This window comes from Podarcis raffonei, chromosome 14, assembly GCF_027172205.1.
Source record: "Podarcis raffonei isolate rPodRaf1 chromosome 14, rPodRaf1.pri, whole genome shotgun sequence".
NCBI classification, from domain to species: domain Eukaryota; kingdom Metazoa; phylum Chordata; class Lepidosauria; order Squamata; family Lacertidae; genus Podarcis; species Podarcis raffonei.
This window is the reverse complement of record NC_070615.1, coordinates 16,923,706-17,058,458: the sequence shown is the minus strand read 5'-3', so window position 1 is coordinate 17,058,458 and position 134,753 is coordinate 16,923,706. Positions and strand designations below refer to the sequence as shown.

Genomic DNA, 134,753 nt, shown 5'->3' with positions numbered 1-134,753 from the left:
AAGGTAAAGGGACCCCTGACCATTAGGTCCAGTCGTGTCCAACTCTGGGGTTGCGGTGCTCAACTTGCTTTACTGGCTGAGGGAGCCGGCGTACAGCTTCCGGGTCATGTGGCCAGCATGACTAAACCGCTTCTGGTGAACCAGAGCAGCGCACGGAAACGCCGTTTACCTTCCCGCCGGAGTGGTACCTATTTATCTACCTGCACTTTGACGTGCTTTTGAACTGCTAGGTTGGCAGGAGCAGGGACCGGGCAACGGGAGCTCACTCCGTCGTGGGGATTCGAACCACCAACCTTTTGATCGGCAAGTCCTAGGCTCTGTGGTTTAACCCACAGCACCACCCACGTCATAAATGCACACATAACAAAATGCATCTATGGGTTATTTGTGGAGTATAGGAATTCGTTCTTTTTCCCCCATTCAAAATGTAGTCCAGCCCACCACATGGTCTGAGGGATGGTGGACCAGCTCATGGCTGAAAAAGGTTGCTGATCCCTGGCATAGACCCTCATTTTTAAAGGGAAAAGGGAGATAAGGCTTCACCAAAAATGTTAGAATGCCACAAGTATGTGTCCTGGCCAGACCTGCGTCCCTTACAGAGATTTTCATAGGAAACAGATGTTTCCCTTCAGACAGGATAGCAACTCATCCCTTGAGCGCAAGACTGCTGCTGAAAATGCTTTTAAATGTCTTTAAACCTGCCCAAAGTGCTTTGAAACTGTTTTAAAATACACATGGAGCCAAACTTTAAGACCACCACCCCAGCCTGACTCCTCAAAACAGACCCTACCTAACAAAGGGAACATCTGACACCAAGGTTATAAGATATCTCTCATGTTGATGCTACTAAAGTGAAATATACCTCTTCATCTACATAATGAAGTGATTTGTTGCGACTGGGGAAGCTCCATCATGTCAGTGTGCTATAATGAATTTATTGCATTGGCTCAGACTTCACTAGATAAGTCTATCATGTGCTGAGCTGGGAAAGCGTTGAGATAACACAAAGTCGGAATTTCCCGTTGTTCCCTTTTCAAATAAATCATTCCATAAACAGCCAATAGTGCTGATTACGCCTCGCCTCGCCGGGTTCCTCTTGCTGAGATGATCTAATTTGTGCAACTTTGCAAACTGATGAACTCGGCTCCTGTTCCCAACGCATCAGAAAAATAATTTATGTGAACGGCAAGGTGTTTGCTGCTGTCTCACAAAGGCATCAGCTGTGTGGGTGGGGATCATGACGGTTCGACACCAAAGCATCTGCTTTGCGGAGAAGGACCCCGGGGTCAGGGCTGAGCCATAGGCAGCTGTCCCAAGGGAAATGGAAGCCGGTAACCAGGAGCCCTAAGAGGAGCTAGTCGGTGGCGGCAAAGGGGCGGAAGAGCAAGCCAGTGTCACGATCCAGTTCATGGGCGATCAAAGTTGAAATATACCGTATTTTTCGCACGATTGGATGCACCGGACCATAGGACGCACCTAGTTTTCAGGGGGGGAAATCAAGGAAAAAATATGATCTCCCCCCCCCCGCAGCTCTGGGAGCAGTGGACAGGCTGCACGCAGCCTGTGTGCTACTCCAAGACCTTTTCCCTGCTTTTGCGGGAGGTGGCAGAATTCCCCCACCTCCCGCAAAAGCCCACAGGAGCCCCGCGTGACTCCTGCGGGCTTTTCGACCAGGAGGGAGAAGGGACTGAAACAGCCAGTCAGTCCCTTCTCCCTCCTTGGGGAAAAGCCCCCAAGAGCCGCTCGCTCTTTAAAGGGTGCGCAGCTCCTGCGGGCTTTTCTAGGAGGTGGGGGAATTCCCCCACCTCCTAGAAAAGCCAGCAGAAGCCACGGAGCCCCTTTAAAGAGCGTGCGGCTTTTGCAGTAGGTGGGGGAATTCCCCCATCTCCCGCAAAAGCCCGCAGGAGGGAGAAGGGACTGACTCGGCCAGTCAGTCCCTTCTCCCTCCTTGGGGAAAAGCCCCCAAGAGCTGCTCGCTCTTTAAAGGGTGCGCGGCTCCTGCGGGCTTTTCTAGGAGGTGGGGGAATTCCCCCACCTCCTAGAAAAGCCAGCAGAAGCAACGGAGCCCCTTTAAAGAGCGCGCGGCTTTTGCCTGCTTTTGCGGGAGGTGGGGGAATTCCCCCATCTCCCGCAAAAGCCCACAGGAGGGTTGGAGAGTAGCGGGAAGGCGTCGCGCGCCTCCCCGCTGCCCCCCATCCTCTGGGGCTGGCGATGGGGGAAGCGCTGCTTTCCCCACCGCCAGCCTCAAAGAGCAGACTCTCCTGGCTTCAGCCGAAGCAACGCGAAGCCTCCGGAGCGCAGGCTTCGGAGGCTTTGCCTTGCTATCGCTGAAGCCAGGGAGCCTGCATTCGCTCCATAGGACGCACACACATTTCCCCTTCATTTTTGGAGGGGGAAAAGTGCGTCCTATAGAGCGAAAAATACGGTACTCGGAGTCGAGAGTGGATTTCATGCTCTTTATTCAGCTCATAGTGGTGAGGAGGAATGAAAGTTTCCCCAAAGTATCTGCTTTATATGCATTATTTACACAATGGGCTGCACATGATTGGCTAATTCCAGAATTCTCCTGTAGGCCAATCAGGTTGTGGATTCACTTCCATCTGGAGCTGGATTGGGTGGCTCCTGCAGACCAATCATACTGCTGCATTGTTCTAGGACCAATCAGACTGCTGCATTCTGAATCCTATTGTTCTAGGACCAATCAGACTGCTGCATTTTGGGTCCTATTCAACTCAGTACACAACAGAAGTCCTGGCTGGGGACATCGGGACCGGGGGCAAGGTGGCGGGGTGGGAGCAGGAACGGGGGTCCAGAAGCCAGGAGTCAGGAAGCCAAGAGTCTGAGGGTCAGGAAGCAGGGAGTCAAGAAGCCGAGGTTCAAGGATCAGGAAGCAAGAAGCCAAACATAGCAAGGCAGACAGTGTGTTGCTGGAGCAAAGAGCCGAAGGGAAATGCTGACCTTATATCCCTCCCTGGCTCTTGCCACCAGGTGCTGTGAGTTACCAATGGCCTCACCTGTGAGGCCACGCCTTGCCTCTTCAGAACAAACTTAGGAAGGCCCCAGTCCTGCAAAGTCCTATTGGTCACAGGGCCTGGCTCCCAGTGGCGTAGCGTGGGTTGTCAGCACCCGGGGCAAGGCAAGTAATTTGCGCCCCCTAACCCATGGATTTGCGCCCCCTAACCCGTGGATTTGCGCCCCCTAACCCGTGGATTTGCCCTAACCCCAGATGTTGCGCCCGGTGCGGCCGGCCCCCCCTGCACCCCCCACGCTACGCCACTGCTGGCTCCTGCACACACACCTGACAGCAGGACAAGGCAGCTACTGCTGCAGCTGAGCAGTAGACAATTGGCTTTGCATGCAGAAAGTCTCAGGCTCAATCCTCAGCATCTCCTGGAAATCGGCTGCCAGTCAGTGCAAGCAATTCTGAGTTCATTGGATTCTGTAAAAGGCAGCTTCTTATGAACCAGGAAAATCAAGGTAGAACTCGGCCAAATTTTACTCAAGGTAGACCCACTGAAATTAATGGACCTAATTTAGGCCACATCTGCACAACACCTTTATGTAATTCACACATGTAATTCAAAGCCAAAGCAATAGGTAAAGGTACCCCTGACCATTAGGTCCAGTCGCGGACGACTCTGGGGTTGTGCACTCATCTCGCTCTATAGGCCGAGGGAGCCGGCGTTTGTCCGTAGACAGCTTTCCGGGTCATGTGGCCAGCAGGACTAAGCCGCTTCTGGTGAACCAGAGCAGCACACGGAAACGCTGTTTACCTTCCCTGCCTCTTATCTCAATTATCTGGTGGTGTTATTGTTTTTTTAAAAAAATCCAAATTACACAATGCACACTAATTTATATATATAGTGGTACCTTGGATTACAGATGCTTCAGGTTACAGACGCTTCAGGTTACAGACTCTCCTAACCCAGAAATAGTACCTCGGGTTAAGAACTTTGCTTCAGGATGAGATCAGAAATCACACGGCAGTGGTGCGGCGGCAGCAGCGGGAGGCCCCATTAGCTAAAGTGGTGCTTCAGGTTAAGAACAGTTTCAGGTTAAGAACAGATCTCTGGAACGAATTAAGGGTGTGTGTGTGATTGGTTATTGGTTATTGGTTTGCTTTGTTCTTGTTTATTTTGTGTTTTTATTTTGTGCTTTTATGCTGTGAACCGCCTGAGATCTTCAGATGAATAATAATATAATATTGTGTGTGAAAAACAAATCCAGTATGTATAACTCAGAAGAACGTAACAGTAATAAAACATAGATTTATTGCAACAAACGACAGGATCTGATTTCCTTGCATTATTTCACCCCCTCCTTTCATGCCTTAAAAAAAAAAATCTATTGTCAGATTCTTGGGGGGGGAGAATGAAAAAGAAATCTCATTTTGCGAGGGGGAGGCCCTCCTCTGCTGCTGTCCTGATCACATACTTAGCCTGCCAGATCCAGCAATGATCAGGCAATTTATTTACCACCAATTGCGTGATACCACCAATTTATTTATTTATTGGTGCTACAGAGCAGGAATGCTTCTCCAGATGGAAATAATGTGATCATGTTTGGGAAGTGCTACAGAATGATTCATAAACCTAAATGGTGGCTGGATGGTTCAGTCTAAATTTGCCACTTGTGAACTATTATGGTTTCGATGGCATGTTACTTGCATGTAAAAAATGTCCCTGTCTGGAAGGGCCCAGAATCTCATGGATAGGATATGTGACTTTTAAAGAGGGTGTTCACATTGCAAGTTTTGTGTCGGCTTACTCTGTGTAGCACTGCCACCTGGCAGCAACTCACAAGTTAGCAGGTCAAACACCAGCCCTCAAAAGCAGAAGAAAATGCATTTTTTTAAAAAAAAAATCTGTTATAAGCTATGTTTAGCGACAGATTGGGAGAATCAGGAACAGAGTTGTGCAGACCACAATCTCACACTGTCATATGACTTAGAATCATAGACTGCTAGAGCAGGAGAGGGTCTTGTATGTCATCTGAACCAGATTCTTGGCTAGCCCCCTCTCTGGACTCAGCTACATTAGTAAAGAAACAGCTATTTGAATGTGCTATAATCATGCAACACCCATAACCCTGGTACCCATAACCTGGGCACCCATAACCTGGGTACCCATAACTTAGGCACCCATAACCTGGGTACCCATAACCTGAGGCCCCATAATCCTGGTACCCATAACCTGGGCACCCATAACCTGAGGCCCCATAACCCTGGTACCCATAACCTGGGCAGCCATAACCTGAGGCCCATAACCCTGGTACCCATAACCTGGGTACCCATAACCTGCAGCCCCATAACCTGGGCACCCATAACTTGGGGCCCAAGTCAGCTCCTCTGTAAGTGACTGCGGAGGCCAGGTTGGTCTCTGCTTCTGGCACAAGCCCCAGGGATGCCCAAATCCCACTGGCTCTGTCCAGGAGGGAATACTGCAATTGGAGGGAGGGAGGTAGCAAGGCAGACACGTTGCCAGATTAAACCTTGTGGAGGCCCCTAGGCAGTCAAAATCTTGGGGACGGGGGAGCTTGCAATGAACTAAGAAAGCTTGATTGTAATTTTCTTTCAAGATCCAATCAATATTATTTTGATCTGTTGTCGCCGGGCCCCTAAAAGCCCATAGGCCAGTGCCTGCTCTATTTATATAGTAATCCAGCACTGGGCAGACAGATGGACCAATGGAGAAGAAGGGGAGGCGGTGCAGAGCAGACTGTTATGTACTGAAGTTCTCACCCTGGGCCAGCAAGGGGATACTGTAGATAGTTTTCACTCAGGTCCACGTATGCAAATAAGGGATTGAAAGTGACGTCCAGGGATTGGATAGTTACAGAAAGTGGTTACTGTTGCGTTGTAGTGGAGCTCTATATAAGCAGACTGGCGGAACCCTTCAGTTCTGTTCTGTTCTGGCCTGTGAATCAACAAGAGCTGTTTGAAGAATCGCTGTGTCTTCTGATACGTTCACCCACAACTTAACACAGACCCAACTCCGAGGGCTGCAGAAGAAGTCACTGGCGGACTTCTTTTTGAGTTTCTGGTCCATGGTCTCTCCTTGGCTTCAGAGGCGAAGATACATCTCCTTGCCAATGGCTCAAGGGAGCCAAAGTACTCCTCTGCAGATATCAAATGCCCTGCAGTAGAATTGCACACACCAGCCATGGACATCAGCGGCCATTAACTTCAACGGCCATTAAGTTTAGGAAGCTTCCGATTCAATCTGGTGGAATTGTTTCAGCATAGATTGCTCCTCTCCCTCCGTCCTCTTAATAGTGCCTTTAATCTATGCAGGAGGATTCTATTAAGTTAAACATTTGTATGTCTGGAATCAAGCTACATATCTCCTGGCAATGTTAATGGGTGTCCCACCGCTAAATCCCTGTGCGTCGAGTGCTAAATGCTTTTGCCTAATGATCCTGCTTGAGTCTAAAAACAAACGCTTGCGAACATTTGCAAGTTAAAACTGATTCCGTTCTTGGGTCTCCCTCATTTAATTATCCGGCAAGCTACACAGGGGGCATTTTCCAATATTAACATCTAAACCACACACATTCTTTCTCTCTGTGTGTTTGTGTGTGTAGACTCTGAGTAAGGAAAAGCAGACAACATAGGGAGTATATTATATTTCTGGGCTACACTGAAATGTAATGGGGCATGCAGCCTGAACCTATGCATGACTACCCAGAAGTGGAACTGAAAATTCAATTGGGCTTATTCCCCACCCGCCCCCCAAAAAGGTGCGTAAGAGATTGACAGTCTTCATATGCCCAACTTGGGCTGGATTGTGGTCAGGGCCGGATTTAGGTTTGATGAAGCCCCAAGCTACTGAAAAAGAGGGGCGTGGGTGGTGCTGTGGGTTAAACCACAGAGCCTAGGACTTGGATCAGAAGGTCGGCGGTTCAAATCCCCATGACGGGGTGAGCTCCCGTTGCTCGGTCCCAGCTCCTGCCAAACTAGCAGTTTGAAAGCACGTCAAAGTGCAAGTAGATAAATAGGTACCGCACCAGCAGGAAGGTAAATGGCGTTTCCTTGCGCTGCTCTGGTTCACCAGAAGTGGCTTAGTCATGCTGGCCACATGACCCGGAAGCTGTACGCCGGCTCCCTCAGCCAATAAAACGAGATGAGCGCCACAACCCCAGAGTCATCCGCAACTGGTACTAATGGTCAGGGGTCCCTTTACCTTTACCTTTTAAGCTACTGAAGGTAATGGGGCCCTTAAATGTCCAGCTGTCCTTTGTCAACAACAAATTGTCACTGTTTTTTGTGTTGAATATATGCTATATGGAAATTTATGGACTTAATAGGTATCTAAAGCCATTTGCACATAACAAAATAGGAGCCTACATAGCACAAAACACTGTTGCTGTATGTAGGATTTATTTTATTTGTTTTTTATCTTAGACAGTGGTACCTCCGGTTACGAACGGGATCCATTCCAGAGGCCCAGCCGAATCCCGAAATCTTCGTAACCGGAGGCGCCCTTTTGCGCATGCGCACGGCACGATTGAGCGCTTCTGCGCATGCATGCACGGCAAAACCCGGAAGTATACACTTCTGGGTTTGCCACGTTTGCAAATCGAAAGTTACATAACCCAAGGGTCCACTGTATTTTGGAAATGTACATCCAGGTTTTTTTCCCCTTTAATTTGTTTAGGGGCCCACAAGAAATTTGGGCCCTAAGTTATAGTTTGTTTAGCTCATACGTAAACTCGGCACTGATTGTGGTAGACTAGGAGCAGCCAACATGGTGGTCACCTCTAGATGTTCTTGGACTATAACTGCCAACCGTCTCAGCCAGCATGACCAATCGTCAGAGATGGCCAGAGTTCTGTTAGCATTTATATTGTATTTGTTAGGAAATGTATTTTACAGAGAATAAATTGTACTGGGGAGAAGAAAACCAATGTAATGTAATGTAACAGCGGCAAAATCTTGTTACCACATTTAAGGTCATAAGAATGTTGACCCTACACGGCTTCTTCCTGGCTCTGTTGCTGAAGGTGAATATGGGGAGGGGGAGAAGTTTTTTAAATTCATTTTTTAAAATAAATTTTATTTGTGCTTTTTCTATCTTACATAAACAAATGAAATTAAAAACATAAACATATAATCCACGGGTGTCAAACCCAAGGTTCGCGGGCCGAATCCGGCCCGCCAGACGTCGTCATGTGGCCCGTGTAGCCGCCGCTGGCCGCCAGCCTTCACCTTTTATTCTCGCTTTTTTTTTTTTGACACAAGAAAGCCGCCTCTTCAGCGCATGCGCGGCACCCTACAAGCCAGAGAACGTCTGCCCTCTAGCGGCGCCGGCCGTTCTACACAGGAAACCTCCACTTTACATGCATTCAGGAAACCTCCACTTGTTTTTATATTGAGCGCATGCCATCCTGTGATGTGACAGATCCAACGGCTGCCTGAACCCTTCTCTCCTGTACTGTAAGTCCTACAGATACAACCGGCCCTTTGAGGGTGACCAAACTGCTGATGCGGCCCCCGATGAATTTGAGTTAGACACCCCTGATATAATCCCTTCTGACCCCCCCTTTGTGGATCTTTGAAGGATCCAAGTTCAAATCTTCACCCACCCATGAAGCTCACTGGATGACCATAGGCCAGTTTCCCCCCCCCCCCCCAGCACACTCTATTTTGCAGGGTTGTGGCAAGGCTACAATGGAATTTCTGGGCTGTACCATAGCAGCTCATGTGATTTATTTCATTTTCATCTTCTGCACTAATGGGAAACTCATTCTGCGAGTACCAAAACTAGCACAGCGAAAGTACCACCACCCACACAGAAGATGATGTCAGCACGCTTGAGGAAAACCCCGAGGCTTGCAGAAGTACAAAAAAAGTTGTGAGGTGTTTTTATTTTCTTTTTTAATGAAAGGAGCTATGGTGGCCGACGTAGTGCCCTCTGGGTCCTAGCGGTCCATTTAAGTATCACATGTGTTCTATTGGCACAGAAATGGAAACAAGAAGAACTACCGACGAAAGAAAAATGACAGACAAAATTAATGGACTATGCAGAATTAGATAAGATGACAGGAAGGATCCGAAACTGCGGCTTCTCAGAGGACTGGTGTAAATATTTGAACTATTTGAAAAGCAATTGTAATAAACAGATTACGCAAGTAGTATTGCAAGAAGTTTTGTAAGGAGGACTATGTGAAATATTGCAGAGAAGATTATGAAGAGAGTTATTAGTTAAGGACAATTAAAAGTAATAGAGAAATTAAGAAATGTAGATTAAGTGATAAAGATTGGAAAATCTTCAGATGTGGTTGATGCAAGTCCAAAACATTGTATAAGACAAGAAAATATGTTATATGATTGTTGGGAACGATATGTTATAGTTATATATATATATATATATATATATATATATATATACACATACATATACACACACACACACACACACACACACACACACACACACACATATAAAAGTTTCACATAAAAAGCCTCGTTTGTGTTCATTGATAAGTCCCAACCCTTGTGTCCCATTTTGCTACATTTCAATTTCACTGTGTTCATTCGTAAGTCCCATCCTTTCTGCCTCGTTTTTGTTTGTGTAAGTTTTGCTTGTTTTCCTTCGCATTACTCTGGAATTAAAAAGAAACCTGTATGGAAATTTCATATCAGAATGCACATTTTTGAATGCATTTTCTCACAAAGTTCACATTTCTGAATGTGCATTATTTTAAAGTGCATATTTCTAAATGGATCTTATCTTTATAAGACATGGGTTCTGTTCTGCTTTAATAGTCAATGTAGGCTTATCAAAATCAACACTTTTTTAAAAAAAACTTTATTGAAAGTTCAAAAAATACATAATTATATGTGCACTAAACATGGTAAAGTGAAAATAAAAAAGAGAAACAGAAAAAGAGAAACAGAACCCGTGTGGAAAGGAAAATAAAGGGGGGAGAAGGAAAAACCAAAACTGTATACATATTTTACAAAGTTGTTATTGTACTTCACCAGATCTTAAACTATTACAGTATTAAGAATGGATTCCAAATATCATTGAATTTGTCCATGGCAAGTCTGCGTTTATATGCAAGTTATTCATATGTTGCAAGTTTGTATAAAGTCTTCAATCCAATCGTAGAAGGGAGCCGCATTTTTATTTTTCCAGTTCATCAGTATCTCTCATTTTGCTGTAGTAACAGCACGGAGAATTCACTCATATGGTCCTTTTGTAAGGTTCCATGTGCTGGGTATATAATTCAAGAGGATATTTTGCTCTGTAAATGTAAGGTTGTTCTGTTGACGGTTTCAGCTACCTTCTGCCAAAAATCTTTCAAGATTGAAATCCACAGATTTAAGTTAACTTGGTCCATTGAATTAAATGAGTCTACCCTGATTATGACTAAGCTGAATACAACCCCGTCTTTTTATACACATTTCAGAAAGTTTTTTGAGTTCACAAAATCCAGAAGCATACAAAATTTATGGTTAGCTGGGTTTTGCACCTTAGCCACAGAGGTGAAGAGGTGAGAATTTGCAAAGAACCTTAGTAGCCCATTTGACAGGGAAAAGGATTCTTACATACCCTACAAAACTTCTCTGATGAAAATAGGGATGTCTCATTCCATTATTATTATTATTATTATTATTATTATTATTATTATTATTATTATTATACCCTTCCCATCTAACTGGGTTGCCCCAGCAACTGTGGGCAGCTTCCAATATATAAAACAAAATAAAAAAATTAACATTGTAAAAACTTCCCCTTTTGTCTTCTAAAGGCTGTATTATTTCTTTGGCTCAGGGGGTTGCATAACTCAGTACCCTCCAACATTATCCCGATGAAAATAGGGACGTCCTCAGGAAAAGTGGGACATTCCAGGATCAAATCAGAAACAGGGATAGCTTCTGTAAATCCGGGACTGTCCCTGGAAAATAGGCACACTTTGAGGCCTGTTCTTAAGTCTTAGTCCTACATGATGCCTCACTTCCCTGAGGCTGTCATAGTGTAGGAAAAAAAGCACAGAAGCAGAGCAGTGAATGAAACATTAAATGATGCTGAGACTTTCTCTTGCTTTTGTTTCCTTAATAGTTACATCTCGCTACAGCGTTTACCTAATTATCTTGACAGTGAGCTAGTACCTCTGAGGCTCTTGGAATAAAAATCTAACACAATCACCTAAAATATCGCAGTGGCAAGAGACTCAAAAAGACTCTCTCAGATTATTGTTATTTTTAAACCCTTGATTGAATTCCAAGTGTGCTACTCAGGCATAAAGCCCTGGTCCAGCAGAATGAGCCTGTTACGAGATCTCTGTATATTAGGTTAGCTTTGTGGGGGGGGGAGAGAGGTGGGGAATTGGGCATTCCCAAAAGAAAGATATCAGAACCGATTCGCCCTGGTACTGGATAGAAAAAATGCACACCCTTCATAGGTGCCAACTCTATGGAGCCCTGGTTCTTTCGGAGAGCTCCAATAAAATATTTTTGTTGTTTAGTCGTTTAGTCATGTCCGACTATTCGTGACCCCATGGACCAGAGCACGCCAGGCCCTTCTGTCTTCCACTGCCTCCCGCAGTTTGGTCAGACTCATGTTTGTAGCTCCGAGAACACTGTCCAACCATCTCGTCCTCTGTCGTCCCCTTCTCCTTGTGCCCTCCATCTTTCCCAGCATGAGGGTCTTTTCCAGGGAGTCTTCTCTTCTCATGAGGTGGCCAAGGTATTGGAGCCTCAGCTTCAGGATCTGTTCTTCCAGTGAGCACTCAGGGCTGATTTCCTTAAGAATGGATAGGTTTGATCTTCTTGCAGTCCGTGGGACTCTCAAGAGTCTCCTCCAGCACCATAATTCAAAAGCATCAATTCTTCGGCGATCAGCCTTCTTTATGGTCCAGCTCTCACTTCCATACATCACTACTGGGAAAACCATAGCTTTAACTATACGCACCTTTGTTGGCAAGGTGATGTCTCTGCTTTTTAAGATGCTGTCTAGGTTTCTCATGGCTTTTCTCCCAAGAAGCAGGCGTCTTTTAATTTCGTGACTGCTGTCACCATCTGCAGTGACCCCTTCATGGATCACTGCCTTGCCGTGGCGAAGGGGCTTGAATAACCCAGAGAAGCTATGAGCTATGCCGTGCAGGGCCACCCAAGATGGACAGGTCATAGTGAAGAGTTTTGACCAAACGTGATCCACCTGCAGCAGGAACCGGCAAGCCACTCCAGTATCCCTGCCAAGTAAACTCCATGGACAAAGACAACAGGCATATAAAATAAAATATTTAGGGGGGCAATATTTTCTGCAAGTTGGTGCCTTCCTCCCTCCTTCCCTTGTGCATCCACCTCCCTCCCGCTGAGCACCTCTCTCTCTTCCTGGTTTCGGCACCCTTCCCAAGTGTGTCAGGGCCAGGGCAGCTGGGGAGAGGGCAGGCAGGAGGGGTGAATGGGGGGGGCGCAAGAGGCAGGCAAGCAGGCAGAAACTGACTGTGGGTTGGTGGGGGCAAGAGGTGAGCGGCGAAGGGGGGGAGGCCTGTGCCCAGTTGTATGCAAGGGGGGTGCGCTTCACAGAAGTGTGGGGATGGGGGGAGAAGTGTGGGTGGGGTTTTCAATCCATTCTGGAAGTCCATTCGACTTCCAAAGCATTCGCAAACCAAGGCACAGATTCTGATTGGCCCCGGTATAGAATAGATAAACTTTATTCACATTAGCCAACGGCCATAGCAACATAAAACAAGCAATATGTACAAATAAAAAGACAGCAATGGGTAAAAGGGCAATCAAATGACCAAGATTATCGTTGAGAGCCCTTAATCTCATCGCACCCTCGATAAACCTAGCAACCTTTGCTGTTGTCTGATCATTTTGATCTGATAAAAGAAAGAACAATGTGGTCTCAGATGGGCGGCCTGGGATGGTAAATAAGAGTGGGGTAATGATCTCATTCCTCAGATCTTTATAAAGGGGACAGGACAGGAGAACATGAGCCACTGTTTCCAGATTGCCAACTCCACAGGGGCAGAGTCATTTCTCAGTTGGAATCTTTTGGTATTTGCCCTCAAGTATGGCAGAGGGCATCACATCCAATCCGGCCAGTGTGAAGGCACGTCTGTATCCTGGGATAGTTAATTTATACAAATATGGTGCCAGGGAAATTGGCCCCGGAAACAATTCCAACAGCCAAAGTGGATGTTTGGCTTCCATAAAACGTTTGCAAACCGGAACACTTACTTCTCGGTTTGCGGCGTTTGAGAGCCGAGCCGTTCGGGAACCAAGGTACCACTGTATTTTGTTCACGTTGGTGCCTGGGATGCCCTTTAAGGAACCTACGAAATAGCATTTTAAATGCATGGGATTCACAAAACAGTGGGAAACGGCTATGACTTGTTCAGAACTGCCAACCAGGTGACATATAAACCACTGTTGCACTTTTCCGGATGCATTTATTGGCCCTGTAAGTCCCAACTGCCGAATCAGGAAAGGAACTGTGTGTGTTCAGAGGTGCTCCTATCTGGACTAGGATGAATATCTTGTAGCTGGTGGTGGCAATACTACTGAGGGCCACATTCATTGCTGTGTGAAATGTGCTTTGTACCAGTTTCACCACAGTTTGCCACTCAAAATAAATATTTTACACACTTTGGGTTGCCCCAGGACCCGTTGACCTCCCGGTTGTCCTCAGGACCTTTTTTGGGGCACTCGTTGCCTACGAGCCACCCCAAAACTCCAAAACCAGCAGCCAGTTCGCTGCTGCACCGGCTTACTTCTCCCCTCATGGCAAACTGGAAGTCTTGGAAGTTTTAATCATCTCTTAAATATTCACTTGCCTTGTTTAGGATTACAGTGCTACCTCGGGTTAAGAACTTAATTTGTTCTGGAGGTCTGTTCTTGACCTGAAACTGTTCATAACCTGAGGTACCACTTTAGCTAATGGGGCCTCCTGCTGCCACCACACGATTTCTGTTCTCATCCTGAAGCAAAGTTCTTAACCCGAGGTACTATATCTGAGTTAGCGGAGTCTGTAACCTGAAGCGTATGTAACCCGAGGTACCACTGTAGGAGTCTTTATCCTCCTTCGTTGCTGGCTGTGCAGCTGTGAATGGTGGGCTTTTTGTGATGAATTTACTGATTTCTATTGGGAGGTTTTTATTCTATTTCGATATTTAACGCTTTCAGATTGTTGTAGGTCACTTAGAGATTTTGCCCAAGATGCTAAGGGAGATATAAATCACCTAAGTAATAAGAACAACAAGAAAAACAATAATAACTCTGTTCTGCCTAAAGGAGCTCCATGTTCAGCGTATTTTGTTTGAACGGCGGGTGTGCCGACGCATCTTGATGAGAGCTGTCGGAAGCCGTATAATGCTCTGCTTCCCAATTTATAAGCTTAACAATCTGTATCTGTGTAGTTTGAAATCAATATTAATAGAGAGGCATCAACACAGTAGGGTCGTTTCTGCTATTAGGAGCCCATGTCCAATTAATTAGTTTTTAGCATGCTTGAGTATCCACTTCAGCCAAGATTGTGTGCTGTGTCTCCCCCACCACAACCCCTCGCCACTCTCTTGAACTTGGATAAAGCACGGTCTCGTTTGGCATTTAAGTTGCTCCTCTTATTTATTTACTTCCCCAGGAAGATTAATAAGCCAGAAGCTACTAAAATGGTGTACAACAAGGTAAAAGAAGAGAAAATATAAATAAACAATAAAAGCATTTTGATGATCATACGGCAAATATTCCAGCAATTGACTGGGGCTGTGTGTGCACAGCAGTTTGAGGTGAATTTTCCCTCACTTACTTTCCTTTTCCCCAACCCACAGATAATATGGTAAAGGAGAGCAGGATCCAACATGAAATCACATGTTATCAAACTGTGGACATACTGAAGTGCATTGTGTGGGGGCAGGTGGATTTGCACATGCATGGTGGTGTTTTTCTGGGTGCCGTCCCTCACCAAACCACCTAGTTCTGTTGACAAGGCCCTTCTTGCTACGGGAAGGCAGAACAACTTACCACAACTCAGTTCCGGCATCTCTCAGGTGGGAACAATTGCCATTATTCGAGAACGGCCTCGGCCCAGTATACTTGAAGAAGCGTCATCCAGCCTGGACACTGAGGTCCAGCTCCAAGGACCTTCTGGCAGTTCCCTCCCTGCGAGAAGTGAGGTTACAGGGAACCAGGCAGAGGGCCTTCTTGGTGGTGGCGCCCGCCCAGCGGAACGCCCTCCCATCAGATGTCTAGGAAATAAACAACTACCTGACTTTTAGAAGACATCTGAAGGCAGCCCTGTCCGGAGAAGTTTTTAATGTTTGATGTTTTATTGTGTTTTTAATATTCCGTTGGAAGCTGCCCAGAGTGGCTGGGTATAAATAAATTATTAGTAGTAGTAGTAGTAGTAGTAGTAGTATCTCTTTAGCTCGGGGCTGCCCAGATGGGGTGCATATAAATAATAAAAGTATTATTATTATTATTATTATTATTATTATTATTATTATTATTATATTTTTCAACCAACTGAACTGTGCAAGTCTGGTATATCAGAAAATTTGTATTTCAATTAAATAATAAAAAACCGACTGCGCGCGCAGGTAAACAAATGCCCACAATGGACTTCAGGTTTCCGGAACTCAATGAGGGTTGGATGTTGAGTTCTTGTTTATTTAACTAGGGGTTGTGCCTCTGCTCACTTCATTCAACAACCCTACCTACTCACTACCCTAGCCAGAGCTACCACTCTTCACTCTCCTTAGACCTCACTAAATCTTTGCTCATTGGTCTAGGATTCCCATCTGGCTCTTCCTCTCTCTTTGCTGCTGCTGTGATGGCCCAGCACCTCTAAGAGTCCAATTTGTCATGATGCTGCAGTTTGCAGCACCACCTTTTGGCAGCCATGTGAACTGCATCGTAACAACATCCTTGGGAATATATGTATTGGGAGAGATATTATTATTTATATGCAGCCCATCTGATTGGGTTGCCACAGCCACTCTGGGCAGCCCCGAGCTAAAGAGATACAAATTATTATTATTATTATTATTATTATTATTATTATTATTATTATTTATACCCAGCCACTCTGGGCAGCTCCCAACAGAATATTATAAACACAATAAAACATCAAACATTAAAAACATCTCCTGACAGGGCTGCCTTCAGATGTCTTCTGAAAGTCAGGTAGTTGTTTATTTCCTAGACATCTGATGGGAGGGCATTCCACAGGGCGGGTGCCACTACCGAGAAGGCCCTCTGCCTGGTTTCCTGTAACTTGGCTGCTTGCAATGAGGGAACTGCAAGAAGGCCCTCAGCACTGGACCTCAGTGTCCGGGCAGAACGATGAGGGTGGAGACACTCCTTCAGATATACTGGATTATCGCATTCTCACTGGGCTCCCAAATTGACAGCAGGCTTGCCAGCAGCAACCCCGATGGGTGAGCAACCAAAGCAGTATCTGGGACCGGTCCAAGATCAGGGTCCAAGTAAGCAAAGTACACAGCAAGGGTCAGGCGAGACGGGACATCAGAGCCGTCCAAGGCCAGGTTTGGCTTGGGCAGGAGGCAGAACTGTATGTTTTTCCAGTGGCTCTTCTGGTCCAGCAATGGCGGTTTACCTGAAAAGGATATTTTAAGATGAAAATCTTTTTTTAATCCCTCTTCCAATATTAACTATATTAAGGTCTTTTAGGATCAGGTCATCAAAGAGATAAGCAATATAGACGCAGGCTAGCAGACCATACCTCTTTGGCATAACTTGAGCAATTGACCTTGCGGAAGCTGAAAAACAGAGAGGCTGTTATCATCAGACCAGCAGATGAAGATGGAGCTTTAGTTATCGGGGACAGAAAGAATGACATTAAGGAAGATTTGGGATAGCTAGGCAATACGGCCCATTGTATTCATTGTGAAAATAATGCTGTGTGGAGAATAAAAAAAGACACAGCATGTTTAATAGATGAAGCACTTATTCAGGGGTATATTTCAAAATCCACGTACGAGGTTGTTGTTTTTACTGACACAGAAGGAGAGAATCTCCCAATTTTATTTACTTCCTGTTATTCATAAAGGGATATTCCCAGTGCTAAGTAGACACATAGCAGTGGCTGGGGAAACTCAGCCAGATGGGCAGAGTATAAATAATAAACATATTATTATTATTATTATTATTATTATTATTATTATTATTATCAGTATGGATCCCTTCCTAAAACCTTTCATGGAATATATAGATTTGTATCTGAAAGATACAACACATTTTCTTGAATTTCATCAATAAAGGTTCATTTAAAGGTAAAGGTAAAGGGACCCCTGACCATTAGGTCCAGTCGTGACCAACTCTGGGGTTGCAGCGCTCATCTCGCTTTATTGGCAGAGGGAGCCATTCATGTGGCCAGCATGACTAAGCCGCTTCTGGCGAACCAGAGCAGCGCACGGAAACGCCGTTTACCTTCCCACCGGAGCGGTACCTATTTATCTACTTGCACTTTGACGTGCTTTCGAACTGCTAGGTTGGCAGGAGCAGGGACCGAGCAACGGGAGCTCACCCCGTCACGGGGATTCGAACCACCGACCTTCTGATCAGCAAGTCCTAGGCTCTGTGGTTTAACCCACAGCACCACCCGCGTCCCACAAAGGTTCATTTAGGTTCAGCCAATTTTCGGCTCGCTCCTTTGGGATGAATGTGCTTTGTACAGCAAGAATCTACAGGAGGGAGCTACCCTGGTGACGGAGGATACCCTAAACAAAAAGGAAGCACATCACCAGTTTCATTTGTGCTTTGGCAGAACTAAGTACCAAAGGGGGGGGGTGGAATCAGTTTTCAGAGAGATTGAACTTGCAAATTTCAGGCACAGCCTGGGGCTGCAGATTTGCACCTAAGATAGTGTATTTCTTGGATATATTACTAGCACCACACATTGAATGGAAGCCATTTGTACAGAGGTGTACAATGGAGAGTACAATGGCAAGAAGTTTGGAATATTTTTAGTTACTCTGATGAACAGACAGCTAGGCTAATATCAATTAGGGAATTTTTTAATGTTTGGTGTTTTATCGTGTTTTTAATATTCTGCTGGTAGCCGCCCAGAGTGGCTGGGGAAACCCAGCCAGATGGGCGGGGTATAAATAATAAATTATTATTATTAATATAACCATCTTGGGCCCTACGATTGTCTGTTGAGAGTTTCCTGTTGTGTCACCGGGGCAGGGCTGACCCTAAGACATTTCAGCTCCTGAGGAAAACCATAAAATGGTGCCCCCTCCCCAACAGGGAAGGAGTGAGTAAAGTTCTCCATCAGGAACAAGGGCAAAATATAGATCTACATCCATCCAGATCTGCTGCCCCTGTGGATTCTGCCATCTGAAGTGGTTGCCTCATCTTGCCTTATGGATGGACCTGGTCCTGCCCAATTGACACTGACAGGACCTTTTCAGTAGTGGCTCCCTGGTTGTGGAATGCCCTCCCTTGCAGAGTGTGGGTTCCTTCACCCCCATCATTCGGCCCGGACACTGAGGTCCAGCTCTGATGACCTTCTGGCAGTTCCCTTCTTGCGAGAAGTGAGGTTACAGGGAACCAGGCAGAGGGCCTTCTTGGTAGTGGCACCCGCCCTGTGGAACGCCCTCCCACCAGATGTCAAGGAAATAAACAACTACCTGACTTTTAGAAGACATCTGAAGGTAGCCCTGTTTAGGGAAGTTTTTAATGTTCGATGTTTTATCATATTCTTTTGGGAGCCGTCCAGAGTGGCTGAGGAAACCCAGCCAGATAGGCAGGGTATAAATACATTATTATTATTATTATTATTATTATTATTATTATTATTATTATTGTGGTACTTCGGGTTAAGAACTTAATTCGTTCTGGAGGTCCGTTCTTAACCTCAAACTGTTCTTAACCTGAGGTACCACCTTAGCTAATGGGGCCTCCCGCTGCCGCAGCGCCACTGGAGCACGATTTCTGTCCTCATCCTGAAGCAAAATTCTTAACCCGAGGTACTATTTCTGGGTTAGTGGAGTCAGTAACCTGAAGCGCCTGTTACCTGAAGCGTCTGTAACCCGAGGTACCACTGTACTATTACTACTACTACTACTACTATCATCGTCATCATCATCATCATCATTAACTTTCAGGAGGAATTTTAAAACATTCATGTTTACCCAGGCATTTGTTGACTGAAGAATACTGTTCCTGGCAACCTGTGATCAGGGCTGGCCCAAGACATTTCGGCACCTGAGGTGAACCACACAATGGGTTTTTTTCTGCCCAAACCAGGAAAGAAGGGGTGAGTGAAGACCTACGTCAGGAACAATAAAGATCTGCATCAGGAATAAGGGTGGGAGGAGACAAGCAGTATCTCCTATTTGTCAAGAGGCTGCTGTAGTTCGTGGTGGCATGGGAGTGCTGTCAAGGAGGCAGCAGAGGCTAAAGTCACCACATTTCCTTGGAGGCCAGATCTGCTGCACCTGCGGATCCTGCCACCTGAGGCGGTTGCCATTGCAGGTGCCCCTGTTCAGCAGCACATGCAAACCACACCATTTCGGTCCAGCTGTGTTTCTACCTGCCCCATATCCAACATAATCGATAGTGTCAGGTGTGGCGCAAGTGGGCATGGCTTGCCCAGAATGACTCCACGGGTCAAATGGGGAGGCCTGGAGCAACTAAACAGTCTTGTGAGCTCCCCACCGCTGGGATATCTGGTGTTCTCCTGACAGGTTATTTTGGTGGTTAGCAGATATCAAATTAATTCTGCACCAAGTAATTTCACACAGTTAATTTTTGTAACATGATATTGGTGTCGTTGAACTTACGGAGAAATTTCCACGAGAGCCCGGAGGTGATTTTAAAAAGCAAACCAACACCAATGAAATTTACTCTCGGTCTTGTGTGAGTTTCACTCCGTACTATTTACAAAAACAATGCACAGCAGACAGCGTGCTTTATGAAGCAAGGCCAGAGCTCCAGGACTTCCAAAGAACTTGATGTCCTCGTACGAACCTTTGCAGGACAAGCAAAACACCCGGCAATGTGGGATTGCCTCATTTGGTACGCCGACTTGGCTTCTGGTAACAGATGCTGCTCTTGTGAAAACTGGCATTCTGCCAGGTAAGAAAACAGAAGCTGTAGCCTGCAGGTGTGTGTAGGGACTCTATTTTCTCATGCATTTAAAGTCTGCTGTTTATAAGTTTAAAGTCAGGGAAAGGGAAGAGGATGTGGGGATGAGGTTGGGGTTGGGGTTGGGGCTGGGGCTGGGTCCAAAGGTGGGTCACTTTTGCAAAGGGCGACATATAGGGCTAGGCGATATTTGGTATTCAAATTTGTGATATATCACCAGGTAAACATTGTGATATACTGATACAGTGGACCCTCTGGATACGAATTTAATTTGTTCCGGGGGTCCGTGCACACCCCCAAAAATCCGTATCAAGAGGCACCACTTCTGCGGACATGCACAGAGCCTAGGACTTGCCGATCAGAAGGTCGGCGGTTCGAATCCCTGCGACGGGGTGAGCTCCCATTGCTCGGTCCCTGCTCCTGCCAACCTAGCAGTTTGAAAGCACGAAGTGCAAGTAGATAAATAGGTACCGCTCCGGCGGGAAGGTAAACAGCGTTTCCGTGTGCTGCTCTGGTTCGCCAGAAGCAGCTTAGTCATGCTGCCCACATGACCCAGAAGCTGGCTCCCTCAGCCAATAAAGCGAGATGAGTGCTGCAACCCCAGAGTCGGTCACGACTGGACCTAATGGTCAGGGGTCCCTTTACCCTTTACTTTTATGTAGAGGCACCAGCTGGCTTCATGGTTTCCCCCACATTGTGACTTTTGCATAGCACACACAAACATCACGATTCACAGTATATTGACAGGTCAAAAATTATGAAGCCAATACCATAATACGGACCTGAAACCAGTTTTGGGTGATATATCGCCCAGCCCTAACACACTCCATGATTTGCAATATATTGTCAGGTTAAAAACTATGAAAACTATTGATGATATCACAATATGGACTTCCAAACCAGTTTTGGACAATATATAGATATATTGCCCAACCCTAGTGATAAAAGATGTGAAAGCAAAGTTTGTGTTGGGTTCAGTTACAGAAAGGTAGCCGTGTTGGTCTGCCATAGTCAAAACAGCGTGTATCTGAAGAAGTGTGCATGCACACGAAAGCTCATACCAAGAACTAACTTAGTTGGTCTTTAAGGTGCTACTGGAAGAAAAAAAAATTTTTTTGTTTGTTTTGTGTTGGGTGGAAGTGGTAAGAACAGGATCATGCCAGTGGCCACCTGGTCCAGCATCATGTGACCAAACAGGCAACATGGGGAAGACCTCAAGCTGGAACTGCGTGCAACGAAATCCCTCTCCTCACCCTTCTCCTCCCAGGATACTGCAGGGACTATTTGTGCTGAGCCTGGGGGTAACCCATGAAAAGCGATCCAGGACTGGTCCAGAATTGGGAGGTTCCTCTAGGAGTCAGTCCGACAAGGCCAAGGCAGGATACGAGGCAGGAAACCAGGCAAAGACAGGGCAGGATCTAGGATACAGCAATGTTGCTCCCGCAACCTGGGGCGGGGTCCGACAGCCTTTTATCTTTGTCAAGGTAGCGGCCAGTCCTGATCCCCTGGTGACTCACCTCCCTGTTTCGCCCGAAGACAAGCACTCCTCCTGCGAGCACTCAGGTCTCTCCTTCTCTCAGAGCTTAGTTTCTGCAGCTCGGGAGACGTCGGTGGGTTACATCACTACTGTAAGTGATGGCCCAGCTGAAGGCAACGAGGCAGAGCAGGCTCAGGCCCCTGACTCGGCCCAGCTGGTGTTTGTTGCAGGGGAACCTGTGCAGACTGGGACTCTTCAGGACCAGGCCCCAGACTTGGTTCAGATGATGCCTGAGGCAAAGGATCTGGTGCAGACTGAGACTCCTCTGGTTCCGAGTCCCAGCCCGAGTCCCAGGCCATCACACTATTATTGGCAAGGCACAATCTTGCAGATGAGGAGAACCATGGATGTCATCTTGAGCTCCTTGGAGGGAATAAATGCAATAAATAATACAAAACAACAATGTGCATGAACATCAGGATTGTAAACTGCTTTGTGTTCTTCCTTTAGCAGTGTGTCATATAAACCTATGCAACTGTGTGCATTTCTACATGTGAACGTGTCCATAAATCTGCTTGCGGAACACATGTCTTGGGCGTGCATTTGCAGGACCATTGAACCTGACGACACCAAACTACTTCAGGGGATCAAGCAAGCCCACACTTCCTGGTTTTCTCCTGCAATGGTGGCTCCTCTTTGCCAGGAAGGGAGAAGGAAGGAGAAGGGATAGGATAGAGAGGGGTTACACCACTCTGATGTCATAATACTTCTGACATCACAGCCTTGCTGCTTAAGAGGAAGTCATTTGCCAGTCAGCAGAAAGAAGGAAAAGAACGTGAGAAGCAGAGAGGGAAGAAAGATGAAGAGGGGGAAGGGGCATGGAGAGGAAGAGAGGAGACGCTCTAAAGATCTGATGTTCTCAGATGCCTGACACACACCTTCAGCTGATAGCTGTGCAGTTTTCCTCGTGGCTCTTAAATGTTTCGGCAAGTGTGATGTTAAGGACAAGTGGTACCATCTCCACCCATCAAATTCCTCTCCTCTATGCTTCCTGCACATTTACATGCAAAGTCCAGGTGGGCATGCATTGCGGATGGTTGATGTGAGAACGGTAAGTGTTCCCCCCGTTCTATTGATCAGCCATTCTATTGTAAGATAGGGTGGGGTGTTCAAAGACTGAACAGAGAGTTCTGAAGCAGATCTCCAAAGGCCACCCAAAGGCCAATGGTCTGTAGCCTGGAAATATGCAATAGGCTTGAAATGCTTAGAACATCTTCTGCGATATTTTAGCCCAGCTGTTGTGGGTTCGAATCCTACTCACTAGAGATCATACCATTTGGAAAGGCTTCAAAGTTTAGGCCTTGCCTGTACAGTGGTACACTGGTTCTCAGATGCCTTGGTTCTCAAACGCCGAAAACCTGGAAGTAAGTGTTCTGGTTTTTGAATGTTTTTCAAAAGCCAAACATCCGATGCGGCTGTCAGCTATTGTTTCCGGGGCACCTGCACCAATCGGAAGCCATGCCTTGGTTTTCAAACATTTTGGAAGTCAAACGGACTTCCGAAACGAATTAAGTTCAAGAACCAAGGTGCCACTGTATTTGGTGCTTTTGTTTTTGCTATTTATTTTGCGTTTTGGTTTTTGAGGCTTTTTCGGTTAATTTGTTTTTGTGACTATGTGGAACGCAGTTCAGCTACTGATTGGTTGATTGTGTGACTGCGGAAATGGATAAAAGCCCCCCATCCAAACAATGACTATCATCAGTGCAGGTAAGGAAAAATAATAATTTTTATTTTTATCATCTACAATACTGCCTTGTTTATTTTATAGTACATTGATTATTGCTTTCATTTTATGGATCAATTAGATAGTAGAATTCATGTTAAATTGCTGTTTTAGGGGTTGTTTTTAGAAGTCTGGAACAGATTAATCCGTTTTGCATTACTTTCTACGGGAAAGCGCACCTTGGTTTTGGAATGCTTTGGTTTTGGAATGGACTTCTGGAATGGAATGAAAGTTTGAGAACCAAGGTACCACTTCATGGTGGTATCTGTGTCTGAGTTGCCGACTGAAGAAGCCCAGAGGACTTTCAGGCAGAGCAAACAGTACAGGGTTAGATGTTAGATGCTCTGTTGGTGGGTCTTTAAATTAGCCTTTGGACCTGAGTTTATGGCAAGAGATGAAGAGGATTACTACTACTACTACTACTACTAGTAGTAGTAGTAGTAAGGATGGCAGCTTAATTTTGCTTCTGGGGCAGCCATAGCTTTATGTTGCAGCATCTGTCTTTTGTACGTAAGCACCCAGGTTCAAATCCTGCTACCTCCAGATAAAGAAATTAATAATAATAATAATTTTTATTTATACCCCGCCCTTCCCGGTTCAGAAAACCAGGCTCAGGGCGGCTAACGACAAATTTAAAACACTTAATTGATGCAACAACAAAACAGCATAAAATACAGTATAAAACGTGAATAACAATAAATTCGGAATTCAAAAATCAATTTAGGGAGGAAATCCATCCAATAAACATTAGATGATCACCAGGGCTATCTGGCTGAATTAGTCCTATTTGGGCCAACGAGGAGACCAGGGGAGAATTAGCTGTGGGATCCCAGAGCGGGTAATCTTCATAAAAAGGGGAGGGAAGGAAGGGAAATAAAATGTCAGAGAAAGTTCAAAATTGAAAGCCAGGCGGAATAGCTCTGTCTTACAGGCCCTGCAAAAGGAAGTTAAATCCTGCAGGGCCCTGGTCTCATGGGACAGAGCATTCCACCAGGTCGGAGCCATCACTGAGAAGGCCCTGGCCCTGGTAGAGGATAATCTGACTACCTTAGGGCCCGTGACCTCTAAACTATGATTATTCATGGACCTAAAGGTCCTCTGCAGGTCATACCAGGAGAGGCAGTCCCGTAAATACGAGGGCCCTAAGGTACCAGGATCGGGAAAGTAGTGGGTTATGTGGACTAACAGAATTATTCTGCATTAAATAACTTCAGCTATCAGCTTTCAACAATAAGGGTCAGCCCCAAAACAGGTTGTCACCAAGTCCCATTGACACAACCGCTACCCCTTCCACATATTCTCCTGCTTCTAAGCTGGCAGCTGGAGGAGGGGGGTAGCTGGTGCTTCTCAAGAGCATAGCTGTCAACCGTCCCTTATTTGGCGGGAAAGTCCCTTATCCCAGCGCCGTGTCCCGCTGCTGTCCCTTTTTGATGATGTCCCTTAAATTTCCCAAGTTTCAAAGGAAGCAGCTCCTCTCCCTCCCTCCCTGCCGGCCAGGGAGGAGGGAGGCTCCAACTGTATTGCTTGGCTGCGTTGCTCACCCAGTAAGGAGTCTAAGAACAACTGGGGGGTGGAGCTTGCATGCCTTGTGCCGATCAAATTGGCCACGTTGCCTGGGGACTCACCTTTGCTCAGCGCTTCCCAGCAGAGAGGTGACGGTGGTTTTCCTTGCTGCATCCCCTTTGCCGGGTTGCTGCGCTGTGGGAACCACCGCTTGAGGCTTCGTTTGGCTGCTGGCTGGGCTTTCTGCCTTTGGCTCGGAGGGGCTCAGAAGGCAAACATACCTGTGCTCTGAAAATCCCTTATTTTGGCTGCTGATCCCTTATTTTCGAGGCTGCTGGTCCCTTATTTTCAAATCTGTAAGCTGACAGCTATGCTCAAGAGGGTTGGATTTGGCCCTGGGACTTCCAGTTGCTGATCCTCGCCTTACAAGGATATGATGTGCTGGTTCAGCACAGAAGAAGCAATAAATGACACAGCCTTCTGGGCACACCTTTCCGAGAGTTATGTTAATAGGGGTCCTATTGGAGAGGTGATGCTGACCCCCATCATTGTATTTCAGGCCAGATGTTATTTTCCTTGAGAGCATCTGTATCTCTGAGCGGCTCGCAGGTGAACCCCCTGGTGCCTCTGTAAACAATACAAAATATGCTAGGTATGAGCAAAGGCAGGAATAGTCCTTCGGGAGCCAAATTGCTTTTAAAAGAACAGTTGTGTGTCAGCACTGTTGCTACAGTTTGATTGCAAAGTCTAATAAAAGAAAAATTTGCAACAAATGTTCTTAAAATTTGCACTCTCAACCTCGAATGTATCCAAGAGCTAGACTTTCAGTTCTGCAGAATTTAACCTTCCTGGCTCCAAACTAGTCTGAAACGGAACTGGGGCTATGTTAGAGTGGGACAAACCTTGTCGGTTACAGGTTTTCATTTTTCACTTTGTCACATTTCTGGATTTGTTTGCAATTTAAGCAAATAAGTCCTCATGAGTGTTTGTCAGCATTTTGGGGGAGCAATGTTATGCATAAAAAGCTGGAGGAAAGCAAGCAGGTAAAAGCTAGGGTTGCCATATGTCCAAAATTTTCTGTACATGGCCAGGATTCAGCTGTTGGAAACAGTGTCCAGAAGGAAATAGCTGAAATCCAGATGTATGGCAACCCATGTCAGAAGTGTCGAATATTCAACAACTTTGGGCAAAACTTTAAAAAGCTCAAAAACTTTGACCAAAAGGGGGGGGGGGAATCTCAACAACTTTTGTGTCCACATTTTCACTTTTTGAATTTTGAAATATGCCAGTTAGGTAAAGGGACCCCTGACCATTAGGTCCAGTCGTGGCCGACTCTGGGGTTGCAGCGCTCATCTCGCTTTATTGGCCGAGGGAGCCAGTGTACAGCTTCCGGGTCATGTGGCCAGCACGACTAAGCCACTTCTGGCGAACCAGAGCAGCGCACGGAAACGCCGTTTACCTTCCTACCTATTTATCTACTTGCACTTTGACGTGCTTTCGAACTGCTGGGTGGGCAGGAGCAGGGACCGAGCAACGGGAGCTCACCCCGTCACGGGGATTCGAACCGCCGACCTTCTGATTGGCAAGTCCTAGGCTCTGTGGTTTAACCCACAGCGCCGCCCACATCCCTTTAGATAGAGTTAAGCCAGTGTAAATTTGCATCAGTTCCAAACTCTGCTCAGCACAGTATGTATAAATATCTGTATAAATATATTTGCAGAGCAATTTCCCCTGATATATCACATTTTCATATGCTGTTTTCACTAATATATGCATTTTCATGCAGACTGCACCTCAGTATATGCATTTATGTGCACATTGCTTGGCTGGAGAACTGCATCGCAAAATTCAGAGAATTCAAAATTTTAAAGATGGTTGAGTTTGGGGAAGAGCTCTGTGGCTCAGCATCTGCTTTGCATGCAGAAGGTCCCAGCTTTGATCCTTGGCTTCTCCAGGTAGAGATGGAAAGTTCCCCTGCCCTAAACTCCAGAGAGCGGCTGCCACCTAGTGTAGACAATACTGAGCTAGATGGACCAATAGGCTGACTTAGTATTAAGGCATCTTCTGTGTTGTGTTGTGCTATGCTATGTTTCAGTTTGCTGATCATTTCAGAGGGTGCAAATGAGCTCATCTTTAAAAGATGTGGAAATTCGGAGAACTGAATTTAAGATGGGCAAAATGAGAAACTTGATATATTTGCCTATCCCTATAGCCTATAGGTGCTGGAGGAGACTCTTGAGAGTCCCATGGACTGCAAGAAGACCAAACCTATCCATTCTGAAGGAAATCAGCCCTGAGTGCTCACTGGAAGGACAGATCCTGAAGCTGAGGCTCCAATACTTTGGCCACCTCATGAGAAGAGAAGACTCCCTGGAAAAGAGCCTGATGTTGGGGAAAATGGAGGGCACAAGGAGAAGGGGATGACAGAGGACGAGATGGTTGGACAGTGTTCTCGAAGCTACCAGCATGAGTTTAACCAAATTGCGGGAGGCAGTGGAAGTCAGAAGTGCCTGGCATGCTCTGGTCCATGGGGTCACGAAGAGTCGGACACAACTAAACAACTAAACAACAACAGCCTGCATAGGATCCATAACGACATAGGTGCTGGGTTCCACCCAACTTGGGGGAGAGTCCGTCGTGCACATGACATCACACACACGATTCGAACCACCAACCTTCTGATCAGCAAGCCCAAGAGGCTCAGTGGTTTAGACGTGAAAGGGGAAAAGGGAAAGGGAGCAAGCTCAATTCTTCAAAGGTTATTTGTTTGAGCCTGCTAACATCAGCTTCAATTTTATGTTTCACCTCGCAATAGGTTTGCAGCTAACTGTGGGTTTTTATTTTACTTCTTCGGAAGAGAGAGGTAGTAGCAGGCAGGCTGGCATGAAAACGGAAAACTGCAAATGAGTTGAGCAGACAAATGAAGCAAGGAGGGACATTCACTGGATCAGAACCAGAAAATGGCCAGCACAGAGCGTAACAAATCGGCAATACAGCTGTGCCCCAGGGCATTCAGACAGGAATCTAGCAGCTGATGATAAGAAAACAAAGGCAAAACAGAATTGGAGGAGATGGCCTGTGCAATTCGGAATTTTTTTCCTTTGCATTCCTACATGGAGCCAATTTAAATATTAAGAACATACGAAGGTTAGCATAGCCTCCTTGCTGGACCACACCAAGGTCACATGAGACTGGCATTCTGTTTTAAACTGTAGATGCCTCTGAAAGAGAGGTGTTGACTGACCAGGAGAACCAAACCAGTCTGTCCTGCTCCTGTGCTTTTTAAATAGCAGCTTGATCTACACAAATCAGTAGGTGAAGCATGTTTACCTACTAATAATTGCAGATCATGTCTGCTTAGAATCAGTAATGGACTGAGTGAGGACTAGCAAACTGAAGCTTCGTCCAGATAAGGCAGAGGAATTGCTGGCAAGCGGTTCATCTTCCCAGGGCAGGAGGGTTCAACCACTTCGGGGTGGTGTCTTCTTCTCTGGCAATCACTCATAGCTGTGTAAGATTGTCTTCCACGAACACGGTTTTAACAGTGAGTCCATAAGTGACTGTGGAGGTCAATTCTGGATCCACACGTCCTTCCACAGTGGGGATGTAGTTTTCTGGGTGGGAGTTGATCATGGTGAGGGTTTGCCAAAATTGTCTTCCTCTTAGCTCGTTTCTCCCTTGCGTCCTGAATTCCCATGTCTTCAAAGTCCATGACACTTTTGGTAAAGGCTGTTCTCCAACTGGAGCGCTCGCAGGCCAGTGTTTCCCAGTTATCGGTGTTTGTACTACATTTTCTTAGATTTGCCTTGAGAGAGCCTTTAAACCTCTTTTGTTGACCACCAGCATTACGCTTTCCATTTTTAAGTTTGGAATAGAGTAGTTGCTTTGGGAGACGATAATCAGGCACCTGAACAACATGACCAGTCCAACGAAGTTGATGTTGAAGAATCATTGCTTCGACACTAGTGATCTTTGCTTCTTCCCGTACACTGATGTTAGTTCGTCTGTCTTCCCAAGTGATCTGTACAATTTTTCAGAGACACTGTTGATGGAATCTTTCAAGGAGTTGGAGATGGCATTTATAAGTGGTCCATGTTTCACAAGCGTACAGTAAGGTTGGCAGTACAATAGCTTTGTAAGCAAGCATTTTGGTTTCCCTGTGAATGTCCCAGTTCTCAAACACTCTGCACTCTCCTTAAATCAGGAATGGGGAATCTGTCACCCTCCGGATATTGCTGGACTTCAGCACATCATTCTTGGCCATTGCTGATTGTCTCAATACTGTTTGCGAATCTCTACCACAACTTCCCATTTAAAAAACCAAAACAAACAAAGAAGTCCTAAACTTTGCACGTAGCAAAGGCACTGCAGCCCTTGGATCATTTTGGGTTTTTTGGTGCATTTTTTAGATAGCACAGCTGGAACTGGCCAGATCATTGCCTCAGTCTCAGCCTTGCTCTGCCTGCTGCCAGGAAGTGAAAGATTGGGATAACGCAAGTAACCACCAGTCTGATTACAAGGCTGTAAAACATTTGAGTCTATTAAAGTGTTGTTTGAATGATAAATAATAACACTGGAGAGGATGATTACAAAAACAAAGGACAAATGAAATAACGAAGTAGATAAACTCATAAAAATGACTCTGATATCATGCGTGGATATTTTATGAACCCAACTAAAGTTAACTGCACATTTTTAACATCCAATACACAATAAAGAACAAACAGAGAGTTGCTTCTCATTTTAATAAGACACAATTATCCTTGTTTCTGGTAAATGCCAATGTCTTCCTAGACAGAAGCGTGCAGAGTGAAAAGCTGAAAGTCCGGAACGATATAAAAATCTATGGAGCTGCTCTTCTATAAATTATGGATGTAAAAGGGGAAACAGAGCATACTGATGTAAAATGAGCAGTCATTTCTTTTTACTCTGAGGGACTTCAGAGGCGATGCTAGAGGAATCTGGTCTCCTCTACTGACAACAACCAGGTAATGCTTAGGTATCTTGATTTGCAGAGAAGATAAGTAACACCTTGACATGAGGTTAGGCTATTTGTCCATCCAGCTCAGAACTGTCTACTCCTTATCCAGCAAGTGTCCTGGAAAAAACGAGACATCCCATTTCTCGCCTGAGAGCACAGCAGCCATTTTTGGTGCCATGATATCACCTGATTTCACACCAAACTCTTCCCCCCAAAAGCATTTTTTCACCACCGTGATCTCATGCGGTGCCCCCAAATATGCCTTTTTTGGGCACAGCTCCCCCCCAATCTTTTGAGCTCCGTGATCTTGTGCAGGAGAGCACGGGAGGAAGATGCATGTCCCAGTTTGGGGACTCAAGACGTTGGAGGGTGTGTTGCTCTGACAACCAGCAGCATTAAGGATAATGTTTTAATTTCCTGAAATGGAAATGCTTGCTTATATTGAATTGCTGTGTATTTTTAGTATGGGGTTTTCCCTTTAGCAATAGCTCTCATCTGATTGGCGAACTGTGAGTCACATGAGAGAGGCATTCCATTCTGTTGTGACTATTATTCAAGTCACTGTCGTTTTTAACTGTTCTCAGTTCTCTGTGTGTGAGGGAGAATCGATGCTGAGAGACTTCTCAGGATACTGCAGGGGGCAGAGTTTCAGGAAGAAGGCCAAGAGGAAGGGTAACTTGTTTGAAGGGCCCCTCAAACCTGGCCCTGAAACCAGATGCAGTTATCGAAGATATTATTTTAAATCACATCTGAAGCACATTCTTCCCCTCAAAGGATTCTAGGCACTGTTGTTTACCCCTTGCAGATTTACCATACCATGCAACACTCAACAAACTACAGTGCCATATCCCACAACTGTTCCAACAAAACCAGAACATCCCATGTTTTCCTGCAAGAGCATGGCGGCCATTTTGGGCAATAGCGTCTCATGCAATTTTGGGATGCAATCTTGTTTTCTCCGGGGTTGAGGTCTTGCATGGCACCCCAAAACACATTTTGTGGGGTGCTGTGCAAGAAAAGTGTTTTTCACTTGGGTCATGTGACCCAACATGGGACTGCAACCCCAGAAGATGGTGCCCCAAGTTTTTCCCCGTGTTGCACTGGAGGGTATGTCATGCCCAACTTTATTCACATCAAATATTTAAAGCACTATAATACCACTTTAAACAGTCCAGAATCCTGAGAGTTGTTAGGAAACTCCTCTTCCTTTCCCAGACCTGCAATTCCCAGTGTGGATTGACAATCAATCCCTCTTCACAGGGCATAGCTGTTAACTTTACCCTTTTTTAAAGGGAACTTTTCCTTTTTTAAAGGATCTGATTTCTTTCCGCAGGGCCTGTAAGACAGAGTTGTTCTGCCTGTCCTTTGGCTTGGAGCGAATTTGATTCCCTCCCCCTCTTTCTTTTTCCTTTCTCCTCCTGTGATGAGGCTGCATTTTAATATTTTAATGTTTCAATATTTTAATGTTGTATTTTAATCTTGTTTTTAAGTTGTATTCATTCAACTTGTTTTTAAGTTGTATTCATTCAACTTGTTTTTATTATTGCTTGTTAGCCCTGAGCCTGGCCTTGGCTGGGGAGGGCGGGGTATAAATAAAAATTATTATTATTATTATTATTATTATTATTATTATTATTAAATTCCCTTATTCCGAATAGGATTCCTCGCAAGAAAAGGGAAAAGTTGACAGCTATTAAGGTCTCCTAAAAACTCTCAGCGCCCTTAACAAATCCCAGGATTCTTTGGGGGAACGTATGACTGTTTAAAGTGGTATTGCTTTAACTCTTTGGTGTGAGTCCTCATTCAGAATCTGATAACAAGCCACTTTTGTTGAGGACTACCCATATTGCTGAGAACATCATAAAATAGTTCTCACACCACTGACCGGAAAGGGAAGGTGAGTCACACACACTGACTGGAAAGGCATTACTGGCTGCTGTGAGACCATTTCTTATTTTATTTTGCCGAATGCTTTGTAAACGCAGCTGTACCCTTCTTTTTGGAGAAGGGCTGGTAACTTTAATTACAGTGGTACCTCAGCTTAAGTACTTAATTCGTTCCAGAGGTCCATTCTTAACCTGAAACTGTTCTTAACCTGAAGCACCAGTTTAGCTAATGGGGCCTCCTGCTGCTGGCACGCCGCCGGAGCACAATTTCTGTTCTCATCCTGAAGCAAAGTTCTTAACCTGAAGCACTATTTCTGGGTTAGCAGAGTATGTAACCTGAAGCGTATGTAACCTGAAGTGTATATAACCCGAGGTACCACTGTAATTAATCTGGGGATCCAAAATGTTCCTTGTAAAAATGCAAGCTGATTAATATGAGACAGACTGCTGTACTGTTTTTGACACCTCCAAACCCATTTTATTTATTATGTTCAGTGAAACACTATTGCATTCAAATAATTCCACAGTTACCTGTCAAATACTGATTATTAACTCGACAAGCCTTTCCGTTTTTCCCTCAGAAGCATGAAAGACAATAGCAAGTTGTAAAAATTAATACTATTGCAATAATAAAATATATGTATATATTTGAAACATACTGATATCTTACCACAGTTGGTTTTGACATACAAAAAGGGGGGGGGGGAGAGAAAGAAAACAAATATAAGTAATCTCTAGCAGAAGTAAGAGTTTATTAAGTTGAAACATTTCAAAACCATACTGAGAAAAATTCATTTGACAATAAAAGGGGACTAAATTTCTCTAAACACTCTTTGGCCATATCCTTTTTGTTTACTTGTTTGGGGCAGGCATACCCAGATGCTCTGCCACTATGGCCCTATCCCATAATAAGCAGCAGGTCCCAGGAGTTTGGAGGCCAAGGGTTGAAGGGCTATTGGGCAATAAATAGGAAAGGGAAATATAGGTAAACATATCTTCTTGATTGGGTGATTGCATTTATATCCCACCAATTTTTCTCCAAGGAGAACAAGCTGGTTCTCCCCCTCCTCATTTAATCATCACAACCCTGAGAAGTTCCAGGTTTGATCCCCAGAAAAAGACTCTTGCTTGAAACCCTGAAAAGCAGCTGCTGGCCAGTGTAGACAATATTGAACCTGATGGGCCAGTGGGCTGATTCAGTATATGGTGGCTTCCTAAATGAAGCAGAGAGGCCCAAGGACACCCATTGAGCTTCACGGCTGAGTGGGGAATCGAACCCTGTTCTCCCAGTTCCTAGTCTGACACTCTAACCACTACACCACACTGGCTCTTCTATGCTATATGGGGTTGTTGTTAGGCTGTGGATTAGCTCCTCTCTAATAGCTACGGCTCTAATGAACAATGAGGTCAGCTAGGTAGTCATTCGGCTGGACAGGGGTGTGTGCCTGTGTCACTAGGTAGGTCAATGAAATGTCTCCTATTAGGACAGCAACGTAAAATGGAAGAAGTGCTACTGAACAACACAGGACTTGACTTCTATTTGCAGTAGATTGTATTGGATTGCAGTGTTAAGCAATGAAGGAAGCCCAGTGATGTGCAATGGGGTGTACTCCCAAGTAAATGGATCTAGGATTGCAGCCTTTTTGACTCATAAAAAGTGACCCAGTTAAGCGGGTAGCAGTTAATTTTAAAACTTGAACTATAACTTCAATACAATTGCACTTGGGATGGCAGATGCCTTTGTTGGAGTCTGACACACAAGAGAGAATTTCTCTTGCAATTTTTTGTTTTGTTTTGGTATTATATTTGGATCCCCATTTTCCTCCAAGGAGCTCAGTGTGCCTCTTCTTCCCTCGTAATTTCATCCTGTGTGACACTGGGTGTGACTCACCCAATGAACCTCATAGCCTAGTGGGGAACTGAACCTAGGTCTTAGCCCAACACTGTAACCACTATGCCACACAGCCTCTGATGATTAATTTGCACGTGTCATCTTATGTTTCCCCACTTCAGAATGATTGTTTTTATTCCTTTGTGAAGGCTTGCCGTTTAAACCAATTAATTCATCGATGAATCAATTAAAAATCATCTGATGAATGACTAATGTTTCTTTCGTCATGCGGCAGCCTTATTTTCTCATGCTTGGTGTCTAAAAAAAACCCCCCACTGAATCTTGTGGCACCGGAAAAATGAATGGCATGAGCTTTTCTTAAGTATGCTACCATCTTGTCCTGCTCTGAAATCTGTGTGAATATAGATTTGAGTTAGAAGAGCAACACACCCACCCACCCTTTAAAAGCTCCATACAATACAATGTATTTAAAGTACATTTATACTGGGAACTGTAGTTTACCACTCACAATCCTCCTGAGCACCCTTAAACGACATTTCATTTCATGTGCTTTAAAGCTGTATGCTTTTGAATGTGGACGTGATGGGTTAGAGCGGTTCTCAACCTGTGGGTCCCCAGATGTTGTTGGACTACAACTCCCATCATCCCTGAGCTCTGGCCTTGCTAGCTAGGGGTGATGGGAGTTGTAGTTCAACAACATCTGGGGACCCACAGGTTGAGAAAGGCTGGAGTGGGAGACTCCAATTTCCCTTATAGAGCTTGCTTTGTTTATTGAATATATTTCTTCCCCAAGTTTGGATTCAGACTTCTCTATGAAGAATTGGTTGTTAAACCACTCTGAGAATTGTAGCTCTGTGTGGGGAATAGTGGGTCTTTTAACAACTATCAATGCCCTTAACAAACTACAGTTCCCAGGCTTTTTTGGTGGGGAAGAGGGAGCCATGACTGTTAAAGTGGTATAAATGTGCTGTAAACGTATGAATTGTAGAGTTGGATGGGACCATTAGGGTCATCTAGTCCAACCTCCCGCAGTGCAAGAAGCTTTTGCCCAAGAGGTGTCAATGAGACCTCACCCTTCTCCAGAATGGAGATTAAATGGCAGGAAAAACCCCACCTATTAAATAGCTGCCAGACTAACACACAGGTGATAAATACACAGGAAAGCAATGCAGGCACAGAGGAAGACTATTGGCACTTCTAGTAAAGGTAGGCTGTAGCGTCTCAAGGGGGTGGGGATGGGGAAAAATATATTTTGCACATACTCAGAGATAAGAAATAATTCCCTTATTATTTTGCATAGTCAGCCAGGATCAGTATTTGGTATAAAAAACGATCTCAGGCAAAGCACAAAAGTAACCTCCACACCATACATCAAAGCATTTTGATAACACATCAACGATCATGTCGGGGGCCCCCCCAAAGCCTGGGAACTGTAGTTTGTCTCGGAACTACAATTCCCAGCACCCTCCACCAAACTACAGTTCCCCAGGATTATTGGCAGGAAGCCGTGACTTTTAGCTTCGGTTCCAGGCAAGAGTGCAGCCCCAGCTTAACCGGGAGATGTCGGCATTTGAATCGGGGACCTTCTCGAGAAGCCCTGCCTCTGAGTGACAGCCGTTCCCTTATCTGTCCAGAGCATAGCTGTCAACTTTTCCCTTTTCTTGCGAGGAATCCTATTCGGAATAAGGGAATTTCCCTTTAAAAAAAGGGAAACGTTGACAGCTATGGTCCAGAGCCTAGTTGCTTGCAGCTCGCTTGTTTTCAAGAAACATTCAAGTCCCTTAAAAATAAACAAAGATCCCAGAAAACGCTGCTTCAATCAAGCGTTGGACTCCAAGTCCCATCAGCCTCCCGCCAGCGCGGCCGCTACTCAGGGCTGATGGGAGTTGTAGTCCAACGAGCATCTGGAGGGCATTAAAGCTGGCTTTTAAGCCCTCCCTTTTTCCCATTCCGCCCGCCCCACTCGCTCTTATTAGTTTGGTTCGCGTCGCGCGCCGTCCCCGGCATTCGCTGCAAGTCACTAGGAAGGGAAGAGGAGGCGGAGGCGGCAGCAGCGGTGTCAGAAAGCAGCGACAGCGCCGCTTTCCCCCCCCTCCTTCTCGGGTTTTCTTTACCCCGTCCCCGCCCCCTCCTTTTCCTTTCCGCCCGCCCGCCCGGCTTCCGCCAATCAGCGCCCGCCCGCGTCGGTTTCTGTCGGACAGGGCGGGGCCGGGGAGGAGAGGAAGGGAAAGGAGGAAAAGGGGGAGAGAGGAAAAAAAAAAGTTTATTGAAGACTCGGAGGAGCCAAGCGGCGGCTGGAACTCTGCGGCGCGAGGACCCTCGCGAGCCCCCCTCCCCTCCCGCGGAGTCAGGTGAGAGAGCGAGAGCGCGTGCGCGGGCCCGTGGGCTAGGGGCCGTCTTTTCTCCTCACTCCCCCCTCCGTGTGGGGGGGGGGTTGGGGGAAAGAGTGGGTCCCCCCCTTTTTCTCTCTCTCCTCCCTACCCCACATACATGGGGTGGGGCTCTTCTCTCTGCCCCCCCATCCTCTCCCCAAATTACCCCCCATATATTTACTTAAGCTGCCCCACTTTCCCTGGGGGAGAATTCAGTGGGGCTTACTCCCGAGGAGGCTTGGTTAGGGTCGTGTAGGACAGGGAGGGGGGTCTCTTCACATTATTCTTCTCACTGCCTCTCCCCCCACACCCCGTCCCCCACTTACATAACCTTGGAGAGGGGCGAGGAAAAGGGGGAGAAATGATATGGGAGACCACCCCCCTCTTTTTGCCAACAGCCCCACCTTAGGAAAGAGTTGGGGCGAGCTCTCCCCCCACAAAGAAAAAGGTTCTTCGGGCCCAACTTGAAGGAAGGAAAGGGGAATTCTATGGGGATGTAACAGGCTCTAGGGTGGGGTGCATGTGTTCCTGCCCCCCACCAGGGGACCTTACTTTTTTGGTGTGGGGGGGATAGGGGGCTTAGGCAGCCCCTCTTCCCTTTACTTCCCCCAGAAGGAGGGTTAGAGGAATATGTGGGGAAGGTGAAATGTTGGGGGGGGGTATAATCCCCTTCAGAGGACTTTGACCTATGGAGGGCACAGGGCTCTAAAATTGCTTGTTTATTTGTCCCCTTCACACACAGGAAAGGAGGGTGAAAGAATGACAAGGGAAGCTTTTGCTTAAATACTATTAGTTCCCTTCAGAGCACTTTACACTGGAGGAGGAGGGGGGTTGGGGAATGCTTCCTCTTCTTACGCCCCCCCCCCCCAGGGTAAAGTTTTATGCTCCAAGTGGTAGACTTCAGGGAAGATAAGAAGGAAAGGGGTATTAGGAGAGGGGAAAGATCTTAGGGATGCCTTCCTTTTCTTCTTTGACACCCCCTCCCCAAAGCTGAAGGAAGGCTTAGGGGTTATATGGACAGCTGCCACTTAAAGACTGAAGGGTTTTTGGCTGGGTAAGAGGAAAAAGGAAGACCAAAAACCACCCCTCTCTCTCAAATAGGGACTGACCCCAGTTCACACACTCATGGGGTAATTGAGAGGCAGGGGGTTCACTGGGAAACCTCCGCTTAAAGGCAAGGGTGGGTATCAGAAAGACCACAGGGCAATTTCTGGTGGGCCCCTTATTTGTTATTTTAACTTGCCTGCTAGTTGCTGCAGTTCCTTACTAAAGAGTCCAGGCTAGATGGGCCTTGATATCATCTGGCAAAACTCTTTCTAGCCTCTTAAAATGGAGAGTGCAGACTTGGGACACCTGGTTAGTTGTACCTTAACCCTTTGGAGATCCTGAAAGTGCACTCCTATTCTTCAGCTTAGAACACATCATGGAAAGGTAGGGTTTCTAGTTAAAAAAAAAGTATGCTATGAAAGGCTAAAGTCAACTTAACCTATATGTAGGGGAATGTTTACCCCTTCCTCATTTGCAGAAGATTGTACCCCTGTGATAGATTAAGAGAAACTGCAGCAGGGGCATGAAGAGACATCTTCCTTTGCCTTCTAGGTAATATTAAATATCTTGTAAGGAAGAAAATGGAATCCTCGTTGTATCAGGGAGGGTAATTCCCTGTTTATTATTTGTGCCTGTGTTCAGAGATCTCAGCTGGTGGAGTCTTTTACAAAAAACAAAAGCTTCACAGCAGCCCTATGAGGGCATTTAGGCTGCCAGAGAGAATGACTGCTTCAGCGTCTGTCAGTGAGCTTCAAGTGCGGGAATTAGATTCCGAGTTCAGTCCTTATGCAAACTTTAGGAAATAGAACGAGGTTCTTCTATAGCAGGCTTCCTCAACCTCGGCCCTTCAGATGTTTTTGGCCTACAACTTCCATGATCCCTAGCCAGCAGGACCAGTGGTCAGGGATGCTGGGAATTGTAGTCTGAAAACATCTGGGGGGCCGAGGTTGAGGAAGCCTGTTATATAGCCTGTGGTCTTCCTTATGCTGTTGAACTACAACTCCCATCAGCCCCAGCCAGCATGATCAATGACCAGGGCTAATGGGAATTGTGCAGCAACAATCTCAAGAACCACAGGTTCCCCATCCATGTACTATATAGGATACATTCACTCCTTGAAGTTCTCTGACACGTGTTCCATCATGGGGCCTTCAGTCATCCTAAAACCGCTATGGGGAACCTTTGGCATTTTGGCTGGCCCTCCATATGTTGCTGAACTACAGTTCCCATCAGTTTCTGCTAGCAAGACCAATGGTCAGGGATGATGGGAATTGTAGTTAAGCAGCATCTGGAGGGTGGAAGGTTCGCCATGCCTGTCCCAAGGAACTGAGGAAGAAGACATTAGGATGGGGAATGAAATGTGAAGTGATGTTACATCCATCAGTAGCTTCTGAGCAGGCAGAGAGCTCTGCTCAACATTTGGGACAGGCAGAAACAAACAAAAACTGTCAGAAGGGAAAGGTGATTGGTATCTTCTTGGAAATGGGTTGGGGACAAATTGTCCTTTCTTAGGCCTGCCTACTGGATGTATAGAGGAATCTTACAAAACGGGTGGACTAGATTCATGGGAGGACAAGTATTTGTGTGAGTGTGTGTGTGTTGAGACCGGGGAGGCAGTGGTAGTTATCAGCACACCAAGGGACCTATTAGAGCCCTGGAAGGAAGTAGCAAAGGAATACAGAGACCTTATCATGGGATGTGGGAGGCTTGCTAGAGTTTTAGGAGAAACAGGAAATAGCAGCTCCTGCCTCCAGCAGGTTCTGGAAGGCAGGGGCATTCCCCAATGGGGAAGAGTTGGTATGTGATTTGGGAAGAGGGGAGGTGATGTGCAGCCTCACTGCCCCCAACATGTAAACATGCTGAGGGATGTGAGTTTAACCTCAAGCAGCTGTTGTTTTTGTCCCCAGCTGCCTTGCCCTGTGGAGTATGAGTCAATCAGGTGACGGGATATCCAGGAAATAAATAGACCAGTTAGAAGTGCCTGTGGTTTGGGGTGCTTTGGTTAGAGCTGTGGGGCTCTGAGCTGGCCTGGGGGGCCCACAGACATTTGTCAAAGAGACCACCTGTAGGGTTTGTTTGCGGTCACTCTTCATTGTATTTACTTCTGGGCTGATTTTTCTTCTGTTGACCTGCACCCTGGTTCTAAACTTTTCATTTGATCTCAAGAGAATTAGATTCTAGGTAAGTCTGCTTTGGATTGTATAGCCTTCCTTAATGCCTTTCATGAGGTGTATCATGTTCTGCATTATATGTTTAATCTTGTCAGAACTGGGAGCTTTGTCTTTGGCTACAAATTCCCTTTTTTGTCCAGGTGGTTATTTAACTCATGGCAACGCTAGACAATGTGATTTAATTTTATTAATGTTTAGCCTATTACAGGAAAGATCAGAATACAAGCTCATGGGCAGAAGAAGGTCAGAAGTGATTTAACTTGCCTGGAGCTGTCGACTGGGACATTTTTTTAAAGTGAATTTCTACAGGTTACTGTTCCCTGTTGTCTTAGACCTAAATATGGCAATGAATTGACCCCCCCCCCCGCAAAGTCTATCCAATGAGAACACATTTGTGTCTACTTTTCCAGACAGCTGCAGTTTATTTCAAGCAGTAAAGTTCTTCATTTTTGCCATTTTTGCACTGTTAGCACTGCCACTTTTGTTGTGGGATGTATGCTTATCCTGTTCCTCCTTCTTTGCCTTCAGGCTGAGAGGAAAAATAGTGACTTGTATAGTATTAGTCTTTTGTATTGCATTGGGGTTAGAGTGGATGGAGAATTGTGCCTCCAGCCAGCTGTTTCTTCCCCGGAGGGCGGAAGAGTACACTACTCCTCACTTTTTTCACATTGGTTTGGTGTGCACATTGCACTAAGCTACCCTATGGCTTAGCATGAGTGTGCGAGCTCCCAAAGATGATAATATATCTGCTTAGCTGGATCTCTTTTGGTTCTGCTGATGCTGTACTGCTGGGAGCTAAGCCATGGTTTAGCATAGTACCTCCGAAACCGTGATTTCCCTCTTCCAGAGTTCATGGTTAGGGTTCATGGTTTGCCTGGGAGACTAGGAGTGGGCCCCCTGCAGGGTTGTGGGAGCTTACAATTGCAAGCCTGATGTTGACCTCGTTTCCACCTTCACAAGAACTCAGTCATAATTGGGTTTGTGTGTTTTTTCACTCTTGTTTTGAGTGCTGTTTGTGAATGTGTGCCATAGATTTGTGCCTTGAATTTGGACCTGGAGAACCTTTTAGCTGTTCTTAATCTTCTGACACGTGCGTACGGTGTGCTGTTTATTGTTTCGTTGAGAAAAGAACGGGTGGCTGGCAACCGTATCCAAAGTTTACAAGTGTGCCATGCACAGCTTTTTTTAAAAAAATAAATAAATCTGTGCCTGGACTTGTTTCTGTCTGCAACCTTGCCCACAAGGTATGAGAGCAGAGAAGACACCCAGAGCCGAGGGTGATTTGCTTCCTGTAAAGAATCATTGTGGTACTGTGCCATTGCTGACTCCCATTTAATGTTAGTAGGTGACTCCTGTGGTTTAAGGCTGGTACATAATCAGACTTCGTAACTTTTGCTCGGAAGCCTTAAGCAGAACAGTAAAACTCCTTGTGTAATCCCTATAAGAAACTGCATTTAAATAACTTAGTTCCTTTCTTGAATTGTAGATGCTTATTGAACCTTGGGTACTTTTAAAAAATGTGCTTTATTTTTAGGCCTTATAATTTATTCCTCACTGTCTTTTGGCTTTCAACTCATTGATGGCTTTTATTGCCGCTCTTTGAATTTTCTCTCGTTTGACAATGTTTTTCGGTTGTGGAGACACCCAGAAATGTAAAAATGCTTCTAGGATACAAAATATCAGCCATAAAGGTGGGGGAATATCTTTCTGCCTCATAGTGACTGTTAAGAATGCTTTGTTTGTACATATCTCATGTAATGTTCATCCCTCACTTGCAAGGAATTGATCATTCATTATGGCAGCACCTGGAACTCCCTACCTTATTGATATCAGGCAGGCAATTTTGCTGTATTGTGTTTGGCACCTGCTAAACGACTAAACAACAACAACAACAAAAAGATATGTTTCAACAAGCCTGCACTGGCATGTATTCCCGACCCCCTTACAATAGTTTGTAAATTGCTGGTTTTGTTTAGTTTTTGATACAATTTCATGTCAATTTGTTTTTTATGTTTGCTTTCATTGGTGTTTTAAGGAATAGTTTAGATTGCCCTTTGTAAACCATTTAGAGACTTTCTGAGTAAATGTATAAATTTTGTTAAATACAGTGGTACCTCGCAAGACGAATGCCTCGCAAGACGGAAAACCAGCAAGACGGAAGGGTTTTTTGTTTTTTGAGCTGCTTCGCAAGACAATTTTCCCTATGGGCTTGCTTCGCAAGACGGAAACGTCTTGCAAGTTTGTTTCCTTTTTCTTAACACCGTTAATACAGTTGCGACTTGACTTCAAGGAGCAACTCATAGCACGCGGTGTGGTAGCCTTTTTTGAGGTTTTTGAAGACTTTGGTGATTTTTGAAGCTTTTCCAAAACTTTCCCGACACCGTGCTTCGCAAGACGAAAAAAATCGCAAGACGACAAAACTCGCGGAACGAATTAATTTCGTCTTGCGAGGCACCACTGTAATGCAAAAGTTCTAAGTTTAGAGAGCTTGGTGCTTATCCCCTTGAAAGTTTTGCAGCCTTGAAACAAAATGGAGAATTTTGACACTTTACAAAATACCTGGTTTATTTATAGCTTTACTTTATTTCTGATAAATATTTTGATATGTCGTTCAGCCATGCTCCCGAGACTGTAGTGTCAGAAGTTTTTCTAGAATAAGTGATTTGGGTTTCTTGCTGCCTCAACTCAGTGGCTTATCTCTGTCCAAAAGATGTTTTCTCTGGCCTCTGTTGCTACTCCCTCCTTTCCTTCCAAAGAACTATTATTTCTCAACTGTTTGCTTCACCATTTGATTGCAGTAGAAACAAATCTTTCACAGATCCCACAGACATGAATTTCAACCTTAACATCTTCAGTAATTCCTTTCATTACGTCTTCCTAAAATTTTTAGTATGCAAGTTGCCACAAAACTTCTGGTAATAAGCCAAGTGCTATGTCTTTGAAAATAGACAACACTTCGTATTAAGGCTACTTGCTGTACAGTATAGCTTTTGGGTCTCTCCCTCCCCTTTAAAGTGAGTGACTTCTTGTATGAAAAGGGGCCAAGGTGGTGGTGAAAGCATGTTGTTAGAAGCCGTTTTTACTTGGATGGTGCCTTGACCTGGATGGTGTTATTAGATCAGGGGTGGGGAATGTTTTTCAGCCTGAGGGTGGCATTCCCTCATGATCAACATTCTGGGAGCTGCATACCGAATGCTGAGCAGGTCAGGGACAAAAGTGGTTGGAGCAATGAATTGTTATTATTTTATTACATTTACACCCCACTTTGCCTCCTCCAAGGAGCTCAAGGTGGTGCCTACCATTCCTCCCTTTCCCATGTTTTCCTCACAACAACCCTGTGAGGTAGGTTAGGCTGAGAGATGGTGACTAGCACAAGGTTACCCTGCGAGGTTTGTGGCTGAATGGGGATTTGAACCCTGGTCTCCCAGTTCATAGTCCAACGCTCTGACCATTACTCCACAATGGCAGTGACTGCTACCCTTGTGCAGTAGGCTATATTCCATCTGCGCAGAAGTCAGAGGTTTATGCATGTACTCACTTATCTTCACAGCCCATCCAAACAAGAAAGGTCAATTATCACAGTCCGAGGACACAGCCCACCAGACAAAAGCAGCTGAGCAGATCCGGTCCATTGGGGCATGGCCCAAAGAGTGTCCTGGGGGCTAGATTGAGAGGCTGGAATCTGAGGTCCCTCAGCCCTGTATTAGCTCTTGCTCACAGAAATTGTCCACGGACAAGGTGGATTATATGTTGCATCATATCCATTCATACTGATAACTGAAAAAGTCATCCTGTTTGAAATGTACCTTAAACGAAATCTTGGGCCCCATTTGCACTATACATAGAAAGCTGTATCATAGTGCTTTAAATGACCACGACTTCCCCTAAAGAATCCTGGGAACTGTAGCTCATTATGTGTGCTGAAAGTTGTTAGGAGGGCCCTATTTCCCTTACAGAGCTACAGTTCCCTGATTAGTTTAGCATTCATTCCATCTTCACAGGGAATTTTGGGCAGTGTTACTTTAAAGGAATAGTGGAGGAGGGGTCTCCTAACAACTCTCAGCGCCCTTAAACTAGGTTTCTGTGGAAGAAACCATGACTGTTTAAAGTGATATGATACTGCTTTGAAATTATAGTGCAGGTGGGGCTTAGCTGTTTTTAAAACACGTTATTGCACTTAAAGAGATTCGAAAGAGGGCATGGCTAGTTATCAGCAGGACAGTAGTATTATGGATTGAAACCAAAGAACTGAAGAATTCTTAATTTCTCTGGCTGTTAAAGCAATTGCCCAGTTGATCAGGCAACAGTTAAAATTGTTGGAGGCAAAGTATTTTTTATCAAGAAAAAGCTTAATTACAGGGCAGTGTTTAATAATAATAATAATAATAATAATAATAATAATAATAATAATAATAATAATAATAAATTTATTGTTTATACCCCATCCATCTGACTGGGTTTTCCCAGTGTGGAATGAAACTCCTAAGTTATCTGATAATGATAGGTATGAATACCATTTTTTATTCTTTCTGTTCCATTGAATTTAGGTCAGAGAATGAAGCATCTAAGATTTTTTGCTTTTTATTTTTTATTAATGTATAAATTGCTTTTTACATTTGTATTTAATAAATACAGGGGTTTTTATCCAGTTACCAACAAAACCCCAACTAAATGCAAGTTTAAGAAGCCCAAAGTGAAGATCTTTCACACACCCACCCAGCTTGTTGAAACAAAAATGCCTTGCATTTGTTTCTGTAAAGTACAGCTAGTGGGCACTTGTCTTATCTCATTCTGGATGTTATTCCACAAAACAGGAGCAGCCACACTGAAAACCCTGCTCTGAATTACAGTGGTGGAGCAGACTTCTGATATTTGAGGGACTTTAAGAAGAAATACTCTTGCAGAGCACAGTGACCTGCTGGAAAAGGGCAGTCTCTTAAGCTGCAGGCCTCCTTGACTCAAGCTATCAAACCTAGACCCCAGGTAGCCAACACAAGAGATTTGTGATTGTATTCATGCCTCTTAAAAATAGTAGCTATAGGGCACTTGGTGCAAAGACATAGTAGCTTTTTTTTGTTGAGGGTGGGGGGATATTTATCAGGAAAGTGGCAGGAAGGGAAGCTTAAACCCCTCCCTCCACACTGTGGTACAAAAAATCCAGACAAAGTGCAGTCATGCATTTTCTTGTCACTTCTAGTGTTGTTACGTGCCCCATATACCCTCCAGTTTGTTTCTTAAAGTCTTTTCCTAATGGTATTTTCAAAAAACTTAAATGCATTGCTTTTGAATCCCTTGGCAGGTGTCTAGCTCTAGACATCTAGAAAATGCTGTTTAAAAATTGGATGCTATATTCCATGCCAAAGTGGAGACATAGATCTCCAAAACTTCTCTTTTCCTTGTAGTGGTGAGAGACCTGCACCTCTCCTTGAACCTTGAACACTGATTTATATGTCTGGTGTACAACAGGGTATATTATGTCACCTGTCAAAGATCACAAGGGTCAAGGGGTGCTCCAAAATGTTTTGAATTCTTCAAATATTGCATGTGAAAGGTACTGATGAACAGCCCCTTTTGTAACTTCCTGGTTCAGGGAAACTCTTAATGCATAAGGAAATGTTGGTTAAAGATGTAATGGAAGGCACCTTAAGAGATGGAAATGTGGAGGTAATATTTAGATCTGCCGTTGTTGTATTTGGCTTGTGAGCCTCAGGAAAAGTTCTTGGCATCCTTATGTTTCAAGAGACAATGTTGTGTGTGTGTGAAGCAAAGCCAAGCCAAGCCAAGCCGCTGTTTTAGCAGCATGGAAGTGACCTCCCTGGCAGTGTGGGCATCATATATGGAGGTCCTGGGCTGCCCAGACAACAAGACCTCTCTCTCAGCCTCGCTGACGTGGTCCAAAGGAAAGCAGAGCAATTTGTTTGGAACCAGCTTGGCTGGAAAAGTAGCGATCCAAATTCTTCAGAGTTGTGACTTCTAATAGTGGTAAACAAATGCCATCTCACCTGATACTTCATTTGCTGGGTCTTTGACCTGTTGGAACAATTCAGTCCCTATTCTGAAGAATGGGTAGGACCTGGGCTATCTGAAAGAGTGTCTTAACCTCGGGGAATGCGAAACCTTAATCCTATTAAGGTATAAACATCATCAGCACAGAAGATGAAGATGAGGATCAAGTTTGAACGTACCTGTAGAAATTCAGCTCAGCCAACAGGACAGTGCAATTCTGTGGGTCAGAATAAGATCTGAACTGCAGCTGGATTTTTCTGCATCCCGTATAGCCAGTCCTAGCCCTATATGCAGCTGTTAAGGTGTGGGTATGGGATGTGACATTTTTGTTCTTCCCACCATCTCTACCCATTGGCCATGCCTGCTAAGGTTGATGGGAGTGGGAGTCCCAACAATAGCTGAGAGTTGCAGGTCTCCCCTCACTTAAGGCTACAGATTGATAATGTCATTTATCTGAGCTTGGTTATAAATAATGTGTCCTCCTGGCTTATGCATATAAATATTTTTATCCTGCTCTTGTTATCATTAATTCCTAGGGTGGCAAAAACTGTGTAAAGCCGCCTTCATGGATATGTCATTTCTGGTTATTCTGATGCAGGTTCCCTGTGCATGTGGGATTCTGAAATATGAAGCAAAACTTGCTAGGTAGGGCACCTGGGGTTGCCAAGGGAGAGGCCAACCATTCTCTGCCATCACCCTCAAGCCCAGTTTCTGTTTTGGCTTGGCTGGGCCACAGTGCAGTGTGCCAAGAAACTTTGTGCCTGTTGGGTTAAGTTCAGAGCTCAGAAGTAATGGAGCAGCTTGCTGGGATTCCTACCCCCCCCCCGGCCACTATTGTTCTTGTTTGTGTGAGGATCTGCTGCCTAGTCTGAAGCTTGTCTTGTTGTGCACTTGGGCTGTTGATTACTTAAAATAGGAGGGACCTACATCCGAAGACTCAGTCTGGCACCCTGCACAGCTCATGATTCTCCCTGCTCCCCACCTCGCCACACACAGCTGCTTTCCTTCCATGTCCAAGGCATCTGTGGACCTTGCCACAGGACCCTGTGGTCAGGCGCTCTCCCTCTGCTGCTAAATTACGGGCTGAAGATGAGAGCATGCGCTGCCAACTTTGTTCAGCCTTGCCTTAGGTGCCCCCAGAAAGGCATATTTGTTCCTGCTTCGGGAAAGTTTTGGCTTCCACACAGTTGTCAAATGAGAGAGCAGAGCTACGCTTCCCCCCTCTTCTTTGACTGGCAATGTCAACAGCAGTAGCAGAGAATAGATTTATTTTTCTCTTTTGGCTTTCCCAAAGCACTTTCCACAGATCATGGGGTTGCAGGCTCACCGCTCACTTCATTTCGTTTGTGCATTTTAGTTTCACTTAGTGGTTGTATAAGAATTCCTGAAAGCTTTTGAGAGGCTATGAGCTTAACGCCACACAAAGTTTGCCTAAAATCCTAAGAAGTTGAGGAAGCTGCTCTATGCTGGATCAGATGGTTGGTCGTTCTGTTTCAGCATTGTCTACATTCGCAGTTCCCAAACCACATTTTCCCATGGACCACTTGAAAATTGCAGAGGGTCTTGGCAGACCACATAATGATTTTTCTGCTCGTTGTAGCAATAGTAATGCAGTACACTCTGCTAGGTGCTGTATGCTTTTTAATTGCAGCTTTTATTTCTTATACACTGCATTGTGTTCAAATGGTGATACCACGAAATAACGTTTACAAAATAAAAGAAGCAACAGAACGCAATTAAAAATAAATATGATTATTTAATGGGATGGAGGTGCTTCCTCTCATCTTCAGCCACAGAAATGCCACAGACCACCTGAGTAAACTTCATGGGCCACTGGTGGAGCACAGTTGGGAACCCCAGATCTACATGGTCTGGCAATGGCTCTCCAGGATTTCAGACAGGGGTGTTCCCATCCTTACCTGAAGATTGAATTTGGGACCCTCTTTTAATATGTAAAACATGTGCTATAGGGCCTCATTGAGCTATGGGCCCCACAAGGGTAATTCAGGGCTGAAGCGTGTGTGTTTTTTTGCTTTGTGAGTTGAGATAAAATGACTTTTATGTTCTTGCTGGTCTCTGAGACTGGGCAGAAGACCAGATAGCCAATAAAAAATAGAAATCCAGCCTGTGCATTGTGTGGTCCTCGTGTGTATACTTCATCTGATCATTATAACGATAGGGAGCAGCTGTAAACTGGCTTGGAATCTAATTCCCACCTCCCTAATTCAGGGCCCTCTCTATCTTCAGATTGCACCACAAGACCAGTTAATCTTTGCAATAGCCTAAAATTACAGCGTGATTGGATAGCTTCCTCTCCCCCCCCCCCCACAATCCTCTTGACCCTGTGCTTTATGCCAGTTGTGCGTCCATATGTTGCAGTTCGTTTGTAGGGATGAGGCAGCTACATTTCTAGTGCCATGTCTTCGGGAAAGGACTTCACGGAGCCAATCTCATTTTGGAGTATGATTCTTTGAAAAACTAATTTATTTAAATGTATATCCTGCCCTTCCTTCCAAAGGAGCCCACTTTGCATTTTATTATATTGATTTATTTGAAGCATTTCTATACTTCCCATCAAGTCACCCAGACGACGGAGCAGTCACTTCGAAATAAACAAGCAGCAGCTTTAAATTGGCAGTGTATAAAATCCAGCATGCCTTTCTGCACTTCTTTTTATACAGAGCACCAGTTTAAGGTGCTTATAAGTCAAAGTTAGCCCTGTGCTATGCCCAGGTTATCATTTACTTAATTTGGGTTGGGAGAGGCCACTGGGCTTTCAAAGAGGACAGAGAGGTATTTTGATGGCATCCATCTGTCTGTCTCGAGAGACAATGGAGTACATCTCCAGGGGTGAAGTGTTAACAGTACCAAAGCGACCTCCCCAGGGCGTAAGCCTGGGTAGTGTGTTCGGAGGTCCTGGGCTGCCCAGACGACAAGACCCCCCTCTTGGCCTCGCTGATGTGGTCCAAAGGAAAGCATTACAAGACACTTAGCACCAGCTTGGCTGCAGGAGTTGCACAGAAGGAGGCGTTCAAGGCACCCTCCAACTGTCTTAGGGGCTCCACTCCAGATTTGTGTAAGGTTTACTCCTTAGCCTTTTCTTCTCCTGAAAACATCCCACCATATACCAGAGGTTTAGGGTCAGAGTTTTCCTTGTCCTTCCTTCCCAGGTCAACGAGCTCCATTTGCCCCTGCACAGAGAGGTATATGCGTGCAGAAACTAGCCTACTGTACAAAGGTAAAGGTTACATCCATTGCTGTTCTTCCTTTTACCCCTGGCATACCCAGCACGGGCATGTGGTCCCTGAGAGCACCCTGAGAGGGGAGGCATCCCTAGGACTGAAAAAGGCCCCCCTCCCCTACTGTGTACAGCTGTAAAAACTACGCAGGGGGGTTCCTTGTAATGTACCTCAGCTGCCTCATCTCATCCATGAGCCAAGGCAAATGGAATTGAGCAGCTGCAGTTAATAAGGGGAGGATTCTGAAGAGCAGCAGAGGCCCTAGCACATTGGAGAAAGGAGGAATAAAGAGTCTTATGTCACTCACTGCTATGAATCAAGACAGCTGAAGTGCACCATGGGGGGCTACTGCTGCTTTTTCTTTATTTATATTCCACCTTTCCTCAAGGTGCCTTGCATAGTTCACCCAGTGTGATCCTCTCAACAGCTCTATAAGGTAGGCTAGGCTGAGAGAGAGACTGCTCGAAGGTCGCGCAGTGAGTTTTTTATGGCTAGGATTTTAACGGGGGTCTCCCCAGCCCTGAGACAAAACACTCTAACCACTGTACCATACTGCCTGTCAATCAGGATTTGCACTCTGGACTGCATTGAGTTGGGACAAGCAACTGTGGGTATCTGACTCTGATACGTACGACTTGGCAGGCCAGCCAATGTGATGCCCTCCAGATGTTCAGGGCTCCAACTCTCATCTGCCACAGCCAGCATGGTGAAAGGGTTTGTTGTCACTTCAGCCTCTGGAAGTCACAAAGGCCACAGTGTCTCTCTCGCTCCCTCCCTCACCTCCACATCTAGCTGAACATGGCATACCAACCGCTGAAGACAGCTTAGAGGAAGTCCAATGATATCACAACTGGTGCTTGAGCTTGCTTGTTTTCCTCTTTCCTCCCCACCCCATTTTTCCTTTTGTGACATGTCTTTTTCCCCTTTTAGATTTGGCACAGGGAATGTCCTGTCTTTTATTGATCTTTTCTGCTGAAGAGCTGGGTAAAAATGCTTTAAGCGAATAAAACAAAATTGACCCTGTAACTTAAAATAAGCAGGAACAGATGCACTTACAGTGCTTTTTCACTTGGCAAAGTTTCACATAACCTCTCTCTCTTTCTCTAATAATAGACTGACCTCATTTTTCACACCACTGTTTTGTAAGGCTTCTTCACGTTCCTTGCTTAAGTGTTGTGCTTCTTGAGTAAGTGTGTAATTACTACGTTCAGGTTCCCCAGTGATGATCGCGGTTTCATTTGCGTAGTTTTCCTGCAAAGGCTGCCTGATCTGTGTGTCTGTGCTGTTTTGGCACCCAGTTTCATTGAAAGCTGCCCTTTGCCTCTCTACGAAATCTGCGCATTGTTCCTTTAAGAAACCAGCTTGCTCAGGGTGTCCTAACCTGCTTAACCTACCCTGCTAGCAAGGAAAAAGTTCTTTAAATAATGGATATTAGCTTTTACCAATTAGGATTATAAGCTTCACAAACAGGGTGGAGTTTCCCCAGTTCAGCCAGTCACATTTGAAGAAGGTGGGGCGTAATGTTCAGGGTAGGTTGCACGGGAGCACAGCTTCAAGTGAAGTTAATCTGGGGTGAAGCAAACAGAAAATTGTGCAGATCTTGTTGGTAGGTCTTCTTTTGTTGCTCTGAGAGTGTCTGTGTTTTTTCCACTTTGACTCTGAGACTGTTTGGTCAGCGTGCTTTCGGCTGATTTTGCCATTGTTCGTTTTGTGGTGCTGGCAGGATATTAAAATTTATGCAGGGAAGCAGAACAAAAGGGGTCTTTGGACAGGAAATCAGGTGTCGAGACACAAACTTGACTTGAGTTTATTTTTTCACCAATCTCCAATTTAAACCACCTCCTTTATACAGAAAAGTGATTTTTCTCTGTATGTGGCTAATTCTACAGTGTTGTGGGCTGTTGGATCTGTGTTTTAATTTTTATGTGGCACTGCAGCTCTTAAATCTCCTTGGTCTGTGTTTAACCTCTTAATTTCTTTTGAACTGATGATTATTGTTATTTCTCAGTTGGGGGGGGAGAGAATGACATTTTTTCCTTATAAAATCTGCTTTTAAACGCTTTCCCCTTTTCACCTGCATCTTCAAGATCATATTTATACAGATAAATATATTATTTTGGTGTGTTTATTTACAAGAGGATGGAGGAGAAATTTGTGAAAATATGTAGGTCCTCGTGTATTTTGGGGGGGTTCGGGACGGGTGTGTGTTCAAAGTTGACATTCCTGAGTGTGTGCCTCTTTTTAATGCTGATTTCCCAGAATGAGGCTTACCCAAGCTATCATCCTACCTTTTCAGTGTAAGAATAGAATTTCTCACAAGCATTGGTCAATATCAGCTGCACATGAACCTCAGAAACACTGTTGTTCTACATATTCAGGTTCTCTCTGTGTGTGCTGTATAATGTGTGCCTGTGTTTTGTTTTCGTTTTTTCACCAGTTGGTTTTGACTTGAAGAGTGGGTGTTAAATGTCTCTTCCTTGGCCTGACTGGATGATTAGTGCCCCAAAGACAACAGGATATTTGTGCTTCTGTAGTGTGACCAGGACAGATTAGGCAAATATCAGACCTTTTGCCTGCCCTAAGCAGCATAAAACTTTTTAAAAATTATTTTAACCCGAGGTACCACTGTATGAAGGGACGCGGGTGGCGCTGTGGGTAAAACCTCAGTGCCTAGGACTTGCTGATCGTATGGTCGGCAGTTCGAATCCCCACGGCGGGGTGAGCTCCTGTCGTTCGATCCCAGCTCCTGCCCACCTAGCAGTTCGAAAGCACTCTTAAGTGCAAGTAGATAAATAGGGACCGCTTTATAGCGGGAAGGTAAACGGCGTTTCCGTGTACTGCGCTGGTGCTGGTTCGCCAGCTGCAGCTTCGTCACGCTGGCCACGTGACCCGGAAGTGTCTTCGGACGGCTCCGGCTCACGGCCTCTAGAGCGAGATGAGCACGCAACCCCAGAGTTGGACATGACTGGCCCGTACGGGCAGGGGTACCTTTACCTTTACCACTGTATGACTTAAAACTGAAGGGAAAGCTGAAATGGGCCATTCTCACCTACTTGGAGCAGACATTTCTGTATTTAGGATTAGTGTTTGGATGTTCCTTGGAAGTGCCTTGGAAGCTCCAGAGTTTTGGAAGGGGCTTGTTGTTATTGTAGCAAAGGGTCTTTTTGGCAGTCCGTTTGAGTCAAGTAGAGAGGGCTTTGGCATGCTACACTCTACCCCTCCTCAAAAAGGCATTCCCATAAAGTTAGTGGCTGTCACCATAATCTTAGGGGCATTCACAGGTGTGCACAATAGTTAAACTGTGCAAATCAACAAGTGTGTGCATTCTCACACCAACACTTGTTTTCTGAAGTCTCTCGGCCTCACTCACCTCACAGAGTGTTTGTTGTGGGGGAGGAAGGGAAGGAGAATGTTAGCTGCTTTGAGACTCCTTAGGATAGTGATAAAGCTGGATATCAAATCCAAACTCCTCCTCCTCCTCCTCCTCCTCCTCCTCCTCCTCCTCCTCCTCCTCTACATGCATAGAACCAACTTGTACCTGTGTTCATTGTAAGCTGTGAATGAGCAGATTGAGTTAGACTAAACATGCAACTGTTAGCCTTGAAACTCAGACTTTCCCCCTCTATTCACTTGGTGCTGCTGGAATCTTCCTATGCATGGGTAGAGTTCAAGCTCAAACTACTTGTGGAAGCAAAATATGCCCTGAAAAATAAACATATTAGTCTGCTGGCATGGTTGGAGAGCATCTCTCTGAGATAGGGCCAGCCTTCCTGCCCCTCTTCACACAGAGCTGGTATTACTCCACCATGCCAATATACCAGTAGTCCCAGAGGGATGCGCTACAACACTGTTTGCCAACCTGGTGCCCCCCAGATACTTTGGACAGCAACATTCGTCCCTTACATTTTCAGTGCATTGGGGAAATTTTGAGAAGCAATCTCCATATACAGTATGTTGTTTTCAGAAATCATGCTTCCGTGGGGCAGGCGGGCTTTGAAATGAATGGAATCTTGAACCTTTTTTTTTAAATGCAAGTCCACATTGGTGAACACAGGGCTATTTTAATCTGTTTCCTAACCATTAGTGGAGAATGCAAGTAGTGGAAGAAATTGCCCCCAAGGGACATGCAGTTTGGGTTTGCCTCTGCAAGGGGTCTCCGAGGTGGAGGTGTTCTGTGGTGGGATCCACACAATTAAGGCCCTCTTGTTAGAAACAGAAAATGAGATGGTAAGCCTAGGTCTGGGCCATACAAGAACATAAGAAAATCCTGGTTGGCTTAGGCAAAAGATTTTGTGGTTGGGGGAGGCTTGCATGACTGAATGTTCATCCCTCCAAAACTCCAGGTTCTTCCAAGGAGACCCAAAACAACTTTGTCCAGGAGAAGGATTTGCTGATTTTCTGTGTGCAGAGAATTGTGTGCTGTCAAATTTTCTTAAATGGAGGAACATTCAGTCATAGGAGTCCCCACCCTGCGTCCCGTGCAGTCTGATACGGTGCAGCTCAGACCAACTCATCTGCTTTCTTGGGAGAACTAGCTCTGGTTTTGTGTAGATGTGGTATGTAGTGTCAGAACTGGACTTGGCAGATCCGGGTTTGGATTGCCACTAAAGATGTATGATTTCTGGAAATTGTGAAGCAGCGGAAAAACAACTACTACTTTTTTTTCTAAGGGAGATGAACATTTTGTGGAAAATTGTTGCTTCCCTATCTAACCTAAACCCTACTTAACCACTTTAACAGCGCATATATAATTTAGTTGGTATATAAAATTGTATTATTTGGCAGTCATGAAAACAGAGCAGACCTACTTTGACTTGGAAATAATATCCATTCAGTTTGTTGGTGCTTACCTCCCAGGTTTGAACACATAGGATTACTGCCCATGAAGTGTAACAGCAGCGCCTTCTGTTTCAACTTTCAAAAGCTGCTGAAAACTTTTCATTCCTTCAGGCTTGTGCAAGCAATGAAGAACACATCCATCCATAACAGTTAGCTGATTAAAAAAAAATTTAAAAAATTTATTGTATGGTTGTACAATTGTACAATGGTTGTAAACCACTCTGGGGTTTGTTTTTTTAATAACTAGCTGTGCAGGCATTCCTGTCCCCCCTTACATGCATTTTACTAATGCGTGACTGTGAGGGTGGAGGAAGTCCCAAAGAGACCATAGGAGTAGCAGGGCTTAGTTTAGGCTGCTCAGCTTCCTCGCCTAGCAGCTGATGCATGCAGTAGCGCAGCAGAAGCCACTGTCCTGTGCACCCTCCAGCCAGCCCCAGAACTTTGACTCTAGTTGAAGAGAGAGCTGGAGCGCAGGAAAAAAGGAGCGTTTGGAGACTCTTTAGGGAGTGCTTCCCAATTTACGCACTTGTGTGCTTGAGGGCCCGTAATGTAAACCCCAGGTAAAGGGTGTGTGTGTGCTGTATATAGATAACTTTAATAAATACAGTAACACTCCATTAGGCTGCAATCTCACACTACAACCCTGCAAAGATGAGAGGGTTAGAACTGTGTATGCATGCTTTCCCTGCAGGAAAGGCAGGATATAAATGTAGTTTTAAAACTGTCACATGGGAAATCACTTACCAAACAAACAGAGCTTTTCAAAAACAGTTTGTGAGATGCCATGCATGAGGGGCTGCCGTTTAAAGGTGGAGGAAGAACAATAGCTTGGGCATATCTTGAAATTTATCTTAGGCACATATATAATATACGTGTGGGTACTCTCTTAGAACGGTTTGTTGAAGAGGGTGACATCCAGAGCTGGAAAAACTGCAAGCAGCAAGTTGCTTAGGAGTTTGAAATTTGTCTGGCAACTGTTTCTAGATCTACTTATTCACTATGCACCTGGCTTCCTTGTCCTGAATTTGTACGTAATTGTGAGACTGTTGTCCATAGGACTTTAGATGGTTGATATTGGGGAAAGGCGCTCTTTTAGATACCTGAGTCCCAAGTCATTTAGGATTTTGTATTTGTAATGTGTTCTTTTCATTGCAAGCAAATAAATATTTTGGTGATTATTACAAGTAAAGACATAACAGTCATTATGGAAACAAAAGTAACACTCCAGGTCTCTAGCTGCCCACAACACACTGAAATCAAAACTGCAAGAGTTAACTAAGAACATTTTGCCAAAGGTTATCTTGCCTTTCCAGCAGTTGTATATCTGCTTATTATTTTTCACTGTGAGCAATAAATATGCACCAAATCTTAATGAAATCATTATCTGTTTGCAGCAAGTCTCTGTTCTCCCTATCAAAAATCATTAACAGAGCTAATTGTGGGGTACAAAGAATGGACTATTCAGTAATGAAAGATTGTCTTCCAGAAAACGGTTGCAGAGTCACATAACCACCACATGTGGTAGAAAGTTCCAAGATGGCCGCATTTTTAACATTGAAGGAGTGCTTGGATGTGTTCCAGTGCACATGAATCTGGGGATTAGACCCTGAGGCAACCGAGGCCTTAGATTTCTGATGGGCTTTTCTCACGCCTAATCTGTGTTTGAGTTTGTTCTAAATAAGAATCATCAGCCTTCACGTACAGAGCACATCTTAGATGACTAACACATTGAATTGGGCCCAGTAGCTCACTGGTGTCTAGTACAGCACTTTCAAGACAGGAGGCACATGATTCCATTAGGCCAGTGTTTCTCAAATTTGGGTCTCCAGGTTGTTGGGACTCCAACTCCCACCATTCCTGACCACTGGTCCTACTAGCTAGGGATGATGGGAGTTGTAGTCCAACAACAGCTGGAGACCCAAGTTTGAGAAACACTGCATTAGGCTGTCGCACTCCTAGCCACAGGAGCTGTTTCAGACTCCAGTGCCAGACGGGAATCTAGGAATACTCCCAGACAACTGCAGAGTCAGCTGGGTTGGGTGAGGAGCAAAGTTCGGTTCCAAATGTGGTAGTGAAGTTTTTTCCTCAGGTACATATTGTCAGAAGTTCGTCCTACTCTCGAGTAGGACCCTGGCAGAGACACATGCCTGACTGGCACGTTCCCTCCCTCCTGGTCGATCGTTTGGGAGCTTCAAAAGCTTTCTTCTGCCTGAACATCACAGTGACCGATGCCAACAGACATCGGCACACTTAGGGATCCCCAGAGTCTTCGCAGCTTGCGTTACAGACCTCAGCAACTCAGCATTTTGGCTAATCTACTTTATTTACATATAAACACACACGGAGCACTGCAACATGGCTCCCTCTCTCTCTAGCATCAGACAGCAAAGAGAAAAAACAATAGTCCCAGTTCACAGAACACAGTAACACAAACATCCTGTCTCCGTCACTTCCCACTTTGTGGAGTCAAAACATACACCGTCATGTGAAAGACAACAATCCCATGACTGCAATCATGGAGCAGGAATTCTAACACATGCACAAACCCTTCATGCACAAACCCTGAAATGCCCTTGCCCCTCCAGCATCAGCTGTCACTGATGACCACTAAAAAAAGTCCTGTTTGCGGGGAGCCAAATTTAACTCCCAATTGCCCTGTGAACTTTCTAGGATCCTATGCACATCCCTTTTTCATGTTTCAGTTCCTATCTGTGAAATGGGAATAATCATTGTCGGCACCAGAGGATGACAGAACAAGTGAAAGGACTGTGAAACACTACACTTGTTAAAACTAACTGAGTGATATAGTTTAAGAGCTGTGGATAAGCAAGAGCTAAATTGTGGACCTGTAGATGCTGTTGGAGAAGGGACGCGGGTGGCGCTGTGGGTAAAAGCCTCAGCGCCTAGGGCTTGCCGATCGAAAGATCGGCGGTTCAAATCCCCGCAGCGGGGTGCGCTTCCATTGTTCGGTCCCAGCGCCTGCCAACCTAGCAGTTTGAAAGCACTCCCGGGTGCAAGTAGATAAATAGGGAACGCTTACTAGCGGGAAGGTAAACGGCGTTTCCGTGTGCGGCTCTGGCTTGCCAGAGCAGCGATGTCATGCTGGCCACGTGACCCGGAAGTGTCTCCGGACAGCGCTGGCCCCCGGCCTCTTGAGTGAGATGGGCGCACAACCCTAGAGTCTGTCAAGACTGGCCCGTACGGGCAGGGGTACCTTTACCTTTAGATGCTTTTGGAATGTAACTCCCATCATCTCCAACCCAGCATAGCCCATAGTAATGGACAAAGGGAGTTCAGCAGCAACTGGAGGACTGGAGGTTAACCACTCCTGCTAGAAAACAAAATTTTCAGTATGGGCACCATATTATTTTAAAAGTCTCTTAGATGATGGTGGTGTTTGTTCCTTGCGTTGCCATCACCTATCTGAATGAACGCTCTAAAAGCATGGCTTGAATTCTGAAAGTTGCAAAACTGCATTTCTTTATGGACTTCAAAAGTACCAGTGAAACAAAAAACAGTCACCTTCCTTGTAACTTTAAAAACACCTTAAAGTAGGGGTAGGCCAACAGGGTTCCCATCAGATGCTGTCGGAATCCAACTTGCCTCAGCCAGCCTGGGCAATGGTAGAGGATGATGGGATTTGTAGTCCTACAGCATCTGGAGGTCATCTTAAACACCAACAAATTTATTGCGACAAATTATAAACAAATTTTATTTTTTAAAAGCTCAACAACTTTGGGGGTTTTGTAAAGGAAGCTCAGCAATTTGGGGGGTTTCCTTAAAAAAGACAGTTTTGGGCTCTTCCTGAAAAAAAGCTGAACAACTTTTGTCGTGTCCTGATTTTTACTTTTGGAAATATGGCAACCCTATCTAATACTTCACCCTGTAGAATTCTATCCATGGTATTTTAGCTGCACTATCGGAATGAATTTCAGGAACCAAAATCCTTTTTCTGTGCGGCTTGAGCAGGAGCCATAATTATAGTTAATTGTTGTCACTTGCCTTCACTTACCCAACCCCACTGCCCTGCTCACAATTGTGAAGAATATTCTTAGTTTATGAATGGTCTGTGTCACCGTTATGAAAAAGAGGTCGGAATAGGCCAATATATATGTGGGCTGTCCCTGGATCAAGTGACTTTTCTTCAAGTTCTCAAAGCTCTTAACCTAGATCAAGGTTGTCATCTGAACTAGCCAGATGTTTAACAGATAATCAATCATAGACAGTCCATAAGACTCTAGACATTCTGTTTTGGTGACTGTAACCTTGGTTAAAGAAGCCATTTGGTGCCTAGTTTATATATCTGAGTTTCTAACACTGCACAGGACACTTAGTCTGTTGCAACAAAACCAGGAAACTCAACTACCCCTCTGGAAGTTCTTTAAATGAGTAGACGGAGGAGAGTAGGAATCAGGTTTTCCTTGCTGCTTGTATCTGCTGACCTTGCTTGCCTTGTTTTTCCTGAATTTCGATTGTTTAGAAATGGAGAAGCAAAGGTCTATTAGTCGGTTATTGCAGAGAAGTGAAAAACCTCCTCCTTCCTCCACTCCCTTTAGCTCTCCTCCAAAGCTGCTTTGTGAGTCTGTTCTCTTGTGTCCACAAACAATTGAAATCTTGAACTTTGTGTTCGGATCAAAGTGTAGGGACTGGAATACTCTGTGTTGCTAGGAGAGGGGTGGGGGGGCGGCCAAGCCCTTTGGAGTGTGTTCTGCTTTGCCAAAACAAACACCTAGAACAAAAGGAGTTCCTTTGCTAGCACAAAGCCATGTCTGAATGGCTTAAAACAGCTATCCTCAAACTATGGCCACACTGACATTATACATTGAAAGCAGTATAATGCCCCTTCAAAGTCACCTTTTCCTCCAAAGCATTCTGGGAAGTGTGATTTGTTAAGGGTGCTGAGAGTGGTTAGGAAACCCCAGTACTCTCACAGAGCTACAGTTCCCAGGGAAGAGGGAGGTTCGTCTGGCGCCTTCATTATATGCGGGTGGCGCTGTGGTTTAAACCACCGAGCCTCTTGGGCTTGCCGATCGGAAGGTCGGCAGTTCAAATCTGCGACAGAGTGAGCTCCCGTTGCTCTGTCCCAGCTCCTGCCAACCTAGCAGTTCAAAAGCAGCACAGTACAAGTAGATAAATAGGTACCACTGCAGTGGGAAGATAAACGGTGTTTCCGTGCACTCTGGCTTCTGTCATGGTGTTCCGTTGCATCAGAAGCAGTTTAGTCATGCTAACAACATGACCCAGAAGGCTATCTGTGGACAAACGCCGGCTCCCTCAGCCTGAAATGTGAGATGAGCACTGCAACCCCATAGTTGACTTTGACTGGACTTAACAGTCCAGGGGTCTTTTAACTTTTACCTTTACCTTTTGACCTATAAAGCCTTAAACGGCGCAGGACTGCAATACCTCAAGGACTGCTTCTTTCCATATGAACCTACCTGGACCCTGAGATCATCTTCTGAGACCCTTCTTTGTGTGTCACCTCTATTAATAGTAGTACAGTCATACTTCGGGTTGAAGTAGCTTCAGGTTAAGCATTTTTGGGTTGCGCTCTGCGGCGACCTGGAAGTAACAGAGCGCATTACTTCCAAGTGTTGTCACTCGCGCATGCGCAGATGCTCAAAATGACATCACGCGCATGCGCAGAAGCATCAGAACACGACTCGCGCAGATGCGCATTCGCGTGTTACGTTCTACTCAGGATGCGAACGGGGCTCCGGAATGGATCCCGTTCGCATCCAGAGGTACCACTGTAGTGGTAATAATAATAATGATAATACTGTAATAATATAATTCTAATACGATAATAATAATTAATAATAAAATAATACACCGTTAGGTACCAGGCAAAAACATTTCTCTTTAACCAGGCCTTTGACTGATTAACATCCAGTGCCCTTTTAAAATGTGTTGGCGGGGGGTTATTGGGTTGTTTTTGTTTTTATTTTTATTACGTATTTTTTGTTTTTGTATTGTGGATCACCCTGAGGGCATAGGGCAGTATACAAATTGAATAAATAAATGAAATAATAAAAAGAGGGATCGATAGTTAAACCACTCTGAGAATTGTAGCCCTTTGAAGAGAATTGGGGGGGGGGGAGTGAGTCTCCTAACAACTTTCAGCATCCGTAACAAACTACACTTCCTAGCATTTCTTTTGGGGAGGCCTGACTGTTTAAAGTGGTGTGATACTGCTTTGAATGTATAGTGCAGATAGGACCTATGTGTTATGGGGGCTGCCTGGGTGATGTGAATGGGGCTGAACTGCCCTTGAAAAATGAATGTCATCATCCGTGGACTAGAAAAACCCTGAGAACTTAAGGAGAGTCCTGCAGGGTCAGACTATAGGCTCATGTGGTATGTCACCAAGTTTTACTCAGAGCAAACCTGTTGAAATTAATGGACCTAACTCCAGTCATGTTCATTAATTTAAGTGGGTCTACCACCACGGCAGTGGTCTCTCATGCAGTGCAGCTGATGGACATAGGAGAATCCCAGAAGCACCATCATTGCCTTGAGGGATGGGTCACAGGGTGGGGGCCCCATAATTAATATTAACTATCCTGCAATAACAAGGAAAGTTGGGGCCATCACTTAGTGGTGGAGTATTTGCCTTTGCTGAAGATTCTCTGCCTGAAACCCCTGGAGAGCCACTTCCACTCATTGTAGGCAGTACGAAGGTAGATGGGTCAATGTGTCCAGTAGCTTCCTGTGTTCCTAAGAAGAATGCCTGTTCATTGTGTGAAGTGTGTCCTATTTCAGTCTGGGAGTCTGTGTTGTTGCTTTGGGTATCAAAAGCTTGGGAAACACCAGCATAACAGCTTTGCCAATGCACCTCAAACTTGTGATATAAATAGGGCCTTTGGTGCCTGCTTGTTTTGGCAATCGGGTCTGCACTTGGTAGGAACCATGATAATGCACTTATTTTCAGTTTAAGGGATGATGACTTGTCTCCTGTGGCTTGGAACTGGTTCAGAGACATGGGGAATTAACTTCATGATGTGGTACAGTCCTTCCAAGACTGAGGTTTTTGGTGGGTTGTAAATGGAGGGAATAAGTGTTTGGATGTTCCCTCGTGTTTTGAAATGACGACTCCTTATCCCTGGAGGGCTAGTGTGTCAAGAGAAAGCAATTGTAATTGAGGGAAGACTGGATGACACTTAAGCCACAGCCATTCTCAGGGAATTAGTTATGTTAGAGTCTCAGTTGTGTGTGTTACCAATAGCTACTTGTTAATTTATTGATTGAACAAAATGAATACAGTCGTACTTTGGTTCTCGAACGCCTTGGTACTTGTACGTTTTGGCTCCTGAACGGCGAAAAACCGAAAGTGTGTGTTTCAGTTTTCGAATGTTCTTTGGAACCCAAATGTCCGACACGGCTTCTGCGGCTTCCAATTGAGTGCAGGAAGCTCCTGCAGCCAATCGGAAGCTGTGCCTTGGTTTTCAAACATTTTTGGAAGTCGAACGGACTTCCGGAACGGTTCGAGAACCAGGGTATGACTGTATCCCGCTAGCATGAAGAGCCATAGTGCAGCAGCTTCCTTGCTGCTGCATGGATTGGGTTTGAATTGGCACAAAATAATTTCAGGCAGAAGCAGGAGACTGGGCAGGCAGCCTCTGAATTCGCAGAACCTGGAATAGGGACTTCTGATCATTAAAGGTTATTCATTTTATATAATGAGACATTTGTAGCATGTAGTTCAAGGCTGGAAAAGGTGCTAGTGGGAATGATCAGCTGCTTCCTGGGAATCTCAGCACTTTTATTCAGCGGCCCAAATCCAGACCTAATACCTAAAACATTATTATGCATTTTATGAGTGGGTCTTTGGAATGTAGTGGGTTGATTCAGAGGTAACACCTGATCCCTGGTTGCGCAAACCACAGTTTAGACTCCAAACCATGACACAAATTGCAGACATGTAGGCAGACAATGATTTGTGCAGTGGTTTGCCCTGGATCCTATAAGGCCAAGCAACTTCCCATGGTTTGCCACTCTGGGTGCAAAGCCAAACCACAGTTTCCTCAAACTGTGGTTTGCAAACCAGCTTCAAACTGTAGTTTCAGTTCCTAGTTTGATTTGGCCACTCAAAACCATGGTTTGTCAGATGTTGGTTTGTCACAACAAAATATGGTTTGATATTGTGTCTGAAGTCAGGGTAGGAATATCCTATTCAATGTTCTCACGCTGGCCTAATTCCCACTAAAGTTGTAAACCTCTCTCTTGGCTGGTTCAGACAGAAGAGGTGCCCAGTTTTGGGAAGGTCTTTCCTCCCCACTGCAGTGTCGCCATAGGAAGAAGCTTTCTTCCTAGCCCAGTGCTGGAATGAGGAGCAAAAACACAAGCATATTTAATGGCTGCTGCAAGGTAATAGCTTGCTGGCTTGAGTTGAAGTGGCTGTGTTGCTCCTCTGTTAAAAGTATATTGTGATTGTGAATTTTGATGTCTGTTTCGAAATGTTTTTATTTTACATTTGTACGGTACTTTTGGGAAATATTTATACTTTGCAAGGTGGCTCAAAAGTGCCTTAAATAATTAAATTACCTGTTTTGGTGTTTGGAATAACCAAAAATTTGCACGAGTTCACCAAGCTTGCCATTCACTGTAATGTATAAAATTACCTTTTTAAACAATTCATATTGTGTTAACTTATTATCATAGGTCTGTTTAGCACCGAGAGATCGAAGTTTTGATACCAGACAGCACAAAATGTCTTTTCAGCTGTGTGTGTGTGTGTGTGTTGCAGAAGCCGCCAAAACAAAAAAATCCTTCCCTCTTCCTAGCACTATCTCATAGTCTTATCGTCGTATTATCTGTCATACTATTCAAAGCAGCTTAAGCTGGACAGAATGGAAAACATACTGGGGACACTTCTTTTCATTAATAAAAGCTTTTTTATGTATCACTGTCTCTGCTGGTGAAAAGGCAAAATGAGCAGTAAAAGGCCTGCTTTTCTGGTCTTGCCTCTTTCACCTCGGCCTCTTGACACCTGAGCTGCGTATTTTTCGAACCCACCCTAGTTTTTGTGACTTTGTCTGGTTTTTAAATTGTTTTTAATGTTGCATTTTTAAATGGTGGCAACCCTCCCCATAGGGCCTTAGGGTGAAGGGCTGGTAATAAATTAAAATTAAATCTTAATATCAAATCAGGTAAACAGTTTGTGTAATGGTTTTTGTCGTTAGTACAAAAAGTTTGTACTGTTGTTGTTTTCAATTGAAGCAAGTACTCTCCCAAGGCTGTGTTAGCTAGGGGTGTTCTGTGATGTTTGTTGATTGGGTTCAGGCTTTCCAGCAACTGCTTTTGAATCATCTGTTCAAACTTTTTGCTAAGGGTCAGATGACTTATTATGGCAGGTCGTTGGGACGGATTCCCAGTGCTGTGTTTTCTTTCTTTCTTTCTCTATGTTACACATAAGCTCATTTACCTGTGACATGATTGGGCCCTTCCGGATGTCCTTTTTTGCCAAATTTTTTAATTGATTTTTCAAATTTTTATTGTGCATTCATGATATTTTGTGTTCATAGTGGTATTGGGACAGGTGTATGTGACCGCCCCCCTTCAATCCTGTTTGCAGCTGTGAAAGTTTCAGGGTGTTCGTGCTGCTTTGTTTTCGGTCTGCGCTCATCCTGTAGCTCCCTGCTGAAATCTTGCAACTCTTTTTTTATACCACAAATGTTCTGGACATGGTGGGAGGGTGGTTGTCCCACTTCAACTACACTGTAGTGCCAGAGTGCCCCTCCAGACTGCAATATTGTGTTAGCATTGGAGGGGCATTGCAGAGCAACTAATGAAGCAGAATTATCTGTGGATGGTCCGGTGTAAATCCAGCACGAATGTACTACTACAGTGTCAGCAGAATACTCCAGCAGAAGCCACTGCAAACCGTGGTGGCACCCACCCTGACTTTTCCCAATTCGCAGCATTCGCCTTTAGGGGTGTATGTGGGGGGAAGAACAGGGAAACTCATAATGCAACATCATAGGCAAATGAACCATTAATTATAGGGGAGAAGGTGACATAAGGAGACATTTAGCAGCTACTCTGTGTCTTCTACAGGGTGTAATTTGGCACCATTGTAAAGTTTAAGAGGGGAAAACGTGTCAGTTGGCTGCACTAAAATCTCTCTTTCTCTCTGTCTCTTAAAAAAAGTTAAGAAATTACCATCTCTTTGGGTGGAGGAATCTGGCTTCAAGGAAGGCATTATATTCTGTATCACCTTCTATAAACTCACTAGGATATATATTCATTTCTCTTTTTTTGAGTTATCCGGTACTTGCAGCCTTGTATCCAGTGTTGCTCAGGATATCAAACAAACAAACAAACAAACATCAGTGCAGTTTTGAAAAGTTCAGTCCGCCATCTTGAGTCAAAATGGCAGCCAACTTTATCCAAACATAGACAAAAACCTGCTTCTAAATCTCAGGAACCATCATGCAATATTTTGTTATGGTATCTTAAGAGGTGTCCAAATGTCTAGCAAACAGAGCAACAATTTCCCCAAAATATTTAGTAGATGGGTTTGGATAATTTATTGCCCTCCAAATGTTGCTGGACTCCCAGCAGCCCCAGTCAGCAATGGCCAATGGTAAGGCACAATGCAAATTGTAAGAATATCTGGATGGCTACTTGTTCCAGGAGGCCAATCATATGATTTTAAAATTAGATGTCTGCTGGTTGACATGGACAAGTTTGTTACCAAAAGGGTAGCTTTATATGCTGCTAGCAGTGCAGAACATACGGATTACAGGGATAGTTCACTTGGTATAACATGAGACTCTTAATCTCAGGGTTGTAGATTTGATTCCCACATTGGGCAAAATATTCCTTCATTGCTGGGGGTTGGATTGGATGACCCTTGTGGTCCCTTCCAGCTTTACAATTCTATTATTCTACTTTTTTTAGGCCCAAAACAATGTAGGCTGCCATGCAGACTTGTTAACTTAAATGATACAGGGTATTTTTATCGTCTTAGGTTTTAACTATTTGTATTTCTGATATTTTATGTTAATGTCCTCCTGGATTATCATCATCATCATCATTCTTTCACTTACAGTTTGTTTAGTGGTTTGTATTGTGATGGACAAAACATAATTTTGTTTCACAGCTTCAGGCAATAAAAATCTTGACTATTTGTGACAGGTGAAGGAAAAGCTGAAGTGGCAAAGATAGGTTTCTGTGGGTTTTTAAGGTACTTTGAAGTAAAGCTAGACTGCAGTGCTGAATTACTTTCCTCGAGAGTAAGCCCAGCACAGTGGGACTTGCTTCCAACTAAACATGCATGGGGCTGCAGAACACACACAAGCTTGATCTATTGGCTCAGAGTCCTATTGCCAGCTAACGTCATGCAAATATTTGAAAGCACCTGCTTTATTTGGCACACACACTTTTGGCTTCCTTTTGAGCCAAAGATATACAATAATGACAGATTCATAGGTTTTCCTCTGGAAAACAACAACAACCACCTCCTTGAGTCATTTCGGTACAACCCCCTCCCCATTGTATGCTCACAACAGCCCTGTGAGGTAGGTCAGGGTGAAAATGGCTAGCTGTCCTAGAGTCCCTAAATGAGCTTCATGGTAAAGATTTGAATCCAGGGCTCCCTGGTCTTAGTCCAAGACTCTAGCTATTACGTCCCACTGCCTCTATAAACTTCTCTCTCTGTTGTGAAAATCCTGGTAATTTCACTATTGGGTGGATTAGAATCAAAAGGCTTATCACATGAAACTGAAGTGCTAAATTGCACAAGGATTTTACCACCTAGGAGGCCAGCATATGAATCAACTGTAGGACATAATTTTGTTTCACAGCTTCAGGAATTCTTGCCCGTTCATGACCCCTTAAAGACAACAGGCCAGTTGACAGGTTTTATTGTGCCTCAGTGCTTGTTATATTGAAAAAACAACTTTTTTTTTTTTGGTATCGTTTCAGTACTGAAGCAAATCCTCTCTGCCTCTTTCATTATCTGACGTGGCGCTTTGCTTTTTCAGATGGTGACTAATTTAAAAGCTGCAGAGTCATGTGCAACTTTTGACCCATTTGTGGGTTGTGTCAGTCAGTGTTAGCAATGCCACTCATTCCCTGCTTAAGATTATTTTCCCCACCTACCCTCATCATTGACAAACCTCCCTCCATCTATCTTTGTCACACTGCTAAAGCTATGCATCCTGCAATTAAGAATTGATTGAACCCTGTTTATCAGATGATGCGACTTGGAATAAAACTGCATTGCCTTACTTGCATTATTCATGCTTGGCATTTATAAAGTGCTTTAATCGCTCAGCAGCATTATCACATAAACGTTGATCAGTATGGGAATGTGCTTAGGTCAGTCTCCAGCTCATGCAGAACTCTTTCACCTTCTTCTCATCCAGAAGATTGGTTAGATTCATCGATTTAAAACTTTCAGTCAACTAAAAAGATGTCCCAGATTAATTGGGCAACAATTTTTTAAAAAATACACTGAATAGATGTCCCAGACCCTCCAAGTGTCCCAATTTTCCAGAGACAATCCCAGATTTACAGATTTTCAGCGGAGTAATGTTGGAGGGTAGGGAATTATCTGACCCCCGAGCCATCTGAAGGCAGCCCTGTATAGGGAAGTTTTAAAACATTAAATGTTTTATTTATTTTGTTTTTATATATGTTGAAAGCCACCCAGAGTGGCCTGGCCAACTCAGTCATATGGGTGGGGTATAAATAGTAAAATTATTATTATGGAATAGGATGCCACTATTTTCATCGGAAAAATGTTGGAGGGTATGGATCTCCCGGTACTTTGCCAGGGCATATATCTTAGGCCATAGGGTGCATTCACCTGCTAAAGCAAAGCAGCTATAAGTCTGGATGGGAGACACATAGCAACCCCATGAACATTGCCTTGAGCATATGGCAGGAAAAGGACAATATATGTAAATGTATGAAATGCTGATGATGCAGCTCTTTACCCTGGCCGTTTGAGATATATATATTTTAGGGCCCACCCTATTCCTGTGATTGCAGTTTGTTTTAACTGCTTTTGATTGTTGTACTTCTAATTGACCCACCCTAGGACCTTAGAGTGAAGGGCAGGTAAACAGTGCTAATGATAATAATAATGAGATTACGATGTCTAGTTTATTCATTCATGATACTGTCTTTGGCCAACACTTTGTGTGTATTCTGCTATTTAGGCATTTCTTCAGTTGGATAACAATGACTCTGGAAAGCTAAGTGAATGATATGCTATGATGTTCTCATAGTAATGACATCTTAGACTTGTGAGTTGGTACTTGCCTTGTCACTTGCTTCAAGGATTCACATTACACCAGGCAGAAGGGTTTCAGTAAACGGGAGCAATATTGACTGGCTTTCTCTTTCTTTCAGTATTAGCAGGAAATAACTAGTGTAGATTTCTGAAACTGTTGTGGACTAGTAACCTGAGCGTGCATGGCTCCACTTCTTCAGTAAGAATGGACCTGGTGTGTGTGTTTAAGTACATCTCATTTTGGCAGACTGATTCCTTCCTTGAGTAGGAACGCTTGAGCAAATTAAACTAAACTGATCTGCATCTCCTGCACAGATGTGCAGATTGTAAATTAATTATCCACAGGCTTTCGGGTTTCCTAAAACTGCCAACGTGGTTCCTTGTTTCAAAAATATATTAACATGCATTGATCAGAAATATTTATCTCGAGAGCAAATATGTTGAAAGGGGTATATTTAAATGTTGTGTTTGGAAAATGTCAACACACTGACAGAGAAACATTGATTGTTGTTGTTGTTCTTTTGAATTTATCATACAAACCCTGGTTGAAGACTGTGCTGCTTGGGGTTCAAACAGCTACTTCAGGCATGCTTATTATGTCTTGGGCATGCTCAGTGGAATTATTGGCCCTCTAGAGAAAGGTTTCCCAAACTTGGGTCACCAGCTGTTTTTGGACTACAAGTCCCATCATCCCTGACCCCCGCTCCTGCTAGGTAGGAATGATGGGAGTTGTAGTCCGAAAACATCTGGAGACCCAAGTTTGGGAAAGCCTCCTTTAAAGCCTGCTGTGCCACAAACTGCTTTTGTAGAACAAATTCCTAGGCTGCAAAAGTGGTTTGCCATGTGTTGTCATGAGGCTGCTCCAAATACATAAATAAAGACAAACATATACACAGCCGAAGACTCTCTTCGACTTACAGAAATAGCCTGTCTTTCTCTTTCAAAATAGGGTGGTCAGAATCCATAGGGTGGTGATCTCCAAATGAAGAGTTGTGTAAACTCAGCTCAGTTCCCCATCTGTCTCTCAGCCAGCCTTCCCTTCTAAAAATAGCACCCCCTTTCTCCCTCCCTATTCTTAGACGGTGCATTAAGTTCAGAGAGTCAAAGCAGGAAGTAGCGGTCAAGTAGGGAAGCAGCCACGGGTAGTTCCTTGGGGTTAAAAGTAAGATAGACGTCACGTGTTGGCTAGCCTCTAATCTCGCCTTCCTGCAAAGCCAGTGATTCTTCTCTCCTTGCAATATTAACCGTCCTTGCTAACGTGTGCGCACACTCCTGTTCAATCCGTATTCATCCAGGCAGCTTGATTTTGTGACAAGATGACACAATAGGAAATTGGCATCCTGCCACATAGTGTGTATAAATCATCGTGCTCTTTCTTTGGTTGGAAAGAGGGTGTGAATGCAGTTGTCAGGAGTATCTGTCTTGCTTCCTGTATACGGATTCTTTCCACGGTTTGTTTGTTTTTTCTAGTGTGCAGTTGGACACAGAATGTACAACTGGGAGGGAAATGTGCAGTTGGAAAGCTGATTATGTGCACTTGGTAAAGGGGGGAGTATAGCTGGGCACATCAGATATATGTGCTCATTAACCCCTTAAAGCAACAGGCAATGCCAGGGACAGCATATACACATTATTTGGTAGAGTGCACTCAGTTTCCACTCATAAACTGCCCAAACCATATTAAAACGCCTTCCTTTTTTGGCAGAACCACTTCTTCTTAATCTTCAAGCAGGCAAGACTTGCATCCTTTAAAGTTAACCTTTAACCTTTAAAATTAACCTTGGACCTGTCTTGCACCCCATTCCTTCTTTGGCAACCAAGTAGCCGGTCTGGGGCAGTGTTAGAAACTCAGATATATAAGCTAGGCACCAAGTGGCTCCTTAAAACAAGGTTGCAGTCACCAAAATGGAATGTCTTGGGCAAGATGACTCTGATATTTCCTGCTCATATTGAAAGAAATATTAGATGGCTCTAAAGTCTTTCAAATGATGGACTGACTGTGATTGATTCTCAGTTGGTGAGTTCAGATGACAACCTTGAGCTAGGTTAAGAGCTTTGAGAAAAAAGAAAAGTCGCTTGATCCAGGCGTACATTGGCAAAATCCAACCTCTCTGTCTTAATGGTGACTCCTTCTGCTCCGACTGCACAGAAAAAACAATATGGTTCCAGAAATTCATCTGATTGTGCAAATAAAATATAACTGATAGTATTCTACAGGATGGGGTATTAGTGTGTGAAAACAGTCCCAATCCAATGATCCCCAGATGGTGGAAAGGTCAGGTGCCATCCTGGCACCTGGGCATCTTCACTTGGTCGCAAGTGGTTGAAAGCCAGGTGCAAAATGTGCCTGGTGCCTAAAGGTCAAGGTAAAGGGACCCCTGACCATTAGGTCCAGTTGTGGACGACTCTGGGGTTGTGGCACTCATCTCGCTTTATTGGCCGAGGGAGCCGGCGTACAGCTTCTGGGTCATGTGGCCAGCATCACTAAGCCGCTTCTGGCGAACAAGCGCAGTGCACGGAAACGCCGTTTACCTTCCCGCCAGAGCGGTACCTATTTATCTACTTGCACTTTGACATGCTTTCGAACTGCTAGGATGGCAGGAGCAGGGACTGAGCAACGGGAGCTCACCCTGCCCTGGGGATTTGAACCGCCGACCTTCTGATTGGCAAGTCCTAGGCTCTGTGGTTTAACCCACAGCACCACCCGCGTCCCTCCACAGCACCACCCTCATCTAGCACGTTTCAAACACTGTCTGGCCTCCCACTCAGCCAGTGGTGGCATATTATAATAGGTGCAAAGACAGAAGTTTCCTGTTTCTGCAAGTAGTTGGGCCCTGCTTTTATTTTTTAGTACAACACTTGCACTTATGAGCCTCTTGATGTTGGATTATGGGGTTTGGCAGCAAACACGCAGCCAAGCACCTGCACAGTGTTTATGTAATTTGGCGACCCTGAAAATAATTTGACCTTGTCCTCAAAGGCACACTCTCAACACACTCAGTTCCCAGAATTTGATCAAGGAAAACAGTTGTTGTCATTTGCTTTCCTGAAGGAGTGTTACAGTCACCATTTTTTTATGTCCCCCCTTCTCCCCCAAACTCCGTGAGAGACAGGGAGAGAACTTCAGCTTGGTATGAGAGGCAGAGGAGATTCGGACAGCCACTACTAATATATTTTAATCCCCTTTGGGTTTGCTCAGTAAACTCCTCTGTTTCCTAGTCAGGTTTTTCAGATCATCACCCAGGTGAGTCTGAAATAGACCATATAGAAACCCTCTGGAAAAAGCTTCATTTGTTGGCAACTTGATTTTGCAGACCATCCATAATAATAATAATAATAATAATTTTTATTTATACCCCGCCCTCCCCAGCCAAGGCCGGGCTCAGAGTGGCTTACAAGCAATAATAAAAACAAGTTGAATGATTACAACTTAAAAACATAATTAAAATACAACATTAAAATATTGAAACATTAAAATATTAAAATGCAGCCTCATCACAGGAGGAGAAAGGAAAAAAGAAAGAGAGGGAGGGAATCAAATAGAATAATTTGATTAGAAATAGGAATAATTAAGCGGCATGTATTAAATAAAATAAATAAACCCTTCTGTTTGCAGAGCGCACTGAAGACAACTGCTAATCTGATTCTGGCTCTGCCTGGACTCCACTGAGTCACCTGGCTGAAGGAGCAACTTGTGCAGTTTATTCCTGCTTTGGTGCGGGCTTGTTTGTTTTTGAATTCACATGAGACGAAAGATCATTTTTCTCATTCGAAAGTATTTTTCGGACCATGAGTAGATAGATCAGGCTATAGTTCAGAAAATCTGTTGAGATTTTAGCAGGCCTGGCAGTATCGGAATAGGCCCGGGCCACAAACTTGTATCTCATTGGCCTTCAGTTTCTCTAGAGGTCTGGTGTTAATTGGCCTACCTAGTTTGGTCTGTGGGGCCTGGTAGCTGTCATTCTGGGAGTCTCTTTAAGCTTGTGCTGCAGCTGCTATATATAAACTGAGAGGAGAAGGGCTGGAGTAGGAAAGATGAAGAACTGGCAGGTGGTTGTCTCCTTCCTTCCTTCCTTCCTTCCTTCCTTCCTTCCTTCCTTCCTTTCTCTCTCTCTCTCTCTCTTCAAACTTTGGTTGTTGAATGTAATCCATTCCGGAAGCCCGTTAAGCTTCTGAAATGTTCGACAACCGAGGCACGGCTTCCAATTGGTTGCAAGAGCTTCCTGCACTCAGCAGAAGCTGCGTTGGACGTTTGGCTTCCGAAAAATGTTCGAAAGCTGGACCATTTACTTCCGGGTTTTCAGCATTTGGGAGCCGAAACATTCCAAAATGGAGCTGTTTGGGAACTGAGGTTTGACACTGTGTGTGGGTATGTGTGATATACATATACATATACACCCCTGAGCTCACAAGCACCCAAGCAATAATACCATAAGCAAGGAGCAAAGCACACCTTGTGTTCATTTGGCTTTTTACACTTGTTAGTTTGGGATGTCCAACAGGGAATTTGTGCAACTGGAAAATCTCATTTTAAAAAACAAAAACCTGTTTCTTTGATGTGAAATCCAAAATCTATAGATTCCCCCCCCCCTCTTTTTGAAAGCGCTCTTTGCGAAACATCTGAGGCTTTGGTCTAAAAATAGTAAAACCTGCCATTTGCTGAGACAAATGTGGCAATGTCCCCTTTTTAAAGAAGAAAATGTTTTTCATATCCTCTGGGCAGAAATGTTTTTTCGTTCTTTGCTGTTTACGTGCATAGTTTGAACAAGTAGAAAGCAGAAGTATCAGAGCAACTTCAGACGAAGTGTTCTACCTGGGGATAGAGAACTCTGATAAAACACATGCTCTGCGGGTAGGCAATTCCAGACCTGCTTCCTGACCTCTCCACGCAAAGGCAGAAGAGCTGGGAAAGACATCTTCTGACCTGAGGCCATTGAAGGCTGCTGACAGTCAAAGATAGTACTAGGCTAGTGGATCAATGATCTGGCACAGGATAAGAGTGGGTTGTGTTGTGGAGTTTTGTTTCTTTTGCCGTAGAACTGAGTTGGCTGAAATTAATTTTCAAGGGCATTGACTTAGATTGAGCCAGAAATTTACTCTTGAATGGCCAGTGCTTAAATCATAGAGTGGAAATTAAATATTAACCGTGTTCCCTTTTGCTTCTGGATGCCCCAAACTGCATACCAACAAGCAGGCTACACTCACATTTTGTGTGTTTCATCTTTGATCAGGGTGTACTAAAGGAAAGGGATTAGTGCCTTGGCTTACCATATGAAAGACAGACAGACACAAGGCAACCTTTTTGGTCTGGAAGTTAAACCTCGTGATATATCCCAATACAATGGTACTTCTGGTTGCGAATGGGATCCATTCCGGAGCCCCGTTCGCAACCTGAGCAGAACGCAACCCGCGTCTGCACGTGTCGTGATTCGCCACTTCTGCGCATGCACGTGACGTCATTTTGAGCTCATGCGCGAGCGGCGAAACCCGGAAGTAACCCTTTCCGGTACTTCTGGGTCGCTACAGGACGCAACCTGAAAACGCTCAACCTGAAGCAAACACAACACGATGTATGACTGTATATCACGGTGTCGGAAAGGTGGGAGGAAGAAGGCGGTTGCCCCCAGCCCTCGGCAGCCAGCCATGCAGACGATCAGCTCCATCATGTGCAGCTTCTGCCGCTTCATGGTGAGGTCGGGCTGCACAGCCCCGGGCAGAGCGCATCAGCAAGGGCACCTCATGGCAACGCAAACACGGAGCCCTGGAGCGCCGCCAGCCTCCCTGGAGCTCTCATCTTGCAAGTGGCGGCTACCAGGAGCTACCCTCCGGAATATCACGCAAGGCACGGGAGGCGGCTCTGTTCCACCTGGGTGCAGCTCAGCACCTGGCATGAGGAGAAAGGGAGTGAGGAGGCAGCTGCTTGCAGGACCAGAGAAAGAAGCAAAGGTGCTGGCTGGCTGGCTGGCTGGCTGGCAAGCCCTACTTGAGTCTTGGGCTCCCGAGGCTGGCGGCTGGGCTGAGGGAGGAGTTGGTGATCATTGGGCAGCCTTGCATGGCGCCTGGGAGCGAAGTGTGCAATGCTGGCTGCGCCCAGGGGGGGCGGGGATTCGTGACACATTGCCTGCCCCAAAACTCTGAAATCGCTATCACGATCTGAACTTCAGATCAGTTTTGGACGATGAATCGATACATGACTCAGCTCTACTCGTAGCACTAGAAATTGGGGAGATCCAACAAAGATTCGGGACAGACAAATGAAAGTCATTATTCACACAGCTCTTGGTTTTAATTCTCTCCCACAAGCGGCAGTGATAGCCACCAGCCCAGATGGCTGGGTTATTTTAAAGGATTAGACAAAGTCATGGAGGAGAAGGCTCTCAGTAGCTGCTACCCCTGATGGTAATTTGCTTCTGAATACCATTTGCTGAAAACCGCAGAAGGAGAGGGTTCTCTTGCACCTGGGTCCTGCTTGCAGCCTTCCCATAGGCGTCTGGCTGTCCACTGTGAAAAAAGGATGCTGGACTGTATTGGCCCAGGGTCAGCAAATTTTTTCAGCAGGGGCCAGTCCACTGTCCCTCAGACCTTGTAAGGGGCCAGACTATATTTTGGGGGGAAAATATGAACGAATATGAACAAATAACCCAGAGATGCATTTTAAATAAAAGCACACATTCTACTCAAGTAAAAACACACTGATTCATGGACCGTCTGCGGGCCTGATTTAGAAGGCGATAGGGCCGCATCCGGCCCCCGGGCCTTAGTTTGCCTGCCCATGTCATTGGCCATTGGCCTGATCCAGCAAGCTCTTCTTATGTTCTTAAGTGAGGCTTATTAGGGCAATATAAAAGAACTGAAACAGCAGGCCCTGCCCATATTTTATTCTTGGAGTTCGCTGAAAGATCAGCATATGAGAATGATTCCCTACTGTTGTTATATACTGCCCAGTCTGTAACACTAATCAGAATTATTCTCCAGTCAGAAGTTTTTTAAAACTTTTCCACGCTCATGAATGACTGTGGTCCGTTTTCCAAGAGATAATTTCTCATCTTCTCAAAGGAAGAAGCGTTGTCATTTGACGGCCATCTAAAGAATTTTTTTGTTGGGCTGTTTCATTTAGTCTTTTCTGCCCTCACAGGCACGTTAAGGCACTTTGGCGTAAAGTGGTACATTCAAAACAATTAAAAACCAGTCGATAGCTTCTTAATAAATCACTTTGCTTCTGGAATTGACACTTCTGTGAAACGCTCTCCTTTCAGTCCACGTTCAGAGAGCCTGAGCTTTGTTTACAGCTCCTTTTCTTAAGTCGATATTGAAATGGCGTGCTGTAAAATAAAAGCTGGTGTCACGGCACTTCTTTATAAATCATGTTCAGAGTGGCATATTTCTGATAATTACTGTGATAGGACTTGAGGACCCGCGCAGTAGGATGCTGTGAAAGCTTTTCTCGTAGGAAGGGGTGACTTTTCTCCTCCTCCCCACTTGCTGCTTGTCAGGAATGTTTCGTGTAAACGAAGTTTTTCCTGCTCTTTGCGTCTTCTTCTCCCTGAGATTAACCAGAGTTATTGGCGTGTTCCACTTTATAGCCCATTATAATCTTTGATCCTCAAGCCGGTGTTCCACTAATCCGTATCACAGCTGCACTCAGCCTTTCTTGTAAGTAGTAATTACTGTTTCCGTGTAACTAAGCTATTCATGCCGTACTATAGACTCGGTCTGCTCTGAAGATGAAACTTCCTAAAATTATTGATTGAATTTGTTTCCCATTCTTCCTCCCAAAGGAGTCCAAGGCAGCAAATGTATATACAGTTTTAAAACAAAACCAAAATGCTCTAAAAACACCTGAAAGCAGTTGCAATTAAAAACAGAATTCCAGCAAATTATTTCAAGATTCCCAAGAATAGTAGTCTTCAACCACCAAATGTCTAATTTTTTTTTAAAATAAATCGCCTGTCTCAGGGCGATAAAATCACAATATAAAAACACAGAATGTAAACAAGAATGTTTTCAAATTCCTCCTGAAAGTTAATAATGATGGAGACAGGCACACCTCACTCGGGAAGGCATTCCACAACCATGGGGCCACCAATGAAAAAGCCCTGTCGTGGGGCAGTTCCAACCAGGCAGCTGTGGTGGCCCCACATCACAGAATTGTAGAGTTGGGAGGGACTGCGAGGATCATCTAGTCCACGGGTGTCAAACACAAGGCCCGCGGGCCGAATCCGGCCCGCCAGACCTCGTCATGTGGCCCGTGTAGCCGCCGCCAGCCTTCACCTTTTATTCTCGCTTTTTTTCTTGACACAAGAAAGCCGCCTCTTCAGCGCATGCGCGGCAGCCTACAAGCCAGAGAACGTCTGCCCTCTAGCGGCGCTGGCCGTTCTACACAGGAAACCTCCACTTTACATGCATTCAGGAAACTTCCACTTGTTTTTATATTGAGCGCATATTGAGTCCTATAGATACAACCGGCCCTTTGAGGGTGACCAAACTGCTGATGCGGCCCCCGATGAATTTGAGTTTGACACCCCTGATCTAGTCCAATCCCCTGCCATGCAAGAATCTTTCACCCATAGTGGGGCTCAAACCAACAACCCTGAGACTGAGAGTCTCATGTTCTACCAACTGAGCTGTCCCAGGCCTCACCTGCTGATCATAGAGGCCATGACAGTTGGCATAGAAGAAGGTACTCTATTAGGTACTTGGGTCCCAAGCCATTTGCGGCTTTATATGCTAGGATTAACACGTTGCATGTGGCCTGGTAAGACATTGGTTGAAGGCATTTCAAATGTTCTTGCAATCTGCCTCCCCGAGGGTGGTGCAAATAGAGCAAAGATGGAACTCTGGTTTCTCCTGTTAGGAGTTTAGATGAACACAACCCAAATACTATCAACACTTCAGCTCTTCGCCTCTCGCTCTCTTCGTGGCTTAAGTTCCTGCCTTGGATACCTGTTTCAGTTTCATAAGTTTGTCCACGTAGTGTTGCATATTTGCATTTAATAAATCTTGATTTGGGGGAGGTGGGGGTTGAAAATGATGTAACATTTTGGTGGCCATACTTATAAATATTGTGTTCTATCCAACTAAGTCCTACTCGGAGAGGATGCACTGAAATGAATGAACCTAAGTTAGTCATGTTCATTAACTTCAATATAAGCACACTAGATTGGAGCCAAATCCTTCCTCATCAAAGCTTGGCACGTAAACATTGGTTATCTTGCAGCCAACATGGTGCCCTCCAGAAGTTGCTGGACTACAAATCCCACCATCCATGACCATTGGCCGTACTGGCTGGAGCTGATGGGAGTTGGAGTGCCACAACATTATGCTGGCCCAGTGCTGTCCACCCTGGCTCAGGATATACCTGTTGACTTCTGCTCTTGCTTTCCTGTGACTTACAGTATTAGCAGACTGCCGCTGGGTATTTCTTTCTGCAATTAGCACCTTTCTCTTATAGCTGTGTTTGATGGGCACCCTTGTTTTCTTGATCAAAGTTATTTGAAAGTTGCAGTCTTTCTGAGCCAGTCTTGCTTAGGAGTTGATTGGGGCCATAGCGGCCACTGAAGACACCACACAGGTTGGGGTACAGCATGTGCCTGAATAGCTCAGTTGGTTAGAGCATGGCGTTGATAACGCCAAGGTTGCAGGTTTGATCCTGTATGGGACAGCTGCATATTCCTGCATTGCAGTGGGTTGGGTTAGATGGTTTTCAGAGTCCCTTCCAACTCTGATTTTATAATTTCTATGTTTACGCTGTAACAAACAGTTGGTTAAGCTGTGACTCAAGATCCTGATTCCTCCTCACTCACCCCAGTTGAAATTGGCTCTTTGTATAGGAGGATTAAAAGCCTGAGATTTGGGGGCTAATCCTACTAAATGCAGCTGTCTCTGATCCTATTAATTGGCTTCTGTAGCCTGGGAATGCTAACAGGTATGCAAGGTTTCGAGGCTGGAGTAGTAATATTAAATAACAACTCCTGGCTTTGCTTTCTTGCATCCTCATGCTCCACAGTCACCAGCAATTGTTCAGCTGTTGTTTCTTGGTAGTGTTAAGCTGAATGAGATCACTTGTGCCTTGGTAGGTTTATTGAATCACACACTCTCTCGCCTCTAACCCTGTTGGAGGTGATCATTCATTTCCCTCACCGCTTAAAACCCGCTTGATGCTCTTCCAGATGTTGTTGGACTACAACTTCCATCATCTGTTGGCTAGGGCTGATGGGAATTGTAGTCTTGAAACATCTGGAGGGCAGCGGAGAAGACAGCTCAAGACCATGTGATGCCTTCAAACCCTTCACTAGCTGCTGCCTTGCCTTCTTAATTTTTAAAGCTCATCACAGCCCAGCCCTCACAGCTCAGTATTTATTCATCCACAGTCTGTGCTCTTCGGACTCGTCTACCTTTGTTGGACTAGATGGGCCTTTGTTTTAATCCAGTAGGGCGGTTCCTATGATGGGGTGGGTGATTGAGGAGAAGGCTGTCAATGACTACAACTCATGACAGCTGAGATTATCTCCACTGTTGGAGACATTGAGTCTCTGAATGATAGTTGTGCAGGGTCACAAGTGGAAGGGGGTGTCGTTGCATCAGGTTGGCCACTGTGTGAACTTGGGTGCTGGACTAGAGGGACCTTTGACATGAATCCAGCAGGGCTCGTCTTAGGTTCTTACCTTTCCCCTTGTTTCTCCATATGCCTCCTCACCTCTTTCAAAGTCTGTTCTTCCATAAAGCCTCGCCTTACCCAAAAGTCTTAATCACCACCTGAAACAAAAGCTGACATCTCCCAACCTCTCCAGGCACCACTAGCAGATCTAGATTGTACACTCTTTGGCACAGCACCCTGTTACTACTTCTACAAAGCGGCCCTGTATGTCAAAGGGCTACATTAAAACTGGTATGAAGTTCTTTGCATTGTTAATAGAGCATTTTCCACCTGCATTGTTGATTTCATGGCCAAACTAGGCTGTGTCTACATCTCTGTCCCACTTGTCCTTCGAGGAGCGTAAAGGGAGCATACATGGCTCTTCCCCAAACCCCCATAGAAAAGCAATCTTTGAGGAGACAAATAGCAGGAAGAGAAAGGGTTAAACATCCTTCTCACCCCTCCCTCCACAGCTGCTTTTTGTCAGGGGTCAGGAAGGGAACCCAGTACACTTAACTGATAAACTTGCTGCATAATGTCCCGTTCTGCTCTAACGTGGTGAAACCTTGTTCTGTTTCTTGATCGGCTTTTAAGTTCATCTTAATTTTTTTTTTTCATTTTAAAAAAGTTCCCTCAAGACAGAAACCTTCTAACATCTGGGGTTTTTTTCCCTGATTCTTGAGGAACTCAGGTTTATTTACATCTTCAATATTTTGAAAGTGTTGACAGTGTGCAGAATGCTTTTTCAAGAGTCCTTATCCTAGATGCTGTCTCCTTCCTTCATCCTCTAGCTACAAAATTGGGGAGCTGGCTCAGCTAGAACTGGATCCGGTTTTTCTTGTTCTTCTTCAAAGGTTTACTCATCCTCCTATACTACTTCCTGTTTTTGTCTGTTTGACAGTGTTGGTTTCCCCCCCTCCCCCAACCTTCCTACACTGCCACTCATGATTTTAATAAAATCACTCAAATCAAACTTTCGCATTTCAGGGAATTGTTTCTGCATGCACTGAGCTGCCATGGATTTTCCTCCTGGCACCTCTGTTCTGGTATATGTTCTAGTCCAAGCACAGGCCCCATTTGCTCCATATATTTAAATCAGTCTCTAACCACTTTAAATAGTGATTTCCCCCAAAGAACTCTGGGAACAGTAGTTTTGTTAATGGTGTTGGAGGTTGCTAGGAGACCCCTATTCCCCTTGCTTCACTACAATTCCCAGAGTTCCCTGGGAAGAGGACTTGAGTGTAAAACCACTCTGAGAATTAGAACCTGCACCCCATTTGTTAACAGCTGTTAATAATATTAATGACTCAAAATTGTAAAGTTTCATTACTCTCACTTCTCAGAAAGATTGGCTTAATAAACTTTGGGATTTGGCTATAACGTCAAAAAACAAATTATCTAAGTATAAGAATTCCAAGTGATATGGAAGTCAATTATGGGAAAACTGGTTGCCCCTCATACAATTTTGTCAAGAAAATAATTACCTCCCGCAATGCAAATTCAAGTAGGCTTTGAGTTTTGTTTCATTTTTGTTAATAGTAATTTTATGTTAAGGAATATTTCCTTGTAGAGTATTATTTCTGAAGTATTTTTCTCTGGAGCAGTTTTCCTTATAATTGTTAAGAATTGTCAAATGATTAGGTAAAAATGTAAAAATACAGATTCCAGCTACAAAAGCTGAGGCGGCCAGAGACCATCTTGGCTTTAAGACCTGGAAGACCTGCCCCCTGCCTTGCTGGCTTTCCCCCTCCTGGCCTAGAAAGGCAGGGCCCTGACTGAGTCCAACTGCAAAAGCTGAACAGATGCTTAAACTGCAGTATTTTTTAGTGGGGTGTTGTTGGGTTTTTTGTTGTTGCTGCTGCTGCTGTTGATTTTTTTTTTTTGTATCTTTTCAGCTCTTATTTTGATTTATGTGGCAATTGTTCAGTTTTGTCAATTTTTATTGTTATTTATTGTTTATAGCTTCTGCAATTATGTATCCCCCCCCCCATAAGCTGCTTTGACCATGGTTTTAACTGTGGAAAGGGGGCCATGCAAATACAGTGGTACCTCAGGTTACAGACGCTTCAGGTTACAGACTCTGCTAACCCAGAAATAGTACCTCGGGTTAAGAACTTTGCTTCAGGATGAGAACAGAAATTGTGCTACGGCGGCAGCGGGAGGCCCCATTAGCTAAAGTGGTGCTTCAGGTTAAGAACAGTTTCAGGTTAAGAACGGACCTCCAGAACGAATTAAGTACTTAACCCGAGATACCACTGTAAAATGATTGTGATGATGATGAGAGTCACTACAGTGGCTAGCCCTGGTCAAAGAACAAGCTTTTAGCTACAGCTCATAGTTTGTCCAAAGTAAGATAGTCACAATATTGCAATTATACCATCCTCTGCATTGCTGTTGTAAGCCAACTTGAATAAAAATGTCTTGCACCACCAGTGAAAGATGCATAGGCTGCAGCTTTGGCAAGTCTCCAGAGAAGAGAATTTCAATTGAGAGGGGCAGCCACTGACCACCTCTTTCTGCAAACTTCTTATGACTCGGTGTATAGATCCCGATGGTATACTTGAACTTAAAGGTCATGCTGGTCTCAGGTTGGTAGGGGCTTTATGATGTCTTTGTGGAATGTCTCGAATGCAAAAAACTTAAGGGCGGGTCTGAACTCCTTGACTAACCCGACTCTCTTGTTTTCCCAGGTCACTAGAAAAAGAGTATGGCTCAAGAAACCAACCATAGCCAAGTGCCTATGCTTTGTTCTACTGGGTGTGGATTTTACGGAAACCCTCGTACGAATGGCATGTGTTCGGTATGCTATAAAGAACATCTTCAACGGCAGAATGGTAGTAATGGTAGAATTAGCCCACCAGGTGAGTTCAGATCTCCAAAATGTGCCGGGGTTGACTTCTAGATGCACAAGCCCATGTGGCTGCAGTAGGGAACCTCCAGTTTGCTGGTCAGTTTGGTCCATAAAACCATCTCCCCCCGCCACTCCCCCAAACCAATCAGCTGATGTCACTGGGTGACATCAGGCGATGGGCAGGTTGTGGGGTTCACTCCTGCCAGGTGCTGCGGGTAGCATAGGGGAACTTTAGCCACATGGTGGCGTTTCTGTGCGCTCTGGCTTTCATCACAGTGTTCTCATGCGCCAGAAGCTGTTTAGGCATGCTGGCAAAATAATGATGATGATGATGATAAAATAAATTTATTTATTATTTTGTATCCCGCCCATCTGGCTGGGTTTCCCCAGTTACTCTGGGCAGCTCCCAACAGAATTAAAAGCACAATAAAACATTAAACATTAAAAACTTCCCTAAACAGGGCTGCTTTCAGATGTCTTTTTAAAGTCAGGTAGTTTATTGCCTTGACATCTGCTGGGAGGGCGTTCCACAGGGCAGGCGTCACTGCCAAGAAGGCCCTCTGCCTGGTTCCCTGTCATGGCAAAATAATGGGGGTGGAGGCACTGTCTGTGGACAAACGCCGGCTCCCTCAACCTGAAAGCGTGATGAGCGCTGCAACCCCATAGTCGCCTTTGACTGGACTTAATTGTCCAGGGGTCCTTTCAGGATACAAGTGCATGGGTCAGATAATTGACAGGTGGGTGATCCCTACCGACTTGTCAGAGTTGGCCCGCAGGGTGGCGGCAAGATAAAAATCTGGCCCACCAAGGCCCAAAAGATTCCGCACTCCTGCAAAGATCTCATGACCTGTCCAAGACAGCTGGGATTTTTGCTTGGCCTGTGTATGTCGAATGGGCCATGCTAAGCAGACTGCCTTCCTTTGTCTTGCAGCAGGCAGTTGCTAATTGTAGAACAGGAGAGAGAGAGAAGGAAAAGAAGAACTGTGACTGATTGTGTGTGGCCTGTAGTATCACCAAACAGATTATGATTCAGCTTCAAACGGAACATTAGGCCTACGCAGTTTTAACAGGGTTTTTTTTGTCAGTATAGTCTAAGGGTCATTCTTGCAGCTCGTATTTTACTTGTGGTAAAGTATTGCAAGCTTAGTCTTCCCGACACTGCCGTAAATAGCTGTAGAGCAGGAGCGGGGAGAAGTGTTCAGCCTGAGGGCCGCTTTCCCTTCTGTGCAGTCTTCCAGGGGCCACATGCCAATAGTGGGCAGAGTCAGAGGCAAAAGTGACCTGAGTGTGAATCTTACCTTTGTACAGCAGGCTCATAGGAACCAACTCCTAGGGACCAAGGTCTCTTCAGCCCCTAAAAAAATATATTTGAGGGGGCCAGCCAGTCGTCCTCCCCCCCCCCCAGTTGATGGTCATTGCCATTCAGCTGGTGTGCATGTACTGCGTCTTGGCGATCGATATTTTATTCAAGTTGGCACCCTGTCCTCCATCCAGGCCAACTGCATTATTAGAGTATTAAGTGCACATTCCAGACTGGCAGGAAGGCTGCAAGGTGGGGCTGGTGAGAGAGGACTTGAGGGCCAGGTACAGAGGTCTAAGGGGCCGCATTTGGCCTCTGGTTCCAAAGTTCCCCATCCCTGCCATATCGAGGGACTGGTTTGTTTGTGAGCCAAAACTGGCCAATGTAGGAAGGGATAGCTATGTTGAGGAGAGAGGAAAAAACAGGTGACCTGGAAACAGCTGCTGCCAAATTAAAACGGCAACACGCGACTTGCAGAACCTCCCATTACACTGTTGACCTTCCTGCCAAATAGCATGTTGCACATCAGTTAAGATAGTGCAACTTTTCCAGGAAGTGACCATGAATACTTTCTTAACTTAGGCCACATCCACACCACCTGTTTAAAGCTCTATGATTCGTTAGTGCAAAGCCTTGTCAGAATTACTTAAAACAGCAACCCTAAAAGTATGGCCTTATCTGCACTATTCGCTTAAAGCAGTATCGTAAAGCCAATCCTCCATGAATTTGTCTGATCCTCTTTTAAAGCCATCCAAGCCGTTGGCCATTGCTGCAGTAAATTCCGTTGTTTAGCTATGTGCGCTGTGGATTGATTATCGTCCCCCGAAGAGGTATTCTTTGTGTTTTTAAAACATCAAATTTTATCTTATTTGAATTTTAAAAACAAACCAACCTGCACATTAAATTCAAAGGCACAATTGCCATCTCTTATAGTTGGGCATATATAATTGAATTGTAGTCCAATCCCTGTAATGCAGGAATATGCAGCTGTCCCATAGGGGGATCGAACCTGCAACGTTGGCATTATCGGCACCCTGCTGTAAGCAACTGAGGTATGGTTAATAACTTAGGTGTAGATATCATTCTGTCCTGAAATCATCACAGCCCAAAGTCTCCCCCAGCCCTAAGATTGCAACATCAAGCCTATGGTGACCAGTTGTCTTCTAGCATGGCCAATTGCTGTCTTAACACGAGTGCCTCTTCTTTCAGCAACTTCTGTTAGTAGCCTAACTGAGTCTTTACCAGTTCAATGCACTGAAGGCAGCATCCAGGAAACTTCATCAACACTAGATTCTACACCTGTACCACCTATGCAGCCAAGGTAAAAATTGCCATCCTGTGTTTGTGTGTGTCAAAGGTCTATGTGGAATTGTTACCATAATGTTAATTGCAGCATTTTCTATTTTGGGGACAGAATGGTAACTGCATGAATGAGAGCATTCTCCCTTTTTTTTTGGATTGGGAGTGCTGCACCGTAGCTGTCTGTGATAGTTTCATTAATGTATCTGGGGACAGAGCAGGAGCCCGTCTTTCTACACTGTGTTTCCTATAATAGCAAAACTCAGGTGCTGAGTGCTGATGGGTACTTAGACAGAACAGGAAAACGTGAGGGAGGCATTGCCATACTCAGGTGTGCTTTGAGGTTTGTAAAAGTACCCAGATTTGCTGGAGTACTCCCCAAAGATGGCCCCATACAGATGTCAACTGGGGAAGATCTCAACTTAAAACTTATTGGTATGGGCAATGGCACAGCAAAATCTGCACCTCAAAGTATGACCTAAACGCTTGTAAGGTAAGCATTTGCACTTTGAATTGGAAGCACGCCAGTGAATCTGCTTTGGTGCTGGCAGCTCTGGTCCCAGTGCCTGGCCCCAGTTTCTGAACAGTCTTTCAAAGACAGTTATATTATTTTCAGAGCTCTGTGCTAAATATACAAGATAAACACAGTGGAGGCTAGTCCATGGGGGTAAATGTGACACTGCCCTCATCCACCCATCAGCTGACCATCTTCTTAAATTACAACCAGTCCAATGGATGGCAGCACTTGTCTTTGGACAAATACTTTGCTTCTGATGATTTTATTCACTTTGTAACTTGGTTTCTGTCCTGCCTTTCCTTCGAGGCGCTTAAGGCGACAACCGTGGCTCCCTTTCCCTGTTTATCCTCACGCCAATCTTGTGAGGTAGGCTCAGCAGAGAGAGAGAGAGGAACTGACTCCAGGTCACTTAGCAGCATCATGGCCCAGTAGCATCTCGAACCCTGGTGTCTATAATATCAAGTTGCCTTTATAAGCAGTTGAAACAGTTGCCTTCTATAAGCAAATATTTCATGTGCTAGTTATGGCAGAGCCTGTACCACTTTCTAAAGAAATTCTCTCCCTGCCACCCCGCTTCTAGCCCTGTGTCAAGCCCATCATCACTCTTAGCAGAATCTGTAGCAACATGTGAAGTGGAAAGTACAGACATAGTGGACAAGGCAGGACCTGAAAGAGAAGATGTCCAAGGTTAGTATATGAACTAGTTGGATGCCTTCACTGTCTTTGTTTATGTTTTTTGGAATGCCTTGAAACCCAAAGAGGAAACATACATTGTTGTCCTACTTGATCTACTGCTGGTTATCAATAACTCCGCAATGCCAGTTGTCAAAAACTGCAGAGGCCAGAACTGAAAAGAAGAGACTTGAATTGTACACTGGCATTTCCCAGTGAGCTTGCTGACAATTGCATCTCCTTAAGAGTGGAGAGAATCTGTAAGCACTTAATAATTTGTCACAGAAGTATAAGGCAACATGAATGTGCCAGGATTTCTCACCTCCCCCCCCCCCAAAAAATACTACTGTTTAAGCATTTTGGAAAGAGGTAAATAAAGCAGTTGGGTGAGCAGCTCTGCATGACCAGAAATTTAATCTTACTGGTTTCAGACTCCAGTAAATCCCATCTTTTATCTACCAGCTCCTTTTGATTCCAAAGCTTGAGTGTGTTTGTTTATCTTGCGATATTCACTCATATACTGAATATCCAGATTAATGCCATGGACATGAATGTTTCAGCCATCCAGTTTATTTCAAGAGAATCCAAACTTTGCTTACCTCGCTTAATTTGAATCCACCCCGTGGCTTTGCAAAGAAATCACCTGTACGTGTAAAGCTGAATTTCACTGCAACAAGCCTAACAGACTTTAAAGTTTCTTGTCAGTTGTGTGGCAAGTAATGCAATTATGCAAAAGTACCTGTGTTAGTCTTTTGCTGAAAGAGAGTCCTGGGACTTATTATGACATGAGCTTATGCAGGAAAAAAATAAAAATCTTGCCACAATAGTTTTTTTCAAAATCAGCATGGTAACATAACTCCTTTGCATGTGGGTTTTTAAAAGTGACATTCAAGGAGATTCCCCTTTAAAATTGCTATATGTATTGTTCATGGAACTGAGCTTTCCTTGACAGATGTTGGGGCATCCTTGTGCCCTTTGGGCACAGATAACAGTGGAGAGTCTGGGCCCCCAAAACCTGCCTTTGAGCATTCCAGATGTGCTTCTAAAAACAGATTGTGCTCAATTTCATCTTTTAGGGGTTTTTTTTTGCACAGTGACTCTAAACCATGTCATTAATACAGTTAACAATGTGATCCTTCCTACCTAGAAGTGAGTCTCACTGTGTTCAGGGAGACTTACCCCCACGTGAAGCGTGCCTAAGATTATTTGAGTGTTCCTGAAATTCAGAGACACAAGCAGCAGTGCTCTTTCTCACACACATTCTGGGAAGATGCAGTGAAATGACATAAGCACAGCATTACTCAGCTCATGCACGCATCTCTGTGTACTCATTTCTGCCATGGGGGTAGCTGTTGCAGATGGCTTGCAAGTTAAGCTGGATCTCGGTCACACACTTGACAGCTAGGGCCTTGAGATAAGAAAAGGGGTATTAGATGAGTGCCGTGTGTACTAGAGTAAGCGAAAGCTTTATCTGTATTTTCCTTTGGTCCACTCCCAGTATAACATAGCAGGGTTTCTTCCTTTCTTAAGAGAAGCCCTTGTGGGCTCCCCCTTGTGCTCATTGGGCTACTGATCACATCTTCTGCCTTTGGTGGGGGTTTTTTGGTTTGTTTCATTGTCCTTCTTTTAGCTAAGCAATACCTGCCCTTTTGGTTCTGTTGTCTGGGCTCTGATTTGCTGCATATTCAAAACAGAGCACTGGTGTGGGGTTTTAAAAGAAAACACTACACTGAGGTCAGAGGAAGGGGCCTTCTACCAGGTCTAATAATTTGTCCCCAAGAGCCTGCCATTGTCTGTTCTGACTGGCAGTGACTCCAGGATCCCAGGCAGGGATTTTCTCATTTTTGACTGAAGAGTCCATGGATTGAACTTGGGAGCTTCTTGATGCAAAGCATGTACTCCACAACTGAGCAGTGGTCTCTTGCCTGTATAGAAATGTGGCCACTCACTGGCTTGAGCCACTTCTGGGTGGGCAGGGGGAAGAGCCTTAGCTGCAGCTGAGCTTTCTTCCTTGCTAAAACCAGCTGTGTTTGTCTCTGTGAATGTGGCATAACCCCCTTTTCTGTTTGGAGCCATCTAATTCTTAGGGTGTTGTATTGTGTGATACCACATCTGTAAAAGAGATGTGAACTGGGTCTCCTAGCCATAGAATGGATGGTGCACTGTGAGCATGACCACTGACCAAGGGTGATGGAAGTTGTAGTCTGACTACATCTAGAAAGCACCACATTGAGCGATGCTGCTCTAGACCCTCTCATGTGTGCTTCCCAGTTTCTTGCGGAGTGAAGGTGGGATGTAAACCCTGATGCGAATTATAAATGAAGGGGGCACAAAGCCTAAACAGAATGGAACAAAGTTGCCAAAATGCAGTGCTATATTCTTTGTTTATATCAGGGGTCGGCAAGGTTTTTCTTGCCTGGGCTAGATTGGTCCCACAGAGATCCCTCGGTGGGTTGGATCGTGTGCACGGCTGCGATTTTCAGCATCTGTGCATGCACAGACGTGATTTCCAGCGCTGCGGAAGCAAGTCCCTGCGCTGCGCTGTGCCGGTATAGTGCAGCGTGCAAGCGGGCTCCTCGTTTGGGGGGTGGCTCGTGGGCCGGTCAAACAACCTCCGTGGGCCACTTCCGGTCCATTGGCCTTGGGTTGCTGACCCCTGGTTATATGTTAATCCAAGTCATGACTAGTCAAGTCTCTGTTGGTGAACAGAGAAACCATAAAATGGACTGTATCTCAAGATAAATAGATGATTTGAAGATGTAATGCGATTCCAAGACATCTGCTGAACCCTTTAGTTGGTGGAAAGCTCGCCTGTATGAAATTTTGGTATGCCAGGAGTTCTCTCCACAATCCACGAAAGGACACTACAGGGTATGAATCTATGCTTTCCCATTAGAATATATTCCCCCAGTGGCTGGTTTCTCCTATTATATTTTAAAGATACAACTCATGCGTAGCATCAAGAACTGAAAGTACTGATAATGTGTTTTACTTGGGGAGCAAATGCTCACATGAGTTGGAGTCGTATATTTGAGCAACTCTTTTACGAAGTAGAAAAGAGAGGTATAAGTTTTAAATATATAAATATATATTCAAATTTATTTGCCTGTAATGCTTGGATATATCTGTGGATCTAAAGCTACGTAGTTTGCTGCAGTGAAATGTGGATTGTGTGAGTCTGTGTAAAATTCAGTATGTGGGAAATTGCTTGGACTGCAGTTCCATCCATACTTACTGCTATGAGCTTTCTGCGGTTGCAGTTTGGGATAGCACGAGGCTCCTTCTCCTAACCATAGCTCAATGGTAGAGCACATATTTTGCGTGCAGAAGGTCCTAATTTCAATCCCTGGTATCTCCAGTAAAAACAGGGGATCAAGGAAGAAAGATCTCTTTATCTCCCTGAGACCCTAAATAACCCTTGGCCTGGCTAAAATGTTCTTCTAAGCCAAACCACAGTTTAGCATGAATGTGTGGACTCTTGGAGGTTGTGACTGCTTTGCTCTTTCCCAGTTGTTCTGTTCTGATGTGCCTTGCTAAACTGTGGCTTGGTGACCCAGCTGAGCCTTTGCTCATAGTTCAGTTCTCTCTAGACTACCAAGCCGTCACCAGGGTTTGTCCTGTGGCTTACGGCTCATGGAGAATTCCAGGAGAATTAAACCATGAACCTGGTGGGGACAGAATGCTAAGCCAAATCATGGCTTAGTGCAGCAGCAGAATCACCAGGGGGAGGAGCAAAGCAACCTCAGTTTCCCTTCTGAGAACCTGTACATTTCTGCTAAACCATGGTTAGCCACATGCCACTGGCAATTGAAGTAGATAATACTAGCCTAGATTGACCAATGGTTGGACCTGGTAAAAGGTAGCTTCCTTCACACAGTTGGACCCTCTAGCCCTGTGCTGACTGACTGGTGAGTAATCACTCTCCAAGGTCTCAGAGATATTTGCCTGCCTTCCTACCTGTAATTTCTTTAGCTGGAGTTGGTAAGGATCAGAGCTTGGGCTTATGCATCCCCTTATCAACTACCCCCACCCTCAACCAAAATCCCCGAAGGTTGGCACTTAGGAATCCTCATCCTTAAGATGCATGCATTGATAGATATCCTTGGCTATGGCCCCAGTGTGGATTTTCTGAAAGGGAAATTTATTGTCTTTCCCCCAACACAGCAATTTCTCACATGCAGCTGACCTTCGAGCTGCACATATTGGGGATTTTGCTTTGGATAGGAAGCCATTACAGTCGTACCTTGGTTGGCGAACGCCTTGCGACTTGGAGCGTTTTGGCTCCCGAACGCTGCAAACCCAGAAGTGAGTGTTCCGGTTTGCGAACGTTCTTTGGAACCCAAATGTCTGATGGGGCTTCCGCAGCTTCCTGTTGGCATCAGGAGCTTCCTGCAGCCAATCAGAAGCCGCGCCTTGGTTTCTGAATGTTTTGGAAGTCGAACAGACTTCCAGAACAGATTACATTTGACTTCTGAGGTAGCACTGTTCTAACTTTCCAGTGTGTGTCCATGCATTTATTCAGCACTTATAGGGACAGGTAAAATAGGAAAATCTGAAAGCCACGTGTAGATATAGCCATGTAGAATAGCTTTCTGTGTAGTGGGGACGAGGAGAAATAATTTTTGTGTCATTTAAAATATTTGTATGCTGCAATTTATCAAGGGGATTTAATGCATGAAGCAGAGCAGGAAGGACTTTTTGCATACCTCCAGACCACAAGAGCTGTCTGCCTGAGGGCCCCCATGTTGCTTCATGACATTCATGCATATTGCATTTCTGATATTCTCCCCACTTTCCAGTGCTCATTCAGTTGCAATTACCTCTTTGCTAGAAGAATTGTCCTTCTGAATCCCTGCACAAAGGAATTGATCCTATTGTAGCTAAGAAAGGAGGCAGGGGAGACCACTTGATCAAACTACAGGGTGGGAAAACTTCGTTCATATTTTTATGTTTAACTTTCTCCCATCTACACTCCCAACACTTTTCGTGTCCTCTGTTCCCAGTGGTAACCAAGCAGATCAAAACCGCATCCCTTGCTAAGCAGTCCTCGCTCGCCACCCTCACCCTTGATGGCTTTGCACGCAGAGTCGATCAGCCCTGCGCTGCTGTAGCCCTCGGGTGCAAGGAACTGCAGGAGTGGGTGGGTCCGTCCTGAACAATAAACGAATGAAAACCACTTTCAAAACTGACTACGCAGCATGTTTGTGTGCGTGTGTGTGTTTTCTAAAGAATAAAAATACATACCTAAAATACATGTCCCGTTGAATAAATAGAACCAACATCAGTGGACCTTGCCGAAACAATTTCAATAGACAGTACCGGAGAGGAATTGTCGATGGATAACTCAGATTTACCTGACACTACCAGGGGCTCAGAAACAGAGTGTGATTATGATGCAAGCATAGAAACTAATATAGATGATCCCGATTTCCCGGATGAGAACTCGAGAGTGAAAACGAAGAGGCGCGATACAGATTTAACACTAAACACAGTAGGTAAGTGAGTTTCCTTGTTAACGTAGGTTATAGCCGTGATTCCCAAACTGGGCTGGGGCAGGAAGCAAGTGTGTGCCACGAGAGGGGCTGGAAAATGAACCTTGGTTAAAACGAGTGCCCAAACCAGGTGCATTCGCTCTGTAGGGATGCCCTCTTCCCCAGCAATGACCTCTACCAGGGGTGGGGAACCTCACCTTTGCCCTTTCCCCAGGTTGCACCCCTTGCCCCGTGCACTCCTTGAGTTCTTTTCCCCGGCTGATATGTGTTCCGGAACTGTGATGGTGTCTCTGCTTGTCCAAATGGAGAAGAGGTGGTGCATGGCTGGGATTTGCACTGCCGCACTAAGATCACATCCATTACTCTATCCACTTTTGCCTCTGGCCTCACCCACTGTCAGCGTGCGACTCCCAGAAGGTTCCTCACCCCAATCTACACCCCCACACTGTTTCTGCCACTCTGATTGGCAGAGATATCATCCGAAAGAGAGGGTATAAGGAAACACCAAAATTCCCTGACAGCACCTTGCAATGCAGCAGAGAAGGCAACAGGTAAATCATAGAAATGTCACAGCTGCCAAGACAGCATCCTGGGTCCCTACACTGCATCCAGGGTGAAAGGGGGCGCTGGATGCAATTTTAGCTGTGCTCTCTGGCAGTCACAAAAAAGAGGCCCACACTGTTCGTCTAAAACAGGTGTGGGATGAACCCCTGGCCCTCCAGATGTTACTGAACTACAACTTCCATCAGCTCTAGCCAGGGATGATGGGAGGTGTAGTTCAGCAGCATCTTAGACCACACCTGGTCTAAAAGCTGCATGAGAAAAGGAAGCAGCAAAAGAATGAGACGTCTCTCCATTCTACACTCAAAAATGGGCCAAGGGAACTGTGCCCCAGATACTGAAAGTTTTGGAAACGCTGGATTAGGTAAAATTGAACATAGAGAGAAATAAGCATCTAGTTCTGATAGTATGTAGATGGACCCGATCTAGTACTCTTTTTAAACCTGTTCATTTCAAAGGCAGGGAGATCTGACCCTGTGTGTAATTCTCCTGTTTGAATGCATGGGAATTCAAAAGGGCTAAGCTGTCTAGATTGTGCCCAGTCTTAGCACCTGGCAGTGAGTCAGACCTCAAACACTTTTTATCCCATCCTTTCCCCCCAGTCTTGGTCTAGACATTGTCCTCTATTTGCTAATGTCTTTTAACATGATTCTGCTACTAACTTTGTTATATGCATGGCATAGTTGCTAATTTAAAAAGCTGTTCTTTTTAAGCTACCTTTGAGAAAGAGTAAGCTTACCATAGCAGTTTTCCACCTTTTCCTGCATGTTTCTGCATTCAAATGTCTGTATATCTTTATTCTGTGTCCTAATCCTGCTCTAATAACCTCTCTTTCTTTCTCTTTCTCTTTTAAATTCATACTTCCATTTGCAGCTCCAGATCTTTCAACTTCATGCTGTTCTGTAAAGAGCAAGGGTGTAGCAGGAAAAACAAAAGCTTTAACCATTAAGTGCACCCTTCCTGATGTCCAGGCTTTTCATTTGCCTCTGATGTGCTTGCTGGTGGCTGTGTGTATGTGTATTAATTCCTCCCGCCCCTTCAAGCACCAGCCTCCCCTTTCCTTGTAAAAGATCATTTTCTGTTCATATAAGGTACAAAGAGATCAGTGGCCAGCTCCAAAAGAAATGTGCACCCAGTGGCTTGTATTAGATCTTTTTGACTTCCCTTCTGTGGCTAAGGGCAACCCCACACACCCAGTGCCATATCTCAGAATGCTTCTAACGCCCCTCGTTCCAGATGTAGTCTGCAGTGCAGCAGAGGAGTGTAAGCTGCTGCTGTATGCCAGGTCAGGCATCTTCTCCATCTAACCTAAGTTTTACTGCTCCCAGGATATTACCTCCTCCCTTTAAACTGAAGATTTAACTGACGGTACAGTGGAACCTCGGTTGTCGAACGTAATCCATTCTGGAAAACCATTCTACTTCCAAAAACGTTCGACAACCCAAGCGCAATTTCCGGTCCGCAAAAACCATTGAAAAAATAGAGGGGGGAACTGGAGAAACGTGCCGCGGAAGCCATTCGACTTCCAAGGCGTGATCGAAAATGGAAGCATTCACTTCCGGGTTTTCGGCGTTCAGGTTCTTAATTGTTCGGCTTCCAAAGCGTTCAACAACCTAGGTTCCACTGTGCAAAGGATGGAGCTTTGGGATCTTCTGCATGCAGAACATATGCTCTTCCACTGAGCACTGCTTCCTCCTCATTTGGGAAGAAAGAACATCTAAATTCTCTTTTCAGCTGCGCAGAACTCATTGCACGGTTCCTTGGATCCTGGCCAGTGCGTAAAATGTTATTGTGTGGTAACCTACAATTGTCCAGGATAGTCCTGACTTCATCTGCCACCCCCTCCAAGATCAGCTTGATTCAAGTATATTGTCTGTAGACAGTGAAAGTCTGGCCTAAGTCAGGGGTGGGTAGCTTGTGGCCCTCTAGATGTTGAAGGACTCCAGCTCCCATCAGCCTCTGCCATCATGGTCAATAGGCAGGAGCGAGAGGAATTGTGGTCCAGCAGCACCCAGAGAGAACCTCTGTGCTCTCTTTGGAACTGGGGAGCTGGTGCAGTTTTAGTAGCTAAGACCATCAGGAGAAAACCACAGTGGTGGGAATTGTAAGACAAGAACATCTCCAGAGGGCACCTGTTTGGCAATGGCTGCTGTAAATTTTTGAGCAATGTGCCCCAAACTTCTAGTACTTAGAGCAGATTTAAATTATTATTTCCTCCCTGAGTTGAAACTGGATGCACATCGTTCGCCAGATACCTTGAGCAGGCTTGGTATCTCCATTGATAATGTCTGCTGTCCTTCGCCCTGTGCATTGTGCAGTTGTCTGTAATTCAGGTACAGGCTGGCGCTGTCTAGCCATGGGATTCCCTCCTCTATTAGCAAAAGGCTGCATCAGGGAACAGACACATCCTTACTCCCTCCTGCCAGATTGCATCTCAGTTTTGTCCATATTATTGGCAGAGGGAGGGAAGATAAGTGCTAGGCATGGTCTTCCCCTCCACCAGTATGATATTGCTCCTTGTTCATTCAGCAGGTTACCTTAATGTTTGATGCTTTCGCTCCACTGTTGTGGAGACACTGTTGTGGTCTTAGCTACACTGTTGTGGCACTGAGTTTGGTCTTTGAATTTTTTGGCTGTTCTGGAAATTGAGTCCAAATTGCTACTCTATTCCCTGTTCCTCCTAGTAGGCTCTGGTATAATAAAACTCCTCGATCAAAGCCTTGTAACTCCAACCAGTTGCTATATTTCATCTAACTTTGCAGTTAGGTTTTCAACACTTCCCCCTCCCCTTTCTGTATTTGTCTGTCTGTCCTGGAGCTGACTTTTATGTACATTGGTCCTCCGGCAGTATTCTGCTGGGGACAATCAGTTTGTTTCGTGACGTCCAAAGGTCAGAGAAGGGAATTCTAAAAAAGTTCTTTATTAACTCAGCTGCCTAGCATTTTCTTGTCTCTTAGGAGAGGTGTGTTGAATTTTGAATTGCTTCCCATAACAACAAAATCTCAAAGTGGTCTACAACAAGAATAAAATACAGTAGTCAAATAAAATGTATTAAAAACGTAAGGGTAAAAACACCCAGCCACTGGTGCTGCACAGATGAAACTACTTCCCAGGGTTGTTAGTTGCCCATCCACAATGATCACCTGCAAGCATGCAGGTCACATGGCCACACTCTTCCCCACTAGGGTGAGGTGTTTTCTTATCTCCTTTAAAAAATAAGCGAATTCATTTTAAATTTGCATCTAAATTAGCACATGCAAATATGTGCCTTTTTGTTGTTGTTGGCAGCGAACTTTCTCTTATTTTTGGGGTGTTGCACAAGTGCCCCCTCTAGCTGTTGCTGGATACGTCAGCATCATTTAAGTTCAGGGACAAGCCAATCTTTTGGGGGGTGTGGAATAATAGGGCATAAAAAGTCACAGTACTGCTTGGAGCCAGGTCAGTCTCCCCTTGAGGATCTCTCCTCAAAACCCACCTCTTCCATGAAGGTGTTGACTTTATCCCTTGGTCCCTCACTCTGGTCCAAAACTAAGCAGACATTTTAATTGTTGCTGATATACACACACACATTTCCATTACGTCTCCATTTGTTGTCTCGCCGCACAATTGATGGCATGTTCCTAGAGCTTTGGTCCAAAGGCAGACGATGTAGCCACCTTTCAGAAGCCAAGCAAACCCGGGTCTGGCTCTTGGGGATCCTTGCAGGATATAGCAATGCAATTAAATGTATTTAAGGCTGTAAGCTCCTAAATGCAAGAAGCTGAGAGTTCTGTTTGATTTTTCTCCTTTATTTACTCTTTAAGTTTACCCCATTTATTCCCCCTCGACCACTTTGTTGCAGGGACCACATAATACTCGCTCCGCATTTGTAAGGAATCAATTTTTTAGCATTGCACTTTGGAACTCCCTGCCTCTTGATATCAGGCAGGAGGCTTTACTGTATGTTTTGGCACCAGATAAAAACATTTTATGCAAGTGGTCAAGTGGGTATATATGGGGTATGCGAGTAAACTGGTCCCAAACTGTGAAGGGTTGTTACCTTGAACTTGTCCCAGTAGCAAATTGGCAACCAGCACAGGCCTCTGAGCAAAAGTGTTATATGCTGACAAAATCTCGTTCCTGGCAGCAGTTGCGCTGCAGAACTCTGCACTCCCTGCAGCTTCCAGATCAAGCTCAAGGAAAGCCCCACGAAGAGCACATTGCAGTAGTCTAATCTCAAAGTAACCAATGCATGAACTACTGTTAAGGCATCAGATGTTGGGAGGGCAGGGTTATTATTGTAAAACATTTTACCTAATCTCTGTCTTGTTTCGATCAATGACTTGCAACATGAATTTATCTCACTTGAATAGTGATGCGCTTAGGTAATTTTAGACTGGTTTCTGGCACCTCTCGGGCGGGTGCCATTGCAGGCTGGCAATCTCCCTGCCCGCTTCTTGCCTTTACATACTTCTGAGAAAGTATGAAAACGAACATTTCAAGTCAAAATGGGTGGTGGCCTGTGTGTGCGAGTCTACACTTTTTTTTAGATCTATGACTCCACCTAGCTCCTAGCCGCTCCTGGGTGCAATTGCTCATGCTATGGGACAGAGCCAATTCGGATTTCCTTTTCTTCAACCCGTCTCCCATGTAGTGGTAGTGGGCCTTAAGCTTTTAAGCCAGGCCTTTACCGTTGCACAAAAATATTTTCTCAAGGGCCCTTCTGAGCTGCCCTAGCCATCTGCCTAAATCTATGAGAACAAGGGAGGCAGAGGTGCGTTTATTTGACCAGCACCAGAACCAGGGGCAACCCCTAAACCAACTAGGGAGACAGCTTGCCATAGTTTTTAGCACCTCCTCAAGCACTGAATGCAGCTGTTGTCAAACCGGCATCCGTTCAGGGCTGCCCCAAGTCACCTAGTAACTTGCTGTAACAACTTCATGGTGAGTTCCGGCACCTATTTTTTCTTGGGGGGGAAAGCACTGGCTGTAAGTAAAATGTATTGCCTTCTTTGCTGGCTCTGGGAGCTGCAACTGCTTAAGTTGTTCTAGACCAGGCAACTTAAGCCTTTTCAGAGACCCAAGACCCAAACATGCATTTGGGGACCCATTTCTCAAACTTTCACCATACATTTGCATGCTGGTAGTATGCCTGTTGCAACCCGCCTTGGATCAGACCACAGCACACTAGTGAGTCCGCACCCAGCAATTGGAAGACCTAGGCAATCTTCAGAGATTATATTGAGGAGTTGTGTTAGGGTTCTGAGTCTCAAGCGACTTTTAAGGCTGTCTGAAAAGACATGTTTTCAGTCTTATATAACCCTCTATTTCAGCCGTCAGTGGCCCACTTCAGGTGTCATTATTTCAGTCTTATTTCAGACTAAGAGCGGTATTTAAGCCAATTCATGAAGACAGCTAAAACTAAAGGCGCACACTTCCAGCCTTATTGAACTGAAGTTCACACTTCTCTCTCCCTGTTTTAAAGGTGTGTGATGATTCCAGGATTATTATTATACTTTTATGGCATGGAGCAGATCTCCCAATGGGGTCGCATCTGCAGGAATCCCTCTCTTGTAGAGCACAGTGATCAGTTGGGGCGTAGACATAAATTACTGGCATGGTAATTGTCAGCCACTTTGTAAGGCTTCCCCAAAAAATGAAAATGCTTTGTATATTTTGAGTTAGCGGGGGCTCGCTGGGGATTCCTCAGTTGTGATTCCTGTTGGGGTGCTCCCCTTCCTCACCCTCCCCTTTGCAGTCCCCTGCACACCCCCAAATTCTGTTCCAGGGGGCTTCCAACTTTCCCCCTCCTTCTCTGCAGTGTGCTCCCAAAACAAGACCCTTAACAGCTTGGGCCCAGGATACCTTATTCCTCGGATCCCTACCTGATCACAGGTGTTTAGGGGAGTGTTGCTGCTATTGGTCCCTTGTGGAGCCATGAAGTCAGTAATGTGGGGCTGACTCTGTGGACATCTTTCCTGGCTGAGGTCAGACAGATCCCCTCCCTGTTGAACTTTGGGTGCTTTGTGAAGACCTTTTTAGTTCAGCAGGCTTTTTGAAGTAAGGGCCCCCCCCCCTAATTTTATGGATAATTTAACTTTAACTTTTGTATCTGTTTTGTACCTCATTGTACACTGCTTAGAAACTACAGTGCTTTTAAAATTTGTTATTATCGATAAATAACCTGTATATCAAAGATTTCAACGTAAAACGAATTGTGTTGCAAGAAACCCACAACCATACATAAGGCTGCACAATTTTATGGAGCTCTGTTGTTCCACTGCGTAAGAAACATACCCCATTTCGCCACAAAAAGTATTGTTCTGTTGCCTTCCCTCCTCTAACCCTTGCTATATTCATTTATTTAACGGTATTACAATTTCCTATCTTTACACAATCCATTCTTCAACAATTGGCGTTCTTCTTTTCGTTTCCCTTTTTCTTTAAAAACAACAACATAGGTTGTTTGCCCTTAGAATGTCCAGCTTCTCCGCTATGGAAAACAATACCCGTATTGTTTCATCTTCTGTATGATAAATAAATGAAAAACATGATGTTAATGTGCATTGGACTGAGGATGAGCGAGGAGTTAAATGATGGAACTCCTGTTTCATCTTGAAATGGAACTCCTACAGGTTTCATTGATGGCCACCAATCTAGATGGCTTTAAAAGAGCCTGGGACAAATTCATGGCAGAGGAGGGAGAGGCTTTGTTCTACTTCCATGGTCAGAGGTAGTCATGCTTCTGAATACCAGTTACTGGAAACTGCAGGAGGGAGAGAGCACTGTTGTGCTCTCCGGTCCTGCTTTGAGGATTTCTATGGGCATCTGGTTGGTCTCTGTGAGAACAGGATGCTGGACTAGATGAGCCATTGGCCTGATCCAGATAAAACTTACGTAATTAAACACACACACAAATACAAATACCCTGGTGTTAATCAGTATATGAATTGTTAAAAGATCTACTCCAAAGCAGTGGCTTAGCATGGGTTGCTGGTGCCCAGGGCAGGGCAAGTATTGCACCCCTCTGGTGGACTGGGCAGCTGGGGGGAGGACAGCGCAAGCTGTCCCAACCTCATTGGGGCATCAGCCTCACGGAGGAGGCGCTGTCCCAGCCCTGAAGGCTTGGACCGGGTGCAGCTTGCCTCCCTGCAGCTCCGGAAGGTTGCAGGAGCTCAGCAATGCTGAGGGAGCCTGCTGTGGGTTGTCTGGTTGTGCCCATCTCATAATTTTGCACCTGAGGCCACCACCCCTCGGACCCCCGCCAACTACACCACTGCTCCAGAGGAGCCCCAAACCCTCTAGAGCAGAGTTTCTGGGGCTGCACAGGGGAGGGAGAGGAAGAGGAAGGCTTGTTGGGTGAGCAGAAGTCTGTTGTGCTTGGGCGAAGGCAGTGTTGCACACATCCCCTTATACTCCCCAAACAAGGCTGTGTATTGAGCCTCTCTTCTGGGTTTCCAGCGCATGAAGTGCTCTGTGTGCATCCAGGGGAGCAGGCTTCCTGTCGAGTAACCCCTTTGGCATGGGAGATTTTAATGTGAGCAGCATAGGGCCATCATTTCCCTCTGCAAATAAACGTCCAACTGCCTCTGAATACGAAGAAGCTATATCTCAGTCCTCAGCTTGATTTCCACCTCTCGTGACCAGCAGAGAGATTAAACAAGGTGGCGAGTGTACGATGGAGCCTTCTGGAGTATCTGAACGATGAAGGAATCTGGTTAAAGTTCTGGACATGGCCAGATTTGGGTCTTCGAGGGAGGAATTTAAACCCCAAGGGCGCAGGACCCGAAACTGCAAAGTTCAGATTTTTGCCTTGTCTTTATCTCTCTCGCATCTTTTTGCTCTCTTTCCCCGCAGCTTCAGCATCAGATAGCGCAGAGCCATCCTCTGAAGAACAAGAGAAATCACTCGACAAACCAAAACAGAAAAAAACTCGCTGCTTCATGTGCCGGAAGAAGGTTGGGCTTACCGGTAAGTTCCTTTTCATTTCAGTAACTTGAAATGCGAGCTGTAGATCAACAGTAAGAGCTTACTTCTGCCTTTGAAATACAGTGGTACCTTGGGTTACATACACTTCAGGTTACAGACTCTGCTAACCCAGAAATAGTACCTCGGGATAATAACTTTGATTCAGGATGAGAACAGAAATTGTGCTCCAGCGGCGCGGCAGCAGCAGGAGGCCCCATTAGCTAAAGTGGTGCTTCAGGTTAAGAACAGTTTCAGGTTAAGAACGGACCTCTGGAACGAATTAAGTACTTAACCCGATGTACCACTGTAGACACGTCTGGATCCTCTAACATTGAGCTCAAACCAGCCCCTGCCTTTTACTCCCCCGTTTAGAGGAGGTGGTGCAAAGCTTGGTGATTTTGTGTGTGTCTTTTAAACTACAGTAGTACCTTGGTTTACGAACTTAATCCGTTCCAGAAGTCCGTTCTTAAGGCAAAGCATTCTTAAACCATAGCGTGCTTTCCTATAGCAGCAGGGGACTCAGTTTAGAAATGGAACACACTGAACATGTTCTGCTTCCAAGGCAAAGTTCACAAGCCAAAACACCTACTTATGGGTTTGCAGCGTTCTTAATCCAAGTTGTTCATAAACTAAGTTGTTCTTAAACCAAGGTACCACTGTATCTTTATAGCAGCTGCTATTTGATGCATCTTATTATTACTGCTAATTACGGTCGGTAGCCTGCTCTTAATTGTTAAATTGGGTTTTTATAAGACTTGTGTTTTTTTAATGCAAGTTTTATAAGACTTGTGTTTTCTTTATGTAAGTTGCACATAACTTGGCAATCCACCAAGCTGAAGGGCAAGTTGTGAAGGTTCTGTGCAAGTAATAATGAAATGGTGTATTTATTATTAACATTACTGGTGTCACGTTGTCACTGTGCCCTTCAACTTGCGATGAGCTGACAAGCAGCCTTTCAACCAGTCTGATCTGAAATGTTGTGCAGAAAATTACTTTGGCGGTCCCTGCAGCACAATATACACCCAGAAGGATTTGTTTGGCCGGTATTGAGTCTACAGTTCCAGAACTGATGCTAAATACATTACTTCTTGCAAATGAACCACCATAGCCAGTAGAGGTCTGTGAAAATTTGTGTCCTGGGCTTTTTAGACTCATCTATTCATGTACTGGGACATGGGTGGCGCTGTGGGTTAAACCACAGAGCCTAGGGCTTGCTGATCAGAAGGTCGGCGGTTCGAATCCCCGCGACGGGGTGAGCTCCCATTGCTCGGTCCCTGCTCCTGCCAACCTAGCAGGTCGAAAGCATGCAGTGCAAGTAGATAAACAGGTACCACTCCGGCGGGAAGGTAAACGGCGTTTCTGTGCACTGCTCTGGTTTGTCAGAAGTGGCTTAGTCATGCTGGCCACATGACCCGGAAGCTGTATGACGGCTCCCTTGGCCAATAAAGCAAGATGAGTTCTGCAACCCCAAAGTCATCCGCGACTGGACCTAACAATCAGGGGTCCCGTTGCCTTTTACCCATGTACTATCTGAAACCAAAGGGGCACACATTGCTTTGTACCCAGGTGTGTGGCTGAAAGGACTCGCTCGGAAGGGGGTTGACTCTCCTTCCTTGGAGATTTTTAAATTGGATGGCTGGCCATCTGCCCTGGATTCTGCAGTTGGGATCCCTGCATTGCCAGATGTGAAATACATAGACATTAAATTCAGCTCTCCTGCCCCACTATGCGCTTTGAGCAAAGGAAGTGCACCCCACTCTCCTCCTGACCCCCAGGCCTCTTACAGCCTCCCTGTCTTCTCTCCTCCGCAGGATTTGAATGCAGGTGCGGCCACGTTTACTGCGGCGTCCACCGCTACTCAGACGTCCACAGTTGCTCTTACAATTACAAAGCGGACGCAGCCGAGAAGATCAGAAAAGAGAATCCTGTAGTCGTCGGGGAAAAGATCCAGAAGATTTGAACTGCTACACTCTAGCTGGAATATTAAACAAAAACGAAAAAAAAACACAAAAAATATATGACCATCTGCAGATGAAATTGACTTGAGCTTCTTCCCCTCGCCCACCCCCTTCCCATTCTTCCTCCCCTCCTGCTTTAGTCATGCCGAATCATGCATGTCATCCAAAAGCATAGGTTCCCCCCTCTCCCTTTTAGAACATGACTAAACTTTATTGCAATGCCCCCACCACCACCACAACAGCTGAAGAGTTAAGCAACCTTTACACTTGTGAGATTCACTATAGGAGTCCCTGTGGGGCCCCTGAATAAATACAATGGCTATTCAAGTATTATCCTTTTGAAATAATTTTTAATTTTAGTTGAGTGCAGAGGGCTTTTTATAATACCGACACAGAGATATATCGGAAAGGCAGCAGCGCTTTTGTTTGTATTTCTCTCTCTTCTGTTGTACTCAAACATGCATGCATTAACCTGGCCGTTTTTGTTTTCCGGGGATTTCCCCATCTCTCTCTTTTTTTGTATATAGCTTTCCTTTCCTTTCCTTTTCTCTGCAGCACGATTTCCCTCCCCCCCCCATAACGCCTCGTACGGCACAACTAGCGATCAGTAACTGAATGTATTTTAATCATTGCGGCTGCTTGGGTTTTTGTTTTTGTTTTGTTTTCCGTTCTCCTCCCCCATTAACAAAGGTTTATACATATGTTAGCATAATAGCTTGTTTGCACCCCCCACTACCTATTTATGTATGAATCATTTGTAATGCGTGAGTCTGAGCGTGTGATTGAGTGAGTGAGTGAGTGAGAGAGAGAGAGAAAGAGAGAGAATTCTGAGATTCTAAAGTTTGCGTGTGGGATTTTTGTTTTTTCTTTTCAAAGATAACTTCTAGGATATTTCTTCCCACCCCTTCTCCCCTGTGTGTGTGTGTGTTCTGGGATGGGGGGGAGGGCGGGGGGTTGTCTGCACTTCCTTGCCGACTGCAGGTTTTCTTGGGGTTTATGTTATTGGGTCCTTTATGTACACCAATATGAAGAATGATGAAGTTTTAACTGTATTGTATTTATGTTCATCCACGTCTTTAACTTTGATTAAAATAAAATTTTAAAAAATTGGGATTTGGAGGCGATGGTACGTGTTGCTTTGTACCCGGAAGGTCTCCCTCGGAAGGGGGTGGACTCTCCTTCCTTGGAGATTTTTAAGCAGAGGTTGGAGGGCCATCTGTCATGAATGCTGCAGATCACATTCCTGCATTGCAGAGGGCTGGACTAGATGGCTCTTGGAGACCCTTCCCACTCCACAACTCTGTGGATGGACTGTAGCTCAAGTGGCAGAGTATCGGATTTGCACCAGGAGGTCCCAGGTTTAATCCCCAGCACCTCCAGGTAGGACGGAGAGGTTCTGGAATCGGCATTCAGAGCATCGTCTCCCCGTGCTGAGCTATGGCTCAGTCTGCTTCAGTCACTCATACAGAATCTCTCTACCCTCATCACCACCACACCAAACTCACTTAAAGTGTGTGGCTCCCCCCCCCTCCCCAAGAATTCTGGGAACAGCAGTTTGTTAGGGATGCTGGGAATTGTAGCTCTGTTGCAGCAGTTCTCAACCTGTGGGTCCCCAGATCTTGTTGGACTAGAACTCCCATCATCCCTAAGCTGTGGCCTTGCTAGCTAGGGGTGATGGGAGTTGTAGTTCAACATCTGGGGACCCACAGGTTGAGAAAGGCTGGTTTAGGGGGTCAACAAGAGAAGCCATGTGTTTTAAATGTCTGGGGTGGAGCATTGGTCCAGGAGCACAGGTGGATGGACCCAGACAGTGTGTGGTCCTCAGACACTCTCCCTTTGGCCTGCCAAGCCCTAACACATTGGTAGGCAAGCTAAGGGCTGGGGGCCGGATGCGGCCCAATCGCCTTCTAGATCCGGCCCACGGATGGTCCAGGAATCAGCATGTTTTTACATGAATGTGTCCTTTTATTAAAAATGCATCTCTGGGTTATTTTTGGGGCATAGGAATTCGTTATTTTTCAAAATATAGTCCAGCCCCCCACAAAGTCTGAGGGACAGTGGACCGGCCCCCTGCTGAAAACGTTTGCTGACCCCTGCTCTAACGCTTTCCCTGCCGTGTCCAGCTGATCGGCTATCACTTGGATGACGCGGAAAATGTCACTGTTCTCAAGACTGCGAAGCAGCTTAGGGTCCGCAATCTTGCTGAACTGAAGCTCTGGGGAGCGGGGGGGGAGGTTTTAAATAAGTGGGCGTGGAATAAGTGTGTTACTCCGTGTGCCCCCTGCGAGGTCTCACAGCAGGTGGCAGCAATTTAAAGCACAACATGAAAAACTAAAAACAACTTGCAGGAATAGGGCAGGTCCTAATCTCAGATTTTCAAAGCTAGGGTTAGAGGCTGAGGTGCATCTTCAGCATTCACAGAAAACACTAGTGAAATTGCCACACTGCCATTATTCAATTTAATTTTTTCAGTATTAAAAGACTGTTAAAAGTGATTTTAAATGTGGTGCGAGCCTATGCATGTTTACTCAGAAGCCGGTCCCGCTGAGCTAAATAGAGCTCCCGGAAGGGTGTGTTTGGTAGTGCCAGAGTGTCCAAGCTGTTCCAAATATGTTTTTATCAGTTATCCTGACAACCCTGCTTGTAGGGCAGTGCAGTATTGCCCCCATATTGCAGATAGGAAGACTGACGCCCTGGAATGCCTTGCCTACTGCAACCTAATGTTTTTTGTGCCTTTCCTCCCAAAGAACTCATTTGCTTGAAGGAGCTTCCCAAAGCGTTTACCTAAACACAACTACCAAAGATCCTGTGCGTTTAAGGAATTCTTTCTGAGCTGCAATTGAGAGAGAGCCACGCTGAGACTTTGGGCTTTGCCCTGCCAATATAGTCAACGTTCAGGGCTGCTGGAGGACTACAGAGTTTGGATTTGGATTTGACAGCTTCCCCAGTCCTGGATTAGGCCCTGCGTGGTGCAAAGGAAATTCAGGCAGCATCAAAGATGATTAGGAAAGAGACTCTCTTTTTGCCTGTCATTCCACATCTCATGCCAGCAGCCTTCCCTGAACCTTGTGCCTTCCAGATGTTTTGGAAGCTGCTGGCTGATGGGAATTGTAGTCCAAAACATCTGGGAGACACCCGGTTGAGGGAGGAGCAGTCCAAAGTTCATGAAGTTTAGGGAAAGTGTGCCTGCCCTCCCTAAATGCTTTTGTTATATTTTCTCCAGCCCTGGATCTGGTTAGCAAATGTTTGGAAAGGGCTGGGCTGGTGGGGAGGGTGGGCATAGGGGGATGAAGGTTGCTGTCGAGTCACGCCAAACTCTGGGATTCATTAGTTTCCTGGGCTGCCGGCAGCAACCTTCGGAAGGGGTGGTCTGCAGGGAAGGGCTCTGATTGGCTCTTTCGTACAGGGAGGGGAGGGACTTGTCAGAAGTGCAGAGGCGATTGCCACAGCTGCCAAGCCTCTTTTGACTTTCTGTGTCTGCAAGAAGGAGGTGAAATGTCGTTTATCCCTGTGGACGAGGATTCGGACTTCCCCATTCAGAACCTGCCTTACGGGGTCTTCTCCACCAAGGAGCAGGTAAGAAGGAGGCTGGCTTTGCAGGTACATTTTGGGCTATTTGTCTCTGCTCTGAGGAAACAAAGATCTGTTTGTGAGAGAGACACCATAAAGTTAAAGCACACAGAATCCTGGGAACTATAGCTTGTTAAGGGTGCTGGGAGTCATTCTGTGAGGGATAAACTACAGTTCCTAAGATACTTTAGGGGAAACTGCTAAATATGTGCTGGGATGTGACCATAGCTAGCAAGGCTGGGAACTTCGCTTGATGATTGCTTAGAAAGTTATAACACTGTTTATGTCTATATTGCTACATTTATATATCTCCCAGGAGATATAGTATATAGTTCTTCCTGTTTTAGCCTCACAACAACCCCTTGAGGAACGATGATAAGCAAAGGCTGTTTTATTTTGACCCTTCTCTGTGCACACACTTTTAAAAGAATTACAGAATCGTAGAGTTGGAAGGGGGTATGAGGGTCATCTAGTTCAACCCCCTGCTGCAAGAATCTTGCCCAACATGGGGCTCAAACCCATGAACCTGAGATTAAGAGTCTTGACGCTCTACCCTAAACGGTATATATCCTTCAGTATATCTGAAGGAGCGTCTCCACCCCCATCATTCAGCTCGGACACTGAGGTCCAGCTCCGAGGGCCTTCTGGCGGTTCCCTCACTGCGAGAAGTGAGGTTACAGGGAACCAGGCAGAGGGCCTTCTCGGTAGTGGCACTGCCCTGTGGAACACCGTCCCACCAGATTTCAAAGAGAACAACAACTACCAGACTTTTAGAAGACATCTGAAGGCAGCCCTGTTTAGGGAAGCTTTTAATGTTTGATGTATTACAGTATTTTAATATTTTTTTTGGAAGCCGCCCAGAGTGGCTGGGGAAGCCCAGCCAGATGGGCAGGGTATAAATAATAAATAATTATTATTATTATTATTATTATTATTATTATTATTATTATTATTACCGACTGAGCTATCACTGGTCATATGTCAATGGATGTGTGGTGGTAGCTTCAATTACAAGCTGAGCAATGACCCAAGTAGTATGTAATGGTACCAAGAGACACTCTGTGCAGGTGGTGATTTTATCAAGAAAGACATTTTGTGCCAATTAATAGGTGCTCTGATTTTCTTGCTCTTCCTTCCTGCTGCTTTCCAAACATTCTTTCTGAAATTAACCTTTCCTTCCTGACTTTTCGGCAAAGATCAGTGCCTCATTTTTACCTTAATTGATTCCTAATTTTCTGAACTTTCAAACACTGTTGGAAAAAACTGGGAGCATTTCCAGAAGAGACATTTACAGTGGTACCTCGGGTTAAGTACTTAATTCGTTCCGGAGGTCCGTACTTAACCTGAAACTGTTCTTAACCTGAAGCACCACTTTAGCTAATGGGGTCTCCTGCTGCTGCTGCCGCGCCGCCGGAGCACAATTTCTGTTCTCATCCTGAAGCACTATTTCTGGGTTAGCGGAGTCTGTAACCTGAAGTGTATGTAACCCAAGGTACCACTGTACTGAGCATTCACCCTGAATTGTTTGCAGGAATGTTAGGCAATGTAAGTTTATTTCATGAACATTTTTATTCTGATTTGTTTGTGGGGAGGTTAGATGACGGTGCATCAATGCTATTGTTATCCCACACTTTCCGGGGCATTTTCTTGTCACTTTATTTATTGCAAAACGTCTTAACTTTTGGGGAAGCATTTGTCTGGCTGGGAAAGCCTGTCACAACAAAAATGTTTTCAAGTGTTTCCAGAGAGCAGATGCCTTTTGTATCTTGACAGGAATGCAGTTTCAGTGGCGGCCAAACTAAAAACTCTGCTCCGAGTTACTGCACAGCAGGCTTCTGAGATCTTTGGAACTTGCAAAAGAAACTTTCCCACAGAGTTTAGAGTGTTGGAAGGTTTGGATCACACGAAAGAAAATACTTCTTCATGCAGTGCAGAGTTAAACCACGGAACTCACTCCCACTGGAGCCAGTGACAGCACCAACTTGGATGGCTTTAAAAGAGGATTAGACAAATTCATGGGGGAGAGAGCTCCTCTGCAGGCTCTTTTAAGTTTAACATAACATTTGTTTTCCCAAAAGTCAACGTAGGGACTGTGGTTACCCAGAGGCAGCTATCAGAAAAAAATCAGGGCAGTTGGCACATATGGCTTAGCCCTCTAAGCTTCAGGTCACGCATTAACTTGTCCGTTTGCAGAAAGTCCTGCTAAGCAAACATTTTGGGATGTGTTTGTGAATATTTAGATAGAGATTTGTCTCCTGCTCTCCCTGTCCTGTGCATATTTGGGGAAAAGGGCTGTAGCTTACCTGCCCACAGACTGTCTTGCCAGAGTGGTGCATGCTCTGGTTATCTCTCGCTTGGACTACTGCAATGCGCTCTATGTGGGGCTACCTTTGAAGGTGACCCGGAAACTACAACTAATCCAGAATGCGGCAGCTAGACTGGTGACTGGGAGTGGCCACCAAGACCATATAACACCGGTCCTGAAAGACCTACATTGGCTCCCAGTACGTTTCTGGACACAATTCAAAGTGTTAGTGCTGACCTTTAAAGTCCTAGACAGCCTGGGCCCAGTATACCTGAAGGAGCGTCTCCACCCCCGTTGTCCAGCCCAGACACTGAGGTCCAGCGCTGAGGGCCTTCTGGCGGTTCCCTCCCTGCAAGAAGTGAGGTTACAGGGAACCAGGCAGAGGGCCTCCTTGGTAGTGGCGCCTGCCCTGTGGAACGCACTCCCACCAGATGTCAAGGAAATAAACAACTATCTGAATTTTAGAAGACATCTGAAGGCAGCCCTGTTTAGGGAAGTTTTTAATGTTTGATCTTTTATCATGTTTTTAATATTCTGTTGGGAGCTGCCCAGAGAGGCTGGGGAGGCCCAGCCAGATGGGTGGGGTATAAGTAATTTTTTTTATTATTATTATTATTATTATTATTATTATTATTATTATTATTACTTACCTGAGACCTTATGATGAAGGGCTGTATATAAATCTAATAAATAAAAATAAACTGTTGGAAGGTTATAGCGCCTGCTGTGGCTGTAGAGGCCGATATGGGAGAGACATGTTTTGTTGCAGCTGGGGCAGATGAAGGCATCTGGTTGTCCTGTTGCAGATGTACCTTAGTGTTTCCTCTTTCTACACTCCTCCCCACATCCACCCGTCCTCTGGTGACTACTATGAATGCACAACCTGATTGACTGCCTCCAGACACTGTGGTCATCTGCAAGGGATTCCCACATAGCAGGGCTAATGTTGCCAGCCTTCCTGTCACAATTGCAGACATCTTTGTAGCACCGACAAGCCTGGCGCTGGAAGCCAGCTTCCCACAGAGCATCCAGTCTGCAACCAGCTGATTCCAGGTTCAATTACCAAGCTGGGAATGACCCCTGCCTGAAATCTAACTCATTGTTGTCAACACTGACTGGCAGCCTCCTTCCCAAAGCCTAGTTAGCTCTTGCCCTGCTTTGGGAAGCAGGTGGGAGGGGTCTAGAACCATAGCTGTCAACCGTCCCTTATTTGGTGGGAAACTCCCTTATCCCAGTGCTGTGTCGTGCTGCTTTCCCGGATTGATGATATCCCGTAAATTTCCCGGGTTTCAAAGGAAGCAGCTTCTCTCCCTCCTTCCCTGCCGGCTAGGGAGGAGGGAGGCTCCAACTGTGTTGCTTGGCTGCATTGCTCACCCAATAAGGAGTCTAAGAATGACTGGGGGGTGGAGCCTGCATGCCTTGTGCCGATCAAATCGGCCACGTTGCCTGGCGACTCGCCTTTGCTCAGCGCTTCCCAGCGGAGAGGTGACGGTGGTTTTCCTTGCTGCATCCCCTTTGCCGGGTTGCTGCGCTGTGGGAATCACCGCTTGAGGCTTTGTTTGGCTGCTGGCTGGGCTTTCTGCCTTTGGCTCGGAGGGGCTCAGAAGTTGAACATACCTGTGCTCAGAATCGGATGGATACATCATCGACGGCCCACTCACCCTTGCCAGGGGAAAGGTCTGTCTGGAGTGGGGGCACATGGTGGGGGAAAAGGAAAGGAGCTGGTTGAGTACAATGACGGGCTGCTGATCCCTTATTTTTGAGGCTGCTGGTTCCTTATTTTCAAATCTGTAAGTTGACAGCTATGTCTAGGGCCATACCGGAGCCATCACTGCTCCTTCCCAAAGCATGGCATGACACGAGGGCTGTGGGGTGTGCGCCAAATTTTGGCTTAGCTCAGGGTGCCATAGTACAAAGTACACCCCTGCTAGAGCCATCCAATCAGCAGGAAAGGGGAGCTTTTTTAGCCACTGAGAAGAAGCCTTTCTCTCCCTTTGTGCTGACTGGAGCCAATCAGAGTGAAAGGAGGTGTATCAGTGACGGAGGATTGGCTCCTAGGGTCACTCTAGAGAAGGCTTGTGGGAGAACACTGCTCTGCATGCTAAGCATTTAGGAAAGCTGAAAACAACAAGGTGCTTCCGTTTCAAGAGAATGGGGCACAAGTTCTATTACATACAACAGAAAAGCCTTGGCATTCGTACCACAGGCCAGTATACCTGAAGGAGCATCTTCACCCCCATCGTTCATCCCAGACACTGAGGTCCAGCGCTGAGGGCCTTCTGGTGGTTCCCTCCCTGTGAGAAGTGAGGTTGCAGAGAACCAGGCAGAGGGTCTTCTTGGTAGTGGCGCCCGCCCTGTGGAACGCCCTCCCATTAGATGTCACGGAAATAAACAACTATCTGACTTTTAGAAGACATATGAAAGCCCTGTTTAGGGAAGCTTTTAATGTTTGATGTTTCATGGTGCTTTTAATATCCTGGTGGAGGCCCAGCCAGAAGGGCAGGGCATAAGTTGTTGTTGTTATTATTATTATTATTATTATTATTATTATTATTATTATTATTACATAAGTCCAAAATCATTAGCCCCTGTACACAAACAGAAAAAAGTAGAGCTAACATAACGGCAGCACATGGAGTTCTGCATTGATCATTTCAATGCATCCCTTATTATTAATATTATTGCACAATTATCAGATCACTATATAATCTTAGAAGGGTGTACAGTGGTACCTCAGGTTACTTACGCTTCAGGTTACAGACTCCGCAAACCCAGAAATAGTACCTTGGGTTAAGAACTTTGCTTCAGGATGAGAACAGAAATCGTGCTCTGGCAGTGCAGCAGCAGCGGGAGGCCCCATTAGCTAAAGTGGTGCTTCAGGTTAAGAACACTTTCAGGTTAAGAAAGAACCTCCGGAATGAATTAAGTACTTAACCCGAGGTACCACTGTAGCTGTGACAGTGTGTGGCTGTGGCCATCATGAAGAGACCCTCCGCTTCTGAATTTACCGCTACACAACTGGTTGCAACTCTATTCTTTGCTCTGTTTACCACTGGCTAGCATCACATATGGAAAGTATAGATCAGGGGTAGGCAACCTAAGGCCCGGGGGCTGGATGCGACCCAATCACCTTCTCAATCTGGCCCGCGTACTGTCCGGGAATCAGTGTGTTTTTACATGAGTAGAATGTGTCCTTTTATTTAAAATGCATCTCGGGGTTATTTGTGGGGCATTTGAATTCCTTCATATATATTTTTCAAAATATAGTCCAGCCCACCACATGGTCTGAGGGACGGTGGACCGGCCCACGGCTGAAAAAGGTTGCTGACCCCAGGGAAAGATGCTTATCTTATTCTATCTTCTCTCGCAGCCCAGACCCAGAATTGGAGTTGCCATTGGTGACCAAGTGCTGGACCTCAGCGCCATAAAGCATCTGTTTGATGGGCCTATCCTTTCTAAGCAGCATCATGTCTTTGATCAGGTATTTTGCCAAGGTGACCTTGGGCCCCCAGACCTGAGGTTCTCCACCCCCCACCCCCCACCCCGATGTAAACAGTACTGAGCTGGTTGAAGCAATGGTCTGACTCTTTATAATGCTGATTCGTATGTTCCTAATGACCTGCCAAAAGCCTGGAGGCGGCAGGATGTCAATATGACATTTTGCGAGATTACCTGTAATTCAATGCTCTGCCATTGCAATTTGCCATTGCATTTGGAGGTGGGCAGAAGATGGCTTGGGGTTTGTTGTGCATCCATGTTCTCTTTCCTTCATTCAATGTCACAATATGCCTCATGTGCTGTGTGCTCAGGGAGCATTCACGCAGGAAAACATGCCTGCTCTCCTTTGCAGCCAACCCTTAACCGTTTCATGGCCCTGGGCTGGGAAGCATGGACAGAAGCCAGAGCGCTTCTCCAAAAGCTGCTGTCTCACAAAGAGCCGACGCTGAGAGATAACATGGAATTACGCAAAAGGTAAATAAAAAATAACTAAAAACTGGGGAGAGAATAAGTGGCTAGGACTCTGTAGGTGTGCGTGCTGCTATTTTATGGGAGCCCAGAAAAGCTGCAGAATGTGCTAGTGGCCAACAGAGTCCATTTCCTAAGATTCCAAGATTTTCTTTTTTAAAAAATATGTAAGTTTCTAGTCCCTGTGGTTTCCCCCCTAAAATATTTCTGTGCTCTCTTTTTGCCACACAGTGATGTTGAAGGCTGTTAAGTTGCAAAGCTAAGCTTGTGGGCAAATGCTTGTTTGGAATGTCAAGAGCCAAAGAGATTACTGAATAATATTATTGATCCTCTGGGATTCCCAGTCTTCTGAGGCTGGCTGTGCTAGAGAGTTCTCAGCTGGGAGCTCCATAATGTCCAAAGCGGGGCTTGCTGTCAGCTCTGATCAGCTGTCTTCTGGGCAGGCCTTCTTAAAAACATGACATCACAATTTGCAAACAGACAAACAGTGCAGTTCAAAGTTAGCACTTCTGAAGGAAAAACAACCAATATGACAAAAACAGCAAATTCTTAGTCACTTACAGGATTTGGTAGGTGAGTTAAGAATTAATTTTATTATTATTATTATATTGGAAGATGCCAAAAACATGTTTGCTCTACTAACGATTTATAGCAACGTGTGCCTGCATACAAGACACTTATCAGATTGTAATGTACACAGGCCTAAGATAGTTGGTACTGGAGGAGATGCTCTTTTAAGTGTGCTACAGTAAACATTCGAAGATTGGCAAATGCTGACATTGACCAGTTGTAATATTGTAAGGAGAGAGAGAGAGAGAGAGAGAGAGAGAGAGAGAGAGAGAGAGAGAGAGAGAAATGTCAGAAAATTCACCTTGGGTGAATTACATGCTGTAATGGCTTTAGGGGTTGCTCGTGCATAAGTTACCGCCGCTCTGGGCTAGGTTGCCTGGTTAAACCGTTTCTGTCTGGACAGCCATCCACTCCGTGGCTGTTCAGTCGCTGGCAGAATCCGTCAGTGGGTGTTTCTTGAACCTCTTCCAGCAAAGAAGTTCTTTGACGCCAAGTCGCCGCCTACTTTCCCTGCGCGGAAGTCTTCTGCGCAGGGTGGGTGTGGGCAGCGGAGGACCTGTGCTCTCCTCGCTAGTCTCCTGCGAAGAGTCCTGGAGCCTCCGCTCTGCTTCCCCCATCGACCCCCCTCTATCCCTGGTGTTGCGCTGATTTTCTTCCCCCGCCGGAGACCTGCCTCTCTCCCTGCTTGGCCCCTCTCCAGCATCGCTGTGGAGCCTCGCCTCCTCCTCTAGTTCCGATGGCAGTTCCCTGACACATGCGTTGGCAGGATTGACAGAAAACTTGTAGTAAAAAATTTGAACAATGGACTGACAAAGGATTTATAAGAATAGAGATACGAAAGAGACGCAGAGGGGGAAATAATTATTTTAAGATCCACAATGGGGGGGGAGTCAAAAGGGATTATATGTGTATTTAATTCATTTGTTTATGTAAAATAGAAAATGCAAAAATAAAATTTATTTAAAAAAGAAAAGAAATTCACCTTGAGTGAACAGAACTAAGTTTCCTTAGTGTTTGAGAACTAAACATTATTTCTGTTTGTTTGTTTCCTCGTTTGCCTTCTAGAGCATTTGTACCACAGGCTTCGGCAATAATGCACCTTCCTGCTGAAATTGGTGAGTTCCTTTTACTGTCAACAAGATCAACTTAACCCTTGTTCATTTCCTCCAGAAGCAGAGTTCTATTCTCCGAATTACTGGGAATGTCAGATCCCATCTCTTGATTTAGCTGTAGTATATGCTAGAAAAGTGGGACGCGGGTGGCGCTGTGGGTTAAACCACAGAGCCTAGGACTTGCCGATCAGAAGGTTGGCGGTTCGAATCCCCGTGATGGGGTGAGCTCCTGTTGTTCGGTCCCTGCTCCTGCCCACCTAGCAGTTCGAAAGCACACCAGTGCAAGTAGATAAATAGGTACCGCTCCGGTGGGAAGGTAAACGGCGTTTCCATGCACTGCTCTGGTTTACCAGAAGCGGCTTAGTCATGCTGGCTACATGACCCGGAAGCTGTACGCCAGCTCCCTCGGCCAATAAAGTAAGATGAGCGCCGCAACCCCAGAGTCATCCACAACTGGACCTAATGGTCAGGGGTCCCTTTACCTTTACCTTTATGCTAGAAAAGGGGTAGAAATTTGATTCCATTGACAGTTAAAGGCGAACCCACCTAATAACCCTCGCTTTCCGAACCAACACACAGCTGCCCTTCAAAATCAACACTTCTCCCAATTTTGCAGTGCCGTTCTCCAACTCAAGTGATTTATTCATTCATTTATTTTTATTAAATTTGTGTACCACCCTATATCCGCAGGTCTCAGGGCGGTTCACAAGATAAAATCACTAAATAAAATCACTAAATACATTTTCGAAATAAAAAAACAAGAACAACACAATAACCCCGCTCTAAGTATGTGCTGCGCTGGCTCGCCAGATGCAGCTTTGTCACGCTGGCCACGTGACCCGGAAGTGTCTCCGGACAGCGCTGGCCCCCGGCCTCTTGAGTGAGATGGGCGCACAACCCCAGAGTCTGTCAAGACTGGCCCGTACGGGCAGGGGTACCTTTACCTTTACCTTTACTTAAGTAATGTGTACGAAGATGCATATAAAGTCATCAGAAGCATTTCTGTCCCCAACAGTGAAGGTAAAACAGTAACCGTGAATAGCCTTATCCTCTGTGAATTTGACTAGTCGTCTTATAAGAAGAGAATAGGCAGGACTAGTGCGAAGGGACTGACGCCTCAGTTACCGCTCGCGCCAACTCACCCGCTCTCCCTTACATATATTTTCCCCACCTCCCTGAACAACCTTTAAAACAAATGCTAACTATCCCAGAGTATCCTGTGCGGGACCTTGGTGTGGGGGACAACCAATAAGCTAGAGTCCCAAGCGGATGTTTTTAAAATAACAATAAAGATTTATTTTAAAACAAGGTATTATAATACAAGTGGAGAAACTTAGGTTACTTCAGAATTACTGTATTTTTTGCACCATAACACTCACTTTTTTCCTCCTAGAAAGTAAGGGGAAATGTCTGTGCGTGTTATGGAGTGAATGCCTACGGATGGCGGGGGGATCTGCTGCAGTCGTGAGCAGAGGATCCATGATTCCCCTTCCTTCCCTCCTCCGTGGCTTGCTTTGAAACAGCGAAGAGGGAGAAGAGCCGCTGAGTGGGGAGGAGAGAGGGACAGAGAGCCTGTTTGCTTTAAAGGAGCAAAGTGGGAGAGGAGAGGAGCCTTCTCCTCTTATACCCCTCTTCTGCATTATTAACAGCATCCTTCTCCACCCACCCCATGCGTGTTCCTTGTCCCTTGAGTGCTTTTCCTTCCCTCCCCACTTAAAACGTGGTTACAAAGCACGGATCCACATGGATCCTCAGGATTTTTGCACTGGGTCACCCCAAATTCACCATCAGATCACATAGCATGTCCATGGCTACAGCTTGCACCAAAAAAATCATGCTCCCACTGTTGCCTAGGGCCACAGTGGTGCAAAAACGTGGTTACAAAGCATGGATCCACATGGATCCTCAGGATTTTTGCATTGGGCTACCCCAAACTCACCGTCAGATCACATGTCTGTGGCCACAGCATGAACCACAAAAATCATACATCCACTGTTTCGTTTAGAATATTTTTTTCTTGTTCTCCTCCTCTAAAAACTATGTGTGTGTTATGGTCGGGTGCGTGTTATAGAGCGAAAAATACGGTAATAAGCTAGTTTGATGAATTCATTTCACAGAGGTTTCGGCTCTGAGGTAACTTTCAGTAATAGTCTTAATATAATAATATAATAATATAATGTAATAATAATATAAAAAGTACAATGAGAACGATTGGAAGTTTTTCACAGAAGACTTTATTGGATAAGATATGATGTTGTATAAATAATTGGCTTTTTTAACTGATATTTTCTTGTTATTGTTAATTCTTTTTTTCTCCTTTTTTCTTTCTTTTTCATTTTCGTGCTTAACTCTGATGTACTCACCTGTAATGTATGATTGTATTTTAAATCAATAAAGACAATATTTTTTTTTTTTTTAAATAGTCTTAAGGGATCACAACCCCCCTTTCTTAACTGGGTTTTGGGAGTCTCTTCCTTCCACAGAAGAGTCTCTCCCCTCCAGAACAGTGAGAGACCTAAGTAGACTGATCCCTTTTCAGCTCCTACTTCTCCTGTCTCTCCCTCATTCACCCAGCAAGATTTGGTCCTATTACTCCTGCAGGACACTATACTCAGTCCTTCTCCATTCACTCGGAGTGGATGTTTTCTCCTGAACCAACTCTCCCTCCTCAGCACTCTGTATATTTCAACCTGTCTCCTAACCTAACTCCCAACCTCTCCAACCCCAATTCCAACCCCCTCCACAACCACAACTCAAAACCAACCTAACTAACTCTCTCCCTTCAAACTGCAGCGGTTATCAACCTGTTGTTGGACTACAACTCCCATCATTCCTGAGCTCTGGCCTTGCTAGCTAGGGGTGATGGGAATTGTAGTTCAACAACATCTGGGGACCCACAGCTTGAGAAAGGCTGCTCCAAAGCCTCTCCTTTTAAATTCTCCCTCCTGGAACCACGGCCAATCAGAGGCTGCCGTTCTTTAACCATTTGCTGGCAGGAGATAAAAGTAAAAAAGAAATACTTGTGGAACCAACTTTTCCGTCACAAACTAGTCCTGTCAGCTGTGTTGTCGCTCTGCTTCCTGCACAACTGACATGCCCACAAACGTGGACACCAAAGGAGGAAAGTCAGAGTAAAATGAATGGAAAGTTTAGCCATGCTGTTTCCTATGACGGACACCAGAGGGCAGTAAGTGAATTGTATATGAAATCATTCACTGCGCTGTACTTGTGTTTTCATTCTGCAATAGTCAGAGCTCATCTACTCTCTAGTACTGTGTCCAGTTGTGGTGTTTTTTTTAAGGCAGTATGGTGTAGTGGTTAGAGAGTTGAACTAGGACGTCAGAGACTTTGGTTCCAATCCCTTACTCAGCCATGAAGTTCACTGGGTGACCTTGAGCCAGTCTCTCGACTTGACCTACCTCACAAGGCTGTTGTGAGGTAGGTCAGGCTGGGAAGTATATCCCAAGGAAAGTTGGGATATACTGTAAATGTAGTGATAATAAAGAATAATAAGGAAGAAAGATGTAAAATTGGAATGGGTTCAGAGTCAGGCAACGGAGATGGTATAGGGAACAAGTCCAGTGAGGGAAGGATGAAGGAATTGCTTTGTTAAACCTGGAGCAGAGAAGACTGAAGGGAAATGTAATATATAAAAAGCTATTGTTGAGGAGAAGGTAAAAGCTGCATTCACAGTTGAACCGCATGATTCCCACCCCAAGAATGCCAGGAACTTTTCTCCTCACAGAGCTAACATTCCCAGCACCCTTGGCAAACTACAGTTCCCAGGATTGTTTGCTGGGAGTTGTGTGCCTCAAATATGTGCTTTAAATGTTTACATGCAGCCTTTTCCCTTTCTGCCCCAGAAGGCAGGAGTAGACCAAATGTGTCATGGGAGAGTAGATCAGATCAGATGAGATCAGACCCTCGCAAAACAAGATGTTGTGAAGATAAGATATGGCAACCTTAGCAGAGATTACCTCACACCCCGATAAAACCGCAACACAGGCAAGCTTAAAATGACCACAGATTTCCTTGGAAGTTCACAAAATGCCCCATTAAAATGGTAAAAAAAGATCCCTCTTTTGACATATATTAAAATAAAATATCATTTATTATCTATTGCACTTAATTATTAAATTGCTTTGAGTTAATTGTGTGTGTGTGTGTGTGTGTGTGTGAGTGAGTGTATTTAGTTGTTTAGTTGTGTCCGACTCTTCATGACCCCATGGACCAGAGCACACCAGGCACTCCTGTCTTCCACTGCCTCCCGCAGTTTGGTCAAACTCATGCTGGTAGCTTCGAGAACTCTGTCCAACCATCTCGTCCTCTGTCGTCCCCTTTTCCTTGTGCCCTCCATCTTTCCCAACATCAGGGTCTTTTCCAGGGAGTCTTCTCCTCTCATGAGGTGGCCAAAGTATTGGAGCCTCAGCTTCAGGATCTGTCCTTCCAGTGAGCACTCAGGGCTGATTTCCTGAAGAATGGATACGTTTGATCTTCTTGCAGTCCATGGGACTCTCAAGAGTCTCCTCCAGCACCGTAATTCAAAAGCATCAATTCTTCAGCGATCAGCCTTCTTTATGGTCCAGCTCTCACTTCCATACATCACTTAGTCGTGTCACAAAGAGTCGGACACCACTAAACGACTAAACAACAACAATATGTATAGTAACTCAAAGTGACTTACCAAAAAGCACAGGCATTAAAACCAAGGCCTTTTCCCAGCACCTCTCCAGTGAGCTCCATTGCCATTACAGTGGCACCTCGGGTTACATACGCTTCAGGTTACATACGCTTCAGATTATAGACTCTGCTAACCCAGAAATAGTACCTCTGGTTAAGAACTTTGCTTCAGGATGAGACCAGAAATCGCTCGGCAGCGGCGGCAGCAACAGGAGGCCCCATTAGCTAAAGTGGTTAAGAACAGTTTCAGGTTAAGAACAGACCTCCAGAATGAATTAAGTTCTTAACCCGAGGTACCACTGTATAAGAGGCTTTCATGGTGAGTTCTGGCACCTCTTTTTTTCTAAAAAAAGCAGTGATTAAAACCAACATAAAACTAACACAGAGTAAAAAGCTGAAAACATATTCGTAGTAAAAAAAGACTTTGAAGGAGACCACAAATAAGAAAAGCCCCCCCCCCCATTAAATGCCATTCATGGTTGGTGGCACCACAGGTGTGTCATCCTTCACCATGAAGGCAATAAAACATTGCCACTGGTATCCAAAGTCATTGCCAAGTTCTGCAGCTTCTTTCAGTTCATTTCTCTAACACCACTCCTTGCCAAATTCTCATCCCTACAGGAGACTATACTGATTTCTATTCCTCCCGACAACATGCTACGAATGTCGGGGTGATGTTCCGCGGAAAGGAGAATGCTCTGATGCCCAACTGGTCAGTAGTTGTGTTCTAAGAATTCCAAGGTCTCAAATATAAAATAAATGTTCCTAAATGTACTAGGCAAACACATACGTAAGTGTATAAGCCGTGGGTCTGAAATAGCACAGGAGAACAATCCTGAAGCCACTTTGACTCTCCCAAATTGACCACAAATATTTCTATGCAAGGAAGAAGGAAATGGGAAAAGCATTCTGATTGTCTTTTGACTGTAGGGTCTTACACCTCCCATTTCACATACAGTCTAGCAAGTATCTGTTAAGCTGAGCGCACTCTCAAATTTCTGCTGAAGACCGCCTCCTTCTGTGATGTATGCAGGATGTTTGGGCTGGTGGTCTTGGGCTACAGGGTGGGCAATTTCAAAAGTATATATAGGGGCTTGTGCACCATTGTTCGGGGTTCTCCTCCCTCCTGTGTGTGGGGAGTGGGGACCCTGTTGCAACAGATCCTAGAATAAAGATCAGGCTTACTAGCCACTTTGCTTCTCAATTCACTCTGGTTGGCCTCTGTTATTTTCTCCTACCAATAGGGAACCCACTTAAGGACTCTCTCTACGGGCTCCAGAATACCCCATAAGGGAAAGGGAGCAGTTTTTCTTATAAGAGTTGCTTCTCCAATGACGTTTGGGAGGGGTTGAGTGGGGAGAAGCATCATTTAGGTGTCCATTCGAGGATAAAGCATTATCTGGATGTGATGAGTGAGAGGATACTCATGAAGCGATTTGAACCCTTGTTGACTTGGGGACGCGGGTGGCGCTGTGGGTTAAACCACAGAGCCTACGACTTGCCGATCAGAAGGTCGGCAGTTCGAATCCCTGCAACGGGGTGAGCTCCCGTTGCTTGGTCCCTGCTCCTGCCAACCTAGCAGTTCGAAAGCACGTCAAAGTGCAAGTAGATAAATAGGTACTGCTCCGGCGGGAAGGTAAACGGCATTTCCATGCGCTGCTCTGGTTCGCCAGAAGCGGCTTAGTCATGCTGGCCACATGACCCGGAAGCTGTACGCCGGCTCCCTCGGCCAATAAAGCGAGATGAGTGCCGCAACCCCAGAGTCGTCCGCGACTGGACCTAATGGTCAGGGGTCCCTTTAGACTTTCCATAGGCATCTCGTTGGCCACTGTGAGAACAGGATGCTGGACTAGATGGGCCACTGGCCTGATCCAGCTCTTCCTATGTTCTTATGCATTGACCACATTCTCCTTTTAGTTAATGATCACAACCCCCTGTGATTATTTCTCTTTTCAAGGTTGCACTTGCCAGTTGGGTACCACGGACGTGCCTCTTCCGTCGTTGTATCTGGGACGCCCATCAGGAGGCCACTGGGACAAATGCGACCTGATGATGGTAAGCCTTTTGGCCTTCCACTCACAATCTGGTTTCACGTTTATAAACAGAATTAATATATAAGCGACGAGTCTCGAGGTGTCAAATTAAAAGAGAGAGATTCCTTTCTGTTTGGTACGATTTTAGTATACAGTTGTACCTTGGTTTTCGAACACCTTAGTTCTTGAATGTTTTGGCTCCCAAAAGCCGCAAACCCAGAAGTGAGTTTTCCGGTTTGCGAACTATTTTTGGAAGCCGAACGTCAGACGGAGCTTCCACGGCTTCTGATTGGCTGCAGGAGCTTCCTACAGCCAATCAGAAGCCGCGCTTTGGTTTCTGAACATTTTGTAAGTCAAACGGACTTCCATAACGGATTCTGCTCAACTTCCAAGGTATGACTGTATTTGTCAGCCATGACGAACATGGGCAGTTGCCCCTGAGGGATTTCCAAAGATTTCAGTTGATATAATAACTCTTCCTTTCCTATGTCTGTCTCCCCTGAACAAGTGAGGGGTACACATATATTGTATTATTTGGTGAGGTTAATGTAAATAGATTTGGTTATTATTACTCCCTCCTTTTTCTTCTGTAAGTACATTCATCTTGTTTCTACATCTCTGGACTGATTTGGATGTTTCTTGATTGTTTCTTAGCCCCTTTGCGATGAGAGGCTTTGTCTGATATTCTGTACTGCAGAATAGTCTTTATACCTTTTCCTGACTTGTTTAAATAAGTCTTCTCTTTTAAAAAAGCAGTTGATCCATGCATGCATAGTGAGGTGGCATTGTCAAGCTTGCAATTAAAAAGAAACAGCATGCTTACTTTTTGTGTGTGTTTGTTCTGTTTAAATCACAGCAAAACCCCCGGTGTTCGGTGCTTGCAAACTTTTGGATATTGAACTGGAAATGGTAGGATTTTATTTGCTTATGTTGTCCCCTGCATCTCTCCACCCCTGGTTTTAAGAACCCTGACCAAAAAGGGGGGGCAAACAAGACAACCCATTATTAAAAGAAAATATAAAATTTCAGAAATGCGAATTCTCAAAATTGAAACGGTCACAACTCCCCCAAACCATTTAGATCTTTTCACAAAAGAAAAAAAAACAGCCCTAACTAGTTGACACCATTTTGGATTTTTAAAAATTTGCCTGCAATTTTCTCTCTACTAGTGCTTATAAAGAAACAAACTTGTCTATAAGGAGAAAGATGAAATTAATTGGTGAGGAAACAATTTTCAAATTCTCTTCACTTAAAAATGCTTTTGTTGTTGTTTTTTAATCTAGTGAATTTCTGTCTACCTTTAAACAACAACACCACCACCAATAAACCTCTGAGGCCAGTGCATGATCAAATCAAAAACCATTGAGTTGTTTACAACTTAATTATATTCAGAATAAACCTACTGAAATTAATAAGTCCAAGTTAGCTATATCCATCAGTTTCAGTGTAGGACCAACGCTTCAATTGGATTGGCCCAATTAAAGGAGCAGGGGACGCAGGGAACATAACAATAAAACCACAATTAGAAATTAAAGCAGCAGGAAAATAGGACATATATCTAGGAGCACATTAATGTTAGGAAGGATCTAGGAAAATAAATCCTACAATGTTGTTGTCATCATTGTTTTACTGAAACTACTATTAATTCAATTTCTTATGCACCCTTCACCATGAGGTCCCGGGGTGAGTTAACGACCATTTAAAATACATTATTAAAACAGTTTAAAACAAATTGCACTCACAAGAGTAGGGTAGGTCACACAAACACCATCTCAGGTGTCAAAGTTCAGGGAAAGAAGAGCATTATGATGGGAACTGCATAATGATTTGATTTCCTCTCATAAGAGCCCTGAGGCAGCTCATCAATGAAAACGCAACCATTTAAGTAGAGTTAAAACCACAGTTCAAAATAAGACCAAATACTCAGCAATCAAACAAACCAACTTGCATTGTGCTCCAAATCCTGACTGCTGTATTTGTCCTGTTTGCACAGAAAGTGCCATGTAAGAATCAAGGAATTGGATGGGATAAGCTGAGATGAGTGTGTGTGCTTCACCATGTTGGTTCTTTTGTATAAAACGGCATATTTCCATTTTTGGAGCATATACCCTAACAAAACCTCCTCCTGTATTTTCCCAGGCTTTCTTTGTAGGCCCTGGAAACAAACCTGGAGAGGCGGTTCCCATCAACGAAGCTCACAAGCACATCTTTGGGATGGTCCTTATGAATGACTGGAGCGGTAATGAACCCTGCTGCTGTTCCCCATGTCAGGAAACCTCTTGCTATGTTTTTATATTAGAGAATGTAGTGAAATGAGGCAGACTTCAGATTCCTTCAGAAGAGCAAAGATATAGGAAGCGGCCTTATGCTGAATCAGACCACTGGTCAATTGAGCTCTGTATCATCTCCACTGACTGCCAGTGGCTCTTAAGGATTTCAGACAGCAGCCTTGAACCTATGACCTCCTGTACGCAAAGCAGATGTTCTGCCTCAGAGCTAGTGGTCTTCTCCAGTTAAACATTGGAACCTGTCATATATCATGTCAGACCATTGATCTGTCTAGCGCAGTATTGTCGTCAGTGTCTTCTTCTGCTGCTTATTCTTCTTCGGCGACCACTTGTAGCCGAGTAAGATTGTCTTCCACGAACATGGTTTTAACAGAGAGTCCATAAGTGACTGTGGAGGCCATTTCTGGATCCACACGTCCTTCCACAGTGGGGAGATAGGTTTCTGGGTGGGAGTTGATCACAGTGAGGGTTTGCCAAACCTGCCTTCCTCTTAGCTCATTTCTCCCTTGCGTCCTAAGTTCAAGCATCTTCAAACCACCTTTGGTAAAGGCTGTTTTCCAACTGGAGCGCTTGCAGCCCAGTGTTTCCCAGTTGTCAGTGTTTATACTACATTTTTTAAGATTTGCCTTGAGAGAGTATTTGAACCTCTTTTGTTGACCACCAGCATTACGCTTTCCATTTTTAAGCTCGGAATAGAGTAGTTGCTTTGGAAGGTGATAATCAGACATCTGAACAACGTGACTGGTCCAATGAAGTTGGTGTTGAAGAGTCATGGCTTCAACCCTGGTGATCTTTGCTGCTTCTAGTATATTGGCATTAGTTTGCCTGTCTCCCCAAGTGATATGTGAAAATTTTTGGAGTATTGTATACACAGTATTGTATACACCAGCTGGTTGCAGCTCTCTAGGTCTTTCCCAGCAAGGGAGGTCTTGGGTCAGATATAGGCAAACTCCAGCCCTCCAGATGTTTGGGACTACAATTCCCACCATCCCTAGCTATCAGTTGTCAGGGATGATTGGAATTGTAGTCCCAAACATCTGGAAGACCGGAGTTTGCCTATGCCTGACTTGGGTAATATTTCGTAATATTGCACCCTGTGTGAGGCCAAAATTTGGCACCCCGAAAATTGATATTCCCAATTATGGATCTTCTCAATTTTGTGCCCCTTCATTTGGGCATCCTGTGCAGTGGAACCGCCCTCACTGGCCTAAATTGTTCCCAGTTCTACCTGGACATGCCAGGAATTGACCCTGGGTCCTCTTGTATGCAAAGCGGATTCTCTTCCACTGAGCTACAGCCCCTCCCCTGAGAAGCAGAGCCTAAAATTTATATATACAGTGGTACCTCGGGTTAAGAACTTAATTCGTTCCGGAGGTCCGTTCTTAACATGAAACTGTTCTTAACCTGAGGTACAGTCATACCTCATGTTGCGAACGTTGCGGGTTACGTCTTTTCAGGTTGCATCCCGCAGCGACCCGGAAGTACCAGAAAGGGTTACTTCCAGGTTTTGTCGCTTGCGCATGCGCAGACGTGCAAAGTGATGTCACGTGCATGTGCAGAAGCGGAAAATCGCAACCTGTGCGTGCGCAGGCGCGGGTTGCTTTCTGTTCAGGTTGCGAATGGGGCTCCAGAACGGATCTCATTTGCAACCAGCGTACCACTTTAGCTAATGGGGCCTCCTCCTGCTGCCATGCCGCCACCACACGATTTCTGTTCTCTTTTTTTAAAAAAACAATAATAATATTTATTAAAGTTTGAACAAAATTACAAAAATAAAGAAAAAGAAAAAACAGAAAATACAAAATACAGAAAAAGTAAAAACAGTTAAAAAGAAATCCATCTTTCCATGACTTGTCTTTCATTTACTTATTACCTTGACCTCCTCACACCTCCCTTTTTTGTATTCTAGTTCAATTGATTATTTCAGCAAGTCCTTTCCCTTCTTGTATTTATCTTATTAATTTATCTTAATATATTGTAACTTCACATTCTGACCTGTTAACAATCCATTCTTCCTTAACCCTATATAACATTACTGCAAAAACCACATTACTTCATTCCAACATCCTTTTAGCATTCCTTAATTTTACAATGTTTCTGTAGATAGTCTTTAAATTTCTTCCAATCTTCTTCTACCGACTCTTCTCCCTGGTCTCGGATTCTGCCGGTCATTTCTGCCAATTCCATATAGTCCATCACTTTCATCTGCCATTCTTCCCGGGTGGGTAGATCTTGTGTCTTCCAATACTTCGCGATAAGTATTCTTGCTGCTGTTGTTGCACACGATTTCTGTTCTCATCCTGAAGCAAAGTTCTTAACCCGAGGTACTATTTCTGGGTTAGCGGAGTCTGTAACCTGAAGCGTATGTAACCTGAAGCGTCTGTAACCCGAGGTACCACTGTGTATCTGTATCTGTATCTGAATCTATATCTCTTTCCTTGCCTCCTAGCACGTGACATTCAGAAATGGGAATATGTCCCTCTGGGTCCATTTCTGGGCAAGAGTTTTGGCACCACCATCTCTCCGTGGGTGGTGACTATGGAAGCTCTGATGTCGTTTGCACTGCCAAATCCTATCCAGGTTAGCAAAAATGATCAGATGTATCCCATGTGACTTACGGGGAAATATATTCTACATGACTTGTGTGGAAACAAGGCTACTTGTCAGGTGGGTGGGGCATACATCAATAACAGAGATGTGCATGATTCCCCACCCCCAATCCAAATTATGTCCCAACCCAGCACTTCAGAGCACCCAAGGTTGGATGAAGCATTAAGCAAAATGAGCACATGCTTAGGGCATCAAGGGAAATGGGGGGGACGGGACACCACAGAAATTTTTCTTTGCCAGATTTTGCCACCATTTTCTATGGTGCAGTTGAACCAGGTTCCACAAAAAAAATCCCACAATATGTGCATTGTAAGTTCAGTGCAACAACAAAAATGTAAAAACAAGATTCAGTCGTGCTGAACTTTGTAACATAATTTCAGAAGGCAGTATTTTATGGTTTATTGTTGTTTATATTTTGAATTATATATATATATATATGGGAGCACCAAAATCTTTTTAAGTGCTGGGGGGCTCTAAAGGATTTAAATCCAACACTGGGAGAGGCCTTGATCTGACCTGGGGACAACCCGAGTGAGATACTGGCTCCACCACCCTTGGGGTAGTGGATGGCAGAATTTAAAGATTGAGCAACGAAGGAATCCAGTGCAACTTTCGTGCTAGCAGAAGCTTGGTGCACAACAGATGGTTCTTGTGCAACAGTGGATTTAGTTGTGAAACAGCTTGCACTTGTGCTTTACCTTGTGCAACATCATCCTGCCAGCACAACAGGTGTGCCACCAAGGGACTGTAACCTAGCAGTACGTGGGATGCAGCTCTCTGTTTTCACTTCAAAACTGATAGACACTCAAACACTTGAGTCTGCTATTATACAGGGATATGTGACGCTTCTTTTGCTTCTTCAAGGATCCCAGGCCACTGCCCTACCTCTGTGATGATCAGCCTTATACTTTTGACATCAACCTTTTCGTTGCTATTAAAGGTACTCCCTCCTATGATACAATTTCATTTCATTCAGGCTTGCGGAGCTCCAACATAAGAAAAAAAATTGGGAGGCCATAAGTAAATGATGTATTAAAAGAGTCAAAACGCCAACAGTACTCTGTTAAGCTACTAATGCCCTTCTATTCCGCCTTGTTTGTAAATTCTAAGAAACCAAAAAAACATAGGTGAAAACCTGCTCCTTGATATCAGGAGGCCCTAGGTAAAGGTAAAGGGACCCCTGACCATTAGGTCCAGTTGTGGCTGACGCTGGAGTTGTGGCGCTCATCTCGCTTTATTGGCCGAGGGAGCCGCCGTACAGCTTCCAGGTCATGTGGCCAGCATGACTAAGCCGCTTCTGGCGAACCAGAGCAGCGCACGGAAACACCGTTTACTTTCCCGCCAGAGCGGTACCTATTTATCTACTTGCACTTTGATGTGCCTTTGAACTGCTAGGTTGGCAGGAGCAGGGACCGAGCAACGGGAGCTCACCCGTCACGGGGATTCGAACCACCGACCTTCTGATCGGCAAGCCCTAGGCTCTGTGGTTTAACCCATAGTGCCACCCGCATCCCTCTACCAGGAGGTCCTAGAGGTGCCCAAATGCAGAGTGAAGAAAACCTCTCAAAAGATATAGCAGAAGATAGCATCTTGATAATACTTTAGATTAAAGTTGCCTTTAACCAGGCATAGGCAAACTCGGCCCTCCAGATGTTTTGGGACTACAACTTCCATCATCCCTGACCACTGGCCCAAAACATCTGGAGTGCCGAGTTTGCCTATGCTTGCCTTTAACTGTTATGCTACATCTCACAAATAAAAGAGGAAGTTTTCCTTGAAATAAGAAACGAATGGCAACTCTAGCACATTAGAGTTCTAATACGAGAAGTGCGCTCCTTGCACAAAGGTTTCTTTATTTAATTCCTATTTCACCATCATAAAATTCCTGCATAGACAAAACTCCCCTGCAGAAATTAAGATGCAGTTGATACGGAAAAGTTCCACGTGGTAATTGCATCTATCAGTTTTTCAATCTGTATATACCCCTGTGCAATGGCTGTTTATGGTGGTGGAGCAACAGCAGACATTAAGCCCTCCAGCACACCAAATAGATGTTGGGACTACAACTCCCATCATCCCTGAACATTAGCCATGCATGCTTACTGGAGCTGATGGGCGTTGGAGTCCAAGAATATCTGGAAAGCCGCAGGCTCCCCATCCTTTATCCAAGCCATCTGTGATGTTCAGCGTTTTGTGCAAAAGCCTGTTATACGCAGCTTTCCAATTTGCGCTCTCCAGTTTTTCCCTCCCAGCTGGGTTAATTACTTTTACCCTGCTTTTTCCCCCTGCAAGAAGTATCCAAAGTAGCTGATGAACTGAAGATAAAGCATAACACAAAACGTTAGCAGAGTTAAAACAAACAAGAATATTAGATCAGACATTTGAACCAGATAGCGATAAAAAGCTAAGAGGAGCTACCAATTAAAGCTACGTTAAACTCTCACACCGGCTGAGGGTTTTCTTTAGATCTCCCTTCTCAGTACACACTCCTAAGATATCTCTGCAAGGACAATTTCTACCTTGGAACAGAAATAGGGAGTCAATTCTATGGCAAATCCCAGAGGAAAAGGTTTATGGTTTTGTCGAAATGTGCAAGACTCTCTCTGTGTGTAAAAGGAGTCAAACTCCCTTGCTTCAGCAGTTTTACGACAGGAACTGTAAACACCTCAGTCTGTATTCTGCTGGAGTTGCACATTGCCTTACTGTAAAGTTGGATTCTTGCTGTCATACTTCCACCAGGGTGAAAAGATTATGGACAAAATGAACAAGTGAAACCTCCTCTATAAGGTAAAGTAAAGGACCGCTGGATGGTTGAGTCCAGTCAAAGGTGACTATGGGGTTGCGGCACTCATCTCACTTTCAGGCCAAGGGAGCTGGCATTTGTCCACAGACAGCTTTCCAGGTTATGTGGCCAGGATGACTAAACTGCTTCTGGTGCAACAGAACACCGTGACGGAAATCAGACCGCACGGAAATGCCATTTACCTTCCTGCCACAGTGGTACCTGTTTATCTACTCGCTCTGGTGTGCTTTTGAACTGCTAGGTTGGCAGGAGCTGGGACAGAGCAATGGGAGCTCACTCCGTCGCAGGGATTTGAACCGCCGACCTTCCGATGGGCAAGCCCAAGAGGCTCAGTGATTTAGACCACAGTGCCACCCGCATCCTCCTCTGTAGTACTGAGACTGGAAAAGTATAAAGTTGCACCTAAAGTGTGTTGTCCAGAAAGCCGCCATCCAAACCTAGGGATTGCCCATCCCTACAAATATCAGACACAGAACAACTCTCACATATTTGCTGAATCTATATTTATGTTGACTGCAGTTACTTGGACACAGGTGATGGTATTTAAAACACTGAGTCCTCACAATCCTCCTTACTGCAAACTTATTGATTTGTTTTCAGGAGATGGAATGAGCAAGCCTGCTAATATTTGCCGCTCAAACTTTAAGGTAAGAAATGTTTTCTCTCCCGTGTTCATGGTGTTTTCGGCTGAGACAGGATTTGAAGTGGGCACTGCTACAAACCTCACACCAGCCATTGAGCCACATTGTCACCTGTTGAGTGCATACGTACGTATGGTAGAATCATAGAATCATAGAATCATAGAGTTGGAAGAGACCACAAGGGCCATCGAGTCCAACCCCCTGCCAAGCAGAAAACACCATCAGAGCACTCCTGACATATGGTTGTCAAGCCTCTGCTTAAAGACCTCCAAAGAAGGAGACTCCACCACACTCCTTGGCAGCAAATTCCACTGTCGAACAGCTCTTACTGTCAGGAAGTTCTTCCTAATGTTTAGGTGGAATCTTCTTTCTTGTAGTTTGGATCCATTGCTCCGTGCCCGCTTCTCTGGAGCAGCAGAAAACAACCTTTCTCCCTCCTCTATGTGACATCCTTTTATATATTTGAACATGGCTATCATATCACCCCTTAACCTCCTCTTCTCCAGGCTAAACATGCCCAGCTCCCTTAGCCGTTCCTCATAAAGCATTGTTTCCAGGCCTTTGACCATTTTGGTTTGAATGGCGTAAAAGCAGAAAGGGGAGGCTTCTGAGAATCTCAGTTAGTTCATGGAAGTAAAATTCTGTTTTCTCTGTGTGCGTGTTTTCACAAATGTTAGGTATGCATGTCTGTTATGTGTGCATATTATATTATATTATATTATATTATATTATATTATAATATTATATTATATTATATTATATTATATTATATTATATTATATTATATTATTGCTTGTTATTTTAATAAATATATGCATTTATATGCACACTTTACCCTAGTTATAAGCATTTTTGTACACATTACTTGGCTGGGGAATTGCATTACAAAATCCAGAAAGTGCAAATTTTGAAGGATGGCCGTGTTTCGGTTTGTGCATTGTTCTTGGGAGTGCCAATTATATAGATTTATCTCTAAATGCAAACTGAATCTAATTTCTCCCCCATCCCTAAGAGGAGCTCACTAACACAGCAGGTGGTTTGCATGCAAAAGGTTTTCCGGTTCAATCCAAGACACCTCTATTTTAAAAGGACCCAGTGGAGGGGAAGATCTCTCTGGCTGAGACCCTGGAGAGAGCTGCTGGCAATAAGAGGCAGTCATGGGCTAGATGGAGAAACAGCTTGACCTTGTATAGGGCAACACCCCATGTATCTCCAACACTCTAAAACCCTTTCCTCTCTTTTATCTTGCAGCACATGTACTGGACCATGAAACAGCAACTGGCTCACCATACCATCAATGGCTGCAACCTCAGACCTGGAGACCTCCTGGCCTCTGGAACTATTAGCGGGCCTGTAAGCATTTAATTATAGGGAAGCGGGTGGCGCTGTGGGTTAAACCACAGAGCCTAGGACTTGCAGATCAGAAGGTCGGCAGTTTGAATCCCCACGGCAGGGTCAGCTCCCGTTGCTCGGTCCCTGCTCCTGCCAACCTAGCAGTTCGAAAGCACAGCAAAGTGCAAGTAGATAAATAGGTACCGCTCTGGCAGGAAGGTTAACGGCATTTCCGTGTGCTGCTCTGGTTCGCCAGAAGCAGCTTAGTCATGCTGGCCACATGACCCGGAAGCTGTACTCCGGCTCCCACGGCCAGTAAAGCGAGATGAGCACCGCAGCCCCAGAGTCGCAACAGGACCTAATGGTCAGGGGTCCCTTTACCTTTACCTTTAAGCATTTAATTAACCATACCCTGATTGTAATGCATCGTATTTGCAGTAGAGATGACAGGAAGCTCCACCAAATCTAGATTTTTAATCCGGATATAGAGAGTCCAGTACCTGTGGATCCACTGGGTCCCAGGCCATGTCTGATCCGAAACAGATCCAGATAAGACCTTCTGATGTTTCCATGCCCAGGATGACATAGGCACACCGGGGTTTAGAGGTGCCCCCTTCAATATTAAAAACAGCTATCTCCTGACCCATCCAGTATGAATTACTGGAAGTAAGGCAGCTGGGTGATGGTTGTAGCAGGTACCAAAGCCTTAGATTCATAGCACATCAGGAAAGCTGGGAGCCATGGGAAATGCAGTTTTCATATTTCCCGGTGCCCCTGGATGCAGTGTTTGTGTAGCCCAGGCTGTAGGTGTCATAATCAAAACTGGATCCCTCCTTGCTACACACCACCACCTGCCTCTGGTGCAGCGGTTCTCAACCTGTGGGTCCCCAGATGTTGTTGGACTACAACTCCCATCATCCCTGACCACTGGTCATGCTGGCTAGGAATGATGGGAGTTGTAGTCCAACAATATCTGGGGACCCACAGGTTGAGAAACACTGTTCTAGTGGGAGAGGGAAAAGGGTGGAAGCTGTTTTCCTTGCACAGTGAGAGAAAAATGCTGAAATAGGTTTGTCTCCTGTTTTGTACTTGATCAGGCACCTTTGTGGAAAGCTTTGCTGTGTGTTGTTTTAACAGACTGTTCAGAGATTTTAAAGGCATTAGCTCTAAAAAAAAAAAAAAAAAACCACCCCCACAAACGCTCTGTAAGCAATTGCATCTCCCAGAGAATAAAGGATTACATTATAGCCAAGTGACTAAGCCATAGCACGTCAGCGGACTGGATCAATCGCTGTTTCTGGCAGAGATCCACTCTTTAGGATCCAAGAATATCCTTGATTTCCTTTAGCCCAAGGTTGGGGAACCTCAGATCTGAGGGGCAAATGCAGCCCTCCAGGATCCTCTTGCCAGGCCACATCCCTTGCCAGACTTACTTTGCATTATCCTGGAGTATTTTGCCTGGTTGGAATATATTGGCAATGGATCTTCCTTGCCTGGATGAAGGATAGGTGTGTGGGTGGGTGTTTGTAAGTGTGTAGAAACTAGCTTACTGTCAGGCTCCGGGGACTCGACTTCCTCCCCCCCTTTGGCCGTAGATAAGCAGGACAAAGCAAAAAGAATTGCTTACCATTTAAATAATCTTTAATGATCACAGCAAAAGAACAAAGCAGACATTCTCGGAGTGAAGGTGCTCCCCATTAAGGTTTACACCCACTTTCCCCCTAGTCACTTCCGCGCCTTGCGACCTGATCTCGCAACCACCGTGCTTTTTGTATAGCCACCTTATTTGCTCTACGTGACCTTGGACTGATAGGCTGGGCACTTTCTAGTGAGAGAGTCTGTTAGCTCTCTTTCTCCTAGTTCTTCTTCACTTTGCTGTTCAACCCCCAGTTCATCCCAACTTTTGTCTTCGGAACTATGCCCCTCTGCAACCCACTGTTCGAAATCTATACTGCTCCACTGTGCCTGGGTAGCTTCAGGATCCTGGTCAGGAGCAGGGAGAAGGGGAGGCGCCCACCATTCCTCATCAGAGCAGTACTCTTCAGCCTGGTCTCTGACACTTACTACACCTAGGTAAAACTTGCATTCGTTGCTCCATCCCTTTTTCTCTCTGGGCCTATCCACCTCTGACATGTGGCTCTTGGAAGGTTGCCCCCAAAGGACTGCAGCCATGGATCTGAATTTAGTTCCCCACCCCTCCTTCAACCAGTGGGTCCAAGATGTACAGCAGCAGTATATCCACACAGAGAGATGATGCTAAGTACCTGTTTTCAATTTCTGCTTGAAGGATCCCGAGAACTTTGGTTCCATGTTGGAATTGTCGTGGAAAGGAACAAAAGCCATTGACCTTGGTCATGGCCAGTCTCGTAAATTTCTGCAGGATGGAGATGAAGTCATTATAACAGGTGAGTGTGTTTGAGGGGTAGGATGAGATAGAGTACATATCAGCGTCAGCATGAGACTCCTTAGGGTAGTGATAAAGTGGGATATCAAATCCAAACTCCTCTTCTTCTTCTTCTTCTTCTTCTTCTTCTTCTTCTTCTTCTTCTTCTTCTTCTTCCTCTTCACCACACCCACACATACCCCACTCACAAAAAAAACAAATCTCGCTACAGCCAAACAAAGACATCCAATCATACCCTACGCCACCCCCAACCTCTCTCACCACCAAGGAAATACAACAAGCAAATTCAGTAGTAAGAGAACCCACTCTGTGACGCTGACACAAAACCCCACACATACACTAAGAAGAAGAATAGAAGCATTGCCACCCGACCCCACCCCACTCACCATTCCCCCTTCCCCTCTTTTCTTCCTAACCTAACACTGTGTGCAACACTAATGTCTCACAACAAATGCAACTGATCTGTAGAAAACGCTACTTGAAAAAAAGAGAGAACACATGTATCTTTGTAAACTAAGAAATCTTTAATAATAATAAAAATTATTATTTTTTAAATGTTCCATATCTGAGATGTAGAGCCAAATAGCGAACGCAGCTAAGCGATGCCAGTTAATCTCAGGCTGATGGCTGCTGACCTGCTTATGTGAATTCATCCTGCAATCTCCTTCAGTCCATCGCTTGCTGTGATATCTGTGATGCCTCTGGCACAACCAAGAGTGATCCTTTGCTCCTTGGCTGCCAAAAGCATCACAGTCTGCTTCCTACTGGTGCTATTTTTAGCACACCTGGAAGCATTGATGGAGGAGGTGAACAGGACATTTTCAGGAGTGTTCTGAAGCCCCGGTGCTTAGGAAACCATTGAATATGGGTTAAAAAATCCCAGGGGTCAGGATTTGCCACGGACATGCTGCAAGTCCCTGCAGGCCACCCCAAAGTGTTGGCCACAGGCAAGGACAAATCTAGAACGGTGGTACCTCAGGTTACATACGCTTTAGGTTACATACGCTTCAGGTTGCAGACTCTGCTAACCCAGAAATAGTGCTTCGGGTTAAGAACTTTGCTTCAGGATGAGAACAGAAATCGTGCTCCGGTGGCGCGGCAGCAGCAGGAGGCCCCATTAGCTAAAGTGGTGCTTCAGGTTAAGAACAGTTTCAGGTTAAGTAAGGACCTCCGGAATGAATTAAGTACTTAACCTGCGGTACCACTGTATGAAACTAATGAAGCTTAAGCTTAAGGACCCCAAATTCCTCACACACACACACACCATAACTTGAAAACTAAGGCATAGGAAATATTTGTTCACACTGGTGACTTTGACATGCGAGACAAATCCAGTACAGCAATTTTAATCAAAATCTGAGATTCAGTAGTTAATTTAAAAAAATAAAATGGGATGATCTATCATGAAACAACTTCATTGAAAAAGATAACTGTGTTTACCCTGACCTGGTTGCGAAGGAACCCCATGACAGTTCAGGGCCCCCAAAATGTAGGTCCGCCACTGGCCACAGGTTAAACAATACACTCCTAGATGGCCCTATTGTTCTGACTTGTTGTGAAGCCGGTTCCTGAGTTCCTAATAGTTTTTAAAAGGCGTTCTTTAACTTTCCAAAAAAGGACACAACAAGGACAGTAGGAACATGAGAACTGCCTTCAGCCAGCCTGACTCTTTGCCTGGCTAGTTCAGTATTGTCCACTCCGACTGGCTTTTGCACATATGATGGTTTGATTAATGGCCTTGATAGCTGGTGCCAACTAGCAAGTGCACATGTCCAGTTAGGAGGAAACACTAAGGCAATTCTGAATGCGGCAAGAAAATGCTAATTCATGTTTGCGCTCAAAGAAGGCGGGAGAGCTACATGCCTGAGGTTGCCTGCCCCTGGTATAAGGGAAATTGCCCATAAGCACATATGGAACACAGTTGGTGCCCAGATAACGAGTAATGCATTTCTTAAGTCAGTTAGCAATAAAATAGAATTGTTGCCAGAAGAGCCTTTCTGAGAAGAACAAAAACAAAATAAGCACTCTGGCGGACAACTTTGGGAAATTCCTTCCTCGGCTATGGGGCCACGATCACAAAGGCCCTGCTCCTGCCTTTGGATGACTTCTTTCCATCATTGGGCTACTTATCTTAACAAGCGAGGGAGTTTTGTGTGTGTCATATGTTCTGCAGTTTTCCTCAATCATTTTAGTACATTTTCCTCAATCCGCTTTTAACAGTTATCGTTTCCTGTGTATGTGCTTTCTCATCCCACAGGCTACTGTCAGGGAAACGGTTATCGCGTTGGCTTTGGCGAATGTTCCGGAAAAGTGCTCCCAGCCAAACCTGTCTGATCATTTTCTTTGGAGGACATCCCAGAGGGGAGAAAGAGGAAAAAGGGACCCTAAAAGTTCTCTCTTTTGTTTTTAAAAAATGTATTTCTGACTTTGCTGTTTGTGGGCATGGAGAAATTGAAGATAACACTGTTAGGAATCTCTCCATATTTCTAAAATGCTGTGGAGGTTTCAAAATCTATGGAGAATGCTTAATTGTTAGCATTTTTACCAACAGTATTTTTTAAACAATAAACAGTGAATCTAGTTGTCTTCAGTGCTGCATTCCATTAATATCAATGTGAATCTATTTGAGAGGCGATTTTTGTGACAGAGAGTAGCATTTTCTGTACTGCAAATTACCACATAGCTCCAGTGGCCGTTTTTATCTGTAAACTGGCTAGAAGAGGTGGTGCTTCTGAGCGTTTACTGACTGCCTCTGTAACTAAGGACGCTAATGTGGTTTTATAAAACATGTTTTCCCTCTTTTATATCCATGTATATCAGAGGTATGGGACGCGGGTGGCACTGTGGGTTAAACCACAGAGCCTAGGACTTGCTGATCAGAAGGTCGGCGGTTTGAATCCCCGTGACGGGGTGAGCACCCATTGCTCGGTCCCTGCTCCTGCCAACCTAGCAGTTCGAAAGCATGTCAAAGTGCAAGTAGATAAATAGGTACCGCTCTGGCGGGAAGGTAAATGGCGTTTCTGTGCGCTGCTGTGGTTCACCAGAAGCGGCTTAGTCATGCTGGCCACATGACCCGGAAGCTGTATGCCAGCTCCCTCGGCCAATAAAGCGAGATGAGCACCGCAACCCCAGAGTCGGTCACAACTGGACCTAATGGTCAGGGGTCCCTTTACCTTTACCTATATCAGAGATGGATAGCATTTCATACATCTGATGAATGTTTACTCTTCAAGTTTAAACGACCAGTTTATGCTACCAGTAATCTGTTAGGTTTTTAAGGTATCTCAAGAATAATCCTTCCCCCCCCAACTCTGTTCACCTGAGCTTAGGGAGCTGCTCAAATCCCAGGAGCTTTTGTTGTACGAATTGAGTGATTTCCCTCAAGCCCATGTATAAATTGGGTGTCTGCTTTAGTTTTCCAAGTACAGGGGTTGCCAACGTGGCACTCCTGGGCGCCAAGGTGTTCACCAGGACCTCCTGTGGTGCCCTCAAAAATCCACAGTACACAGAAATTTTGCTTTACCTGCTCAGTACCTGTTGGTGCTGGCTCAGCCTGTCCTACGTTGAAGCATACCCACATTTCACAAGATATGAGGATCGGACACCCATCATCCCATCTATTCTGAACAGAGGAGAGGTGGCAAGAAATTTGTGGACTACTAGAAATCTGGTACTTGTATGCTGCATTTAGTGAAGTTTTCTCAGGTTGTGGACTGGCTCCATTATGCCCAACCACCTAAGCTGATCTTTAGCCCTCCTGCTCAGAAAGGACTATAAAAAGCTTCCTGTTTGGGTTGGGACCAACATGGTCCTCCAAGCGGTGGTGGCTTTTGGTGTGTTCCTGAGCTCTGACTATCGAATGTATCTTATAAAGGCAAGCAAGGTATAGTGTGGTGTAGTGATTAGGAGTGGTAGACTCGTAATCTGGGGATCCGGATTCGCGTCTCCGCTCCTCCACGTGCAGCTGCTGGGTGACCTTGGGCTAGTCACATTTCTCTGAAGTCTCTCAGCCTCACTCACCTCACAGAGTGTTTGTTATGGGGGAGGGAGAGAAAGGAGAAGGTTAGCCGCTTTGAGACTCCTTTGGGTAGTGATAAAGCGGGATATCAAATCCAAACTCTTCTTCTTCTACGATGGAGACAAATGAGAAGAAAATGCGACGAAAGAGATAAATCAGTCATAGCTGAACACTGCCCACAAAATTAGTTCTGTCTCAGCAAAAAGCCTAAAAACTGCAGTGATAAAAGTTCCCTTCAGAAGGGAGAGCTGATCGATTTAACTCTGCCAGCTTATGCATATGGCAGGTGCCAGTGCTACAAGATGGACAGCTGTCTGGCTCCCAGTCTCTGCGGAAAGCTATTTTCTTTGCTGGTGATTTGATGAAGTGCTGCCCCAAGAGATGGAGAGATTTGTTTTAAGGTCATCCAACTTGGTGGTGTCAATTGTTGACTGGTGTAGTGCCAATGTAGTACCTTGAATTCTTCCCCTGATGTTTATGATTCACGGATCAGAAAGTCCATACATCCCAGGTCATCTGCTATAGGGGCTATGGTAAATGCCATGGTTAATTGCATTTATTTGGAAGACTAGCTTACTATCTAGTTAACTTTGTCTAGAAGATTCTCCCTGTTTGAAATGGCTCCCCCCCACCCCGGTTCTCAGTACTCTGCAGAATTGTTCTGGATGTTGCCTATTCTTAAAGAGAGAGAGAGAGAGAGAGAGAGAGAGAGAGAGAGAGA

General features: G+C 45.0%; 2 protein-coding genes across 8 annotated transcripts; both read left to right on the top strand.

Moving 5' to 3' along the window:
- The first annotated feature begins 22,357 nt into the window (after positions 1–22,357).
- ZFAND6 (zinc finger AN1-type containing 6) lies at positions 22,358–100,819 on the top strand. 7 transcript variants are annotated; one of them, XM_053365479.1, is made up of 7 exons: positions 22,358–22,656; positions 79,794–79,964; positions 82,464–82,575; positions 83,651–83,757; positions 89,016–89,237; positions 97,632–97,745; positions 99,554–100,819. In XM_053365479.1, the coding sequence occupies exons 2-7, from the start codon at positions 79,811–79,813 to the stop codon at positions 99,700–99,702; spliced, it is 858 nt and encodes a 285-aa protein (XP_053221454.1). In that variant the 5' UTR covers positions 22,358–22,656; positions 79,794–79,810; the 3' UTR covers positions 99,703–100,819. The 7 variants fall into 7 exon arrangements, with proteins under 7 accessions (XP_053221454.1, XP_053221456.1, XP_053221451.1 ...); XM_053365481.1 differs by lacking the exon at positions 22,358–22,656 and adding an exon at positions 35,772–35,901 and having other exon boundaries at positions 89,016–89,233; XM_053365476.1 differs by lacking the exon at positions 22,358–22,656 and adding an exon at positions 35,774–35,901.
- A 2,302-nt stretch (positions 100,820–103,121) lies between these two features.
- Positions 103,122–132,604, top strand: FAH (fumarylacetoacetate hydrolase). The gene is made up of 14 exons (XM_053365475.1): positions 103,122–103,276; positions 108,946–109,056; positions 109,426–109,547; positions 111,177–111,226; positions 116,525–116,615; positions 117,861–117,958; positions 118,793–118,845; positions 120,076–120,175; positions 122,674–122,804; positions 123,699–123,774; positions 126,238–126,284; positions 127,530–127,631; positions 129,898–130,015; positions 132,272–132,604. Exons 1-14 carry the CDS (start codon positions 103,196–103,198, stop codon positions 132,346–132,348), a joined length of 1,257 nt encoding a protein of 418 aa, XP_053221450.1. The 5' UTR covers positions 103,122–103,195; the 3' UTR covers positions 132,349–132,604.
- Positions 132,605–134,753: the final 2,149 nt, after the last annotated feature.

Coding starts and splice junctions, on each gene's coding strand:
- ZFAND6 (XM_053365479.1), top strand. CDS start 79,811: ATGGCTCAAGAAACCAACCATAGCCAAGTGCCTATGCTTTGTTCTACT. Junction 89,238..97,631: donor TTTAACACTAAACACAGTAG/GTAAGTGAGTTT, acceptor CTTTCCCCGCAG/CTTCAGCATCAGATAGCGCA. Junction 97,746..99,553: donor GAAGAAGGTTGGGCTTACCG/GTAAGTTCCTTT, acceptor TCTCCTCCGCAG/GATTTGAATGCAGGTGCGGC.
- FAH (XM_053365475.1), top strand. CDS start 103,196: ATGTCGTTTATCCCTGTGGACGAGGATTCGGACTTCCCCATTCAGAAC. Junction 117,959..118,792: donor ACAAATGCGACCTGATGATG/GTAAGCCTTTTG, acceptor TTTAAATCACAG/CAAAACCCCCGGTGTTCGGT. Junction 123,775..126,237: donor CCTTTTCGTTGCTATTAAAG/GTACTCCCTCCT, acceptor ATTTGTTTTCAG/GAGATGGAATGAGCAAGCCT.